This window comes from Phyllobates terribilis, unplaced genomic scaffold, assembly GCF_046119375.1.
Source record: "Phyllobates terribilis strain yellow unplaced genomic scaffold, ASM4611937v1 Scaffold_5__5_contigs__length_657084704, whole genome shotgun sequence".
NCBI lineage: Eukaryota > Metazoa > Chordata > Amphibia > Anura > Dendrobatidae > Phyllobates > Phyllobates terribilis.
The window spans coordinates 641266293-641396164 of record NW_027362765.1 but is presented as its reverse complement, the minus strand read 5'-3'; the positions used below and the strand labels follow the sequence as shown (position 1 = coordinate 641396164).

The 129872-nt window shown below is 47.5% G+C and overlaps 1 protein-coding gene across 1 annotated transcript; it reads left to right on the top strand.

Moving 5' to 3' along the window:
* The first annotated feature begins 29981 nt into the window (after positions 1-29981).
* Positions 29982-105482, top strand: LOC141273822 (uncharacterized). The gene is made up of 6 exons (XM_073686202.1): positions 29982-30365; positions 38183-38322; positions 44756-44848; positions 44940-45122; positions 93934-94036; positions 104229-105482. The coding sequence occupies exons 3-6, from the start codon at positions 44771-44773 to the stop codon at positions 105239-105241; spliced, it is 1377 nt and encodes a 458-aa protein (XP_073542303.1). The 5' UTR covers positions 29982-30365; positions 38183-38322; positions 44756-44770; the 3' UTR covers positions 105242-105482.
* Positions 105483-129872: the final 24390 nt, after the last annotated feature.

The following is a 129872-nucleotide window of genomic DNA, read 5'->3' as shown; positions in this document are numbered from 1 at the left end:
ATCTGGCGTAGCACCCCATCACTCTCCTTCTTGGTCTAATAGCCCTTACGCAGCCTGGAGGTGTGTTTGGGGTCATTGTCCTGTTGAAAAATAAATGATGGTCCAACTAAACGCAAACCGTATGGAATAGCATGCCGCTGCAAGATGCTGTGGTAGCCAGACTGGTTCAGTATGCCTTCAATTTTGAATAAATATCCAACAGGGTCACCAGCAAAATACCCCCACAACATCACACCTCCTCCTCCATGCTTCACGGTGGGAACCAGGCATGTAGAGTCCATCCGTTCACCTTTTCTGCGTCGCACAAAGACACGGTGGTTGGAACCAAAGATCTCAAATTTGGACTCATTAGACCAAAGCACAGATTTCCACTGGTCTAATGTCTATTCCTTGTGTTCTTTAGCCCAAACACGTCTCTTCTGCTTGTTGCCTGTCCTTAGCAGTGGTTTCCTAGCAGCTATTTTACCATGAAGGCCTGCTGCACAAAGTCTCCTCTTAATAGTTGTTGTAGAGATGTGTCTGCTGCTAGAACTCTGTGTGGCATTGACCTGGTCTCTTATCTGAGCTGCTGTTAACCTGCGATTTCTGAGGCAGGTGACTCGGATAAACTTATCCTCAGAAGCAGAGGTGACTCTTGGTCTTCCTTTCCTGGGGCGGTCCTCATGTGAGCCAGTTTCTTTGTAACGCTTGATGGTTTTTGCAACTGCGCTTGGGGACCCTTTCAAAGTTTTCCCAATTTTTCGGACTGACTGACCTTCATTTCTTAAAATAATGATGGCCCCTCGTTTTTCTTTACTTAGCTGCTTTTTTCTTGCCATAATACAAATTCTAACAGTCTATTCAGTAGGACTATCAGCTGTGTATCCACCTGACTTCTGCACAACACAACTGATGGTCCCAACCCCATTTATAAGGCAAGAAATCCCACTTATTAAACCTGACAGGGCACACCTGTGAAGTGAAAACCATTTCCAGTCACTACCTCTTGAAGCTCATCAAGAGAATGCCAAGAGTGTGCAAAGCAGTCATCAAAGCAAAAGGTGGCTACTTTGAAGAACCTAGAATATAAGATATATTTTCAGTTGTTTCACACTTTTTTGTTAAGTATATAATTCCACATGTGTTAATTCATAGTTTTGATGCCTTCAGTGTGAATGTACAATTTTCATAGTCATGAAAATACAGAAAAATCTTTAGATGAAAAGGTGTGTCCAAACTTTTGGTCTGTACTGTATATATACTCATGCTACCTTCCGCCTCCAATCCATGTACATATGCTGCCTTCTGCCCCACCAATCCATGTATATATGCTGCCTCGCCCCCAATCCATGTATATATGCTGCCATCCCTCCCTCAATCCATGTAGATATGCTGCCTTCTGCTCCCCCTCCAATCCATGTATATATGCTGCCTTCAGCCCCCCGCAATCCACGTATATATGCTGCCTTCCCTCCCTCAATCCATGTATATATGCTGCCTTCCCTCCCTCAATCCATGTCGATATGCCGCCTTCCGCCGCCCCCAATCCATGTAGATATGCTGCCTTCCGCCCCCCAATCCACCAATCTTATGTATATATTCTGCCTCCCCCCAATCCATGTAGATATGCTGCCTTCTGCCCCCCCAATCCATGTAGATATGCTGCCTCCCCCCCAATCCATGTATATATACTGCCCCCCCAAACCATGTATATATACTCATGCTACCTTCCGCCCCCCAATCCATGTACATATGCTGCCTTCTGCCCCCCCCAATCCACTAATCCAGGTATATATGCTGCCTCGACCCCAACCCATGTATACAACCCCTGGCAAAAATTATGGAATCACCGGGCTTGGAGGATGTTCCTTCAGTTGTTTAATGTTGTTGAAAAAAAGCAGATCACAGACATGGCATAAAACTAAAGTCATTTCAAATGGCAACTTTAGGGCTTTAAGAAACACTAAAAGAAATCAAGATTAAAAATGTGGTACTCAGTAAGGGTAATTTTTTCAGACCAAGCAGAGGGAAAAAATTATGGAATCACTCAATTATGAGGAAAAAATTATGGAATCACCCTGTAAATTTTCATTTCCAAAACTAACACCTGCATAAAATTAGATCTGCTCGTTAGTCTGCATCTAAAGAGGAGTGATCACACCTTGGAGAGCTGTTGCACCAAGTGGACTGACATGAATCATGGCTCCAACACGAGAGATGTCAATTGAAACAAAGGAGAGGATTATCAAACTCTTAAAAGAAGGTAAATCACTCAATGTTGCAAAAGATGTTGGTTGTACACAGTCAGCTGTGTCTAAAATCTGGACCAAATACAAACAACATGGGAAGGTTGTTAAAGGCAGACATACTGGTAGACCAAGGAAGACATCAAAGTGTCAAGACCGGAAACTTAAAGCAATATGTCTCCAAAACAGGAAATGCACAACAAAACAAATGAACGAATGGGAGGAAACTGGAGTCACTGTCTGTGACCGAACTGTAAGAAACCGCCTAAAGGAAATGGGATTTACATACAGAAAAGCTAAACATAAGCCATTATTAACACCTAAACAGAAAAAAACAAGGTTACAATGGGCTAAGGAAAAGCAATCGTGGACTGTGGATGACTGGATGAAAGTCATATTTAGTGATGAATCGCGAATCTGCATTGGGCAAGGTGATGATGCTGGAACTTTTGTTTGGTGCCGTTCCAATGAGATTTATAAAGATGACTCCATGAAGAGAACATGCAAATTTCCACAGTCATTGATGATATGGGGCTGCATGTCAGGTAAAGGCACTGGGGAGATGGCTGTCATTACATCTTCAATAAATGCCCAAGTTTACATTGATATTTTGGACGTGTTTCTTATCCCATCAATTGAAAGGATGTTTGGGGATGATGACATCATTTTTCAAGATGATAATGCATCCTGCCATTGAGCAAAAACTGTGAAAACATTCCTTGAAAGAAGACACATAAGGTTAATGTCATGGCCTGCAAATAGTCCAGATCTCAATCCAATTGAAAATCTTTGGTGGAAGTTGAAGAAAATGGTCCATGACAAGGCTTCATCCTGGAAAGCTGATCTGGCAACAGCAATCAGAGAAAGTTGGAGCCAGATGGATGAAGAGTACTGTTTGTCACTCATTAAGTCCATGCCTCAGAGACTGCAAGCTGTTATTCAAGCCAGAGGTGGTGAAACAAAATACTAGTGATGTATTGGAGTGTTCTTTTGTGTGTTTTTTTTTCATGATTCTATAATTTTTTCCTCAGAATTTAGGGATTCCATAATTTTTTCCCTCTGCTTGGTCTGAAAAAAATTACCCTTACTGAGTACCACATTTTTAATCTTGATTTCTTTTAGTGTTTCTGAAAGCCCTAAAGTTGCCATTTGAAATGACTTTAGTTTTGTGCCATGTCTATGATCTGCTTTTTTTCAACAACATTAAACAACTGAATGAACATCCTCCGAGCCCGGTGATTCCATAATTTTTGCCAGGGGTTGTATATGCTGCCTTCCCTCCCTCAATCCATGTAGATATGCTGCCTTCCGCCTCCCCCCCCCAATCCATGTATATATGCTGCCATCTCTCCCTCAATCCATGTAGATATGCTGCCTTCCGCCCCCCCCAATCCATGTTGATATGCTGCCTACGCCCCCAATCCATGTATATATGCTGCCTTCCGCTCCCCCCAATCCATGTAGATATGCTGCCTCCCCCCAATCCATGTATATATGCTGCCTTCCGCTCCCCCCAATCCATGTAGATATGCTGCCTTCCGCCCCCCAATCCATGTAGATATGCTGCCTCCCCCCAATCCATATATATATGCTGCCTTCCGCTCCCCCCAATCCATGTAGATATGCTGCCTTCCGCCCCCCAATCCATGTAGATATGCTGCCTCCCCCCAATCCATGTATATATACTGCCCCCCCAATCCATGTATATATACTCATGCTACCTTCCGCTCCCCAGTCCATGTACATATGCTGCCTCGCCCCCAATCCATGTAGATATGCTGCCCTCTGCCCCCCCCCCAATCCATGTATATATACTGTCTCCCCCCCACTCCAATCCATGTATATGGACGATGCAGGCTATGGTAGCACATTTAGATCACCCAGACTGCTCATTGTAGCACAAACAATATGTGGACTGATGTCCCGTTGAAAAAACGGTTCTGTGACACCTTCCAGACATGGTCGAACCATTGGTTCCACCACTAAAGCCTGTGTGTCTAATCATGCTCACATGGCCTGCAGACAATGGCATGCCACCAATAGCGGCAGATCACGTGGCCACCTTGGGGTCCATGAGTTGAGGTGGGCCTGACACAAACGCTGGGCAATGAGTATTTTTAAGCCGCACTTGCGCATTGTCCTTCGGCTCCCCGTGCGTGCGCAGTGAAGCTGTGTTTAGTTCACAGCTCCACTGCGCACGCGCGGGGAACAGAAGGGCAGTGCGCAAGCGTGGCTTAAAATACTGATTGTGCAAACGCGGATTATGGCGCACACACTGCTCAAGCGTGGCTCAGACTAAACAGTGCGCAAGTGCGGAATTGAATGCGAAAATTCTGGTGACGTCGCCGCAAACACGGGGACAGAATTTAAATTGAGTGGGCGGCCCATGAATGAATGCAGTGAAAAACACCCCTATGACTGAATGAGCAAGTAAAATATAACTATATAAAGTGGTATTCACATATAATTATAGTGCCGATTTTCATTAATAAAGCATGTAAGAGATGCACATTGCATCACTAATTATGATCTGGGGACAGTTTACTTGATACAAATGATGTGACAGGTTCTCTTTAAGTGTGACAAACATAAAAAAGAATAAGAAATCAGGAAGGGGGCAAACACTTTTTCACACCGCTGTATATAAATGCATATGTGTGTGTAATGTATATTTATGCACAAAGGTTCTTATCTCTATGGAAGATATATACAGCCATGGCCTCCTTACTGAAGGAAGGAGGATGTTGGCCAAAATCTCATGATACATGACCCCATCCATCCTCCCTTCAATACGATGCAGTCGTTCTGTTACCTTTGCATTAAAGCACCCCCAAAGTATGATTTTTACCCCATCATGCGCCACGGTTAGGGCAGTGTTCTTTGTGTTGTACTCATCCTTCTTCCTTCAGACACGGTGAGTGGAGTTGATTCCAAAAAGTTCTATTTTGGTCTCGTCTGACCACATGACCTTCTCCCATGCCTCCTCTGGATCATCCAGATCAGGGATGTCAAAGTCAAACACACAGGGCAAAATTAAAAAACTTGGACAAAGTCGTGGGCCAGTTAGTATAAAGTATAATGGGCTCTACACAGTCTTCCGTACAGTATAGTGGGCCCCACATAGTCCTCCTCATAGTATTATAGGTCCCACATAGTCCTCCTTATAATATTATGGACCCCCACATAGTCCTCCTTATAGTATTATGGACCCCACATTGCCTTCTATACAGTATAATGAACCCCACAAAGTCCTCCATACAGAATAATGGCCATACATAGGGGTCGTGGTTCTGCTGTCGCTGGCCAAATATAGTAATCCTGCGGTCCAGAGCTTGACATTTATGATCCAGATGGTCATTGGCGAACTTCAAACGGGCCTGGACATGTGGTGGCGTGAGCAGGGGGGCCTTGTGTGCCCTGCAGGATTTTAATCCATGACGGCATAGTGTGTTACTAACGGTAATGTTTGAGACTGTGGTCCCAGCTCTCCTCAGGTTATTGACCAGGTCCTCACGTGTAGTTCTGGGATGATTCCTGACCTTTCTCAGAATCATCCTTACCCCACGAGGCGAGATATTGCATAGAGCCCCAGACCAAGGAAGATTGACAGTCATCTTGTGTTTCTTCCATTTTCTAATAATTGTGCTTCTAATAATACTTATTTCATGCAATAAAATGCAATTTAATTCCGTCTCTCACAGTTGAAGTGTACCTACAATAAAAAGTACAGACCTCCCATTCTTTATTGGTGGAAAACTTGCAAAATCGGTAGTTTATCAAATACTTACGGTATTTTCCCCACTGTAAGTGAGTAGAATAAATCAATGAATTAAAAATTGGGTGTGTGGCTTATCACAGAGAGTGATATCACACTTGACTCTGAAAGTGATTTATTTACAGTCAGTTTAAATATGATGTTGCAATATGATGAGGCAAATGGGCTCACATGCCAATAGGCCGCATCCTACAGTATCTGTGTCCTCAGGATGCAGATACTCAGTGGCGGTAGGCAACGCAACTGCTATGGGGCCCGTGAGCCGGGAGGGGGGGCCCCATAGCAGTCCAGGGGCGGACATACCGCCGTTGGTGCAGCTGCGCCGGGGGGCCCCCCGGTGCAGCTTCTCTCTGCTCGCAGCGCGCAGGGAGCAATCCTTGCAGGTACGCTGCTGACAGGAGAGAATGGCAGCGGAGCTGCCGAGATCCGCCCTCTGCATCCTGCCCGCCGCTTCCTCCCTCACAAAGGCACGCGCTGTTTGATGACTAGTGTTGAGCATTCCGATACTGAAATATCAGGTATCGACCGATATTCGCTGTATCGAAGTTCCGATACTGAGTTCCGATACTTTTAGAATATCGAATACCGGAATCGGAAGTTCCCATAATGCAATGAGCCAGTTTCATTTTATTCAGCTAATGAGGATCCTAAGAAGTGTGGGCACATCCTGTTAGGCATGTTAACTAATGGCATGGCTGTGATTGGCTGCTGAAATGATGTCATGATGCACTATAAAAGCTGCCGTCGCCATTTTGGGTTCACTCTGCTGTGAATTCAATTAGGGATAGGACGCTGCTGTTCTGAGGGACAGTTTGAGCTAGCAATTTGCTTTATTGTGCTTTACCCAAGCTACTTTATAAACCGCTGTGTGAGAAGCTTTCTTTTGCCTTGCAGCGCTAGTGCACAGTTCTCTGCACTGTTCACGGCTGTCTGCGAGGTGTCTGTGTGTGAGTGCAGTTCATGCTGCAGTGTGTTCTGCAGCCACGTCCGGTTGTAGTCCGCTCAGCGTGCGTCACTGCCTCATACATTGTCCTTTTTTACATTAGGGCTGCTCATTTTTCCTGATTTCTCCTGTTAGTGTGGTTCCATCCGTATCCAGCTAGATTGCTTGCAAACAAACTATATAGGAGTATATAGAGGAGCCTTTCTGCAGCCTGGTGCCCTGCAGCCCCAGCCAGATTAGTATTAGCCTATTTTTTGTAGCCTCATCTATTGCATTGTAGGTTACCTTCCTGCATTGTAATAGCTACAAAAAGTTTGTGATACTATCGGTTTTACATCTTTGGGCACATCCAGTGTCTTTTTGTGAACAAAAAAAACGTAAATAAAGTTCACCAAACACTCCACTTTACAGTTGTGTAGGCCACATTAGCTCATATTAAAGTCTAGTCCACACTTTATAAAATTACTGTTTCTTATACCTGTTAGCAGCTGTTCAGGAATAAGCACACTAAGCCCTTAGTACTTTTCTGCCTATCTTTATCAGTCTACCAAGATGAAGAAGGCAGGGAGTAAGGCATGTGGTCGTGGGCGTGGAGTTTCTGCTGGGAGAGGACGTGGGGATTCTGTGCCTGCTGTGGGCACCAGTGACTCAGCATCCCCCAGTTTTACCAGGGAACAGTCCTTTATGCGCAGCTTTGTAGGAGCTCGCTGTACCCCACTGCTGCGGGAGGACCAAATTGAAGCCGTTGTCAGATTGATGGCAGCTAACGCATCGACGTCAATTAGTTCCAGATCCTCTCAGGTCCTGAGCACTGAAGAGCACCCATCTGTCTCTTCACCACCTGCCAAATTGCCCAGGCAGTCAGAGAGCCCTGGACAGGAGCCATCTCTACTTCTGTTCTCGGAATCTCTTGGCTTGGAAAGAGGGGGCCAGCCAAGCAGAATTCTAGAATTTGAAGAAGAGGTAGTATGCAGTGATGCGCAACCGCTTTGTCTCTCTGAATCTGAAGAGGCGGGTGGGCCAGTGCCTATGGTCAGCACACCTCAGTACGCATCTGATGATGAGACTCAGGTGCCACTTTCTGGTGCGTACTGTGCTCTCGAGACTACCCAGGAGAAGCAGTTGTTTGAAGAGGGTAGTGTAGATGATGAGGTCCTTGACCCATAATGGCGTGAGGTACAGGAAGGTGGTGGGAGCAGCTCTGAGGGAGAGATTCCCCGAACAGCCCAAAAAGGAGGGAGAGGGAGGGGGCAGACTTGGTTGCCTGTAGCCTCCACTTCGGCACCCATTAGGAGTATGCATCTTCCCAAACCCAAAACGGGCGCTCCCAAGACTTGCAGTGCCTTGTCCTTTTTTGACACAGTTGCAGATGACATTTGCTTTGTCAAATGCAAGCTGTGTAATCAGAAAGTGAAAAGAGGGAAAAGTGTCAGCAATCTCAATACCACAAATATGTGGAAACATGTGCGGACCAAGCACATGGAGTTACAAAGACACACTGAAGACCTAGGCCAACCTACAGCGCCACCTACCACCTCTTCAGCTCGTGTTGTAGCCTCTTCCTCCAGCTCACACACAGCTGTTTCGGCTTCCTCACAGGATCGCCATGGAAGAACCTCTGGCACTGTTGTACAGAGACACAGTGTCATTCCACCCACAGCACCACGTTCCCTGTCATCCTCACACTCCCAGGCCAGTCTACAGCCATCGTTAGCACAGGCATGGGAGAAAAGGTGCCCATACTCGGCAAACCACCCCCGAGCACAGGCTCTGAATGCTGGCATTGCAAAACTACTGTCCCTTGAAATGCTATCATTCAGGCAGGTGGAGACTGACACCTTCCGTAACTTGATGGCATTAGCAGTCCCACAATACAACGTGCCCAGCCGCTTTTATTTCAGCAGGCAACCCATCCCTGCCCTGCAACAGCATGTGGAGGGAAAAATTAAACATGCGCTACAAAACGCCGTCAGTAGCAAGGTCCACCTGACCACCAATGCGTGGACCAGTAAGCATGGACAGGGACGATACCTTTCCCTTACTGCCCATTGGGTAAATGTTGTGGAGCCGGGTACAGATCTTGAGAGTGGCACTGTACGTGTTCTGCCAACTCCAAGGATTGCAGGAATCCAGTCTGTACACATTGACTCCTCCTCATACTCCAGTTCCTCTGAATCAGCGCTGCAGGAGCAGTCACGGTCTACCTCCACATCGACCCGTGAACGGTTACCTGTTACGACCGATATGAGCACAGCCGTGGCCAAACGTCAACAGGCCGTATTGAAATTAATTTCTTTGGGGAATCGAAGCCACACAGCGCAGGAGCTCTGGAATGCCATCAAGCAGCAGAGCGACGTGTGGTTCGTGCCAGCGAATCTCCAGCCAGGCATGGTAGTGTGTGACAATGGCCGAAATCTGGTGGCAGCTCTGGGCCTAGGCAACCTCACTCACATCCCATGTCTGGCACATGTGCTCAACTTGGTCATGCAGAGTTTTTTGAGGGACTATCCGGATCTTGATGCACTGCTGCACAAGGTCCACATAGAGTGCGCTCACTTTCGGCGTTCCAGCATCGCAAGATCACGCATTACAGCTCTGCAGTGCCGATTACCCTTTCCGGAACATCGCATCATATGTGACCTACCCACCAGGTGGAATTCAACGTTAGATATGTTGGAGAGGTTTTGTGAGCAGCAGGCAGCAGTAATGGAGTACCAGCTGCAGCAGGCGCAAACGAGTCGCACTGCGTGCCGTTCACACTTCATCACCACTGAGTGGGCCTCTATGAAGGACATCTGCCACGTTTTGCGTGCCTTCGATTATTCCACACGGATGGTGAGTGCAGATGATGCACTAGTCAGCATGACTATCCCCCTTATCTGCCTGCTTGAAAAAACACTGCAAGCACTAAGGGAGGAGGTTTTGGAAGAGGTGAAGGATGAGGAGTTACAAATGCCATCTGCTTCTGTACAGTCTGCACAACATGGTTCCTCACAAAGGCCTAGGGAGGGGAAACTTTGTGAGTAGGATGAGGAGGAGTCAATGGAGGAGGAAGACATCTGTCCAGAGGAGGGAGGTACACAATGCTCTAGTAGTCAGTATCTAAAGCGAGGGTGGGGTGATGCAGAGCAGGCAGAGATCATGCCTCAAGCAGGGGACAGCGTTTCTTGGCCAGTTGGCTGTCTGAAGCACATGGTTGATTTCATGATGCAGTGCCTGAGAAACGACCGCCGCATCGCCCACATTCTCAACACGGCTGATTATTGGGTGTTCACCCTCCTAGATCCTCGCTACCGGGACAACTTACAAAGCCTCATAACACCATTGAACCGGGAGCGTAAAATGTGGGAGTACCAAGACACACTGGTGCATTCCATCATGTTCTCCATTCCACCCGAGAGCAGTGCTGCTAGTGCTTTACAAAGCAGCTCAGTGCGTCGAGTCAGTGGAAGAAGCTCTGCACAAAGAGGGAGCAGAAGCTGCGCCTCAGCACAAGGCAAGACCAGTATGGCCCAAATGTGGCAAAGTTTTGTGTCCCCGCCACAAATGTCTACACCATCACAGACGGCTCCAGTCAGCACGAGGCAACGTTTCCGTCAGATTGTGACAGACTACATGTCTTGCCCTCCCAGACGGCTCTTCTCCCTTCAAGTTTTGGGTCTCTAAGCTGGATACATGGTCAGAGCTTAGCCAGTATGCATCTGAGGTGCTGGCTTGCCCTGCTGCTAGTGTATTATCGGAACGCGTCTTTAGTGCCGCAGGTGGTGTACTAACAGACCGTCGCATCCGACTATCCTCCGATAACGTTGACTGGCTTACTTTTGACTATGTCCCCCTGGGTTCCAGTAACATCAGCTGGTTCCAGGCAGTGCCTTTGGCTTAGGTGCCTCCTTCTCGGTATCCGAGTTCCACCAACATCTGCTGGTCCTTGGTAGTGCTTTCTGGAACAGTGCTTAGTAACCAGGTTCCAGTACCATCAGCTGGTCCTCTGTAGTTCCATTGGCTCTTGTACCTTCTGCTACCCATCCGGGTTCCAGTACCGTCAGCTGGTTCTCGGCAGTTCCTCAGCCTTCTTGTACCTTTTGCTACATTTTCAAATTCAAGCTTTTTGAAATGGTTTTTGGTAATCACTCTGGATCTCCCTGACGATGACCCTGAAGACGACGACCCTGAAAACCACACCGAAGAAGACGACGACCCCAAAGACGAGGACCCTGAAGACGACGACCCTGAAGACCACCCCGAAGAAGACGAGGACCCCGAAGACGACGACCCTGAAGACCACCCCGAAGAAGACGAGGACCCCGAAGATGACGACCCTGAAGACCACCCTGAAGAAGACGAGGACCCCGAAGACGACGACCCTGAAGACCACCCCAAAGAAGACGAGGACCCCTAAGATGATGACCCTGAAGACAACGACCCTGAAGACCACCCCGAAGAAGACAAGGACCCCGAAGACGACGACCCTGAAGACCACCCTGAAGAAGACGACGACCCTGAAGACCACCCCGAAGACGACGACCCTGAAGACGACGACCCTGAAGACCACCCCGAAGAAGACGACGACCCCGAAGACGACGACCCTGAAGACCACCCCGAAGAAGACGAGGACCCCGAAGACGACGACCCTGAAGACCACCCCGAAGAAGACAACGACGCTGAAGACCACCCCAAAGAAGACCAAGAAGATGACCCTGAAGAAGATGACCAAGAGGACAAAGAACAAGAAGACAACCACCAAGATACAGAAGAACAAGAGACAGAAGACCAAGAAGCAGAAGAACAAGAAGCTGCAGAACAAAAAAGCAGAAGAACATTAAGCATAAGACTAAAAATCAGAGCAAAAGATATTATCTAAATTATAAGCAGAAGAAGACTAAGCAGTGTATGGGGGTGAGTCCGTTCCTCCTCGTGGTGCCCCTGGAAAATACCTGCTGCTGCAGGCCAAATCCTGTTGTAAATCTTTTGTGACAGGCAGAAGGAAGGTGTAATCTTCAAACTTTTATAGATAAGAACTACAGGAATGCCTGTCACAAATAAGAATATTATGAAGAAGAAGAATATGAAGAAGATGAAGAAGTAGAATATGAAGAAGAATAATAGTTGAATAAGAAGAATATGAAGAATGTAAAAAAAAAGAATAATAGGAAGAAGGTGAAGAAGAAGAAGATGAATAAGGTGAAGATGAAGTTTATGAAAAAGATGCTGCTGCTGAGGATGATGAAGGAGAAAGTGTGGGAGAAGTAAAAAAGAAGGTGAAGAGCATGGAAGTAGTGAAACATAAATATCTGACAAAATATAAAAAAGCTTAACATACTCAATATCTTTGTAACTCTGAACGTCTTAAAGAAAATATTAATTCCTGCTATTCCATTTGATTGGGCTAAACCTCTATGCCTTTAATGTCTCCTCCACCTCCCCCAATACATTCTACATTATTCTTAGTTGTTTTCCTTCATGTAGAATTAACCTACAAGGAAAGAAAGGGTTTATTTTCATTCTGATATTTGTGTCCCATTGACTTGCATTGGTTTCCGGTATCGGAATCGGCGATATCCGATATTTTTTGGGTATCTGTCCGATCCAATCCGATATTTCCCGATATCAGAAGGTATCGCTCAACACTATTGATGACGTCATCATGCAGCGCAGGACTGTGTGAAGGAGGAAGTTTCAGACAACAAGGATGCTTCGGCCTGCGCCGGAACGGTGCAAAGATGTAAGTTTTTATTTTTACTGAAACACTGCGGAGGGGAGATGGGGAGAGCAATGATGGGGATGGTGGGGCTGGGGAGAGCAATGATGGGGATGGTGGGGCTGGGGAGAGCAATTATGGGGCTGATGTTGCTGGGGAGAGCAATGATGGGGCTGGGGAGAGCTCTGATGGGGCTGGGGAGAGCAATGATGGGGCTGGGGAGAGCAATGATGGGGCTGATGTGGCTGGGGAAAGCAATGACAGGGGTGCTGGGACAGAGCAATGACGGGGGTGCTGGGACAAAGCAATGATGGTGGTGCTGGAACAGAGCAATGACGGGGGTGCGGGGACAGAGCAATGACGGGGGTGCGGGGACAGAGCAATGACGGGGGTGCGGGGACAGAGCAATGACCGGGGTGCTTGTATATTATCCGTGTGCACATAGCCTTACAGTTAATTGGGGAGAGTCACAGATACTGAATAATTTATATTATTGGCTTGTGGAGATAATAGTTAATGGGGGGCACAGTGCTGCTTATCATTTTATTTTGATTACTAAGTGGCTAATAGTATATTAATGGGGGAGTATATATCTGTATTCAGGGGCACAGTGTGGGGGAGACATGTATATATACAATAGTAGATGGTGGCCCGATTCTAACGCATCGGGCATTCTAGAATATGTATGCGGCCGACCGGGCGCGACTAATCAGCGAAGCAGTGTTTAAATGGGTTGTGCTCTACTTTAAATTAACCCCCCAATGTATCCCCCCGGGGCCCCTAATGAATTTTGGAGGACCGGGGAGCGAGGCCGCCGGTCGGGGAACTTCTGCTGCGAGCAGCCGGGAGATGACCGGCTAGCACAGGGTGAGCGTGTGAGCGGGTGAGAGTGTGAGCGTGTGAGGGTGAGCGTGGGAGCGCGTGAGAATGTGAGCGTGGGAGCGTGAGAATGTGAGCGTGAGAATGTGAGCGTCCGAGCGTGAGTGTCCGAGCGTGAGCGTCCGAGAGTGAGCGTCAGAGCGTGAGCATCAGAGCGTGAGCGTCAGAGCCTGAGCGTGAGCGTCTGAGCGTGAGCGTCAGAGCGTGAGCGTCTGAGCGTGAGCGTCAGAGCCTGAGCGTCCGAGAGTGAGCGTCCGAGAGTGAGCGTCCGAGCATGAGCGTCAGAGCGTGAGCGTCAGAGCGTGAGGGTGAGCGTCCGTGTCTGAGCGTAAGCATCAGAGCGTGAGCATCAGAGCGTGAGCGTCAGAACGTGAACGTCAGAGCGTGAGCGTCAGAGCGTGAGTGTCCGAGCGTGAGCGTCAGAGCCAGAGCGTGAGCGTCAGAGCCTGAGCGTCCGAGCGTGAGCGACAGAGTGTGAGCGTCAGTGTGAGCATCTGAACGTGAGCGTCCGAGCGTGAGCGTCAGAGCGTGAGCGTCAGAGCGTGAGCGTCCGAGCGTCAGCATCCGAGCGTGAGCATCAGAGCCTGAGTGTGAGCGTCAGAGCGTGAGCGTCAGAACGTGAGCGTCAGAACGTGAGCGTCAGAGCCTGAGCGTCCGAGAGTGAGCGTCCGAGAGTGAGCGTCCGCGTCTGAGCGTGAGCGTCAGAACGTGAGCGTCAGAGCGTGAGCGTCAGAACGTGAGCGTCAGAGCGTGAGCGTCAGAGCGTGAGTGTCAGAGCGTGAGAGTCAGAGCGTGAGCGTCAGAGCTTGAGCGTCAGAGCGTCTGAGCGTGAGCGTCCGAGCGTGAGCGTGAGAGCGTCAGAGCGTGAGCGTCAGAGCGTAAGAGCGTGAGCGTCAGAGCCTGAGCATGAGGGTCTGAGCGTGAGCATGAGCGTGAGCGTCAGAGCGTGAGAGTCAGAGCGTGAGCGTCTGAGCGTGAGCATCCGAGCGTGAGCGTGAGCATCTGAGCGTGAGCGTCAGAGCATGAGCATCAGAGCGCTAGCGCGTGAACTCATGAGAGCGTGAGCATGAGCGTGTGAGCGTCAGAGCGTGAGCGTCAGAGCATGTGAGCGTGAGCGTCAGAGCGTGAGAATCAGAGTGTGAGTGTTCGAGCGTCAGAGCGTGAGCGTCAGTGAGTGTGAGCGTCTGAGGGTGAGCGTGTGAGGGTGAGCCGCTAACGGCCGCCATCTTTTTCTGAAATCCCGTGTCGCTGATTGGTCAGGCCGCGGCCAATCAGTGACGTGGGATTTCCTGGACAGACAGACAGACAGACGGGATAAGACAATTATATATATTAGATATGTGACCTTGTTATTTTCTAGGCTGGAGATCATCGTGACAAGACGAGTCATGATTGGGAGATGTGGACATGAAGGTCTGACCAGATGGAGAAGAAACAGCAGAAACAGAGTCTGATCAGATGAGACGTCAGCGGTAAGTACCTGGATATAAATATTTTTCTTTATCAGCACTGTGTGACTTGGAGTGATAATGTTATGTGTAAAATCACTTAGGCTGCATTCTCACATTTGTGTGAAATGTCCGTGTGCTGTCAGATTTTTTTATCGGATGGTCCATGGACTTGTAGAGTTTTACAGATCCATTCACACATCTATGAAAATCACGGATCTGAGAATGAGATCTGTGAGGGTCAGAGAATGTCCTGTTCTGATCTGATTTTGTGGATCAGAATAGGACATGCTCACTGCGTCTGTAAAGGCGGGCAGCACACCGACACTGCACACTGATACAGGAATGTAGCCTTATTATGTATAGCACAGTCCCTTAGTATATAGTGTACTCACTTATTATGTATAGCGCCGTCCTTTAGTTATATAATTTATCTTTTATTATGTATAACACCCTCCCTTAATACCTACCATCCTCTCTAGCTCTAGGGCTCACAGTTTGGGGATCATACTGTGTTGGGGTCAGCATACTTTGCCCTGGGAGTTGAGGTGGGGTACAGTAGGGTCATTATACCGCACATGTGGAGGAATTCACCATGGGGGTATCATACTGTGTTTGGGGGACACTTTTGTTGGCATCACACTTTATGGGGCAATGAAAGAGGGACCTAGGACATCAACAGGAGGAAAATTACTATGTAAAGGCTGGAAAGTTGTGAGATCTGCTCTTCTGTGACCCCAACATATACAGTTAGGTCCATATATATTTGGACAGAGACAAATTTTTTCTAATTTTGGTTCTAGACATTACCACAATGAATTTTAAACAAAACAATTCAGATGCAGTTGAAGTTCAGACTTTCAGCTTTCATTTGAGGGTATCCACATTAAAATTGGATGAAGGGTTTAGGAGTGTCAGCTCCTTGATGTAATGCACACGCCCGGGCTGAGCGGCGTGTGCGTGTGATTCCACTGGACCGTGCCGGAGAGTGAATGCCTGGAGGGGCGTAACTAGGTATTCACCCGATCCGACCAGGGTCGCACGACGGCATACGACGCCAGTGCACCAAGGAGGAACCGAGCAGAGGGACCAGGTGCTACTCCAGGACAGACCCCGGACACGGCTGTTGACCCACACAGGGGAATACAGGAACAGACTGGTTAGGCTGGCACACAGACTGGTGGGAATAGGCAGGCACGACTGGTATGCAGGCAGGCGGGTATGCAGGCAGGGGGGTACAGGCAAGCACGGCTAGAGTGCAGACAGGAAGGCACTAGCAGGTAGAAACACAGGCGGGATAGGACCCAGTACACACTGGGACTCTGGAACAGAACCACAGATGTGGCGGACAAACACAGCAGAGTGAGGCCGCCCAGAGAGGTGAGCGAGAGCAGGGCAGGACGAGACCGCCCGGAGCGGTGAGCAAGAGCAGGGCAGGACGAGACCGCCCGGAGCGGTGAGCAAGAGCAGGGCAGGACGAGACCGCCCGGAGCGGTGAGCAAGAGCAGGGCAGGACGAGACCGCCCGGAGCGGTGAGCAAGAGCAGGGCAGGACGAGACCGCCTGGAGCGGTGAGCAAGAGCAGGGCAGGACGAGACCGCCTGGAGCGGTGAGCAAGAGCAGGGAAGGACGAGACCGCCTGGAGCGGTGAGCGAGACCGCCTGGAGCGGTGAGCAAGAGCAGAGCAGGACGAGACCGCCTGGAGCGGTGAGCAAGAGCAGAGCAGGACGAGACCGCCTGGAGCGGTGAGCAAGAGCAGAGCAGGACGAGACTGCCTGGAGCGGTGAGCAAGAGCAGAGCAGGACGAAAACCGCCTGGAGCGGTGAGCAAGAGCAGAGCAGGACGAGACCGCCTGGAGCGGTGAGCAAGAGCAGAGCAGGACGAGACCGCCTGGAGCGGTGAGCAAGAGCAGAGCAGGACGAGACCGCCTAGAGAGGTGAGCAAAGGGTCAGAGCTGAGCGAGACTGCCGGAGCAGTGAGCAAGGAGTCAGAGCAGGACGAGGCCGCCTGGAGCAGTGAGCAAGGAGTCAGAGCAAGACTGCCGGAGCAGTGAGCAAAAGGATAAGAGCGGAGCGAGACTGCCGGAGCAGTGAGCAAAAGGGTCAGAGCGGAGCAAGGCTGCCGGAGCAGTGAGAAAAAGGGTCAGAGCGGAGCAAGGCTGCCGGAGCAGTGAGCAAAAGGGTCAGAGCGGAGCAAGGCTGCCAGAGCAGTGAGCAAGGAGTCAGAGCAGGACGGACAGGGCTCTGTTCACACGGAACAGACAGGAAGGGAAAGGCAGAGCCAGACACCCACAGGGCACCCGCAGTGAAGCAGCGAGTGGCCCACAAACTCACAAACAGGAGTACAGAGACAACAAGCAGGAGTTAGGTACGAGTTCAGACTCTGCAGAAAAAGGAAAGGAACGGACATAGAGGCAAAACAGGTAAAGGATAGGAGAGAGTTCAGACTGGAACTGAGTGTACGGAAGAGACCGACACTGCAGCGGGATACAGGAGCGGGTCTGGGAATACGGCCCCCAGAGAGGCAGGACGAACAGGCAAGGAGCGTGTTCAGACAGGACAGACAAGATACAGGAGCGGGTCTAGGTAATCGGCCCCTAGAAGGCGGGAGGAACAGGCTAGGAGCGTGTTCAGACAGGACAGACAAGATACAGGAGCGGGTCTAGGTAATCGGCCCCTAGAAGGCGGGGGGAACAGGCTAGGAGCGTGTTCAGACAGGACAGACAAGATACAGGAGCGGGTCTAGGTAATCGGCCCCTAGAAGGCGGGAGGAACAGGCTAGGAGCGTGTTCAGACAGGCCTGGAAATACAGCCTCCAGGATAGGCAGACAAGAGAAACACAGAACGGGACCTGGCACCTTCAGAGTGCAAGCACACACTGAATGAAGCACAATGCTCAGGCAGGGATTGATTGGAGCAGCTGGGTTATACACCAGGTGACAGACAGCAATAGGCTGAGGACGCACAAGGGGTGTGACCCACAGCAGGTACAAAAAGCAGGAAGTGATCGGGCGCCGCCCTTAAGCAGCAGAAACAGACACAAACAGACAGCATGGAGGGAAGCCAGAGAGACATTCTGGACTGGAGATCAAGTGCGCGCTCTTGCACAGTGGGAGATGGACCACCATGCAAGGGCGCCGCCAGGTATGTTACAGTACCCCCCCCCCCCTTACGCCCCCTCTTCTTCAGGCCTGCCAGAATCTTCCGCAGGGAATTCGAGGGCCAATCCTTCACTTTAAGGAGATCACTCCCACTGTCCACAGGAAAAACTGGTCTCATCTGGTTAGCTAGGATGCTACCTCCTATCCAGCCATCCTCAGCAACAGACGAAACGGGTGGAGTACCAGGAACAGCACACAAGGAAGTCTCTCTCCACATATTTTCAGGTGGCACCCCAGAGGGTACAGGAGACAACTGTAAGTCCTCCACCGGGTTGGAGGGGAGCAGAGACTTGGGGGTAAACTCTGCTTCGAGGTACATCTTGTCAAGCTCACAGGAAGAATTAGACGGGTTATCAGGTACAGGATGAGGAAAAATCACTGTCTCTTTGTTATCTGGTGGTACCCCGGAGGATTCAGGAAACAACTGGAGGTCCTCCGCCGGGTCAGAAGAGTGCAGAGGCTCAGAGAAAACATCTGCTTCAGAGTACACTAGGTCGGACTCACTGGACGAAGCAGGCGAGGTATCGGGTACCGAGTATAGGAAAGTCTCTGTCCATTCACCACCAGGTGGCACCCCGAAGGGTTCTGGAGACAACTGGAGGTCCTCCGCCCGGTCGGAGGGGTGTAGAGACTCGGGAGTAACCTCTGCTTCGGAGTACACTAGGTTGGACTTACTGGACGAAGCGAGCGAGGTATCAGGTGCAGAGTATAGGAGAGTCTCTGTCCTTTCGCTACCAGGTAGCACCCCGAAGGGTTCTGGAGACAACTGGAGGTCCTCCGCCTGGTCAGAGGGGTGTAGAGACTCATGGGTAACCTCTGCTTCAGAGTACACTAGGTTGGACTCACTGGACGAAGCGAGCGAGGTATCAGGTACAGAGTATAGGAGAGTCTCTGTCCTTTCGCTACCAGGTAGCACCCCGAAGGGTTCCGGAGACAACTGGAGGTCCTCCGCCTGGTCGGAGGGGTGTAGAGACTCATGGGTAACCCCTGCTTCAGAGTACACTAGGTTGGACTCACTGGACGAAGCGAGCGAGGTATCAGGTACAGCGTATAGGAGAGTCTCTGTCCTTTCGCTACCAGGTAGCACCCCGAAGGGTTCTGGAGACAACTGGAGGTCCTCCGCCTGGTCGGAGGGGTGTAGAGACTCATGGGTAACCTCTGCTTCAGAGTACACTAGGTTGGACTCACTGGACGAAGCGAGCGAGGTATGAGGTACAGAGTATAGGAGAGTCTCTGTCCTTTCGCTACCAGGTAGCACCCCGAAGGGTTCTGGAGACAACTGGAGGTCCTCCGCCTGGTCGGAGGGGTGTAGAGACTCGGGGGTATCTACCACTTTGGGGTACCCATTGTCAGGCTCACAGGACGGAGCGGACAAAGTATCGAGTACCAGGTGTAGAGAAGTCTCTCTCCATTTGTCATCGAGTGGTATCCCGGAGGATTCAGGAGGCAACTGGGGGTCCTCCGCCAGGTAGTAGAGGTGCACAGACTCTGAGGTAATCACAGCTTCGGAGCATCCTTGGACATGCACACCGGTTAAAGTGGGTGAAGCATCTGATGCCGGGTGCAGGAAGTTCTCCTGTGTGGAGTCTGGATGGGCAGTAGTCTCTTCGGACAGGAGAACTGGTGCACTACCCACGCACATTACCCGTTGGGGCTTCTCCGGGATACAGGGAGATGAAGCTTCAGTAGGGACTTCAAGGTTGGGGTCAGGAGGTCTCAGGGAGGACAGACCCTGGCGTGACGGCTTGCCTCTACGTCTAGCACGTCTGGACTGCCTCTTGAGGTTGGGAGAAGTATTCCGGAGAGCGTAGTCACCCTGTGAGGATTCTGGGTGGGCAGTAGTCTCATTGGGCTGGAGGACTATTGCGCTACCCACACACATTACCCATCGGGGCTGCTCCGGGATATTGGGAAGTGAAGCTTCAGCAGGAGCCTCCGGGTTAGGATCATCGAAGACCATTAGAAAGGCCACCAGGAAGGCCATTATGTCCAGGACGATAGGATCCTGTGTTTCCCATAGGGGGTTGATCCATTCCAAGGCATCACCCGCTAGGTTAGACATAATGAATGCCACCTTAACCCGATCGGTGGGAAAACATAGAGGGTAGAACTTGAAGTGTAGCATGCATTGCTCCACAAATGCACGACTTTGTCTTGGATCCCCATAGTAACGTGGCGGATCCGCAGGAACGAGAGCAGATAGATCCATCTGGACGGGTGCGTAATTAGCCAGGAACTCAGCTAGAGAAAAAAAAATTGTATTTATTTATTTTTAATGCATGTATTCGCTGGAAAACGTCTCAGAGAGCGAAGGCCGTGGGGCTCAACGGGAACCATGGCCTGAGCATGCTGTAATGCACACGCCCGGGCTCAGCGGCGTGTGCGTGTGATTCCACTGGACCGTGCCGGAGAGTGAATGCCTGGAGGGGCGTAACTAGGTATTCACCCGATCCGACCAGGGTCGCACGACGGCATACGACGCCAGTGCACCAAGGAGGAACCGAGCAGAGGGACCAGGTGCTACTCCAGGACAGACCCCGGACACGGCTGTTGACCCACACAGGGGAATACAGGACCAGACTGGTTAGGCTGGCACACAGACTGGTGGGAATAGGCAGGCACGACTGGTATGCGGGCAGGCGGGTATGCAGGCAGGGGGGTACAGGCAAGCACGGCTAGAGTGCAGACAGGAAGGCACTAGCAGGTAGGAACACAGGCGGGATAGGACCCAGTACACACTGGGACTCTGGAACAGAACCACAGATGTGGCGGACAAACACAGCAGAGTGAGGCCGCCCAGAGAGGTGAGCGAGAGCAGGGCAGGAGGAGACCGCCCGGAGCGGTGAGTGAGAGCAGGGCAGGACGAGACCGCCCGGAGCGGTGAACAAGAGCAGGGCAGGACGAGACCGCCCGGAGCGGTGAGCAAGAGCAGGGCAGGACGAGACCGCCCGGAGCGGTGAGCAAGAGCAGGGCAGGACGAGACCGCCTGGAGCGGTGAGCAAGAGCAGGGCAGGACGAGACCGCCTGGAGCGGTGAGCAAGAGCAGGGCAGGACGAGACCGCCTGGAGCGGTGAGCGAGACCGCCTGGAGCGGTGAGCAAGAGCAGAGCAGGACGAGAATGCCTGGAGCGGTGAGCAAGAGCAGAGCAGGACGAGACCGCCTGGAGCGGTGAGCAAGAGCAGAGCAGGACGAGACCGCCTGGAGCGGTGAGCAAGAGCAGAGCAGGACGAGACCGCCTGGAGCGGTGAGCAAGAGCAGAGCAGGACGAGACCGCCTGGAGTGGTGAGCAAGAGCAGAGCAGGACGAGACCGCCTGGAGCGGTGAGCAAAGGGTCAGAGCTGAGCGAGACTGCTGGAGCAGTGAGCAAGGAGTCAGAGCAGGATGAGGCCGCCTGGAGCAGTGAGCAAGGAGTCAGAGCAAGACTGCCGGAGCAGTGAGCAAAAGGATAAGAGCGGAGCAAGACTGCCGGAGCAGTGAGCAAAAGGGTCAGAGCGGAGCAAGGCTGCCGGAGCAGTGAGCAAAAGGGTCAGAGCGGAGCAAGGCTGCCGGAGCAGTGAGCAAAAGGGTCAGAGCGGAGCAAGGCTGCCGGAGCAGTGAGCAAAAGGGTCAGAGCGGAGCAAGGCTGCCAGAGCAGTGAGCAAGGAGTCAGAGCAGGACGGACAGGGCTCTGTTCACACGGAACAGACAAGAAGGGAAAGACAGAGCCAGACACCCACAGGGCACCCGCAGTGAAGCAGCGAGTGGCCCACAAACTCACAAACGGGAGTACAGAGACAACAAGCAGGAGTTAGGTACGAGTTCAGACTCTGCAGAAAAAGGAAAGGAACGGACATAGAGGCAAAACAGGTAAAGGATAGGAGAGAGTTCAGACTGGAACTGAGTGTACGGAAGAGACCGACACTGCAGCGGAATACAGGAGCGGGTCTGGGAATACGGCCCCCAGAGAGGCGGGACGAACAGGCAAGGAGCGTGTTCAGACAGGACAGACAAGATACAGGAGCGGGTCTAGGTAATCGGCCCCTAGAAGGCGGGAGGAACAGGCTAGGAGCGTGTTCAGACAGGACAGACAAGATACAAGAGCGGGTCTAGGTAATCGGCCCCTAGAAGGCGGGGGGAACAGGCTAGGAGCGTGTTCAGACAGGACAAACAAGATACAGGAGCGGGTCTAGGTAATCGGCCCCTAGAAGGCAGGAGGAACAGGCTAGGAGCGTGTTCAGACAGGCCTGGAAATACAGCCTCCAGGATAGGCAGACAAGAGAAACACAGAACGGGACCTGGCATCTTCAGAGTGCAAGCACACACTGAATGAAGCACAATGCTCAGGCAGGGATTGATTGGAGCAGCTGGGTTATATACCAGGTGACAGACAGCAATAGGCTGAGGACGCACAAGGGGTGTGACCCACAGCAGGTACAAAAAGCAGGAAGTGATCGGGCGCCGCCCTTAAGCAGCAGAAACAGACACAAACAGACAGCATGGAGGGAAGCCAGAGAGACATTCTGGACTGGAGATCAAGTGCGCGCTCTTGCACAGTGGGAGATGGACCACCATGCAAGGGCGCCGCCAGGTATGTTACACTTAACATGTGCCACCCTGTTTTTAAAGGGACCAAAAGTAATTGGACAATTGACTCCAAGTCAGTCACCTGATCTCAACCCAATTGAGCATGCATTTCACTTGTTAAAGACTAAACTTCAGACAGAAAGGCCCACAAACAAACAGCAACTGAAAACCACCGCAGTGAAGGCCTGGCAGAGCATCAAAAAGGAGAAAACGCAGCATCTGGTGATGTCCATGAGTTCAAGACTTCAGGCAGTCATTGCCAACAAAGGGTTTTCAACCAAGTACTAGAAATGAACATTATATTTGCAATTATTTAATCTGTCCAATTACTTTTGGTCCCTTTAAAAACGGGGTGGCACATGTTAACGAGCTGAAACTCCTAAACCCTTCATCCAATTTTAATGTGGATACCCTCAAATGAAAGCTGAAAGTCTGAACCTCAACTGCATCTGAATTGTTTTGTTTAAAATTCATTGTGGTAATGTCTAGAACCAAAATTAGAAAAATGTTGTCTCTGTCCAAATATATATGGACCTAACTGTATTTACTTTTTTTTTTTGGGGGGAGGGGGGCCCAATTAGAACTTATGCTATGGGGCCCCATGATTCCTATGTACACCCCTGCAGATACTGTTAACAACTGTAGCTGTAGCGGAGCAGAAAGCCTTTGGCTCCTTTCTCCACTGCTTACTCAGGACGGCCACTGACGTATTCTGGCCTAAAAGTGGACTGTGACCTATTGGGGACACCTGGTCGCATGATGACATAACTTCAGTGTGCTGCCTATGCTGACCCAGAGTCTGCAGTGGCTGAACAAATCACGGCTCTGTATAAGACAGGGGTAAGGTGAGTATTACCGGTAGTTAATTTTTATTTTTTGCCAGTAAGGCTGAGTGCCCACTATGTCTTTTTCAAGCGTTTTTGCTGAGAATTTCCTAAATAAGTGCCCCATGGTCCCCAATGATAATCCTCATGTGCTGAGCACATGCTGCAGAAATTTCTGCTGCGGATTATCATTGCGGAAAAATATGCAGCATGTCCATTAATTTTGCGGACACGCAGCGTAATTGCCGCCATTGACTTGCATTGAAAAGCTTAATATCCGCATCACTACATGTGTACATGCGGATATTAAGCGATTCAATGTGCGGATGGTACCCAGGTCTGGGGGAAGAGGAGACTCTCATCCAGGCCTGGGTACCATAGATTACTAAAGATTGTACTTACCTTCCGATGGCCCCCGGTCTTTTCTCCCCTGCGTTCGGTCTCTTGCACTGCTCGCGATGGTCTAAAAGAACCTGCCATGACGTCATTTAGTCATGTGACAGGTCACGCGACCGCCGACGTCAGCGGTCGCGTGACCTGTCACATGACTAAATGTCGTCATGGCAGGTCCTTTCACACATGGCTGCTCTGTACATGTGAAGGGTATAGTGCACGGTGCACCCCCTGCTAGCTGCCCTGTACATGTGAAGGGTATAGTGCACAGTGCGCCCCCTGCTGGCTGCCCTGTAAATTTGAAACGTATAGTGCACAGTGCGCACCCTGCTGGCTGCACTATACATGTGAAGGGTATAGTGCACTGTGAACCCCCTTCTGGATTCTCTGTACATGTGAAGGGTATAGTAAACGGTGTGCCCCTCCTGGATGCCTTGTACAAGTGTAGGGTATAGTGCATGGTGCGCCCCCTGCTGGCTGCCCTGTACAGGTGAAGGGTATAGTGCATGGTGCGCCCCCTGCTGGTTGCCCTGTATATGTAAATGGTATAGTGCACGGTGCGCCCCCTGCTGGCTGACCTGTACATGTGAAGGGTATAGTGCATGGTGCGCCCCCTGCTGGCTGCCCTGTACATGTGAATGGTATAGTGGTTGTTGCGCCCCCTGCTAGCTGCCCTGTACATGTAAAGCGTATAGTGCACAGTGCGCCCCCTGCAGGCTACCCTTTACATGTGAAGGATGTAGTGGTTGGTGCGCCCCCTGCTGGCTGCCCTGTACATGTGAATGGTATAGTGGTTGTTGCGCCCCCTGCTAGCTGCCCTGTACATGTAAAGCGTATAGTGCACAGTGCGCCCCCTGCAGGCTGCCCTGTACATGTGAAGGTTATAGTGCACGGTGCGCCCCCTGCTGGCTGACCTGTACATTTGAAGCGTATAGTGCACAGTGCGCACCCTGCTGGCTGCCTTGTACATGTGAAGGGTATAGTGCACAGTGTGCCTCCTGCTGGCTGCTTTGTACATGTGAAGGGTATAGTGCACGGTGCGCCCCCTGCTGGCTGCCCTGTACATGTGAAGGGTATAGTGCACAGTGTGCCTCCTGCTGGCTGCCTTGTACATGTGAAGGGAATAGTGCACAGTGTGCCTCCTGCTGGCTGCCTTGTACATGTGAAGGGTATAGTGCACGGCGTGCCCCCTGCTGGCTGCTCTGTAATTGCGAAGGGTATAATATACAGTGCGCCCCCTGCTGGCTGCCCTGTACATGTGAAGGGTATAGTGCACGGTGCGCCCCCTGCAGGCTGCCCTGTACATGTGAAGGGTATAGTGCACGGTGCGCACCCTGCTGGCAGCACTATACATGTGAAGGGTATAGTGCACAGTGCGCACCCTGCTGGCAGCACTATACATGTGAAGGGTATAGTGCACAGTGTGCCCCCTGCTGGCTGCCTTGTACATGTGAAGGGTATAGTGCACAGTGTGCCCCCTGCTGGCTGCCTTGTCCATGTGAAGGGTATAGTGCACAGTGTGCCCCCTGCTGGCTGCCTTGTCCATGTGAAGGGTATAGTGCACAGTGTGCCTCCTGCTGGCTGCCCTGTACATGTGAAGGGTATAGTGCACATTGTGCCTCCTGCTGGCTGCCTTGTCCATGTGAAGGGTATAGTGCACAGTGCGCCCCCTGCTGGCTGCTCTGTACATGTGAAGGGTATAGTGCACGGTGCGCCCCCTGCTGGCTGCCTTGTACATGTGAAGGGAATAGTGCACAGTGTGCCTCCTGCTGGCTGCCTTGTACATGTGAAGGGTATAGTGCACGGCGTGCCCCCTGCTGGCTGCTCTGTTATTGCGAAGGGTATAATATACAGTGCGCCCCCTGCTGGCTGCCCTGTACATGTGAAGGGTATAGTGCACGGTGCGCCCCCTGCAGGCTTCCCTGTACATGTGAAGGGTATAGTGCACGGTGCGCCCACTGCTAGCTGCTCTGTACATGTGAAGGGTATAGTGCACAGTGCGCACCCTGCTGGCTGCACTATACATGTGAAGGGTATAGTGCACAGTGTGCCCCCTGCTGGCTGCCTTGTACATGTGAAGGGTATAGTGCACAGTGTGCCCCCTGCTGGCTGCCTTGTCCATGTGAAGGGTATAGTGCACAGTGTGCCTCCTGCTGGCTGCCCTGTACATGTGAAGGGTATAGTGCACAGTGTGCCCCCTGCTGGCTGCCTTGTACATGTGAAGGGTATAGTGCACGGTGCGCCCCCTGCTGGCTGCCCTGTACATGTGAAGGGTATAGTGCACAGTGCGCCTCCTGCTGGCTGCCCTGTACATGTGAAGGGTATAGTATACAGTGCGCCCCCTGCAGGCTGCCCTGTACATGTGAAGGGTTTAGTGCACGGAACTGCTGGCTGCCCTGTACATGTGAAGGGTATAGTGCACGGTGCGCCCCCTGCTGGCTGCCCCGTACATGTGAAGGGTATAGTGCACGGTGCGCCCCCTGCTGGCTGCCCTGTACATGTGAAGGGTATAGTGCACGGTGCGCCCCCTGCTGGCTGCCCTGTACATGTGAAGGGTATAGTGCACGGTGCGCCCCCTGCTGGCTGCACTGTACATGTGAAGGGTATAGTGCACGGTGCGCCCTGTGCTGGCTGCCCTGTACATGTGACGGGTATAGTGCACAGTGCACCCCCTGCTGGCTGCTCTGTACATGTGAAGGGTATAGTGCGCGGTGTACCCCCTGCTGGCTGCCCTGTACATGTGAAGGGTATAGTGCACGGTGCGCCCCCTGCTGGCTGCACTGTACATGTGAAGGGTATAGTGCACGGTGTGCCCCCTGCTGGCTGCCCTGTACATGTGAAGGGTATAGTGCACAGTGCACCCCCTGCTGGCTGCCCTGTACATGTGAAGGGTATAGTGCACAGTGCACCCCCTGCTGGCTGCTCCGTACATGTGAAGGGTATAGTGCACGGTGCGCCCCCTGCTGGCTGCTCTGTACATGTGAAGGGTATAGTGCACGGTGCGCCCCCTGCTGGCTGCCCTGTACATGTGAAGGGTATAGTGCACAGTGCGCCCCCTGCTGGCTGCTCTGTACATGTGAAGGGTAAAGTGCACAGTGCACCCCCTGCTGGCTGCCTTGTACATGTGAAGGGTATAGTGCACAGTGCACCCCCTGCTGGCTGCCTTGTTCATGTGAAGGGTATAGTGCACAGTGCGCCCCCTGCTGGCTGCCCTGTACATGTGAAGGGTATAGTGCACAGTGCGCCCCCTGCTGGCTGCTCTGTACATGTGAAGGGTATAGTGCACGGTGCGCCCCCTGCTGGCTGCCTTGTACATGTGAAGGGTATAGTGCACAGTGCACCCCCTGCTGGCTGCCTTGTACATGTGAAGGGTATAGTGCACAGTGCGCCCCCTGCTGGCTGCTCTGTACATGTGAAGGGTATAGTGCATGGTGCGCCCCCTGCTGGCTGCCTTGTACATGTGAAGGGTATAGTGCACAGTGCACCCCCTGCTGGCTGCCTTGTACATGTGAAGGGTATAGTGCACAGTGCACCCCCTGCTGGCTGCCTTGTACATGTGAAGGGTATAGTGCACGGTGTGCCCCCTGCTGGCTGCCCTGTACATGTGAAGGGTATAGTGCACGGTGCGCCCCCTGCTGGCTGCCTTGTACATGTGAAGGGTATAGTGCACAGTGCGCCCCCTGCTGGCTGCACTGTACATGTGAAGGGTATAGTGCACGGTGCACCCCCTGCTGGCTGCCCTGTACATATGAAGGGTATAGTGCACAGTGCGCCCCCTGCTGGCTGCACTGTACATGTGAAGGGTATAGTGCACGGTGCGCCCCCTGCTGGCTGCCCTGTACATGTGAAGGGTATAGTGCACGGTGCGCCCCCTGCTGGCTGCACTGTACATGTGAAGGGTATAGTGCACGGTGCGCCCCCTGCTGGCTGCACTGTACATGTGAAGTGTATAGTGCACGGTGCGCCCCCTGCTTGCTGCCCTGTACATGTGAAGGGTATAGTGCACAGTGCACCCCCTGCTGGCTGCCTTGTCCATGTGAAGGGTATAGTGCACGGTGTGCCCCCTGCTGGCTGCCCTGTACATGTGAAGGGTATAGTGCACAGTGCGCCCCCTGCTGGCTGCACTGTACATGTGAAGGGTATAGTGCACGGTGCGCCCCCTGCTGGCTGCACTGTACATGTGAAGGGTTTAGTGCACGGTGCGCCCACTGCTGGCTGCTCTGTACATGTGAAGGGTATAGTGCACAGTGCGCCCCCTGCTGGCTGCACTGTACATGTGAAGGGTATAGTGCACAGTGCACCCCCTGCTGGCTGCACTGTACATGTGAAGGGTATAGTGCACGGTGCGCCCACTGCTGGCTGCTCTGTACATGTGAAGGGTATAGTGCACAGTGCGCCTCCTGTTGGCTGCCTTGTACATGTGAAGGGTATAGTGCACAGTGCGCCCCCTGCTGGCTGCACTGTACATGTGAAGGGTATAGTGCACGGTGCACCCCCTGCTGGCTGCACTGTACATGTGAAGGGTATAGTGCACGGTGCGCCCACTGCTGGCTGCTCTGTACATGTGAAGGGTATAGTGCACAGTGTGCCTCCTGTTGGCTGCCTTGTCCATGTGAAGGGTATAGTGCACGGTGCGCCCCCTGCTGGCTGCCTTGTACATGTGAAGGGTTTAGTGCACGGTGCGCCCACTGCTGGCTGCCCTGTACATGTGAAGGGTATAGTGCACAGTGCACCCCCTGCTGGCTGCTCTGTACATGTGAAGGGTATAGTGCACGGTGCGCCCCCTGCTGGCTGCCCTGTACATGTGAAGGGTATAGTGCACGGTGCGCCCCCTGCTGGCTGCTCTGTACATGTGAAGGGTATAGTGCACAGTGCACCCCCTGCTGGCTGCTCTGTACATGTGAAGGGTATAGTGCACGGTGCGCCCACTGCTGGCTGCCCTGTACATGTGAAGGGTATAGTGCACGGTGCGCCCCCTGCTGGCTGCTCTGTACATGTGAAGGGTATAGTGCACGGTGCGCCCCCTGCTGGCTGCACTGTACATGTGAAGGGTTTAGTGCACGGTGCGCCCCCTGCTGGCTGCACTGTACATGTGAAGGGTATAATATACAGTGCGCCCCCTGCTGGCTGCACTGTACATGTGAAGGGTATAGTGCACGGTGCGCCCACTGCTGGCTGCCCTGTACATGTGAAGGGTATAGTGCACAGTGCACCCCCTGCTGGCTGCCTTGGACATGTGAAGGGTATAGTGCACGGTGCGCCCCCTGCTGGCTGCCTTGTCCATGTGAAGAGTATAGTGCACGGTGCGCCCACTGCTGGCTGCCCTGTACATGTGAAGGGTATAGTGCACGGTGCGCCCCCTGCTGGCTGCTCTGTACATGTGAAGGGTATAGTGCACAGTGTACCCCCTGCTGGCTGCTCTGTACATGTGAAGGGTATAGTGCACGGTGCGCCCACTGCTGGCTGCCCTGTACATGTGAAGGGTATAGTGCACGGTGCGCCCCCTGCTGGCTGCTCTGTACATGTGAAGGGTATAGTGCACGGTGCGCCCCCTGCTGGCTGCACTGTACATGTGAAGGGTATAATATACAGTGCGCCCCCTGCTGGCTGCACTGTACATGTGAAGGGTATAGTGCACGGTGCGCCCACTGCTGGCTGCCCTGTACATGTGAAGGGTATAGTGCACAGTGCACCCCCTGCTGGCTGCCTTGGACATGTGAAGGGTATAGTGCACGGTGCGCCCCCTGCTGGCTGCCTTGTCCATGTGAAGAGTATAGTGCACGGTGCACCCCCTGCTGGCTGCCCTGTACATGTGAAGGGTATAGTGCACAGTGTGCCTCCTGTTGGCTGCCTTGCACATGTGAAGGGTATAGTGCACGGTGCGCCCCCTGCTGGCTGCCTTGCACATGTGAAGGGTATAGTGCACGGTGCACCCCCTGCTGGCTGCCCTGTACATGTGAAGGGTATAGTGCACAGTGTGCCTCCTGTTGGCTGCCTTGCACATGTGAAGGGTATAGTGCACGGTGCGCCCCCTGCTGGCTGCCTTGTCCATGTGAAGGGTATAGTGCACAGTGCACCCCCTGCTGGCTGCTCTGTAATTGTGAAGTGCTGGGCGTACCCGGACAGGGGGCATTGTATGGGGAGCACGCATAGAGCTGGTCCTATAGATTTCTTATATTTGGCTATTTTAGCTGCATGTTCCCGAGTGGAAGGAGAAACAATCCCTTATACCAGGAATAGTCATCCATCCGCCATGTTGTGCCAGCTGCCATAGAGGGACACCCGTGCAAGGGGCTGCCGTCATCCCTCCTCATCCTGCGGCTGCGGCTATACCACCTGACCCAGGTGCTCTAGCGGACGGGCGCGGTTTCCAGCACTACTGTGATAGCGCAGGTCTTCCGGAAGATGGCGGAGACACACCGGGCTAGATCTAATCACCGAATGTGAGGCGGACAAAGGTACTGGCGGGTGGTGACAGCGTACACCGCATGGGTATAGGACGGGTCACTGCTGACAGGGGTGTGACCTGTGTAATAGTTATCGGGAGCCTGGTGTGTGATGTATGGAGACCTGTGTCATTGTGCTGCTGATTATCTGCCTGTGATGACTGGTGCCCGGTTTCATTAGGTGTGAAGGGGTCCACAATCTGTGTGGGATGACTGGCTCCTGGTGTCTGTGTGGGGTACCCAGTGTGATGGGGGATGACTATCTGTGGGAGGTGACTAGCGCCCTGTGTCATTGTGGGGAGAGTCGCAATCTGTGTGGGGGTGACTGGCATCCGGTGTCATTGGGGAGGGGGTCACAATCTTTGTGCGGTGACTGGCGCCCTGTTTCATTGGGTGTGTGTGGGGGGGGGGGTCCACAACTTGTGTGGGGTGACTGGCGCCCGGTGTCATTGGGGTGGTCGCAATCTGTGTGGGGTGACTGGCACCCGGTGTCATTGGGGTGGTTGCAATCTGTGTGGGGTGACTGGCACCCGGTATCATTGGGGTGGTTGCAATCTGTGTGGGGTGACTGGCGCCCGGTGTCATTTGGGGTGGTTGCAATCTGTGTGGGGTGACTAGCGCCCGGTGTCATTTGGGGTGGTCGCAACCTGTGTGGGGGTGACTGTCGCCCGGTGTCATTTGGGGTGGTCGCAATCTGTGTGGGGGTGACTGTCGCCCAGTGTCATTTGGGGTGGTCGCAATCTGTGTGGGGGTGACTGGCGCCCGGTGTCATTTGGGGTGGTCGCAATCTGTGTGGGGGTGACTGGCGCCCGGTGTCATTTGGGGTGGTCGCAATCTGTGTGGGATGACTGGCTCCTGGTGTCTGTGTGGGGTACCCAGTGTGATGGGGGATGACTATCTGTGGGAGGTGACTAGCGTCCTGTGTCATTGTGGGGAGAGTCTCAATCTATGTGGGGTGACTGGCGCCCGGTGTCATTGGGGTGGTCACAATCTGTGTGGGGTGACTGGCGCCCGGTGTCATTGAGGTGGTCACAATCTATGCGGGGTGACTGGCGCCCGGTGTCATTGGGGGGGTCACAATCTTTGTGCGGTGACTGGCGCCCTGTTTCATTGGGTGTGTGGGGGGGGGGTCCACAACCTGTGTGGGGTGACTGGCGCCCGGTGTCATTGGGGGGGTCTCAATCTGTGTGGGGTGACTGGCGCCCGGTGTCATTGGGGTGGTCACAATCTATGCAGGGTGACTGGCGCCCGGTGTCATTGGGGGGGTCACAATCTTTGTGCGGTGACTGGCGCCCTGTTTCATTGGGTGTGGGGGGGGGGGTCCACAACTTGTGTGGGGTGACTGGCGCCCGGTGTCATTGGGGGGGGTCACAATCTGTATGGGGGGGGGGTCACAGTCTGTGTGGGGTGACTGGCACCCGGTGTCATTGGGGTGGTCGCAATCTGTGTGGGGTGACTGGCACCCGGTGTCATTGGGGTGGTTGCAATCTGTGTGGGGTGACTGGCGCCCGGTGTCATTTGGGGTGGTCGCAATCTGTGTGGGGTGACTAGCGCCCGGTGTCATTTGGGGTGGTCGCAATCTGTGTGGGGTGACTGGCTCCTGGTGTCTGTGTGGGGTACCCAGTGTGATGGGGGATGACTATCTGTGGGAGGTGACTAGCGCCCTGTGTCATTGTGGGGAGAGTCGCAATCTGTCTGGGGTGACTGGCGCCCGGTGTCATTGGGGTGGTCACAATCTGTGTGGGGTGACTGGCGCCCGGTGTCATTGGGGTGGTCACAATCTATGCGGGGTGACTGGCGCCCGGTGTCATTGGGGGGGTCACAATCTTTGTGCGGTGACTGGCGCCCTGTTTCATTGGGTGTGGGGGGGGGGGTCCACAACCTGTGTGGGGTGACTGGCGCCCAGCGTCATGTGGGGTGACTGGCGCCCGGCGTCATTTGGGGTGGTCGCAATCTGTGTGGGGTGACTGGCGCCCGGCGTCAATTGGGGTGGTCGCAATCTGTGTGGGGTGACTGGCGCCCGGCGTCATTTGGGGTGGTCGCAATCTGTGTGGGGTGACTGGCGCCCGGCGTCATTTGGGGTGGTCGCAATCTGTGTGGGGTGACTGGCGCCCGGCGTCATTTGGGGTGGTCGCAATCTGTGTGGGGTGACTGGCGCCCGGCGTCATTGGGTGGGGGGGGTCGCAATCTGTGTGGGGTGGCTGGCGCCCGGCGTCATTGGGTGGGGGGGGGTCGCAATCTGTGTGGGGTGGCTGGCGCCCGGTGTCATTGGGTGGGGGGGGGTCGCAATCTGTGTGGGGTGGCTGGCGCCCAGTGTCATTGGGTGGGGGGGGTCGCAATCTGTGTGGGGTGGCTGGCGCCCAGCGTCATTGGGTGGGGGGGGTCGCAATCTGTGTGGGGTGGCTGGCGACCGGCGTCATTGGGTGGGGGGGGGTCGCAATCTGTGTGGGGTGGCTGGCGCCCGGCGTCATTGGGTGGGGGGGGGGTCGCAATCTGTGTGGGGTGGCTGGCGCCCGGCATCATTGGGTGGGGGGGGTCGCAATCTGTGTGGGGTGGCTGGCGCCCGGCGTCATTGGGTGGGGGGGGGGGTCGCAATCTGTGTGGGGTGGCTGGCGCCCGGCGTCATTGGGTGGGGGGGGTCGCAATCTGTGTGGGGTGGCTGGCGCCCGGCGTCATTGGGTGGGGGGGGGTCGCAATCTGTGTGGGGTGGCTGGCGCCCGGCGTCATTGGGTGGGGGGGGGGGTCGCAATCTGTGTGGGGTGGCTGGCGCCCGGCGTCATTGGGTGGGGGGGGGTCGCAATCTGTGTGGGGTGACTGGCGCCCGGCGTCATTGGGTGGGGGGGGTCGCAATCTGTGTGGGGTGACTGGCGCCCGGCGTCATTGGGTGGGGGGGTCGCAATCTGTGTGGGGTGCCTTGTGCCCAGTGTGATGGGGGGTGACTATCTGTGTTGGGTGACTGGCGCCAGGTGTTATTGTGGGGTGACTGGCGCTGGTTATCATTGAGGGGGTCACAATCTGTGTGGGGTGACTGGCGCCCGGCGTCATTGGGTGGGGGGGGTCGCAATCTGTGTGGGGTGTCTTGTGCCCAGTGTGATGGGGGGTGACGATCTGTGTTGGGTGACTGGCGCCAGGTGTTATTGTGGGGTGACTGGCGCTGGGTATCATTGAGGGGGTCACAATCTGTGTGGGGTGGCTAGCGCCCGGCGTCATTGGGTGGGGGGGTCGCAATCTGTGTGGGGTGGCTGGCGCCCGGCTTCATTGGGTGGGGGGGGTCGCAATCTGTGTGGGGTGGGGGGGGGAGTCGCAATCTGTGTGGGGTGGCTGGCGCCCGGCGTCATTGGGTGGGGGGGGTCGCAATCTGTGTGGGGTGGCTGGCGCCCGGCTTCATTGGGTGGGGGGGGGGGGGAGTCGCAATTTGTGTGGGGTGGCTGGCGCCCGGCGTCATTGGGTGGGGGGGGTCGCAATCTGTGTGGGGTGGCTGGCGCCCGGCATCATTGGGTGGGGCGGGTCGCAATCTGTGTGGGGTGGCTGGCGCCCGGCGTCATTGGGTGGGGGGGGGGGTCGCAATCTGTGTGGGGTGGTTGGCGCCCGGCTTCATTGGGTGGGGGGGGGTCGCAATATGTGTGGGGTGACTGGCGCCCAGTGTGATGGGGGGTGACGATCTGTGTTGGGTGACTGGCGCCAGGTGTTATTGTGGGGTGACTGGCGCTGGGTATCATTGAGGGGGTCACAATCTGTGTGGGGTGGCTGGCGCCCGGCGTCATTGGGTGGGGGGGGGTCGCAATCTGTGTGGGGTGGCTGGCGCCCGGCATCACAGGGTGGGGGGGGTCGCAATCTGTGTGGGGTGGCTGGCGCCCGGCGTCATTGGTGGGGGGGGGTCGCAATCTGTGTGGGGTGGCTGGCGCCCGGCGTCATTGGTGGGGGGGGGTCGCAATCTGTGTGGGGTGGCTGGCGCCCGGCGTCATTGGGTGGGGGGGGGGGTCGCAATCTGTGTGGGGTGCCTTGTGCCAGGTGTTTTTGTGGGGTGACTGGCGCTGGGTATCATTGAGGTGGTCACAATCTGTGTGGGGTGACTGGCGTCCGGCGTCATTGGGTGGGGGGGGTCGCAATATGTGTGTGGTGCCTTGTGCCTAGTGTGATGGGGGGGTGACAATCTGTGTTGGGTGACTGGCGCCAGCTGTTATTGTGGGGTGACTGGCGCTGGGTATCATTGAGGGGGTCACAATCTGTGTGGGGTGACTGTCACCCGGCATCATTGGGTGGGGGGGGTCGCAATCTGTGTGGGGTGACTGGCGCCCGGTGTCATTTGGGGTGGTCGCAATCTGTGTGGGGTGACTGGCGCCCGGTGTCATTTTGGGTGGTCGCAATCTGTGTGGGGTGACTGGCGCCCGGTGTCATTTTGGGTGGTCGCAATCTGTGTGGGGTGACTGGCGCCCGGTGTCATTTGGGGTGGTCGCAATCTGTGTGGGGTGACTGGCGCCCGGCGTCATTTGGGTGGGGGGGGGTCGCAATCTGTGTGGGGTGGCTGGCGCCCGGCGTCATTGGGTGGGGGGGGTCGCAATCTGTGTGGGGTGGCTGGCGCCCGGCGTCATTGGGTGGGGGGGGGTCGCAATCTGTGTGGGGTGGCTGGTGCCCGGCGTCATTGGGTGGGGGGGGTCGCAATCTGTGTGGGGGACTGGAGCCCGGCGTCATTGGGGGGGGGGGGTCGCAATCTGTGTGGGGTGCCTTGTGCCCAGTGTGATGGGGGGTGACGATCTGTGTTGGGTGACTGGCGCCAGGTGTTATTGTGGGGTGACTGGCGCTGGGTATCATTGAGGGGGTCACAATCTGTGTGGGGTGACTGTCACCCGGCATCATTGGGTGGGGGGGGTCGTAATCTGTGTGGGGTGACTGGCGCCCGGCGTCATTGGGTGGGGGGGTCGCAATATGCGTGGGGTGCCTTGTGCCCAGTGTGATGTTGGGTGACTGGCGCCAGGTGTTATTGTGGGGTGACTGGTGCTGGGTATCATTGAGGGGGTCACAATCTGTGTGGGGTGGCTGGCGCCCGGCGTCATTGGGTGGGGGGGGTCGCAATCTGTGTGGGGTGGCTGGCGCCCGGCGTCATTGGGTGGGGGGGGTCGCAATCTGTGTGGGGTGGCTGGCGCCCGGCGTCATTGGGTGGGGGGGGGGTCGCAATCTGTGTGGGGTGGCTGGCGCCCGGCGTCATTGGGTGGGGGGGGGGGTCGCAATCTGTGTGGGGTGGCTGGCGCCCGGCGTCATTGGGTGGGGGGGGGGTCGCAATCTGTGTGGGGTGGCTGGCGCCCGGCGTCATTGGGTGGGGGGGGTCGCAATCTGTGTGGGGTGGCTGGCGCCCGGCGTCATTGGGTGGGGGGGGGTCGCAGTCTGTGTGGGGTGGCTGGCGCCCGGCGTCATTGGGTGGGGGGGGTCGCAATCTGTGTGGGGTGGCTGGCGCCCGGCGTCATTGGGTGGGGGGGGTCGCAATCTGTGTGGGGTGGCTGGCGCCCGGCGTCATTGGGTGTGGGGGGGGGTCGCAATCTGTGTGCGGTGGCTGGCGCCCGGCGTCATTGGGTGGGGGGGGGGGTCGCAATCTGTGTGGGGTGGCTGGCGCCCGGCGTCATTGGGTGGGGGGGGGGTCGCAATCTGTGTGGGGTGGCTGGCGCCCGGCGTCATTGGGTGGGGGGGGGTCGCAATCTGTGTGGGGTGGCTGGCGCCCGGCGTCATTGGGTGGGGGGGGGGTCGCAATCTGTGTGGGGTGGCTGGCGCCCGGCGTCATTGGGTGGGGGGGGGTCGCAATCTGTGTGGGGTGGCTGGCGCCCGGCGTCATTGGGTGGGGGGGGGTCGCAATCTGTGTGGGGTGGCTGGCGCCCGGCGTCATTGGGTGGGGGGGGGTCGCAATCTGTGTGGGGTGGCTGGCGCCCGGCGTCATTGGGTGGGGGGGGTCGCAATCTGTGTGGGGTGGCTGGCGCCCGGCGTCATTGGGTGGGGGGGGTCGCAATCTGTGTGGGGTGGCTGGCGCCCGGCGTCATTGGGTGGGGGGGGTCGCAATCTGTGTGGGGTGGCTGGCGCCCGGCGTCATTGGGTGTGGGGGGGGGTCGCAATCTGTGTGGGGTGGCTGGCGCCCGGCGTCATTGGGTGGGGGGGGGGGTCGCAATCTGTGTGGGGTGGCTGGCGCCCGGCGTCATTTGGTGGGGGGGGGTCGCAATCTATGTGCGGTGGCTGGCGCCTGGCGCCCGGCGTCATTGGGTGGGGGGGGGGGTCGCAATCTGTGTGGGGTGCCTTGTGCCAGGTGTTTTTGTGGGGTGACTGGCGCTGGGTATCATTGAGGTGGTCACAATCTGTGTGGGGTGACTGGCGTCCGGCGTCATTGGGTGGGGGGGGTCGCAATATGTGTGTGGTGCCTTGTGCCTAGTGTGATGGGGGGGTGACAATCTGTGTTGGGTGACTGGCGCCAGCTGTTATTGTGGGGTGACTGGCGCTGGGTATCATTGAGGGGGTCACAATCTGTGTGGGGTGACTGTCACCCGGCATCATTGGGTGGGGGGGGTCGCAATCTGTGTGGGGTGACTGGCGCCCGGTGTCATTTGGGGTGGTCGCAATCTGTGTGGGGTGACTGGCGCCCGGTGTCATTTGGGGTGGTCGCAATCTGTGTGGGGTGACTGGCGCCCGGCGTCATTTGGGTGGGGGGGGGTCGCAATCTGTGTGGGGTGGCTGGCGCCCGGCGTCATTGGGTGGGGGGGGTCGCAATCTGTGTGGGGTGGCTGGCGCCCGGCGTCATTGGGTGGGGGGGGGGTCGCAATCTGTGTGGGGTGGCTGGCGCCCGGCGTCATTGGGTGGGGGGGGGTCGCAATCTGTGTGGGGGACTGGAGCCCGGCGTCATTGGGTGGGGGGGGGTCGCAATCTGTGTGGGGTGCCTTGTGCCCAGTGTGATGGGGGGTGACGATCTGTGTTGGGTGACTGGCGCCAGGTGTTATTGTGGGGTGACTGGCGCTGGGTATCATTGAGGGGGTCACAATCTGTGTGGGGTGACTGTCACCCGGCATCATTGGGTGGGGGGGGTCGTAATCTGTGTGGGGTGACTGGCGCCCGGCGTCATTGGGTGGGGGGGGTCGCAATATGCGTGGGGTGCCTTGTGCCCAGTGTGATGTTGGGTGACTGGCGCCAGGTGTTATTGTGGGGTGACTGGTGCTGGGTATCATTGAGGGGGTCACAATCTGTGTGGGGTGACTGTCACCTGGTGTCATTGGGGGGGGGGGTCACCATCTATGTGGGGTGACTGGTGCCCTGTATTATTGGGGGAGAGGGGTCACAATCCATGAGGGTTGACTGGCGCCCGGTGTCATTGGGGTGACTATCTGTGTGGGGTGACTTGCGCCTGGTTATACTATATGTAAAAATGGTTGGATATAATTTTTTTTAAAAAAATGGGCTTTATATAAGTCATTATATCTTCTTGTAGTATACTCATTTTTGTTTTTTGTCTTTTGTTTCATATATACAGATACCTTGAAAAAGGCCATTATAGGCCGAAACGTTGATTCTATGTATCTGCATTCATGGGTCGGTTGTTAATTATGAATAAAAATATAAAATTTTGCAAACCAAACATTATTGAGTGCCGGAGTTCTTATAGACTTTTTGTGATACCTTATTACTCCTGAGCACCGTATATAAAATAGTGAGCACCCAATCTGAAAACTTATCTGTGTGGGATGACTGGCGCCTGGTGTCATTGGGGTGACTTTTTGATTTAGGGGTGCTCTTACAATCGAGGTATGTTCTGATTATAGCAAAAGATCTGGAAAAAAACTGCTTTTTGCTTTGAATTTTAGGAAAATTAGAACATGATACAAATTCGCTCTGGAGGATAGCTAATAAGAGGGAGTAGTGGCTGGCTTGTCATCTGGAGGCCACCAACTGGAAGGCAGCACAACCCCCAATACACCTGTCCGAGGACCACCATATAAAGCAGGTATACATGCGCACATACAAGTATAGAGATAGTCCTGTAAACCTGTGCCTACATGTGTAGAGTCATGAGTATAAAAGCGTGCCTGTGTGTACATTATATATGCTAAATGCATTATCCCATCACAGCCTATGTCCTAATCAGCGGTGGTCCGACATCTGGCATCCCTATTGATCTGTTATGTGTGGCGGATGCTTTATGTAAAGGCATTGAATGAAGCTGCACGGCGCAGCTCTATTTCATGCGTAGTGGAGACAGCGGAGTGCTGCAGCCAAGACAGTAGGAACTGTTCGACACTATTGGGGAGCAGCTATTACACATCGAATAAAGCTATGCACTGAAGCCCTATTTAAAATGTTTATTTCCAGCAGCCGCCAGAGCAAATAGCGGCTGATCGATGAGTGTGCTGGATATAATGTTTTTATAGGTCACAGTCACAAGACAAAAGAACAATCTTTTGGCCTTTGTCTGGATGGTATACTTAAAGAGGTATTTCTATGTCCAAGATCCTATCCCAATATGTAGTAGGTGTAATAATAATTATATTAGCAAATAACGCCAATTAGAAATGTAGTATAGTTCTTCTGATTAGCTATGTCTCTTTCCTCATGTGCAGGCATTTCAGGACCTTAGGTATCCATGGCTATGACCACTAACAACTAGCTAACTAACTGTCACTATATCAGTGGTCGTAACCATGGATACCTAAGGTCCTGCAATGCCTGCACATGAGGAAATAGAGATAGCAAATCAGAAATCTGTCCTACATTTATAATTGGAGGTATTTGCTAATATTATTATTACACCTACTGCACATTGGGATAGGATATTGGAGATGGGAATACCCCTTTAAGCATAGTTTATTTAACTACATAGGAAAGCACAGCAGACTAAAGCAGGCAAGAAATCATATTATGTTTTTATGGGTTTTTTTTCCTTTGGGTCACTATTGGTGACAAATACCAGTGCATGACATCCATCACAGTCCCCTATATCTGATGGTAGGCTTGAACCTAATGTACACAGAGCCTAAGACATAGTTACCAATTCTCCCGGAATGTCAGGGAGACTCCTGAAAAAAGGGATCTCTTAAAAGAGTTGATAAATCTCCTGGACCCCATAGCCATGCTCTCTGAATGTTCTTTGCGCTTGACACCAAGTAGTTTGCCATCTTACTCTGCCCTGGAGACCAGAAACACATGGAGGGGGTTACAAAGGCTGCACAAATCCTAGAGTTTATGCTTTATAGCATTCAGTGCTTCCTCTGCTCTCTCAGAGCATTATTAGCAAGTAGGTGTACTATTATTATTATATAGAGTTTATCAGCTCCCAGTACCTTCAGCATTACTAGCGAGGACTTTCTGACTTGATTTTCTTACTTACGATCTGAATTAGGCCTCATTATTGGTGCGGTTTTGAATCTCCACTGAAAATCTGCAATAAATTTACTTTGCTGAACGTGAACCTTAAAGTAGTTGTCAAAGATTTCATACGAAAAGGGTCAGAAGTGCAGCGGCTACTATGCAGTCGACGGAGCTGCGCTGCTTTGCTCTGCAATTGATCACATCTGGTTGTTACTGGCACCGGGAACAGCTGATCAACAGGGGTGCTGAGTGTCACACTTTCACTTACCTGGTATTGATGACCTGCCCAATGAATATGCCATCAATATTAAAGTAAGAGACAACCCCTTTCGCAGTTATATCCCCCGCCAAGTCCCGTTCTTGGCTGCAGCGATGACATCCTGTCTACACAGTTGGCCTCTGCAGCCAATTACTGGCCTCAGCAGTGTGCAGGGATATAACTGGCTGGTATTTTCTTTTTTTTCCCAAAAATAGGGTATTGAAAATAGGGCTTCTACTGATTTGCTTTTCTTTTAAACAAATTTTCATAAATCTCCTGCATTGAATTTGCTAAAAATAAATCCAAAAAGGGGGCACTTTAACCCCCTAAATGCTGCTATCTAAATCGATCGCAGCATTTAGCAAGCAGGCAGGGAGAAAGCCCCCTCTGCCCTTGGATCGGCGCCCCTGCGACGTCATCATGGGGGGCCCGATCGTTGCTATGGTGACCAGATGCTGTCATGACGTCATCTGGGTCACCAGAGCTAACAAAGTTGCTAGATCATGCTCCGTGCATGATCTAGCAAGTTTGCCTGTCAGTGCAGCGCAGACAGTTTGTACAGAATAGGAATGCATTCCTATGCTATACAAGCAATCAGCCTGTAAAAAGTGAATGTTCCATAGTGGGACAAAGTTAAAAAGTAAAAAAAAAAAACAGAAAAAAAATGTTTTGTACAAATATTAATACAATAATAATAAAAAATAAATTGTACCCATAAATAAATATTTTTATGAAAAACATTAACAAAAAAAGTACACATTTGTTATCTCCACATCCGAAACAAACAGACCTATAAAACTGTCCCACTAGTTAACCCCCTTTAGTGAACACCGTAAAAAAAAAATTGTAAAACAAGGCAAAAAACTATGCTTTATCATCATACCACTGAACAAAAAGTCGACTAAAACGCGATCAAAAAGACTAATGTAAATTAAAATAGTACTGCTGAAAACGTCATCTTGTCCCTCAGAAAGCAAACCGCCATACAGCTTCATCAGCGGAAAAATAAAAAAAGTTATAGAATAAAGCGATGCAAAAATAATTAGATTTTCTGTAAAATAGTTTTTATTGCATAAAAGCGTCAAAACATAAAAAAACAATACGAATGTGGTATTGCTGTGATCGCACTGACCCAAAGAATAAAGCTGCCTTATCAATTTTGCCACACGCGGAACGGCATAAAAAAAAACAAAAAACACAATTCCTGAATTGCTGTTTTTTGTTCATTCTGTGTTCCAAAAATTGGAATAGAAAGCGATCAAAAAATGTAATTTACGCGGAAATGGTACTAATAAATACGTCAACTTGACCTGCAAAAAACAAGCTCTAACATGACTGTCGGCCGATATATTGAAAAATTATAGCTCTCAAAATATGGCGATGCAAAAACTAGTTTTTGCAAAATAAAAAGCTTCTAACTTTTAGTGTGACAGCTGACCAACATAAAAATCCAATATAAATCTGGTAATCGCACCGACCCGAAGAATAAAGTTGTTTAATAATTTATACCACACGCTGAATGGCGTAAAAAAATAAATAAAACCAATTCTTCACCTGCAGTTGATTTATTCAGTCAGCCTCCCAAAGATCGCAGTAAGGTTCAACGAACCTTAATCCTGCTCTCTACGCTGAGCGCTTATACCGGGGTTTCCGTGTAAATATCTGAAATGCGTGATTCAGACGGAACCCCCGGCAGAAGATTCCCTATAATGAGGCAGATGGAGGCACTGTAGATGCCATCTGGCCTATGATTTGGCGGTGTCTGTCTTTGTAGGCGTGCATAAAAGCGCCGTTGTCTACAGCTCTGTGCACCACGGAAAAAAAGGACACCGCTGAACAGAGACGGAGTCCTGAGTAACTCTGCTGCTTCATTATAGTGAATAGGTCCGTTGGGGGTTTCATCTGAATCATGTCACTCGGAGATTTAGATGGAAACCCCGATATAAGTGCTCAACGTAGAGCGCCGGATAAATGTGATCCAAAATGTTATGTAAAATGTTCCCAATAAAAGGTTCAACTCAATCAACAAAAAAAGGCCCCCACTGAGGTCCATCTGTTATCGGAAATATAGAGGGCTTCCACGTTACTGGTAGCACAAAGGCTCTGGAAAAGCAAAATGGCTCCCCGCTCCCCCAAAAGAAGTCCAGTGAATTATGCGCTACCAAATCCAAATGCCCCCGTCCCTTCTGAGCCCCAGTGTGCCTAAATCACATTTAGCTTCCACATGTGTGGCATTTCTGTAACGATGAGAGCACGCCTAATTAACGGGTGCATGTCTCCAGAAGCACGAGCTGGGCACAACGTACTGGTCCCTACAATGGCAGTTGTCAATTTTCACTTAGCAACATCCGCTGCGGCTTGTATCTGGAAAACACCCATGGAGTCAAAATTGCCACAATACCTGTAGATAAATTCCCAAAGGGGTATTATTTCCAAAGTGGGGTCACTTGAGGGGAGTAGTCTGCTCTTCTAGCACTCTGTATATGAAGTCCGCATACTATTCTAGAAAAATCTGCGCTGAAGCAGGCAAATGTCTCTCCTTCCCTCTCGAGTCTTGCTGTATGGCTAAGCAGTACTGTACAGCCACATGTGGGGTATTTCTACGTTCAGCAGAAATTGTGGAACAAATTTTGGTGCCTTTTTTTTTTACCCATTTCCCAGTGTGAAAATGTAACATTTGGGTCTAAAACAAAATTTTGGGTAAAAATTTAATTATTTATTATTTCTTCACTGCCCAATGGTATAAAATTCTATGACCCACCTGTGGCGTCAATATGATCACTGCACCCCTAGATGAATTCAATGAGAGGTGTAGTTTGTAAAATGGGGTCTCTTATGGGGGGTTCTGCTGTTCTGGCTCCTCAGGGGCTCTACTAATGTGACATGGCACCCTCAAACCTGTCCAGCAAAATCTGAACTCCAATATGGTGCTTCTTCCCTTTTGAGCTTTGCACTATGCCTCAAAAGTAGTTTTCCACCACATATGGGGTATTTGGTGTATTCAGGAGAAATTGTACAACAAATTTTGGGGTCCGTTTTCTCCTGCTATCCTCGTGAAAATGAAAAATGTGGAGCTAAAACAACATTTTTGTGGGAAAAATATATATTTTTCAGTTTCACAGATCAACGTTGTAAAATTCAGTAAAGCGCCTCTTGGTTCAAGGTGCTCACCATACCTCTCGATAAATTTGTTAAGGTGTCTAGTTTTCAATATGGGGTCACTTGTGTGGGTTTTCCACTGCTTAGGCACATCAGGGGCTCTCCAAACGTGAAATGAGACCGGCAGATCATTCCATCAGAGTCTGCGTTCCAAAACATAACTCCTTCCTTTCTCAGCTGTGCCGTGCGCCCAAACAGTAGTTTTCCCATGCATATGGGGTATCTGCATTCTTAGGAGAAATTACATAACACATGTTGGGTCTATTTTTCATGTTACCCTTGTGAAAATAAAAAAAAGTTGGGGCTAAAAGAACATTTTTGTGGGAAAAATGTGATTTTATTTATTTATTTTTTTATATTTTCATGGCTCTATATTAGCTGAGGGGTCTAGTTTTCAAAATGGAGTCACTTATGGGGGGTTTCCACTGTTTAGGCACATCATGGGCTCCCCAAACACGACATGGTGTCCGCTAATTATTCAAACAAATTTTACATTCAAAAAGTCAAATAGTGCTCCTTCCCTTCTGAGCCCTGCCGTGCACCCTAACAGTGTTTTTTCCCTACATATGGGGTATCGGCGTGGTCAGGAGAAATTGCACAACAAATTTTGCGGTCCATTTTCTCCTGTTACCCTTGTGAAGTTAAAAAAAAAAAATGGGTCTAAAGTAACATTTTTGTGAAAAAAAAGTTAAATGTTTATTTTTTCCTTCCACATTCCATTAATTCCTGTGAAGCACTTGAAGGGTTACTACACTTCTTGAATGTGGTTTTGAGCACCTTGAGGGGTGCAGTTTTTAGAAAGGTGTCAATTTTGGGTATTTTCTGTTATATAGCCCCCCCCCCCCCCCCAAAGTCACTTAAAATGTGATGCGGTCCCTGAAAAAAAATGTTTTTTTTTAAATTTTGTTGGAAAAATGAGAAATCGCTGGTCAACCTTTAACCCTTATAGCTTCCTTACATCAGCACAATTTTATTTGTTAAATAGACATGTGGGAAATGTTATTTATTGACTATTTTGTGTGACATAACTCTGACGAAACCAAACTATGTAGGATATTACAATCTGATCTTGATGACATTACGATATTACAGAACGATCTGGATAAGATGACTGAATGGGCAAACACTTAGCAGATGAAGTTTAATGTAGATAAATGTAGAGTAATGCACCTAGGACGGAGTATACCTATTGCTGCATATACATTAAATGGGAGTATACTCGGGACTACAGAACAGGAGAAGGACTTGGGTATTCTGGTTACAGGTAAGCTGAGCAGCAGCACAAATGTCAAGCAGCAGCCGCAAAACGTGCTGCTGCTTGACATTTGTACAACAAATTTGTTGTACAATTTCTCCTGAATACACCAAATACCCCATAACGTGCTATCCAAGCATGCTCGGGTGTTATCTGAGTACCTTTGGCGTGTTCTGCTAATATGTTTGACTCCCTGCGGCTGCATATTTTGCAGTGGTAGACAGCCATAACATATTCAGGGATTGCCTAACAAACAGGTATAAGACCGAGCATGTTCGGATAGCACGTTATCCGAGCACGTTCGCTCAACACTAGTGGTCAGTTTCAGTTTGTGTCTGAGCCCCATATGAAGGATGCTAAATGGTTCTTACATGATCTTTGTGTATTTGGATCCCACAGAAATTACCTTGCCTGATGGAGAAGGAAAAAATGTACATGACCAAGAAGATTTTAAATATCACCCTGGAAATCATCTATTTGCTGACTGGAGAGGTGAGAAATTCTTGGCTCTATCACTGAGACAGACGTAATGGAAATTTTATATTGTATCCATTTACATGTATCCTATATTTTCCATATTTAGGACTACTCAGTAGTGAAAAAGTCCAGTAAAGATGTGGAATCCACCAGTAGATGTCAATTGATGGGTGGGATGAGACGGACCCTGCGATGTACCACAGTTATTCCATGTCGCTCTCTAGTACATGACAATGAACAGAAGGTCCTGGAACTTGCCAACAAGATCATTCGGCTGCTGACTATAGAGGTAGGCACTACTTAGAATGCTGGCAGGGTCATGGAGGTATCGGTAGGATATTTTTTTTTTTAAATTGGCTCATTTAGATTTAGGGCTACTGATTGAAACATTTGAGCTCTCTTCGAAGTCTATGGTGGCTGAACTTTTTACCATATGTCGGGACCCTTGGGTTACATGTTGGGGACATGTTCCTGCAAACATTCATCTACTTGATGCAAGTAGTTTGTTTCAGGACAGAGTATTTGTGGGATATTTATTTAGGACCACCTCTAATGGTAAGTGAATTTATATCGGTAAGAAACAGAGAAGCTCGTTATCAAGCCTATTTTGTGCCAAAACGCTTAGATCCACGTAACTGGAGACTAGGAATAGATTTTCTATTACCTCATGTAATAGGAATCCTTAAACATTAAATTTCCGACAGCCACCTTCAAATGGAATGCACTCCAGTACTTGCATGCACCAGCTCCTGTCAGCCCCCTGTAGCACGATTGCGGAGGACCGAACCGTCTATCATAGCAGACAGTGGGGCTTTTTAGAAAGATAAATGCATATATATATATAAGTTTGGACGCACCTCATTTAAAGGTTTTTCTGTATTTTCATGACTATGAAAATTGTACATTCACACTGAAGGCATCAAAACTATGAATTACCACATGTGGAATTATATACTTAACAAAAAAGTGTGAAACAACTGAAAATGTCTCATATTCTAGGTTCTTCAAAGTAGCCTCCTTTTGCTTTGATGACTGCTTTGCACACTCTTGGCATTCTCTTGATGAGCTTCAAGAGGTAGTCACCGGAAATGGTTTTCACTTCACAGGTGTGCCCTGTCAGGTTTAATAAGTGGGATTTCTTGCCTTATAAATGGGGTTGGGACCATCAGTTGTGTTGTGCAGAAGTCTGGTGGATACACAGCTGATAGTCCTACTGAATAGACTGTTAGAATTTGTATTATGGCAAGAAAAAAGCAGCTAAGTAAAGAAAAACGAGTGGCCATCATTACTTTAACAAATGAAGGTCAGTCAGTGCGAAAAATTGGGCAAACTTTGAAAGTGTCCACAAGTGCAGTTGCAAAAACCATCAAGCGCTACAAAAAAACTGGATCACATGAGGACCGCCCCAGGAAAGGAAGACCAAGAGTCACCTCTGCTTCTGAGGATAAGTTTATCCGAGTCACCAGCCTCAGAAATCGCAGGTTAACAGCAGCTCAGATTAGAGACCAGGTCAATGCCACACAGAGTTATAGCAGCAGACACATCTCTTCAACAACTGTTAAGAGGAGACTTTGTGCAGCAGGCCTTCATGGTAAAATAGCTGCTAGGAAACCACTGCTAAGGACAGGCAACAAGCAGAAGAGACTTGTTTGGGCTAAAGAACACAAGGAATGGACATTAGACCAGTGGAAATCTGTACTTTGGTCTGAGGAGTCCAAGTTTGAGATCTTTGGTTCCAACCACCGTGTCATTGTGCGACGCAGAAAAGGTGAACGGATGGACTCTACATGCCTGGTTCCCACCGTGAAGCATGGAGGAGGAGGTGTGATGGTGTGGGGGTGCTTTGCTGGTGACACTGTTGGGGATTTATTCAAAATTGAAGGCATACTGAACCAGCATGGCTACCACAGCATCTTGCAGCGGCATGCTATTCCATCTGGTTTGCGTTTAGTTGGACCATCATTTATTTTTCAACAGGACAATGACCCAAAACACACCTCCAGGCTGTGTAAGGGCTATTTGACCAAGAAGGAGAGTGATGGGGTGCTACGCCAGATGACCTGGCCTCCACACTCACTACACCTCAACCCAATCGAGATGGTTTGGAGTGAGCTGGACCGCAGAGTGAAGGCAAAAGGGCCAACAAGTGCTAAGCATCTCTGGGAACTCCTTCAAGATTGTTGGAAGACCATTTCCGGTGACTACCTTATGAAGCTCATCAAGAGAATGCCAAGAGTGTGCAAAGCAGTCATCAAAGCAAAAGGTGGCTACTTTGAAGAACCTAGAATATAAGATATATTTTCAGTTGTTTCACACTTTTTTGTTAAGTATATAATTCCACATGTGTTAATTCATAGTTTTGATGCCTTCAGTGTGAATGTACAATTTTCATAGTCATGAAAATACAGAAAAATCTTTAAATGAGAAGGTGTGTCCAAACTTTTGGTCTGTACTGTATATATAACACCTCTTTTCTTCCATTAATAATAAAGAAAGGAAAAAAAACATATTTGGTATTGCCACATCCATAAGAGATCAATCTGTCAAAATATAAAATGAATTAACCCAATTGTTGAGGATCTAAATAAAAACACCAGAAATGAGGTTTTTTTGGTAACCTCACCTCTCTAAAAAAAAAAAAAAAAACAACGCAATGAACAGCGATCAAAACGTATCTACCCCATAGTGGTATCGTTAAAAAATGTTAACTCGCTATGTAAAAATACAAGCCTTCACGCATCTCCATCAAAGGGAAAAATAAAAATGTTATGGGTCTTGGAAAATGGCAACACACAGTCAAAACCATTTTTTCCCCAAAATTCTAAATTATTTCTCATCACTTGAATAGAAAAACAACCTATACAAACTTGGTATTGCTGTAATCTTATTGACCTGGAGAATAATAATAATAATCTTTATTTTTATATAGCGCTAACATATTCCGCAGTGCTTTACATCCATTATCGTTGCTGTCCCCATTGGGGCTCACAATCTATATTCCCTATCAGTATGTGTTTGGAGTGTGGGAGGAAAACCGAGGAAACCCACACAAACACAGGGAGAACATACAAACTCCTTGCAGATGATGTCCTTGGTGGGATGTGAACCCAGGACCCCAGTGCTGCAAGGCTACAGTGCTAACCACTGCGCCACCTTGCTGCCCCTATCATCATTTTCCCTCACAATTAATACAGTAAAAATAAAATCCAAAACACATTGGTGGAATTGCATATTTTTTTCACCATTTCATCTCACTTAGAATTTTTTCCCCATTTTTCCTTTAAATATCTATTTCAACTGAAGCTCTTGCACGAAGCGGAGACAAAAGGACAAAAATAAATAAATATTCTGTGCTCCTTTAAAGGGGCTGTCTGAAACCTAAAAAATTGAATAGTATCCTCTCTTTTTAATTAAAAAAAAATAGCACTTTTCTAATGTACTTCAATTAAAAATTCCCTACCATTCCCTCACTATTGTAACTTCCTGTGTTTTTTTTTTTTTACATCAGATAATGTATCATTTGAGTATCCCAGTATGCACATGGGATTCTCAAACAAGACGTCATCAGGGGGCTGGCGCTGCTGCCATCTGAGGCCATCTTTTCAGGGGCTGGGAGATTCTTTGCTATACTGAGAGTGGTTGGCAGCAGCAGTAATCATAAATAAAATGGGGATAAAAACTAACTTTTATTGATATTGTTTAAAATGGAAAAATTGCCTAGCAAACACATGTATAATAGAGTGAGAAGACACATCAAGCAATATGAGAAAAGTGCCCAACATCAATGGTGCAAGTATAAAATTGGTCGGGTCTCACCTATATGGTCAAAGAAGAGCTGTCCGAGGATTCAGGATAAGGAGATAATATGAATACGGGTACGAATGATGGGGGGCTGTGCACGACGGGAGGAGGATGATGGGGGGGCCGTGCTCGCCGGGAGGAGGATGATGGGGGGGCCATGCTCGCCGGGAGGAGAATGATGGGGGGGCCGTGATCGCCGGGAGGAGGATGATGGGGGGGCCGTGCTCGCTGGGAGGAGGATGATGGGGGGGCCGTGCTCGCCGGGAGGAGAATGATGGGGGGGCCGTGATCGCCGGGAGGAGGATGATGGAGGGGCCGTGCTCGCTGGGAGGAGGATGGTGGGGGGCCATGCACGCCGGGAGGAGGATGATGGGGCCACATTCTAGTATGGTGCACTATATGGGGCCATTATACTGTGGGGCACCATATGGGGCCATTATACAGAGGGCTCGGCGACTTTGATGAGCAGTGTAGTTACTGAGGTGACTGCTCATCACAGCCGCCGGGTCTCGGGGAGCGCAGCAGGACCCGGAGTGGCTGCTGCTACGGCCTGTGGAGCTTCGTTCTCTGAACAAGGCTCCATAGCCTTTGGACGTCAGATATGAGAATCGTCGGAATAGAGATCAGATGATCGCAGCTTCAAGTAAGAAATACAGTATAAAGAAAAAAGATATCTAATCCCAGCCTGTGCGATACTCCCCAGACATATGTATCTAATCCCATCATCATGCTCATGGGCTGATATTTTTAGGCTGGGAAGGGCCCAATAACCAAGGACCTTTGCAACCTGATATCACCCCGCAGCTGTCTGCTTTACCTTGCTTGGCTACGAAAAATTGGGGGGGGACCCCACATCTGTTTTTTTCATTTATTAGGGTAAACACCCTTTAGTGCTACATAAAAGGCACTAAAGGATGCAAGTTTATTGTATGTATTATTGTGAAATTCTATACCTACTGGACGTTTATTCTATTACACCCCTACTCCCTTAGTGGACAGAGCAAGGTTACACATTTCTAAGGGAGCAGTGGTGTAATCTGTGACCCCACTCGGTCCATGTCTATGGGAGTAGTAATATGGTGGACAGAGCGTGGGTCACACATTACACCACTGCTCCCTTAGAAGTGGACGGACTGGTGTCGCCTGAAGTGTAGCTAGGGTTTTGGTTTGGGATGATGAAACTTCTAAATGGGTCCCTAACCACATAACCCTGATTACAACTATGGTGGTGCACCCTAATAGTACATATAGGAGAACCTCAGCAGATAACCGCAATGTTACTAAAAATATAAAATACCCCATACAGTAGAATGCACTCCCCATCGGCCTCCATACAGTAGAATGTACTGCCCTTCGAGAGTATCCGCGTATCTAACCCCAGTTTATGATACAGCTAGCAGCACCATCTAACAGAATCTGTGATTCCGTCCGTCTTCTGTGACACTGTACTTGTCAGTATCACTGGCAATCGCCAACAAAATGGCTATACACTGATCCTAAACTTCATCCTCTCTTATCCTGTTACATGAGCAGATCCAGCCCACATTTACTGCAGTCGTAATGTGAGCTAGTTGTACACTAGGTTTTCATGGCAAATTTCAGCTACTGCTCCCCCCCCTAGTGTTTAAAAGTGGAAATACCAAATCTTTTTTCATACTTACTTCATTAAACACAAATGATACTCTTTATAAAAATTAAAACATTAATACTTTAACCCCTTCGCGACCTTGGGATTTACAGTTTTTGCATTTTTGTTTTTTGCTCCCCTGGTTCTCAGAGCCATAGCATTTTTTTTTTTTTTGGCCAATATGGCCATGTGAGGGCTTATTTTTTGCGGGACTAGTTGTAATTTTAAACGCCATTACTAGTTTTACCATATCGTGTACTGGAAAATGGGAAAAAAATTCCACTAGGTGGCGCTCATAGTAATCTTTACATGACAACCACTGGAGTCTGCTGCAGACCCAGGGTTGTCATGCCCACCCATCGTTGACCCGCGATCATGTGATGGGGTCACTGATGGGCGGGGCTAACGCCGCGCTTCCTGCACGGCGATGTTAAATGCCGTTGTCAGAGATTGACAGCGGCATTTAGCATGTTAACAGTCGCGGGTGGATCGCGATTCCACCCGCGGCTGTTGCAGGCACATGTCAGCTATAATAATCATCTGACATGTGCTCGGTTCAGTGCGGGCTCAACGCCGGAGCCCTCACTGAACCGGGGGTAATGGCCTGGGGCGTACTAATACGCCCCAGGCCAGTAAGGGGTTCATTTTTTCAATTGTTGAAATTTTTTTTATGGCACCTTCTCTTTAAACTACTCGAGTGTTGCTTTAGCAGTATGCTTTGGGTCATTGTCTTGTTGGAAGGTAAACCTCCGTCCCAGTCGCAAATCACTGACAGACTGAAACAGGTTTTGCTCAAGAATATCCCTGAATTTTGTACCATCCATCTTCCCTTTGACTTGGACCATTTTTGATGTCCCTGCTGCTGATAAACATCCCCATAGCATGATGCTGCCACCACCATATTTCCCTGTGGGGATATTGTTCTTGGGGTGATGAGCTGTGTTGGTTTGCCCCAGACTCAGCGTTTACCTTGGTGGCCAAAAAGTTCAATTTTGGTCTCATCTGACCAGGGCCGGCTCCAGGTTTTTCTGGGCCCTGGGCGAAAGTCTCAGTGGGCCCCTTTAACACATACCACGATTCATGATGCACAGATACCGCAGAGAAATATATATATATATTACAATGCCAAAGATTTCACTTCTTACATTACATGACCAATATCTATTGTACATTCCACAATAGCTCAGAAACCGGCAAATCGCTCCACATAGTATACTGACCCTCATAAAATGCTCCATACGGAATACTGGCCCCCATATAATGCTCCATACAGAATACTGGCCCCCATAAAATGCTTCATACGGAACACTGGCCCCCATATAACGCTCCATATAGAATACTGGCCCCCATATAACGCTCCATACAGAATAATGGCCCCCATAAAACACTCCATACAGGATACTGGTCCCCATATAATGCCCTATGCAGGCTGTTCCCCCCCACATAATGCCCTATGCAGGCTGTCCCCCCCCCCCCCCCATATAATGCCCCATGCAGGATATCCCTTTCTCCCCCATGTAATGCCCCATGTAGAATGTCCCTTTCCCCCACCATATAATGCCCCATGCAGGAAATCACCCCCCTCTCTTTATAATGCCCCTTGCAGGATGTTACCCCTTCTCTTTATAATGCCCCATGCAGGATGTCACCCCCCTGAGACGTCACAGGGAGCGTACAGCAGGAAGACAGTGGATCTGTGGAGGCACGGGGTGAGGTAAGTATCCGGCTGCCGGGGCCCTGAGCAAGCGGGGGGGGAAGGACGGGCGCTGGCACCACTCTCCTCCGCCCATAGCCTGGCAGGGTGGCCGACCACGAGAGGGCCCCCCGCCTGCTCAGGTCCCCGGGTGCTGATGCCGGCCCTGCATCTGACCATAGCACCTTTCTCCATACATTTAGGGAGTGTCCCACATGTCATTTGGCAAACTCAAAACAAGGCTTACAATTTTTTTTTTTGTGTAAGTGAAGACTTTTTTTCTAATCCCCTCCACGACAGCACCAACAGGAGGTTGCCTCCCCATCCTAATTGGGGACAGGAAACACAAAAGGTTTAAATAGCCCCCCACCCCCACCCTCAGTGTTTTTCCTGTCCTTAAGCGTCTAAGAGGTTTCCTTCTGGAGGGCTGTGGCTGGCAAGCAACTTCTCCAATTTTTCTTCTCCATTTTTTTGTACCATAAGCTGGGCCGCCTTGGATCGATCGCCTGTGCCTTCCTTCCCTGCACTGCTCCTGCTCTGGACCGCACTATCCTCCTGCGCCTTTAAAATGCTGGATGGTGAGGGAGGCCTCGGGGCCTCCTGTAGCCTCCCAGCCAGTTTACGTTTTCTTCTCCGGGCACCGCACATGCCGCTCTCCTCCGGAGCTTCTCTGGCGGTGTGGAGCGTGCATGGGACGTGACATTCGCCGGCGATTCAGTGAAGCACGACGTCACTTCCTTTTGCGTTCCACGGTGGAACGCAACGCCATTTTACTGGGATATTTGAACTGCGCTAAGCGCCAAAATGACAGGACCTGACGTCAGGAGAGGGGAGATCTCATCGTATGAGGAATGCACTGGATCTCGGTTTCCTGGATAAAAAGGCCCTGATTGAAGACACCATAAGGTAGGACTGGGGTTCTAATGATGGATGTGTCTTCTGTTAAAGCTGCATCTGCAGAGCCCAGTGCAATCCCTGACCCAGTGAGTATATCCTGTAAGGGTAGGTCCCCCTGGAGCAGGATCCGTACTTATGTCTTCCTTTTTTTTTTTTTTTTTTAGGGTGACAAGGATCCTGCACCAAAGTCAAAAGAAAAGTCGCAAGTGTGTCATGTGCAAAAAAAAAACCTCCCATCTGCCCACAAAAAGGCTCTGTCAGCGAAAATCATCCGAGAGGAACAACTCTCTTTAATGAATGAAGTCAGAGGAATGGTGCGACAGGAGATCCAGTCGTCCTTAGCCACCTTCTCACAATCCTATTCTGGAGGTCCCCCAGTGTCAAAAAAGAGGAAATACGCCCTAGAAAATAGCTTAGACTCGGAGGCAGAAAATTCAGCTCCGAAGGAATGGTTGGAGGAGTGCGAAATTTCTCCAATTTACAACACCAAGCAAGAAGATAAAAAATTCTTATTTTCCTCTGATGACAAGGAGGAACTCTTGCTCGCTGTCTGAAACGCAATGGGAGTAGAAGAAGAGAAAACGTCATGCACTTTCCAAGATGAGCTGCTCTGGGCGATAAGACCAAGAAGGAAAATGGTGTTCCCCATCCATGACAATGTTCAGAACTTAATTCTGGATGCATGGGAGTTTCCCATCCCATCCCGCTTCCCCTTGGATGAGGACGTCTCCAAATGCTGGACAAAAATTCCTAAAGTTGACATTCAGGTAGCCAGAGTAGCAAAAAAAGGCTAACATAGCTTTTGAGGACTCCACCTAGCTTAAAGATCCTCTTGACCGTAAGATGGATAGTCTGCTGAAGAAGTCCTGGGAGACTTCGGTGGCCGCCCTAAGAACAAATGTCGCATCCACCTTGTTCCGTTGGTTACATCAGTTGGAGGATCATATCAAGGGAGGTACCCTTAGAGAAGATCAGCTGGATTCCTAAGGGACGCCTCCACAGAGTCTGTCTGGATAGCAGCTTCGGTTCTCTCTAACTCCGCAAGAAGAGCGCTATGGTTAAAGATGTGGAGACATCCTATCCAAATTATGCTCCATACCCTTCAGTGGGGGAACGTGTTCGGTCCAGCATTGGACGATTTACTGGAAAAGGTAACCGATAAAAATTAAGTTTCTCCCTGAGCTGAAAACCCTCAAAAGAAGGCCCTTTCATCCCAGGGGGTCTTCGAAAGGATCTGGCCTAAGAAAATGGGTGACCAATATTCAAATTTCAGAGAATTAAGAGAGATAGAGGAACCCTAAGGGCAGCAGGTTCTATACTCTAGGGAACTCGCGTCAGAATTTACTTAGACAACATAACGACGGTGGCCCATCTACATCATCTGGGCAGTACAAAGTTCAGGAGCCTATGAGAAGTCTCGGCAAGAATTTTTCTTAGGGCAAAACATCATCTCTCTCTATCGGCCAATCATCTAAAAGGCGAAAATATTCAGGTGGACTTCCTGAGCAGGACTGATCTAAATCCGGGGGAATTGCGGCCCAGTTCAAAGAATCGTTGAGAAGCAAGAAGATTCAGCGAGAACCAGGCCCTGTCCATTAGGGAGCCTTATTCGAAAATCCTTGACGACAGAATAGTCCTCTGCCTAGACTCTTCTTTCCTTCCAAAAGTATCATCTCCTTTTCATATGTCGCAAGAGATAATTCTTCCATCCTTTTGTCAAAATCCAAAGTACAAAAAGGAATCCGAGTTCCATTCTTTAAATGTTGTAAGAAACATCCTCTACTATCTAAAACAGATGGAACTTTGGAGGAAAGATCAAAACCTTTTTGTCCAATACTGGGGACAAAATAAAGGGAAGAAAGCCTCCAAGAGCTCTCTAGCAAGCTGAGTTAAAAAAGCAATCACGGAATCTTAGAAGAATCAAGACTTGTCTCCTCCTGAGTCACTAAAAGCTCATTCCACCAGAGCCATGTCTGTCTCTTGGGCTGAAAGGGCCGGAGCTGCTACCTGGTCCTCTGTTCATACCAAGCATTACAGATTTGATTTCTGTAAAGGATTTAGCCTTCGGCTGGAAAGTCCTCCAGGCTATAGTTCCTCCCTAAGATTATTCTTTGCTATTTCTCCTGTTGGTGCTGTCGTGGAGGGGATTAGAGAAAATAGAATTACACTTACCTGTAATTCGGTTTCTAAAACCCTCTATGTCAGCACGGGTAATCCCCCCCCCCTTGAAACTTTATGTTCATTTAAATTCCTTGGTGCTAATAAATAATTCAATCATTCATACTGTGTTGTCCTTGGAAAAACACCGAGGGAGGGGGAGGGCTATTTGAACCTCTTGTGTTCCCTGTTGTAATTACCGGTAAGTGTAATTCTATTTTCTGCCCTCTCTTCCATAAAGAACACCTTTAGTGTGTGGCTTATTGTTATCATATGGACAGATGCTCCAGTCTCTGCTTGGGAACTCTGTAGCTCCTTCAAGGTTACCTTTGGTTTATGAGCTGCCTCCTTGATTAATGCCCTCCTTGCCAGGGCTGAGAGTTTTGGTGGGAGGCCCTCTCTTGGCAGGTTTGTTGTAATACCATGTTCTTTCCATTTGATGATAATAGATTTGATGATGATCAGGGATCTTTTTTATAACACAACTTTGCTCCTGACTTGTTTGGAGATCTTGGTCTGAATGGTGTTGTTTGGTTAGTGGTGCCTATTGCTTAACGGTGTTGCAGCCTCTGTGGCCTTTCAGGAAAGGTGTGTGTATATTCTGACAGACCATGTGCACTTAGATTGTACACAGGATGACTTCCTTTCACGAAGCATGTGACTTATGAAAGTAATTAATTGCTTGCACCAGAAATTTTCATAACAAAAGGGGTGAATACATATGCACATGCCAATTTTTATTTACTGTATCCCATAAATTTAATTTGTCTATTTTTCTCACTTCACAAACTTAGACTATTTAGTGCTGATGCATCATAGAATCATAGAATATTAGAGTTGGAAGGGACCTCCAGGGTCATCGTGTCAAACCCCCTGCTCAATGCAGAATTCACTAAACCATCTCAAGAAGATGTTTGTCTAGCCTCTGTTTGAAGACTTCCATTGAAGGAAAACTCACCACCTCTCGCCACAGCCTGTTCCACTCATTGATCACCCTCACTGTCAAAAAGTTTTTTCTAATATCTTCTTCCATTCAGTTTCATTCCATTGCTTCTAGTCTTTGTGCAAATGAGAATAAAGCTCATCCCTCTGCAGTGTGACATCCCTTCAGATATTTGTAGACCGCTATTAAGTCTCCTCTTAGCCTTCTTTTTTGCAAGCTAAACATTCCCAGATCCTTTAACTGTTCCTTGTAGGACATAGTTTGCAGTCCAATCACCATTTTGGTAGCTCTTCTCTGAACTTTCTCCAGTTTTTCGATGTCTTTTTTTTTTTTTTTTTTTTTTTTTAAATAACTGGTGCACACACACATCAAATTGCAAATTATTTAAACACAGATTGTAATGTAGCAAAATAGGTAATAAACTAAGGGTGTGAATACTTTCGCAAGCCACTGTAACACTAGGAGGAACAAGTACCTGATCTGTTTAGTGTCCACTTTTCTTAATATAACATAGCAAACACTTTTATATAAATGGAAAACCCCCTTTAAGCGACAATGGATAGTGGACTTCACCAAAATCTAATCACCTTCTACCATCTACTTAAAAAAAATTAAAATAAGTGCAAGATTGCAGCTGTTCATTACTATCCAAAGAGATTAGGAGGTCCAAAAATTCAACCGTATAAGAGGTGAAATGGTGTGTGAAATTTAGACCTAAATCAGTGATATTTATGTCCTTAAAGGGGGTTTTCTCACAAACAAAAGTCCATTTTTTCCATTATTTGTGAGCTGGACGTCTGCAAGACGTCTGCCAGCGTAGCGTAGAAGTGTAGCATAAATATGTATTGCAGAAGTTCCTGTCTGTTTTCACTCTCTTCTATAATCCTTCACTTTCTATTGACCCCTCTAATCCCTACACCTAGTAAGGAACTGGTCATCTCTTCCTCCATCCTCCCCATCCACCTCACCTCTTCCTCTGAACTATTCCTCAACATACCGTCCTGCATCTCTAAGCACAGACAGCCACCTCATGCCCTCTCCTGCTCCCACCTGCTAACACTTTCTCCTCTTCTCACTACTGGTGATATCTCTCCAAATCCCGCCCCCCCACCACATCCCCACAGTCACTTCTAGCTTTCATCCTAGATCTAGCACACATTTACGCAACCTCTTTAATCTTATACCCATCCACCCAGCCCCTGCTTCCCCAGTACCACTAACAGAAGCTCTATGGAACGCTCGCTCCGTCTGCAACCAACTTTCCTACATCCATGAGCTTGTCATCACTAACAAACTTTCTTTCCTCGCCATCACCGAAACTTTGCTCACCCCCTCTACAGCTGCACTTTAGTACGGCGGACTCCACCTTTCCCACACCCCCGGCTGCAAACATGGTGGAGGAGTTGGCTTTTTCCTGTCAGACAACTGCTCCTTCCCACATATCCCACTGCCACCCTCCATTACTCTTCCCTCTTTTGAAGTGCACTGCTTGCGCATTTGCTCCCCCTCCAACTGGCTGTCATTCACCGTCCCCCAGGGCAAGCCACCACCTTCTTAGACCACCTCACCACCTGGCTACTTCACTTCCTTTCCGCTGACCTCCTCACTATCATCAAGGGCGATTTCAACTTCCCCATTGACACTTCCCACTCATCTGTTTCCAAGCTTCTATCCCTCACTTCCTCCTTTGGCCTTACTCACTGGTCTTCTGCAGCCACTCACAAAGATAGACACACACTGGACCTCATCTTCACCCGCCTTTGTTCCCTATCCAACCTCACTAACTCTCCTCTCCCTCTTTCTGACCACAACTTACATTCTCTTCCCTCTCCTCTCCAGGTCCACAATCCCCCATCCAGAAACTTGCACACCCTCGCAGATATATCAATCACCTCAACCTACACTCACTCTCTGAATCCCTCCTCCCTTTTACAGACATAAATTCCCTACACGATGCAGGTGCTGCTGTCAACTTATATAACACCACAACAGCTGCAGCTCTTGAATCGGTCCCCCCCCCCTCATACATACCAAAGCTCGCACAATCAACAGGCAACCCTGGCACACCAGGCTGACTAAAGAGCTGAGACGGGCTTCCAGGGTTGCTGAGCTGAGATGAAAAAGGTCCCACTCCAACAAGCACTTCATCGCATTCAAACAAGCCCTCACTACTTTCAGGTTCACACTCACTGCAGCAAAACAAACATACTTCTCATCTCTCATATCTTCCTCGTCTCACAACCCTAAACAGCTATTCAGTACTTTCAATTCTCTCCTCTGTCCCCCAGCACCTCCTTCCTCTCCACTCATCTCAGCTGAAGACTTTGCCTCAGCTGAAGACTTTGCCTCAGCTGAAGACTTTGCCTCAGCTGAAGACTTTGCCTCAGCTGAAGATTGACACCATCAGACAAAGCTTTTGCCATAAGTCCCCACAGTCCCTCCTCAAATCTACTCAACTCTCCTCCAAAACCAGCTTCTTCGCCATCACGGAAGATCAACTTTCCTAATTACTCTCCAAGTCACACCTCACCACCCCTGAACTTGACCCAATCCCATCCCACCTTATCCCAAACCTTACCGCAGTCTTCATCCCAACCCTAACCCGCCTCGTCAACCTGTCACTAACAACTGGTGTCTTCTCCTCATGCTTCAAACATGCCTCGATCACACCCATCCTCCAAAAGTCATCCCTTGACCCATCCTCTGTCTAGCTATCGCCCCATATCACTTCGCCTCTATGCCTCAAAACTACTGGAACAACACGTCCATCTTGAGCTGTCCTCCCACCTCTCCTCCTGCTCCCTCTTTTACCGCCTCCAATCTGGCTTCCGACCGCACCATTCTACTGAAACTGCCCTGACTGTCACCAACGACCTACTGACCGCCAAATCCAAGTGACACTACTCTGTCCTTCTCCTTCTGGACCTGTCATCTGCTTTTGACACAGTAGAACATTCCGTCTTACTATAGACTCTCTCAGCATCATAGACTTGCCCCTGTCTTGGATCTCCTCAAACCTAACAGACAGGACATTGTGTCTCCGACTCACACACCACGCCTTCATCTCGCCCCAAGGCTCAGTACTAGGACCCCTACTCTTCTCCATCTACACCTTCGGCCTGGGACAGCTCATAGTCTCACGGCTTTCAGTATCACCTCTATTCTGATGACATACAGATCTACCTCTCTGGACCTGATATCACCTCCTTACTAACCAGAATCCCACACTGACTGTCCGCTATATCATCTTTCTTCTCTGCTAGGTTCCTAAAACTTAATATGGATAAAACTGAATTCATCATCTTTCCACCATCTCGCTCAACCCCCCCATGTGACCTATCCATCAAAGTCAATGGCTGTCCACTCTCCCCAGTGCCGCAAGCTCGCTGCATCGGGGTAACCCTGGTCTCTGATCTCTCCTTCAAACCTCATATCCAAGCCCTTTCCTCTTCCTTCTTACTCCAGCTCAAAAATATTTCCCGCATCCGCACATTCCTCAACCACGAATCTGCAAAAACACTAGTACATGCCCTCATCATCTCTCGCTTTGACTGCTGCAACCTCCTGCTCTGTGGCCTCCCTTCTACCACTCTCGCACCTCTCCAATCTATCCTAAACTCTGCTGCCCGACTAATCCTCCTGTCCCCCCGCTATTCCCCGACCTCCCCTCTGTCAATCCCTTCACTGGCTCCCCATTGCCCAGAGACTCCAGTTCAAAACCCTAAGCATGGCATATAATGCCATCCACAACCTCTCTCCTCCATACATCTGTGACCTAGTCTCCCGATACATACCTGCACGCAACCTCCGATCCTCACAAGATCTCCTTCTCTACTCCCCTCTTATCTCCTCTTCCCACAATCACATACAAGATTTCTCCCGTGCATCCCCCCCTACTCTGGAACTCTCTACCCCAACATATCAGGCTCTCGCCTACCGTGGAAACCTTCAAAAGGAACCTGAAGATCTACCTCTTCTGACAAGCCTACAAGCTGCAGTAACCCTCGCCCCACCATGCCACTGTACGACCAGCTCTTCCCTCACATACTGTATCCTCACCCATCCCTTGTAGATTGTGAGCGCTCACGGGCAGGGTCCTCGCTCCTCCTGTACCAGTCGCTGACTCGTTTTTGTTCAAATTATTGTACTTGTTGTTTGGTATGTATGCCCCTTTTAAACATGTAAAGCGCCATGGAATTAATGGCGCTATAATAATTTTAAAAATTGGCTGTGTCTGACCGTGTACGGAACATACTACAGCTCCTGGGCAGCGGAGGAAGACAATACAGACATTACAGCAGGGGATCGCATAGGATTCATTTTGTGAGGTAAAATATTGTTTAAAAACAGGCAGTGAAATGTTTTACCTCACAAAATGAATCCTCTGCGATCCCCTGCTGTAATATCTATATTGTCTTTTGCTTTTTCCCCCGCTCAGGAGCTGTGTATGATCACACCGTGTTCCGTACACAGTGAGACTCGGCCAATTTTTAAAATGAACATTTGTTTGTGGGAAAACTACTAGGCTGAGTTCACATGATGCGGCTTCAATGCATTTCCGCAGCGTTTTTTCCGCCGCGGAAACGCATTAAAGCCGCTTGGTAATAGGTCTGCCATGTAGAGCAATGATAATCCCCATGTGCTGTGCACATGATGCAGAAATTTGACAGCGGACAGGTGAGGAATATTGTTTTTTTTACGTTTTTTTCAGGAGATCGAGCGCTTTGCGGAGATGTGTAATCTTTTATTGAAAAAGCGGTGACCATTTAACCACTTGGTTAGTAATGGGGGCATCTTATAGACGCCCTCCATTACTCACCTGGGCTTCACGTCAGCCACCAATACAAGGCCGTGAACCCCAACATCTTATGGATGCGCCATTTCTGGCACTGTTGAGGGGTGATATTATTAGCCGTGGAGGGGGCTAGTATCCATGGCCCCTTCCCTGGCTATTAATATCAGCCTGCAGCTGTCTAGTTTAGCCTTTGCTGGCTAGATTTTATAGGGGGACCCTATGTCAATGTTTTTCTGGGGTCCCCCTGTAATCTAGCCAGTAAAGGCTAAGCAAACAGCTGTGGGCTGATATTAATAGCCATGGATAATTGTTGGCTAATGGCCCCTTCCACGGTTACTATTATCAGGCCTCAGTGGTCGGCTTTCTCTGCTGGTTATCAAAATGACGCGGGAGCCCACACGATTTTTTTAAAAAAAAATTTAGGCTCTGTGCCCATAATTTAGATGTAACACCGCTTTGGACGCAATTTTTTTTTTAGTCTAAAACGTTACATTCTATTGAACGCAGGTCAATCCACATGTGTTCGCTGAACCGTGCGTATTTACCGCATTCGGTACTTTCTAGTGGTTAAATTTCTGTTGTGGAGACTAACGACTCCGCAAGAGAAATTGACATACTGTGGTACTTAAAGACATGCTGCATGTTAGTGTCCACGGGTGATTCGCAGCGTCTGATGCACGCATAGCGGACATGGGACTTCTAGAGATCCCATCCACTATGCTGTAACATCTGGACGCTTTGGGTTTGACGCTATATATACACGCAGCATCAAACCTGCAGCGTCTCCTGAACGTGGCCACGTACCCAAACTCACCCATGCATCATATCAATTTCTGTAGCGGACACACAAGTCTCCGCTGCAGATTTTGACCGATTGTAGTGTCATTATATGCTGTTTATTCACATGTACCGATAACAAAAGTGCGGTATTAGAACAGTGTTTTGGACGCAACATAAATACATTGTGTCCAAAGCGCTGCTGAGTGCTGATCGGAGGGACTTGATGGCTAACGAACCAGCTGTGAGATGTTATGTTATGACCAGGGAAATGTTTGCCTAGTGGCACCTTCCCAGGCTAAAAAAAACTCACAGCAGTGGCATAAATTACATGAATAGAAATGCTAATGAAGATTGGGGGAATGGGACTAGCTGACACCCATTTCTTTTGTTTGGTTATGTCAAGGTGTAAATCAGACCTTTTCATGACCAAACAAAGTAGAGAAATACACAGACAGTGTAAACACTTTATTTGAAATACAACAGACCCATTCTTTAATCATTTAAATGAGCCAATATACTCACCCCAGTTCTTATGGTAATCCAAGGGCTTAAGTAATGTCACACCAACTTTATTTAGCTCCAAAAATCAATCATTGATGCTCAAAAACGCATGTAAAAACGCGTCAAAAACTCATGTAAATCCGCATGTGTTTTTTTCTGCCACGGAGAGGCAAAAACGCTAAGGAAATTTCTGCTTCAATTCCTGAACGTGTGCACATATCCTAATACACTGTTGGGATTGAGAATCACTGCCCTTCTGTAAGACCAGATCATCTATATTCGATAATAAAACAAAATGTTGCGAAGGAAAGAGTTATTATAGATATGTAATTCTTCATAGTGCCCCGTGTAAAGCCTGACCTATGAGGCGGTAATCTGGCCCCCATCGCACAGCCCTTGGACTTTGTAAAGCTTAGAGATGAATTCAAAAATGTTATTGTTAAATGGGTTGGCTAGTCTACTCTATGTGACTACACAGTGCGCATTGTGAGGATTCGCCAGCGCCAGGAGGGGGTGCTCATGTGACCGCAAGTATGCAATTTGCACACTTCAGACCACAATCTGACTAGAGGCCGTCCCCATCTAGTCAGAATGTGGCCAGGAGTATGTAGATCGCAAAATTGTGGTCACATGACTGCCCACCCCTGGCACCGGAGAATACTCACAATGCCCAGTACACGTGCTGTGAGGATTCACAAGTCTGCACTCACATGAAGACAATGAAAACAGGGATGGAAAGAGGGGGAGAGTCAGCCCACCGGTATGCAGTCCGCAAATCCTCTATCCAGAGATCCTCGCAGGGAGCCGCCACGATGAGAAAAAAAGGGGAAATCTCCAGTGTAGGATATTGTTAAAACATAGTCATTTATTAAATCCAAGATTAAAAAAATGTAGTTTATCCAAGAAATACAAGCAGCATCACATATATCGTCTCCAGTGGGGAATTACATCAGTCAAATCAACTCTTTTCAACTCAGACGAGTCTGATTCATGATCCGTAGTCAAATAGACAACTCACATATATAGTGTTACTAAGCTACCATAGAGGAGCAGGTGCAAGGTGTAAGAGAAATGACCAGCTGTCTAAATGGGAGGAAAGGGTTAAAATCAGCCGCACAGCTGAAAACGTAATTAATATGAACTCTATAAGAACAGAAGACTGATCAAACCAATACCAAAAACCGAAATCATGAAATAACTAACATCAATTGTACTGTAGAATTAAATCCGGTCGAGTGTTTAAGCCATAAGGGATACGGGTTTGTAACTTAAAAATCCAGAAACTCTCTCTATTCAGAATTTTTCTCCTGAGATCAGCACCTCTAATGGGTTTAAAGACTGTTTCTATACCCATGTATTTTATATGATGTTTAGCGGCGAAATGCTTTGAAACCGCTGAGATATTAGACAAAATATGTCTGCGAATGCGTTTAAGAGGACCTGTAGTACATCCTACATATTGGATTTTACATATCACATTCTATTAAATAAACCACAGAGGTCGCATTGCAGTTTATGAAACTCTTGATAATAGAATATTCACGTCCACTGGTTGAAGATACGAAGGTTGGGGAAACATTTGTATAACTGCAGGATTTACAAATATTATGACCACATGTGAAAAAGCCTTTTGTAGATAACCATGTGCCTGTATTGCTGGCAGGCAATGATTTATCCATATAATAGCTGGGTGAGAGAATGTTACCCAAAGTACAGGCTTTTTTAGCTACAAATCTTCTGTTAGTATTCTGCAAAATTTGTGCCAGCTTACTATCACGGTTCAGCATAGGAAGGAATCTTTTAATAATCATAATTATTTTATGGAATTCAGTGCTATATTTCGCCGCTAAACCACATATAAAATACATGGGTATAGAAACAGTCTTTAAACCCATTAGAGGTGCTGATCTCGGGAGAAAAATTCTGAATAGAGAGAGTTTCTGGATTTTTAAGTTACAAACCCGTATCCCTTATGGCTTAAACACTCGACCGGATTTAATTCTACAGTACAATTGATGTTAGTTATTTCATGATTTCGGTTTTTGGTATTGGTTTGATCAGTCTTCTGTTCTTATAGAGTTCATATTAATTACGTTTTCAGCTGTGCGGCTGATTTTAACCCTTTCCTCCCATTTAGACAGCTGGTCATTTCTCTTACTAATGATTGCACCTGCTCCTCTATGGTAGCTTAGTAACACTATATATGTGAGTTGTCTCTATTTGACTACGGATCATGAATCAGACTCATCTGAGCTGAAACGCGTCGATTTGACTGATGTAATTCCCCACTGGAGACGATATATGTGATGTTGCTTGTATTTCTCAAACTCAATTTTTTTCACTCTTGGATTTAATAAATGACTATGTTTTAACTTTATCCTACGCTGGAGATTTCCCCTTTTTTTTTTCTCACATAAAGACAATAGCTTAATACCAGACAACCCCTTTAAGGACATTGTCTTCGGACTAGGTGAAGAATCAGTGACCTGTCATTTAAGCCACAATGATGAATATCAGAACAGAGGACCAATAAAAAACCCTGCCCACAGGCCGCTGCGGAGCATGAGAATATCATTATCTCCAAACTGCAATCAAAGATTACACAACAACTACAAGACTGAATTAATTAACCCAGGTACCATTTTAATCAGCGTAACGGCGCCAACCTGACACTGCACGTAGTTTACTTAACACAATCCTGCTGACAGGTTCGCTTTAATATTAAAAAATATATAAGTTCAAATCATCCCCCTTTTTGCCCAAATAAAAATAATTTAAAAAAAAATACACAGATGTGGTATTGCGTTTAGATCAAAAGTCTGATTAAAATATAAAATGAATTAACCCAATGTGTAAACTGTGTAAAGAATAATAAAAAAAAAATTCTAACGCCGCAACACTGCAATAATGTTCAAAACATTGTACCTACCCCAAAATGGCTATACATGTTTGGTATCTCAATAATCGTACTGACTTGGAGAATCGTATTAGCAGGTCATTTTCACCATATAGTGAACATGGTAAATTAAAAAAACAAACTCAAAAACAATTGTGATTTTTTTCCTGCTTTCCAGTACATCACATTATAAAGTGAAAGGTGTCATTCAAAAGTACAACTCGTGACTCACAAATCAAGACCTCTTATGGCTATTTTGACAGAAAACAAGTTGTGGCACTTGGAAGGAGAGGGAAAAAATTAAAAGGCATAATACCCATGTCAGGGACGGGTTAAAGTGGTTGTCGGGTGAAAACACATTATCGCCTATCTATGGGATAGATGATAATTTTCTGATAAGTGGAGGTCCTACTGCCGGGACTGCCATTGATTGGCAGAAAGGATAATTTTTATCTTTGTCGGGGCAAATTTTTCCCTGTTGGAATGGAGCAGACGTGCATATGACTGGTCATTCTCTATGGGGCTGCTGGAAAAGCCCTATAGGAAATGAATGGAGCTGCAGAGCATATGACTTCTCATTCTCTATGGGGCTGCTGGAAAGCCCTATAGGAAATGAATGGAGCAGACGTGCATATGACTGGTCATTCTCTATGGGGCTGCTGGAAAAGCCCTATAGGAAATGAATGGAGCTGCAGAGCATATGACTTCTCATTCTCTATGGGGCTGCTGGAAAGCCCTATAAGAAATGAATGGAGCAGCAGAGCATATGACTTGTCATTCTCTATGGGGCTGCTGGAAAGCCCTATAGGAAATGAATGGAGCAGCAGAGCATATGACTTCTCATTCTCTATGGGGCTGCTGGAAAGCCCTATAGGAAATGAATGGAGCAGACGTGCATATGACTTGTCATTCTCTATGGGGCTGCTGGAAAGCCCTATAGGAAATGAATGGAGCAGACGTGCATATGATTGGTCATTCTCTATGGGGCTGCTGGAAAGCCCTATAGGAAATGAATGGAGCAGACGTGCATATGACTTGTCATTCTCTATGGGGCTGCTGGAAAGCCCTAAAGGAAATGAATGGAGCAGCAGAGCATATGACTTGTCATTCTCTATGGGGCTGCTGGAAAGCCCTATAGGAAATGAATGGAGCAGACGTGCATATGACTTGTCATTCTCTATGGGGCTGCTGGAAAGCCCTATAGGAAATGAATGGAGCAGCAGAGCATATGACTTGTCATTCTCTATGGGGCTGCTGGAAAGCCCTATAGGAAATGAATGGAGCAGACGTGCATATGACTGGTCATTCTCTATGGGGCTGCTGGAAAGCCCTATAGGAAATGAATGGAGCAGCAGAGCATATGACTTGTCATTCTCTATGGGGCTGCTGGAAAGCCCTATAGGAAATGAATGGAGCAGCAGAGCATATGACTTGTCATTCTCTATGGAGCTGCTGGAAAGCCCTATAGGAAATGAATGGAGCAGCAGAGCATATGACTGGTCATTCTCTATGGGGCTGCTGGAAAGCCCTATAGGAAATGAATGGAGCAGCAGAGCATATGACTTGTCATTCTCTATGGGGCTGCTGGAAAGCCCTATAGGAAATGAATGGAGCAGACGTGCATATGACTGGTCATTCTCTATGGGGCTGCTGGAAAGCCCTATAGGAAATGAATGGAGCAGCAGAGCATATGACTTGTCATTCTCTATGGGGCTGCTGGAAAGCCCTATAGGAAATGAATGGAGCAGACGTGCATATGACTTGTCATTCTCTATGGGGCTGCTGGAAAGCCCTATAGGAAATTAATGGAGCAGCAGAGCATATGACTTGTCATTCTCTATGGGGCTGCTGGAAAGCCCTATAGGAAATGAATGGAGCAGACGTGCATATGACTTGTCATTCTCTATGGGGCTGCTGGAAAGCCCTATAAGAAATGAATGGAGCAGACGTGCATATGACTTGTCATTCTCTATGGGGCTGCTGGAAAGCCCTATAGGAAATGAATGGAGCAGACGTGCATATGATTGGTCATTCTCTATGGGGCTGCTGGAAAGCCCTATAGGAAATGAATGGAGCAGACGTGCATATGACTTGTCATTCTCTATGGGGCTGCTGGAAAGCCCTATAGGAAATGAATGGAGCAGCAGAGCATATGACTTGTCATTCTCTATGGGGCTGCTGGAAAGCCCTATAGGAAATGAATGGAGCAGCAGAGCATATGACTTGTCATTCTCTATGGGGCTGCTGGAAAGCCCTATAGGAAATGAATGGAGCAGACGTGCATATGACTTGTCATTCTCTATGGGGCTGCTGGAAAGCCCTATAGGAAATGAATGGAGCAGCAGAGCATATGACTTGTCATTCTCTATGGGGCTGCTGGAAAGCCCTATAGGAAATGAATGGAGCAGCAGAGCATATGACTGGTCATTCTCTATGGGGCTGCTGGAAAGCCCTATAGGAAATGAATGGAGCAGACGTGCATATGACTTGTCATTCTCTATGGGGCTGCTGGAAAGCCCTATAGGAAATGAATGGAGCAGCAGAGCATATGACTTGTCATTCTCTATGGGGCTGCTGGAAAGCCCTATAGGAAATGAATGGAGCAGACGTGCATATGACTGGTCATTCTTTATGGGGCTGCTGGAAAGCCCTATAGGAAATGAATGGAGCAGCAGAGCATATGACTTGTCATTCTCTATGGGGCTGCTGGAAAGCCCTATAGGAAATGAATGGAGCAGCAGAGCATATGACTTGTCATTCTCTATGGGGCTGCTGGAAAGCCCTATAGGAAATGAATGGAGCAGACGTGCATATGACTGGTCATTCTCTATGGGGCTGCTGGAAAGCCCTATAGGAAATGAATGGAGCAGACGTGCATATGACTGGTCATTCTCTATGGGGCTGCTGGAAAGCCCTATAGGAAATGAATGGAGCAGACGTGCATATGACTGGTCATTCTCTATGGGGCTGCTGGAAAGCCCTATAGGAAATGAATGGAGCAGACGTGCATATGACTTGTCATTCTCTATGGGGCTGCTGGAAAGCCCTATAGGAAATGAATGGAGCAGCAGAGCATATGACTGGTCATTCTCTATGGAGCTGCTGGAAAGCCTTATAGGAAATGAATGGAGCAGACGTGCATATGACTGGTCATTCTCTATGGGGCTGCTGGAAAGCCCTATAGGAAATGAATGGAGCAGCAGAGCATATGACTTGTCATTCTCTATGGAGCTGCTGGAAAGCCCTATAGGAAATGAATGGAGCAGCAGAGCATATGACTTGTCATTCTCTATGGGGCTGCTGGAAAGCCCTATAGGAAATGAATGGAGCAGCAGAGCATATGATTGGTCATTCTCTATGGGGCTGCTGGAAAACCCTATAGGAAATGAATGGAGCAGCAGTGCATATGACTGGTCATTCTCTATGGGGCTGCTGGAAAGCCCTATAGGAAATGAATGGAGCAGACGTGCATATGACTGGTCATTCTCTATGGGGCTGCTGGAAAGCCCTATAGGAAATGAATGGAGCAGCAGAGCATATGATTGGTCATTCTCTATGGGGCTGCTGGAAAGCCCTATAGGAAATGAATGGAGCAGACGTGCATATGACTGGTCATTCTCTATGGGGCTGCTGGAAAGCCCTATAGGAAATGAATGGAGCAGACGTGCATATGACTGGTCATTCTCTATGGGGCTGCTGGAAAGCCCTATAGGAAATGAATGGAGCAGACGTGCATATGACTGGTCATTCTCTATGGGGCTGCTGGAAAGCCCTATAGGAAATGAATGGAGCAGACGTGCATATGACTTGTCATTCTCTATGGGGCTGCTGGAAAGCCCTATAGGAAATGAATGGAGCAGCAGAGCATATGACTGGTCATTCTCTATGGAGCTGCTGGAAAGCCTTATAGGAAATGAATGGAGCAGACGTGCATATGACTGGTCATTCTCTATGGGGCTGCTGGAAAGCCCTATAGGAAATGAATGGAGCAGCAGAGCATATGACTTGTCATTCTCTATGGGGCTGCTGGAAAGCCTTATAGGAAATGAATGGAGCAGCAGAGCATATGACTTGTCATTCTCTATGGAGCTGCTGGAAAGCCCTATAGGAAATGAATGGAGCAGCAGAGCATATGACTTGTCATTCTCTATGGGGCTGCTGGAAAGCCCTATAGGAAATGAATGGAGCAGCAGAGCATATGATTGGTCATTCTCTATGGGGCTGCTGGAAAACCCTATAGGAAATGAATGGAGCAGCAGTGCATATGACTGGTCATTCTCTATGGGGCTGCTGGAAAGCCCTATAGGAAATGAATGGAGCAGACGTGCATATGACTGGTCATTCTCTATGGGGCTGCTGGAAAGCCCTATAGGAAATGAATGGAGTAGCAGAGCATATGATTGGTCATTCTCTATGGGGCTGCTGGAAAGCCCTATAGGAAATGAATGGAGCAGACGTGCATATGACTTGTCATTCTCTATGGGGCTGCTGGAAAGCCCTATAGGAAATGAATGGAGCAGACGTGCATATGACTGGTAATTCTCTATGGGGCTGCTGGAAAGCCCTATAGGAAATGAATGGAGCAGCAGAGCATATGACTGGTCATTCTCTATGGGGCTGCTGGAAAGCCCTATAGGAAATGAATGGAGCAGCAGAGCATATGACTGGTCATTCTCTATGGGGCTGCTGGAAAGCCTTATAGGAAATGAATGGAGCAGCAGAGCATATGACTTGTCATTCTCTATGGAGCTGCTGGAAAGCCTTATAGGAAATGAATGGAGCAGCAGAGCATATGACTGGTCATTCTCTATGGAGCTGCTGGAAAGCCTTATAGGAAATGAATGGAGCTGCAGAGCATATGACTTGTCATTCTCTATGGGGCTGCTGGAAAGCCCTATAGGAAATGAATGGAGCAGATGTGCATATGACTGGTCATTCTCTATGGAGCTGCTGGAAAGCCTTATAGGAAATGAATGGAGCAGCAGAGCATATGACTTGTCATTCTCTATGGGGCTGCTGGAAAGCCCTATAGGAAATGAATGGAGCAGACGTGCATATGACTGGTCATTCTCTGTGGGGCTGCTGGAAAGCCCTATAGGAAATGAATGGAGCAGCAGAGCATATGACTTGTCATTCTCTATGGGGCTGCTGGAAAGCCTTATAGGAAATGAATGGAGCAGCAGAGCATATGACTTGTCATTCTCTATGGAGCTGCTGGAAAGCCCTATAGGAAATGAATGGAGCAGCAGAGCATATGACTTGTCATTCTCTATGGGGCTGCTGGAAAGCCCTATAGGAAATGAATGAAGCAGCAGAGCATATGATTGGTCATTCTCTATGGGGCTGCTGGAAAACCCTATAGGAAATGAATGGAGCAGCAGTGCATATGACTTGTCATTCTCTATGGGGCTGCTGGAAAGCCCTATAGGAAATGAATGGAGCAGACGTGCATATGACTGGTCATTCTCTATGGGGCTGCTGGAAAGCCCTATAGGAAATGAATGGAGCAGCAGAGCATATGACTTGTCATTCTCTATGGGGCTGCTGGAAAGCCCTATAGGAAATGAATGGAGCAGCAGAGCATATGATTGGTCATTCTCTATGGGGCTGCTGGAAAGCCCTATAGGAAATGAATGGAGCAGACGTGCATATGACTTGTCATTCTCTATGGGGCTGCTGGAAAGCCCTATAGGAAATGAATGGAGCAGACGTGCATATGACTGGTCATTCTCTATGGGGCTGCTGGAAAGCCCTATAGGAAATGAATGGAGCAGACGTGCATATGACTGGTCATTCTCTATGGGGCTGCTGGAAAGCCCTATAGGAAATGAATGGAGCAGACGTGCATATGACTGGTCATTCTCTTTGGGGCTGCTGGAAAGCCTTATAGGAAATGAATGGAGCAGCAGAGTATATGACTTGTCATTCTCTATGGAGCTGCTGGAAAGCCTTATAGGAAATGAATGGAGCAGCAGAGCATATGATTGGTCATTCTCTATGGGGCTGCTGGAAAGCCCTCTAAGAAATGAATGGAGCAGACGTGCATATGACTGGTCATTCTCTATGGGGCTGCTGGAAAGCCCTATAGGAAATGAATGGAGCAGACGTGCATATGACTGGTCAATCTCTATGGGGCTGCTGGAAAGCCCTATAGGAAATGAATGGAGCAGACGTGCATATGACTGGTCATTCTCTATGGGGCTGCTGGAAAGCCCTATAGGAAATGAATGGAGCAGACGTGCATATGACTGGTCATTCTCTTTGGGGCTGCTGGAAAGCCTTATAGGAAATGAATGGAGCAGCAGAGTATATGACTTGTCATTCTCTATGGAGCTGCTGGAAAGCCTTATAGGAAATGAATGGAGCAGCAGAGCATATGATTGGTCATTCTCTATGGGGCTGCTGGAAAGCCCTCTAGGAAATGAATGGAGCAGACGTGCATATGACTGGTCATTCTCTATGGGGCTGCTGGAAAGCCCTATAGGAAATGAATGGAGCAGACGTGCATATGACTGGTCAATCTCTATGGGGCTGCTGGAAAGCCCTATAGGAAATGAATGGAGCAGCAGAGCATATGACTAGTCATTCTCTATGGGGCTGCTGGAAAGCCCTATAGGAAATGAATGGAGCAGCAGGGCATATGATTGGTCATTCTCTATGGGGCTGCTGGAAAGCCCTATAGGAAATGAATGGAGCAGACGTGCATATGACTTGTCATTCTCTATGGGGCTGCTGGAAAGCCCTATAGGAAATGAATGGAGCAGACGTGCATATGACTGGTCATTCTCTATGGGGCTGCTGGAAAGCCCTATAGGAAATGAATGGAGCAGACGTGCATATGACTGGTCATTCTCTATGGGGCTGCTGGAAAGCCCTATAGGAAATGAATGGAGCAGACGTGCATATGACTTGTCATTCTCTATGGGGCTGCTGGAAAGCCCTATAGGAAATGAATGGAGCAGACGTGCATATGACTGGTAATTCTCTATGGGGCTGCTGGAAAGCCCTATAGGAAATGAATGGAGCAGCAGAGCATATGACTGGTCATTCTCTATGGGGCTGCTGGAAAGCCCTATAGGAAATGAATGGAGCAGCAGAGCATATGACTGGTCATTCTCTATGGGGCTGCTGGAAAGTCTTATAGGAAATGAATGGAGCAGCAGAGCATATGACTTGTCATTCTCTATGGAGCTGCTGGAAAGCCTTATAGGAAATGAATGGAGCAGCAGAGCATATGACTGGTCATTCTCTATGGAGCTGCTGGAAAGCCTTATAGGAAATAAATGGAGCAGCAGAGCATACGACTTGTCATTCTCTATGGGGCTGCTGGAAAGCCCTATAGGAAATGAATGGAGCAGCAGAGCATATGATTGGTCATTCTCTATGGGGCTGCTGGAAAGCCCTATAGGAAATGAATGGAGCAGACGTGCATATGACTTGTCATTCTCTATGGGGCTGCTGGAAAGCCTTATAGGAAATTAATGGAGCAGACGTGCATATGACTGGTCATTCTCTATGGGGCTGCTGGAAAGCCCTATAAGAAATGAATGGAGCAGACGTGCATATGACTGGTCATTCTCTATGGGGCTGCTGGAAAGCCCTATAGGAAATGAATGGAGCAGCAGAGCATATGACTTCTCATTCTCTATGGGGCTGCTGGAAAGCCCTATAGGAAATGAATGGAGCAGACGTGCATATGACTTGTCATTCTCTATGGGGCTGCTGGAAAGCCCTATAGGAAATGAATGGAGCAGCAGAGCATATGACTTGTCATTCTCTATGGGGCTGCTGGAAAGCCCTATAGGAAATGAATGGAGCAGACGTGCATATGACTTGTCATTCTCTATGGGGCTGCTGGAAAGCCCTATAGGAAATGAATGGAGCAGACGTGCATATGATTGGTCATTCTCTATGGGGCTGCTGGAAAGCCCTATAGGAAATGAATGGAGCAGACGTGCATATGACTTGTCATTCTCTATGGGGCTGCTGGAAAGCCCTAAAGGAAATGAATGGAGCAGCAGAGCATATGACTTGTCATTCTCTATGGGGCTGCTGGAAAGCCCTATAGGAAATGAATGGAGCAGACGTGCATATGACTTGTCATTCTCTATGGGGCTGCTGGAAAGCCCTATAGGAAATGAATGGAGCAGCAGAGCATATGACTTGTCATTCTCTATGGGGCTGCTGGAAAGCCCTATAGGAAATGAATGGAGCAGACGTGCATATGACTTGTCATTCTCTATGGGGCTGCTGGAAAGCCCTAAAGGAAATGAATGGAGCAGCAGAGCATATGACTTGTCATTCTCTATGGGGCTGCTGGAAAGCCCTATAGGAAATGAATGGAGCAGCAGAGCATATGACTTGTCATTCTCTATGGAGCTGCAGGAAAGCCCTATAGGAAATGAATGGAGCAGCAGAGCATATGACTGGTCATTCTCTATGGGGCTGCTGGAAAGCCCTATAGGAAATGAATGGAGCAGACGTGCATATGACTTGTCATTCTCTATGGGGCTGCTGGAAAGCCCTATAGGAAATGAATGGAGCAGCAGAGCATATGACTTGTCATTCTCTATGGGGCTGCTGGAAAGCCCTATAGGAAATGAATGGAGCAGACGTGCATATGACTGGTCATTCTCTATGGGGCTGCTGGAAAGCCCTATAGGAAATGAATGGAGCAGCAGAGCATATGACTTGTCATTCTCTATGGGGCTGCTGGAAAGCCCTATAGGAAATGAATGGAGCAGACGTGCATATGACTTGTCATTCTCTATGGGGCTGCTGGAAAGCCCTATAGAAAATTAATGGAGCAGCAGAGCATATGACTTGTCATTCTCTATGGGGCTGCTGGAAAGCCCTATAGGAAATGAATGGAGCAGACGTGCATATGACTTGTCATTCTCTATGGGGCTGCTGGAAAGCCCTATAAGAAATGAATGGAGCAGACGTGCATATGACTTGTCATTCTCTATGGGGCTGCTGGAAAGCCCTATAGGAAATGAATGGAGCAGACGTGCATATGATTGGTCATTCTCTATGGGGCTGCTGGAAAGCCCTATAGGAAATGAATGGAGCAGACGTGCATATGACTTGTCATTCTCTATGGGGCTGCTGGAAAGCCCTATAGGAAATGAATGGAGCAGCAGAGCATATGACTTGTCATTCTCTATGGGGCTGCTGGAAAGCCCTATAGGAAATGAATGGAGCAGCAGAGCATATGACTTGTCATTCTCTATGGGGCTGCTGGAAAGCCCTATAGGAAATGAATGGAGCAGACGTGCATATGACTTGTCATTCTCTATGGGGCTGCTGGAAAGCCCTATAGGAAATGAATGGAGCAGCAGAGCATATGACTTGTCATTCTCTATGGGGCTGCTGGAAAGCCCTATAGGAAATGAATGGAGCAGCAGAGCATATGACTGGTCATTCTCTATGGGGCTGCTGGAAAGCCCTATAGGAAATGAATGGAGCAGACGTGCATATGACTTGTCATTCTCTATGGGGCTGCTGGAAAGCCCTATAGGAAATGAATGGAGCAGCAGAGCATATGACTTGTCATTCTCTATGGGGCTGCTGGAAAGCCCTATAGGAAATGAATGGAGCAGACGTGCATATGACTGGTCATTCTTTATGGGGCTGCTGGAAAGCCCTATAGGAAATGAATGGAGCAGCAGAGCATATGACTTGTCATTCTCTATGGGGCTGCTGGAAAGCCCTATAGGAAATGAATGGAGCAGCAGAGCATATGACTTGTCATTCTCTATGGGGCTGCTGGAAAGCCCTATAGGAAATGAATGGAGCAGACGTGCATATGACTGGTCATTCTCTATGGGGCTGCTGGAAAGCCCTATAGGAAATGAATGGAGCAGACGTGCATATGACTGGTCATTCTCTATGGGGCTGCTGGAAAGCCCTATAGGAAATGAATGGAGCAGACGTGCATATGACTGGTCATTCTCTATGGGGCTGCTGGAAAGCCCTATAGGAAATGAATGGAGCAGACGTGCATATGACTTGTCATTCTCTATGGGGCTGCTGGAAAGCCCTATAGGAAATGAATGGAGCAGCAGAGCATATGACTGGTCATTCTCTATGGAGCTGCTGGAAAGCCTTATAGGAAATGAATGGAGCAGACGTGCATATGACTGGTCATTCTCTATGGGGCTGCTGGAAAGCCCTATAGGAAATGAATGGAGCAGCAGAGCATATGACTTGTCATTCTCTATGGAGCTGCTGGAAAGCCCTATAGGAAATGAATGGAGCAGCAGAGCATATGACTTGTCATTCTCTATGGGGCTGCTGGAAAGCCCTATAGGAAATGAATGGAGCAGCAGAGCATATGATTGGTCATTCTCTATGGGGCTGCTGGAAAACCCTATAGGAAATGAATGGAGCAGCAGTGCATATGACTGGTCATTCTCTATGGGGCTGCTGGAAAGCCCTATAGGAAATGAATGGAGCAGACGTGCATATGACTGGTCATTCTCTATGGGGCTGCTGGAAAGCCCTATAGGAAATGAATGGAGCAGCAGAGCATATGATTGGTCATTCTCTATGGGGCTGCTGGAAAGCCCTATAGGAAATGAATGGAGCAGACGTGCATATGACTTGTCATTCTCTATAGGGCTGCTGGAAAGCCCTATAGGAAATGAATGGAGCAGACGTGCATATGACTGGTCATTCTCTATGGGGCTGCTGGAAAGCCCTATAGGAAATGAATGGAGCAGACGTGCATATGACTGGTCATTCTCTATGGGGCTGCTGGAAAGCCCTATAGGAAATGAATGGAGCAGACGTGCATATGACTGGTCATTCTCTATGGGGCTGCTGGAAAGCCCTATAGGAAATGAATGGAGCAGACGTGCATATGACTTGTCATTCTCTATGGGGCTGCTGGAAAGCCCTATAGGAAATGAATGGAGCAGCAGAGCATATGACTGGTCATTCTCTATGGAGCTGCTGGAAAGCCTTATAGGAAATGAATGGAGCAGACGTGCATATGACTGGTCATTCTCTATGGGGCTGCTGGAAAGCCCTATAGGAAATGAATGGAGCAGCAGAGCATATGACTTGTCATTCTCTATGGGGCTGCTGGAAAGCCTTATAGGAAATGAATGGAGCAGCAGAGCATATGACTTGTCATTCTCTATGGAGCTGCTGGAAAGCCCTATAGGAAATGAATGGAGCAGCAGAGCATATGACTTGTCATTCTCTATGGGGCTGCTGGAAAGCCCTATAGGAAATGAATGGAGCAGCAGAGCATATGATTGGTCATTCTCTATGGGGCTGCTGGAAAACCCTATAGGAAATGAATGGAGCAGCAGTGCATATGACTGGTCATTCTCTATGGGGCTGCTGGAAAGCCCTATAGGAAATGAATGGAGCAGACGTGCATATGACTGGTCATTCTCTATGGGGCTGCTGGAAAGCCCTATAGGAAATGAATGGAGCAGCAGAGCATATGATTGGTCATTCTCTATGGGGCTGCTGGAAAGCCCTATAGGAAATGAATGGAGCAGACGTGCATATGACTTGTCATTCTCTATGGGGCTGCTGGAAAGCCCTATAGGAAATGAATGGAGCAGACGTGCATATGACTGGTAATTCTCTATGGGGCTGCTGGAAAGCCCTATAGGAAATGAATGGAGCAGCAGAGCATATGACTGGTCATTCTCTATGGGGCTGCTGGAAAGCCCTATAGGAAATGAATGGAGCAGCAGAGCATATGACTGGTCATTCTCTATGGGGCTGCTGGAAAGCCTTATAGGAAATGAATGGAGCAGCAGAGCATATGACTTGTCATTCTCTATGGAGCTGCTGGAAAGCCTTATAGGAAATGAATGGAGCAGCAGAGCATATGACTGGTCATTCTCTATGGAGCTGCTGGAAAGCCTTATAGGAAATGAATGGAGCTGCAGAGCATATGACTTGTCATTCTCTATGGGGCTGCTGGAAAGCCCTATAGGAAATGAATGGAGCAGATGTGCATATGACTGGTCATTCTCTATGGAGCTGCTGGAAAGCCTTATAGGAAATGAATGGAGCAGCAGAGCATATGACTTGTCATTCTCTATGGGGCTGCTGGAAAGCCCTATAGGAAATGAATGGAGCAGACGTGCATATGACTGGTCATTCTCTGTGGGGCTGCTGGAAAGCCCTATAGGAAATGAATGGAGCAGCAGAGCATATGACTTGTCATTCTCTATGGGGCTGCTGGAAAGCCTTATAGGAAATGAATGGAGCAGCAGAGCATATGACTTGTCATTCTCTATGGAGCTGCTGGAAAGCCCTATAGGAAATGAATGGAGCAGCAGAGCATATGACTTGTCATTCTCTATGGGGCTGCTGGAAAGCCCTATAGGAAATGAATGAAGCAGCAGAGCATATGATTGGTCATTCTCTATGGGGCTGCTGGAAAACCCTATAGGAAATGAATGGAGCAGCAGTGCATATGACTTGTCATTCTCTATGGGGCTGCTGGAAAGCCCTATAGGAAATGAATGGAGCAGACGTGCATATGACTGGTCATTCTCTATGGGGCTGCTGGAAAGCCCTATAGGAAATGAATGGAGCAGCAGAGCATATGACTTGTCATTCTCTATGGGGCTGCTGGAAAGCCCTATAGGAAATGAATGGAGCAGCAGAGCATATGATTGGTCATTCTCTATGGGGCTGCTGGAAAGCCCTATAGGAAATGAATGGAGCAGACGTGCATATGACTTGTCATTCTCTATGGGGCTGCTGGAAAGCCCTATAGGAAATGAATGGAGCAGACGTGCATATGACTGGTCATTCTCTATGGGGCTGCTGGAAAGCCCTATAGGAAATGAATGGAGCAGACGTGCATATGACTGGTCATTCTCTATGGGGCTGCTGGAAAGCCCTATAGGAAATGAATGGAGCAGACGTGCATATGACTGGTCATTCTCTTTGGGGCTGCTGGAAAGCCTTATAGGAAATGAATGGAGCAGCAGAGTATATGACTTGTCATTCTCTATGGAGCTGCTGGAAAGCCTTATAGGAAATGAATGGAGCAGCAGAGCATATGATTGGTCATTCTCTATGGGGCTGCTGGAAAGCCCTCTAGGAAATGAATGGAGCAGACGTGCATATGACTGGTCATTCTCTATGGGGCTGCTGGAAAGCCCTATAGGAAATGAATGGAGCAGACGTGCATATGACTGGTCAATCTCTATGGGGCTGCTGGAAAGCCCTATAGGAAATGAATGGAGCAGACGTGCATATGACTGGTCATTCTCTATGGGGCTGCTGGAAAGCCCTATAGGAAATGAATGGAGCAGACGTGCATATGACTGGTCATTCTCTTTGGGGCTGCTGGAAAGCCTTATAGGAAATGAATGGAGCAGCAGAGTATATGACTTGTCATTCTCTATGGAGCTGCTGGAAAGCCTTATAGGAAATGAATGGAGCAGCAGAGCATATGATTGGTCATTCTCTATGGGGCTGCTGGAAAGCCCTCTAGGAAATGAATGGAGCAGACGTGCATATGACTGGTCATTCTCTATGGGGCTGCTGGAAAGCCCTATAGGAAATGAATGGAGCAGACGTGCATATGACTGGTCAATCTCTATGGGGCTGCTGGAAAGCCCTATAGGAAATGAATGGAGCAGCAGAGCATATGACTAGTCATTCTCTATGGGGCTGCTGGAAAGCCCTATAGGAAATGAATGGAGCAGCAGGGCATATGATTGGTCATTCTCTATGGGGCTGCTGGAAAGCCCTATAGGAAATGAATGGAGCAGACGTGCATATGACTTGTCATTCTCTATGGGGCTGCTGGAAAGCCCTATAGGAAATGAATGGAGCAGACGTGCATATGACTGGTCATTCTCTATGGGGCTGCTGGAAAGCCCTATAGGAAATGAATGGAGCAGACGTGCATATGACTGGTCATTCTCTATGGGGCTGCTGGAAAGCCCTATAGGAAATGAATGGAGCAGACGTGCATATGACTGGTCATTCTCTATGGGGCTGCTGGAAAGCCCTATAGGAAATGAATTGAGCAGCAGAGCATATGACTTGTCATTCTCTATGGGGCTGCTGGAAAGCCCTATAGGAAATGAATGGAGCAGCAGAGCATATGATTGGTCATTCTCTATGGGGCTGCTGGAAAGCCCTATAGGAAATGAATGGAGCAGACGTGCATATGACTTGTCATTCTCTATGGGGCTGCTGGAAAGCCCTATAGGAAATGAATGGAGCAGACGTGCATATGACTGGTAATTCTCTATGGGGCTGCTGGAAAGCCCTATAGGAAATGAATGGAGCAGCAGAGCATATGACTGGTCATTCTCTATGGGGCTGCTGGAAAGCCCTATAGGAAATGAATGGAGCAGCAGAGCATATGACTGGTCATTCTCTATGGGGCTGCTGGAAAGTCTTATAGGAAATGAATGGAGCAGCAGAGCATATGACTTGTCATTCTCTATGGAGCTGCTGGAAAGCCCTATAGGAAATGAATGGAGCAGCAGAGCATATGACTGGTCATTCTCTATGGAGCTGCTGGAAAGCCTTATAGGAAATAAATGGAGCAGCAGAGCATACGACTTGTCATTCTCTATGGGGCTGCTGGAAAGCCCTATAGGAAATGAATGGAGCAGCAGAGCATATGATTGGTCATTCTCTATGGGGCTGCTGGAAAGCCCTATAGGAAATTAATGGAGCAGACGTGCATATGACTGGTCATTCTCTATGGGGCTGCTGGAAAGCCCTATAAGAAATGAATGGAGCAGACGTGCATATGACTGGTCATTCTCTATGGGGCTGGTGGAAAGCCCTATAGGAAATGAATGGAGCAGCAGAGCATATGACTTGTCATTCTCTATGGGGCTGCTGGAAAGCCCTATAGGAAATGAATGGAGCAGCAGAGCATATGATTGGTCATTCTCTATGGGGCTGCTGGAAAGCCCTATAGGAAATGAATGGAGCAGACGTGCATATGACTTGTCATTCTCTATGGGGCTGCTGGAAAGCCCTATAGGAAATGAATGGAGCAGACGTGCATATGACTGGTCATTCTCTATGGGGCTGCTGGAAAGCCCTATAGGAAATGAATGGAGCAGCAGAGCATATGACTTGTCATTCTCTATGGGGCTGCTGAAAAGCCCTATAGGAAATGAATGGAGCAGCAGAGCATATGATTGGTCATTCTCTATGGGGCTGCTGGAAAGCCCTATAGGAAATGAATGGAGCAGACGTGCATATGACTTGTCATTCTCTATGGGGCTGCTGGAAAGCCCTATAGGAAATGAATGGATCAGACGTGCGTATGACTTGTCATTCTCTATGGGGCTGCTAGAAAGCCCTATAGGAAATGAATGGAGCAGCAGAGCATATGATTGGTCATTCTCTATGGGGCTGCTGGAAAGCCCTATAGGAAATGAATGGAGCAGACGTGCATATGACTGGTCATTCTCTATGGGGCTGCTGGAAAGCCCTATAGGAAATGAATGGAGCAGCAGAGCATATGACTTGTCATTCTCAATGGGGCTGCTGGAAAGCCCTATAGGAAATGAATGGAGCAGCAGAGCATATGACTTGTCATTCTCTATGAGGCTGCTGGAAAGCCCTATAGGAAATGAATGGAGCAGCAGAGCATATGACTTGTCATTCTCTATGGGGCTGCTGGAAAGCCCTATAGGAAATGAATGGAGCAGACGTGCATATGACTGGTCATTCTCTATGGGGCTGCTGGAAAGCCCTATAGGAAATGAATGGAGCAGCAGAGCATATGACTTGTCATTCTCTATGGCAGGGTTCCCCAACTCCAGTCCTCAGGGCCCACCAACAGGTCATGTTTTCAGGATTTCCTTAGTATTGCACAGGTGATGGAATTATTGTCTGTGCAGGTGATGCAATTATCACCTGTGTAATACTAAGGAAATCCTGAAAACATGACCTGTTGGTGGGCCTTGAGGACTGGAGTTGGGGAACCCTGCTCTATGGGGCTGCTGGAAAGCCCTATAGGAAATGAATGGAGCAGACGTGCATATGACTTGTCATTCTCTATGGGGCTGCTGGAAAGCCCTATAGGAAATGAATGGAGCAGACGTGCATATGACTGGTCATTCTCTATGGGGCTGCTGGAAAGCCCTATAGGAAATGAATGGAGCAGACGTGCATATGACTGGTCATTCTCTATGGGGCTGCTGGAAAGCCCTATAGGAAATGAATGGAGCAGACGTGCATATGACTGGTCATTCTCTATGGGGCTGCTGGAAAGCCCTATAGGAAATGAATGGAGCATCAGAGCATATGACTTGTCATTCTCTATGGGGCTGCTGGAAAGCCCTATAGGAAATGAATGGAGCAGACGTGCATATGACTTGTCATTCTCTATGGGGCTGCTGGAAAGCCCTATAGGAAATGAGTGGAGCAGCAGAGCATATGACTTGTCATTCTCTATGGGGCTGCTGGAAAGCCCTATAGGAAATGAATGGAGCAGCAGAGCATATGACTTGTCATTCTCTATGGGGCTGCTGGAAAGCCCTATAGGAAATGAATGGAGCAGCAGAGCATATGACTTGTCATTCTCTATGGGGCTGCTGGAAAGCCCTATAGGAAATGAATGGAGCAGACGTGCATATGACTGGTCATTCTCTATGGGGCTGCTGGAAAGCCCTATAGGAAATGAATGGAGCAGCAGAGCATATGACTTGTCATTCTCTATGGGGCTGCTGGAAAGCCCTATAGGAAATGAATGGAGCAGCAGAGCATATGATTGGTCATTCTCTATGGGGCTGCTGGAAAGCCCTATAGGAAATGAATGGAGCAGACGTGCATATGACTGGTCATTCTCTATGGGGCTGCTGGAAAGCCCTATAGGAAATGAATGGAGCAGACGTGCATATGACTTGTCATTCTCTATGGGGCTGCTAGAAAGCCCTATAGGAAATGAATGGAGCAGCAGAGCATATGATTGGTCATTCTCTATGGGGCTGCTGGAAAGCCCTATAGGAAATGAATGGAGCAGACGTGCATATGACTGGTCATTCTCTATGGGGCTGCTGGAAAGCCCTATAGGAAATGAATGGAGCAGACGTGCATATGACTGGTCATTCTCTATGGGGCTGCTGGAAAGCCCTATAGGAAATGAATGGAGCAGCAGAGCATATGACTTGTCATTCTCTATGGGGCTGCTGGAAAGCCCTATAGGAAATGAATGGAGCAGACGTGCATATGACTGGTCATTCTCTATGGGGCTGCTGGAAAGCCCTATAGGAAATGAATGGAGCAGACGTGCATATGACTTGTCATTCTCTATGGGGCTGCTGGAAAGCCCTATAGGAAAAGAATGGAGCAGACGTGCATATGACTGGTCATTCTCTATGGGGCTGCTGGAAAGCCCTATAGGAAATGAATGGAGCAGACGTGCATATGACTTGTCATTCTCTATGGGGCTGCTGGAAAGCCCTAGAGGAAATGAATGGAGCAGCAGAGCATATGACTTGTCATTCTCTATGGGGCTACTGGAAAGCCCTATAGGAAATGAATGGAGCAGACGTGCATATGACTTGTCATTCTCTATGGGGCTGCTGGAAAGCCCTATAGGAAATGAATGGAGCAGACGTGCATATGACTGGTCATTCTCTATGGGGCTGCTGGAAAGCCCTATAGGAAATGAATGGAGCAGCAGAGCAATATGACTTGTCATTCTCTATGGGGCTGCTGGAAAGCCCTATAGGAAATGAATGGAGCAGCAAAGCATATGACTTGTCATTCTCTATGGGGCTGCTGGAAAGCCCTATAGGAAATGAATGGAGCAGCAGAGCATATGACTTGTCATTCTCTATGGAGCTGCTGGAAAGCCTTATAGGAAATGAATGGAGCAGCAGAGCATATGACTGGTCATTCTCTATGGAGCTGCTGGAAAGCCTTATAGGAAATGAATGGAGCAGACGTGCATATGACTGGTCATTCCCTATGGGGCTGCTGGAAAGCCCTATAGGAAATGAATGGAGCAGCAGAGCATATGACTTGTCATTCTCTATGGGGCTGCTGGAAAGCCTTATAGGAAATGAATGGAGCAGCAGAGCATATGACTTGTCATTCTCTATGGGGCTACTGGAAAGCCCTATAGGAAATGAATGGAGCAGACGTGCATATGACTTGTCATTCTCTATGGGGCTGCTGGAAAGCCCTATAGAAAATGAATGGAGCAGACGTGCATATGACTGGTCATTCTCTATGGCGCTGCTGGAAAGCCCTATAGGAAATGAATGGAGCAGACGTGCATATGACTGGTCATTCTCTATGGGGCTGCTGGAAAGCCCTATAGGAAATGAATCGAGCAGCAGAGCATATGACTTGTCATTCTCTATGGGGCTGCTGGAAAGCCCTATAGGAAATGAATGGAGCAGCAGAGCATATGACTTGTCATTCTCTATGGGGCTGCTGGAAAGCCCTATAGGAAATGAATGGAGCAGCAGAGCATATGACTGGTCATTCTCTATGGGGCTGCTGGAAAGCCCTTTAGGAAATGAATGGAGCAGCAGAGCATATGACTGGTCATTCTCTATGGGGCTGCTGGAAAGCCCTATAGGAAATGAATGGAGCAGCAGAGCATATGACTTGTCATTCTCTATGGAGCTGCTGTAAAGCCTTATAGGAAATGAATGGAGCAGCAGAGCATATGACTGGTCATTCTCTATGGAGCTGCTGGAAAGCCTTATAGGAAATGAATGGAGCAGCAGAGCATATGACTGGTCATTCTCTATGGAGCTGCTGGAAAGCCTTATAGGAAATGAATGGAGCAGCAGAGCATATGACTTGTCATTCTCTATGGGGCTGCTGGAAAGCCCTATAGGAAATGAATGGATATATAGTCAAAGTTTCTCAGCAGGTGCATATTAACTAATAATTAAAGCTCCATGGCTAGCACCTAATGACATTTACTGTATGCAAATCGCTAATCATAAATATACAGCGAAGGAAAAGATGCGATCAAAGCTACACAGCAGGTAATTAATCATAAAATATAGCCTTTATTAAATATATAATTAAAAAAGGAATACACCACATAATATGGCAGAAACAGTGCACAACATACATATCAAAAACATCTTAAAATACCATCATGCTCAATGGACACAGAGGTCCACATGTAGGGCACCCACCAGGACTATAATATAGACACTAATGCCCCTGATCAACAGATCTCTAATATATGTATCCAAATAGTGTATCATTAGTGGTCAGCTCATACTGCCTAACTGTATAGCGACATAACCATGTAAGTGACCATATAATGTAGTAGTAGAATCTACCTGGACAGAGGGCTAGCAGCGAGGATGCTCACATGTGGACCACGCGTCCACCCCGACGCGCGTTTCGGCGTTACCTTCTTCAGGGGGCGTGGTTGCAAACCGGGGGTGTGTCCTTATAAACCTATCGCTAGCCAATAGGAAGGTGTGATTGGACATCTAATGATGCGTCCAGCGTCTCCGCTGCCTCGGCAACCCGCGATGCCGGCGTCATGCGAGGGACCTCCCAACAGTCACGCGGGCCCACGTGACCCGCAGGTCCTAGCATAGAGACGCCGGGTAGCGCGAGCCGCCCTCAGCAACCGAGAACGCCAGCACGTGCCTGTCCAAGTGCCGCACATATAGAGTTAGAATTAAGTAAGGTATTATTTGACCCAACTAGAGGTCCTTTTTAAGGCTGCCCTCAACTACCTCGGGGATTGCAAATAAGGATGTATGTGGTAAGATGTCCAACACAAGTTTATAACTAACCACATATATCCAATGGTGTAATACAAGAATTTCCCATAGAAAAAGAATGCAAATATGCACAACAATATATATCAATATAGGGACAATTTCACGCATACCACGGACCTCACCATATGTGTCAAATTATACCTGACATTAACACATCATTACTGCACAAAATACTTATCAAATATACATGATCATAATAATCATAATAACATTATATAATAATACAAGGCATATGATCACAGTAATGCTGTGTAAATAAATTACAATGACACTGTTGTCCAATAGGCAGGACCAATAACCACATATATGGAAGACCAAACCACATACATCGCAACATACAATCACCTAAAAGATGGAAATGATAAAAAATACAATACTTCATTTAAACAAAGTTCACAATATAAGCAAAGAGATTTATAGGCTTTGGCGATTGCTGTGCGGCAATATCACGAATCCTTCTTCTCCTCCACAAACGCTCATCCATAATGGAACGGATATAGTACGGACACAACCCTCCAGAGAGAAAGTTCACAGACCAAAAATGATGGATAAGACTGTAAATAATATATAATAAAATAAAATAAATAAAAACTTAAAAATACAGATGATATGTACAAGGTAGAGTGGATATCAAAGAAACGGAGCGAAACTGAGACTCTCATTCAGTCCATGCGGGTGTACAGTGCCCAATTTCCAAATCCATCTGGATTCTAACTGAGCTAGACGTTGGCTAAATTTACCTCCACGAATACCAATCCTCAAGGCGTCAATCCCCCTCACCCTCAGTAGTGAACTGTCACAATTATGGCAGAGTTTGAAATGTTGTGGTATCGTCCTGAGTGTGGAGGGATCCATACAGTCGGCTGCCGCCAAAATCCCCAACACATGCTCCCTAACTCTCACTTTAAGTTGCCGTGTGGTTAAACCAACATAGATTAATCCACATGGACATGTGGCGTAATAGATAATGAACCGTGAGGTACATGTAATACGTCTTCTAATGACATAAGTCACTGTACCCGCAGCATTAGAAAAGGTATTAGTACATTCTATATTCGGACAGGCGACACAACGGCCGCATGGAAAACTTCCACACTCAGGACTAGAAGCACCAAAGATTGTAGCAGTCCCAGACTGAAACTGATAGTGGCTATGTACCAGACAGTCACGAAGATTTTTAGAGCGGCGCACAGCAATAGATGGGCGATCTGGGAGAATTTTAGACAAAACAGGATCGACCAGAAGAATGGGCCAAGCTTTAGCCAAACATTCCCTCATCCGACCAAATTGACCATGGTAGTCAGTTATAAATCTTGGTTTATCTTCTGCTTTTGGAATCTTTTTCTTATAGAGCAAATCATGTCTATTGGAATATTTGGCACGATGGTATGCCCTTTTTACCATGCGTTTGCTGTAACCCCTCTCATAAAATCTCTTTTTCAAATCTTCGGACTGTCTGGCAAAATCCATATCGTCCGAGCAGAGTCTACGTAAGCGCAGAAACTGTCCGATGGGAACAGACTGAATCACCCAAGGAGGGTGAGAGGATGACGCATGAAGCAACATATTCGTGGAGGTATTTTTACGGTAGATATTTGTTTTTATAAAATTATCCTGATCTCTAGTAAGAGCCACGTCCAGGAAATTCACCGCATCCCTGTCCCATGTATAGGTAATGCGAATATTCCTGTCATTATCATTAAGGGACTGCATGAATATCTTCAGGCCTTCAGTGGAGCCCTGCCAGATCAGCAGAATATCATCTATGTAGCGCGTCCAAAAGGGGACGTGGTCCATAGATGTCCGTTGATCCGGCAGGGAGAGGTCCCTCTCCCACAGCCCCAGGAACAGAACCTGTAGTTTCTACATTCTATCTATTACCTAAAGTGCACAAAGATCTGTCTATACCACCTGGGCGTCCTATTATTTCCGGGACTGGGAACTTCCTAGAGAATGTCAATCGGTGGATTGACAGTAAGCTTCAACCCCTGGTAGAATGTCTCCCATCATTCCTCCTGGATACAGGTGAGCTTCTCAAGAGAGTTGATGGGCTATATTCGGAGTCAGATATGATGCTGGTGACAGGCGATGTAGAATCACTGTACACCAGCATCAAACATTCTGATGGCTTGAGAGCCTGTGCCTTTTTCTTGGAGACATCTAATTTACAAAATGCTATGATTCAATTGGTGATGGATTTGCTGGAATTTTCTTTAACTCATAATTTTTTTACATTTAAGGGGTCCTTCTACCTGCAGCTCCAGGGTACAGCAATGGGTGCGGCTTTTGCGCCGGCCTATGCTAATCTGTTCCTGGGGCTGTGGGAGAGGGACCTCTCCCTGCCGGATCAACGGACATCTATGGACCACGTCTCCTTTTGGACGCGCTACATAGATGATATTCTGCTGATCTGGCAGGGCTCCACTGAAGGCCTGAAGATATTCATGCAGTCCCTTAATGATAATGACAGGAATATTCGCATTACCTATACATGGGACAGGGATGCGGTGAATTTCCTGGACGTGGCTCTTACTAGAGATCAGGATAATTTTATAAAAACAAATATCTACCATAAAAATACCTCCACGAATATGTTGCTTCATGCGTCATCCTCTCACCCTCCTTGGGTGATTCAGTCTGTTCCCATCGGACAGTTTCTGCGCTTACGTAGACTCTGCTCGGACGATATGGATTTTGCCAGACAGTCCGAAGATTTGAAAAAGAGATTTTATGAGAGGGGTTACAGCAAACGCATGGTAAAAAGGGCATACCATCGTGCCAAATATTCCAATAGACATGATTTGCTCTATAAGAAAAAGATTCCAAAAGCAGAAGATAAACCAAGATTTATAACTGACTACCATGGTCAATTTGGTCGGATGAGGGAATGTTTGGCTAAAGCTTGGCCCATTCTTCTGGTCGATCCTGTTTTGTCTAAAATTCTCCCAGATCGCCCATCTATTGCTGTGCGCCGCTCTAAAAATCTTCGTGACTGTCTGGTACATAGCCACTATCAGTTTCAGTCTGGGACTGCTACAATCTTTGGTGCTTCTAGTCCTGAGTGTGGAAGTTTTCCATGCGGCCGTTGTGTCGCCTGTCCGAATATAGAATGTACTAATACCTTTTCTAATGCTGCGGGTACAGTGACTTATGTCATTAGAAGTCGTATTACATGTACCTCACGGTTCATTATCTATTACGCCACATGTCCATGTGGATTAATCTATGTTGGTTTAACCACACGGCAACTTAAAGTGAGAGTTAGGGAGCATGTGTTGGGGATTTTGGCGGCAGCCGACTGTATGGATCCCTCCACACTCAGGACGATACCACGACATTTCAAACTCTGCCATAATTGTGACAGTTCACTACTGAGGGTGAGGGGGATTGACGCCTTGAGGATTGGTATTCGTGGAGGTAAATTTAGCCAACGTCTAGCTCAGTTAGAATCCAGATGGATTTGGAAATTGGGCACTGTACACCCGCATGGACTGAATGAGAGTCTCAGTTTCGCTCCGTTTCTTTGATATCCACTCTACCTTGTACATATCATCTGTATTTTTAAGTTTTTATTTATTTTATTTTATTATATATTATTTACAGTCTTATCCATCATTTTTGGTCTGTGAACTTTCTCTCTGGAGGGTTGTGTCCGTACTATATCCGTTCCATTATGGATGAGTGTTTGTGGAGGAGAAGAAGGATTCGTGATATTGCCGCACAGCAATCGCCAAAGCCTATAAATCTCTTTGCTTATATTGTGAACTTTGTTTAAATGAAGTATTGTATTTTTTATCATTTCCATCTTTTAGGTGATTGTATGTTGCGATGTATGTGGTTTGGTCTTCCATATATGTGGTTATTGGTCCTGCCTATTGGACAACAGTGTCATTGTAATTTATTTACACAGCATTACTGTGATCATATGCCTTGTATTATTATATAATGTTATTATGATTATTATGATCATGTATATTTGATAAGTATTTTGTGCAGTAATGATGTGTTAATGTCAGGTATAATTTGACACATATGGTGAGGTCCGTGGTATGCGTGAAATTGTCCCTATATTGATATATATTGTTGTGCATATTTGCATTCTTTTTCTATGGGAGATTCTTGTATTACACCATTGGATATATGTGGTTAGTTATAAACTTGTGTTGGACATCTTACCACATACATCCTTATTTGCAATCCCCGAGGTAGTTGAGGGCAGCCTTAAAAAGGACCTCTAGTTGGGTCAAATAATACCTTACTTAATTCTAACTCTATATGTGCGGCACTTGGACAGGCACGTGCTGGCGTTCTCGGTTGCTGAGGGCGGCTCGCGCTACCCGGCGTCTCTATGCTAGGACCTGCGGGTCACGTGGGCCCGCGTGACTGTTGGGAGGTCCCTCGCATGACGCCGGCATCGCGGGTTGCCGAGGCAGCGGAGACGCTGGACGCGTCATTAGATGTCCGCCCACACCTTCCTATTGGCTAGCGATAGGTTTATAAGGACACACCCCCGGTTTGCAACCACGCCCCCTGAAGAAGGTAACGCCGAAACGCGCGTCGGGGTGGACGCGTGGTCCACATGTGAGCATCCTCGCTGCTAGCCCTCTGTCCAGGTAGATTCTACTACTACATTATATGGTCACTTACATGGTTATGTCGCTATACAGTTAGGCAGTATGAGCTGACCACTAATGATACACTATTTGGATACATATATTAGAGATCTGTTGATCAGGGGCATTAGTGTCTATATTATAGTCCTGGTGGGTGCCCTACATGTGGACCTCTGTGTCCATTGAGCATGATGGTATTTTAAGATGTTTTTGATATGTATGTTGTGCACTGTTTCTGCCATATTATGTGGTGTATTCCTTTTTTAATTATATATTTAATAAAGGCTATATTTTATGATTAATTACCTGCTGTGTAGCTTTGATCGCATCTTTTCCTTCGCTGTATAGGAAATGAATGGAGCAGACGTGCATATGACTTGTCATTTTCTATGGGGCTGCTGGAAAGCCCTATAGGAAATGAATGGAGCAGCAGAGCATATGACTTGTCATTCTCTATGGGGCTGCTGGAAAGCCCTATAGGAAATGAATGGAGCAGCAGAGCATATGACTTGTCATTCTCTATGGGGCTGCTGGAAAGCCCTATAGGAAATGAATGGAGCAGACGTGCATATGACTGGTCATTCTCTATGGGGCTGCTGGAAAGCCCTATAGGAAATGAATGGAGCAGCAGAGCATATGACTTGTCATTCTCTATGGGGCTGCTGGAAAGCCCTATAGGAAATGAATGGAGCAGACGTGCATATGACTTGTCATTCTCTATGGGGCTGCTGGAAAGCCCTATAGGAAATGAATGGAGCAGCAGAGCATATGACTTGTCATTCTCTATGGGGCTGCTGGAAAGCCCTATAGGAAATGAATGGAGCAGACGTGCATATGACTGGTCATTCTCTATGGGGCTGCTGGAAAGCCCTATAGGAAATGAATGGAGCAGCAGAGCATATGACTTGTCATTCTCTATGGGGCTGCTGGAAAGCCCTATAGGAAATGAATGGAGCAGCAGAGCATATGACTTGTCATTCTCTATGGGACTGCTGGAAAGCCCTATAGGAAATGAATGGAGCAGACGTGCATATGACTTGTCATTCTCTATGGGGCTGCTGGAAAGCCCTATAGGAAATGAATGGAGCAGCAGAGCATATGACTTGTCATTCTCTATGGGGCTGCTGGAAAGCCCTATAGGAAATGAATGGAGCAGACGTGCATATGACTGGTCATTCTCTATGGGGCTGCTGGAAAGCCCTATAGGAAATGAATGGAGCAGCAGAGCATATGACTTGTCATTCTCTATGGGGCTGCTGGAAAGCCCTATAGGAAATGAATGGAGCAGCAGAGCATATGACTTGTCATTCTCTATGGGACTGCTGGAAAGCCCTATAGGAAATGAATGGAGCAGACGTGCATATGACTTGTCATTCTCTATGGGGCTGCTGGAAAGCCCTATAGGAAATGAATGGAGCAGCAGAGCATATGACTTGTCATTCTCTATGGGGCTGCTGGAAAGCCCTATAGGAAATGAATGGAGCAGCAGAGCATATGACTGGTCATTCTCTATGGGGCTGCTGGAAAGCCCTATAGGAAATGAATGGAGCAGACGTGCATATGACTTGTCATTCTCTATGGGGCTGCTGGAAAGCCCTATAGGAAATGAATGGAGCAGCAGAGCATATGACTTGTCATTCTCTATGGGGCTGCTGGAAAGCCCTATAGGAAATGAATGGAGCAGACGTGCATATGACTGGTCATTCTCTATGGGGCTGCTGGAAAGCCCTATAGGAAATGAATGGAGCAGCAGAGCATATGACTGGTCATTCTCTGTGGGGCTGCTGGAAAGCCCTATAGGAAATGAATAGAGCAGCAGAGCATATGACTTGTCATTCTCTATGGGGCTGCTGGAAAGCCCTATAGGAAATGAATGGAGCAGACGTGCATATGACTGGTCATACTCTATGGGGCTGCTGGAAAGCCCTATAGGAAATGAATGGAGCAGCAGAGCATATGACTTGTCATTCTTTATGGGGCTGCTGGAAAGCCCTATAGGAAATGAATGGAGCAGACGTGCATATGACTTGTCATTCTCTATGGGGCTGCTGGAAAGCCCTATAGGAAATAAATGGAGCAGCAGAGCATATGACTTGTCATTCTCTATGGGGCTGCTGGAAAGCCCTATAGGAAATGAATGGAGCAGACGTGCATATGACTTGTCATTCTCTATGGGGCTGCTGGAAAGCCCTATAGGAAATGAATGGAGCAGACGTGCATATGACTTGTCATTCTCTATGGGGCTGCTGGAAAGCCCTATAGGAAATGAATGGAGCAGACGTGCATATGACTGGTAATTCTCTATGGGGCTGCTGGAAAGCCCTATAGGAAATGAATGGAGCAGACGTGCATATGACTTGTCATTCTCTATGGGGCTGCTGGAAAGCCCTATAGGAAATGAATGGAGCAGCAGAGCATATGACTTGTCATTCTCTATGGGACTGCTGGAAAGCCCTATAGGAAATGAATGGAGCAGCAGAGCATATGACTTGTCATTCTCTATGGGACTGCTGGAAAGCCCTATAGGAAATGAATGGAGCAGACGTGCATATGACTTGTCATTCTCTATGGGGCTGCTGGAAAGCCCTATAGGAAATGAATGGAGCAGACGTGCATATGACTGGTCATTCTCTATGGGGCTGCTGGAAAGCCCTATAGGAAATGAATGGAGCAGCAGAGCATATGACTTGTCATTCTCTATGGGGCTGCTGGAAAGCCCTATAGGAAATGAATGGAGCAGCAGAGCATATGACTTGTCATTCTCTATGGGACTGCTGGAAAGCCCTATAGGAAATGAATGGAGCAGACGTGCATATGACTTGTCATTCTCTATGGGGCTGCTGGAAAGCCCTATAGGAAATGAATGGAGCAGCAGAGCATATGACTTGTCATTCTCTATGGGGCTGCTGGAAAGCCCTATAGGAAATGAATGGAGCAGCAGAGCATATGACTGGTCATTCTCTATGGGGCTGCTGGAAAGCCCTATAGGAAATGAATGGAGCAGACGTGCATATGACTTGTCATTCTCTATGGGGCTGCTGGAAAGCCCTATAGGAAATGAATGGAGCAGCAGAGCATATGACTTGTCATTCTCTATGGGGCTGCTGGAAAGCCCTATAGGAAATGAATGGAGCAGACGTGCATATGACTGGTCATTCTCTATGGGGCTGCTGGAAAGCCCTATAGGAAATGAATGGAGCAGCAGAGCATATGACTGGTCATTCTCTGTGGGGCTGCTGGAAAGCCCTATAGGAAATGAATAGAGCAGCAGAGCATATGACTTGTCATTCTCTATGGGGCTGCTGGAAAGCCCTATAGGAAATGAATGGAGCAGACGTGCATATGACTGGTCATACTCTATGGGGCTGCTGGAAAGCCCTATAGGAAATGAATGGAGCAGCAGAGCATATGACTTGTCATTCTCTATGGGGCTGCTGGAAAGCCCTATAGGAAATGAATGGAGCAGACGTGCATATGACTTGTCATTCTCTATGGGGCTGCTGGAAAGCCCTATAGGAAATAAATGGAGCAGCAGAGCATATGACTTGTCATTCTCTATGGGGCTGCTGGAAAGCCCTATAGGAAATGAATGGAGCAGACGTGCATATGACTGGTCATTCTCTATGGGGCTGCTGGAAAGCCCTATAGGAAATGAATGGAGCAGACGTGCATATGACTTGTCATTCTCTATGGGGCTGCTGGAAAGCCCTATAGGAAATGAATGGAGCAGACGTGCATATGACTGGTAATTCTCTATGGGGCTGCTGGAAAGCCCTATAGGAAATGAATGGAGCAGACGTGCATATGACTTGTCATTCTCTATGGGGCTGCTGGAAAGCCCTATAGGAAATGAATGGAGCAGCAGAGCATATGACTTGTCATTCTCTATGGGACTGCTGGAAAGCCCTATAGGAAATGAATGGAGCAGCAGAGCATATGACTCTTCATTCTCTATGGGGCTGCTGGAAAGCCCTATAGGAAATGAATGGAGCAGCAGAGCATATGACTTGTCATTCTCTATGGGGCTGCTGGAAAGCCCTATAGAAAATGAATGGAGCAGCAGAGCATATGACTTGTCATTCTCTATGGGGCTGCTGGAAAGCCCTATAGGAAATGAATGGAGCAGCAGAGCATATGATTGGTCATTCTCTATGGGGCTGCTGGAAAGCCCTATAGGAAATGAATGGAGCAGACGTGCATATGACTGGTCATTCTCTATGGGGCTGCTGGAAAGCCCTATAGGAAATGAATGGAGCAGCATTCAAGTTGGCTCCATTCTAACAGGTATAAAGATGCCCTGTACTGCTGATCGGTGTGGATCCCTGCAGTCGGACCCTCCATCGATCAAGAAGTTATTGTCATCGGACAACACCTTTTAAGAATTCTATACCTGAGATAATAGGGCACTGAGGGAAGCACAGGAGCGGTGAGTGCTAAATAAACCAGGCGCACTCTGGTGTGTTCGTTGATTGCTCCTTTCTACCAAATAACACCGCACAATGTTTTTGTGTAGTTTAGCTATCAGGAGAGGAGACCTGTCCACACACTATTCTACCTTTCACAGAGCTGCATAGTCTGATGGCAGATCCGCTTCGGTCAGCTACATTTGAGCAATTTTGCTCCACTGTCCAATGATCTTTCATTTCTGTTCTGTTCAGGATCAAAGCTTAGGAGAGGAGAACACTGACAGTGAAGAAGAGACATATGTGAGGGTTGAACTGCAGTGCAAAGAGGAGGAAATCCCTAAAGACGTTGCTGCAGGTTGGTTGATATGTGAATGACTCATGTTAAGAAGCACTCTTGAATTTTTTTGCCTATATAGTGCAGAATAGGTTCTAGTGTAGAGGTCCTTGTGCATGCCTTGTTGTATATGTTTGTTTTAGTTGATGTTCAATATTGAGGATGTCCTGAAATCGGGATCTCTGCCCCTACATTATGCTGCTTTCAGATTAGATGGCAAAAACCTGGTGACAGATTCCCTTTAAACATTTAAAAGGGGTTGTCTTGTCTAGAATGACCAGTCCGCTGTCACTCTGTGTGACTGCAGACTTGTGAATCCTCCCAGCGCACGCACTGTATGCGATATAGGCATGCTTCCGGCCAGAACCCAACTAGTACGGTACGGCTTGTATTGAGCAAGGCCACGCCCACTATTTGGGTTCTGCCACCCGGAATATGCATATCGCATACTTGACCTCCATTCCCAGCACAGACAACAGCAAATCCTTGCAGTGCACAGTGCATGAGCTGGGAGGACTCACCAGTCAGCAGTCACAGAGAGTGACTGCAGACCTGTCATCCTAGACCGGACAACCCCTTTAAAGACTTGCCCTTTAGAACAAAGCATTTTTTTATTTACTTTTTTTTTCATTGTCTCAATGTAGCTGTATGATCATTTTGTTTTTTTGCAGGACATGTTGTATTTGTCTGACGCCATTTTGGGGTACATACTGTAACTTATTAGATTAATTCTTTTATAGGGTGATATAGAAAAAAAACTCAACTAGTCTGTTTTTATGTGTTATATTTTACACTATCCATATGCTGAACAAGTTAAATGTTAACTTTTGTTCTGTGAGTCAGCACGGTTATTGCAATCCCAAATTTGTCATTTTATGACTTTTGTACAATAAATACACTGCTTAATAAAAACGATTTTTTTGGGGGGGTCGCCATATTCTGAGAACCATCTTTTACGTTGTTCCTTTTATTTTTTGCTTGACTTGATGTAGCATTTATTGCTTCTATTTTCTAAATTTTTTTTTTATTACACTTTTTGGGAGGTGGAATGTACAAAAGAAGCCGCAATTCTGGATTGCCCATTGGCAACTCCATGATTCTGCTGCAGGGGTGCAGATGGGCTGACAGCACTCTCTCTGCCAAACTCCTTATGTGCCACTGTCCCTATATACAGCGGCATGTGTGGAGGCTAGTACCAGTGAGAACACTGATCCCAGCAGTTACAGCAGGAGCCTGGCTGTGTATATCAGTCAGGCTCCTGAAGCTGATCGCACCAGCATGGATGCTTGAGCATCACGTACAGTAGGTACGGAAAGTATTCAGACCCCTATAAATTTTTCACTCTTTGTTTCATTGCAGCCATTTGGTAAATTCTAAAAAGTTCATTTTTTTCTCATTTAAGTGCACTCTGCACTCCATCTTGACTGAGAAAAACAGAAATGTAGAATTTTTTGCAAATTTATTAAATAAGAAAAACTGAAATCTCACATGGTCATAAGTATTCAGACCCTTTGCGCAGACTCATATTTAAGTCACATGCTGTCCATTTCCTTGTGATCCTCCTTGAGATGGTTCTACTCCTTCATTGGAGTCCAGCTATGTTTAATTAAACTGATAGAACTTGATTTGGAAAGGCACACACCTGTCTATATAAGACCTCACAGCTCACAGTGCATGTCAGACCAAATGAGAATCATGAGCTCAAAGGAACTGCCCAAGGAGCTCAGAGACAGAATTGTGGCAAAGCACAGATCTGGCCAAGGTTACAAAAGAATTTCTGCATTACTCAAGGTTCCTTAAAGCACAGTGGCCTCCTTAATCCTTAAATAGAAGAAGTTTGGGATCACAAGAAGTCTTCCTAGACCTGGCTGTCCAGCCAAACTGAGCAATCATGGGAGAAGAGCCTTGGTGAGAGAGGTAAAGAAGAACCCCAAGATCCCTGTGGCTGAGCTCCAGAGATGCAGTAGGGAGATGGGAGAAAGTTCCACAAAGTCAACTATTACTGCAGCCCTCCACCAGTCGGGGCTTTATAGCAGAGTGGCCCGACGGAAGCCTCTCCTCATTGCAAGGCATATGAAAGGCCGCATAGAGTTTGCTCAAAAACACGTGAAGGACTCCCAGACTATGAGAAATAAGATTCTCTGGTCTGATGAGACGAAGATAGAACTTTTTGATGATAATTCTAAGCGGTATGTATGGAGAAAACCAGGCACTGCTCATCACCTGCCCAATACAATCCCAACAGTGAAACATGGTGGTGCCAGCATCATGCTATGGGTTGTTTTTCAGCTGCAGGGACAGGACGACTGGTTGCAATTGAAGGAAACATGAATGCGGCCAAGTACAGAGATATCCTGGATGAAAACCTCTTCCAGAGTGCTCTGGACCTCAGACTTGGACAAAGGTTCACCTTCCAACAAGACAATGACCCTAAGCACACAGCTAAAATAACAAAGGAGTGGCTTCAGAACAACTCTGTGACCATTCTTGACTGGCCCAGCCAGAGCCCTGACCTAAACCCAATTGAGCATCTCTGGAGAGACCTGAAAATGGCTGTCCACCAACGTTCACCATCCAACCTGACAGAACTGGAGAGGATCTGCAAGGAAGAATGGCCGAGGACCCCCAAATCCAGGTGTGAAAAACTTGTTGCATCCTTCCCAAGAAGACTCATGGTTGTACTAGATCAAAAGGGGGCTTCTACTCAATACTGAGCGAAGGGTCTGAATACTTATGACCATGTGATATTTCAGTTTTTCTTTTTTAACAAATTTGCAAAAATGTCTACATTTCTGGGGTTTTTTTTCAGTCAAGATGGGGTGCAGAGTGGACTTTAAAGAGAAAAAAAAATGAACTTTTTAGAATTTACCAAATGGCTGCAATGAAACAGAGTGAAAAGTTTAAAGGGGTCTGAATACTTTTCGTATCCACTGTATATATGTGTCATGGGGCACAAAGTGATGTGCTCATGATGATATAATATACATATATATACAGGTGCTTCTCACAAAATTAGAATATCATCAAAAAGTTACTTTATTTCAGTTCTTCAATACAAAAATACAAAAAGTGAAACTCATATATTATATAGTCATTACAAACAGTGATCTATTTCAAGTGTTTATTTCTGTTAATGTTGATGATTATGGCTTACAGCCAATGAAAACACAAAGTCTCAGTAAATTAGAATAATTAAAATGCACCTGCAAAGGCTTCCTAAGCATTTAAAAAGGTCCCTTAGTCTGGTTCAGTAGGCTCCACAATCATGGAGAAGACTGGTGACTTGACTGATGACTTGACAGATGTCCAGAAGGCAGTCATTGACACACTCTACAAGTAGGGTAAGCCACAAAAGGTCATTGCTAAAGAATCTGGCTGTTCACAAGCATATTAATGGAAAGTTGAGTGGAAGGAAAAAGTGTGGTAGAAAAAGGTGCACAAGCAACCGGGATAACCTCAGCCTTGAAAGGATTGTTAAGAAAAGGCCATTCAAGAAATTTGAGGGAGATTCACAAGGAGTGGACTGCTGCTGGAGTCATTGCTTCAAGAGCCACCACACACAGACTTATCCAGAACATGGGCTATAAGTGTTGCATTTCTTGTGTCAAGCCACTCCTGACCAATAGACAAAGCCAGAAGCGTCTTATCTGGGCCAAAGAGAAAAAGACCTGGACTGTTGCTCAGTGGTCCAAGGTGGTGTTTTCAGATAAAAGTAAATTTTGCATTTCATTTGGAAATCAAGGTCCCAGAGTCTGGAGGAAAAGTGGAGAGGCCACAATCCAAGCTGCTTGAGGTCTAGTGTGAAGTTTCCACAATCAGCGATGGTTTGGGGAGCCATGTCATCTGCTGGTGTAGGTCCACTGTGTTTTATCAAGACCAAAGTCAGTGCAGTCGTCTACGGCTATGTGCCCACAATGCAGAAATGCTCAGGATTTTTTCCTGAGCATTTCTGCATCTCCCTGGCAGAAAAAAACGCATGCGGATTGTACATGCGGATTGTTCATGCGTTTTTCCTGCCAGGAACATGCGGATGTGAAGCGTCCTTCACTGGCATTTCCGCATGCGGGTGTCAAGCGCTTTCCAAGTGATTTTAGCATCACTTGGAAAGTGCTTGACAACTAGGTCACACTATATAAATCCATGCAACCGGCATGGATTTATATAGTGTGACCCGAGAGAATGGTTAAAAATAAAAAAAATAAACCTATACTTACCTTCCGATGGCCCCCGAGTCTTGCTGCGCTCCTGTGCTGGCTGCCGGCAGCTCGCGGTACGCTGTACTGAAAGACCTGCCGTCACATGACTGTGACGTCAGCGCAGGTCCTTCAGTCCTGCGCGATCTGTCGGCAAGCACAGGGAAGGAGTCCAGGGGCCGTCGGAAGGTGAATATAATCTTTATCTTTTATTTTATTTCTTTTTTTTTACAGCTTTTAATGGTACCTGGGTGTGGAGGAGAGTCTCCTGTCCTCTAGACCTGGGTACCATCCGCACATTAGAACGCGCCAATTACGCAAGTACAGATGCAGTCTTGCGGAATTGGCGCGTTCTAATGCAAGTCAATGGCGGCGAAAACGCAGCACTTCCGCAAAATTAATGGACATGCTGCGGATTTTTGAGCGCAGCATAAACACTGCGGAAAAATCCACAGCATGGGCAATGAAAGTGCGGAATTGCATTGGAGACCATGGGGGAAGGTTTACCAAGCGTTTCCCAAGCGTATACGCAGTGGAAATTCCGCAGCGTAAACGCTTGAAAAACGCATCGTGGGCACACAGCCTAATAGGAAATTTTAGAGCACTTCATGCTTCCCTCTGCCGACAACCTTTTTGCAGATGGAAATTTCATTCTCCAGCAGGACTTGGCACCTGTCCGCACTGCCAAAAGTACCAATACCTGGTTTACACACAACAGTGTCACTGTGCTTGATTGGCCAGCAAACTCGCCCGACCTTAACCCCATAGAGAATCTATGGGGTATTGTCAAGAGGAAGATGAGACACCAGACCCAACAATGCAAACGAGCTGAAGGCTGCTATCATAGCAACCTGGGCTTCCATAATACCTCAGCAGTGCCACAGGCTGATCACCTCCATGCCACGCTGCTGCATTGATGCAAAAGGAGCCTCGACCAAGTATTGAGTGCATTTACTGAACATACATTTCAGTAGGCCAATATTTCACATTTTAAAATAATTTTTAAAGCTGGTGTTATAAAGTATTCTATTTTACTGAGATAATGACTTTTTGTGTTTTCATTGGCTGTAATCCATAATCATCAACATTAACAGAAATAAATACTTGAAATAGATCACTTTGTTTGGGCCATTTATATGGATACACCTAAATTAAATGGGAATGGTTGGTGATATCAACTTCCTGTTTGTGGTACATTAGTATATGGGAGGGGGAAAACTTTTCCAGATAGGTGGTGAACATGGCGGCCATTTTGGATCCAGCTTTATTTTTTTGAATGAGAAGAGGGTCATGTGACACATCAGACTTATTGAGAATTTCAATAAATAGGAGAATAAAGAGTTTTAAGGCATTAAAAAAGTTTTTCATTTATTATATCAAGCTAAAAAACATACACAGTTTACAAATATTTAGAACAAAGTGACTTTGTGAGGGTAGCATAAGGCCTGAATAACAGATTGACATATCCAACTTGGTAAGGACATAAATATATTGAATTATAATAAATATCAATAATATGGATAGTTCAGAGTATACACAGTGAGTATAGAGTAAACATATTAGTAAGCATTTTATAAATTATTGAAATCACGGTGTAGATTCAAAGAGCTATCAAATTGACATCCCTGCCCTTCAATAGTGCCATATACAAAAAAGTAAAAGGGAGGGAATAGGGAGTCAATAGCTTACCAAATAAAGGGCCAAAGACCAGAGCCTAATAGAGCACAGTAACAGACCCCAGACCCCGACGCGCGTTTCGCAGCCACCAGGGGCTGCTTCCTCAAGGGGAGTGATATAAAGAGTGAGGACGGAAGTATATATATACTTTTTTAATGCCTTAAAACTCTTTATTCTCCTATTTATTAATGTTTTCTATGAGTTGGCACGGTTTGGCGATCTGGGATAATACTTTTACCCAGATGCGCAAACGTAATCTTAATAGGGTCAAATTAATAGTGTTATTGAGAATTTCATAAGAAAAACAATGGTGTGCTTGGTTTTAACGTAACTTTATTCTTTCATGAGTGTTTTACAAGTTTATGACCATTTATAAAATGTGTTCAAAGTGCTGTCCATTGTTTTGGATTGTCAATGCAACCCTCTTCTCCCACTCTTGACACACTGATAGCAACACCGCAGAAGAAATGCTAGCGCAGGCTTCCAGTATCCGTTGTTGCTGCACATCTCGTATCTTCACAGCATAGTCAGTTGCCTTCAGATGACCCCAAAGATAAAAGTCTAACGGGGTCAGATCGGGAGACCTTGGTGGCCATTCAACTGGTCCACGACGACCAATCCACTTTACAGGAAATTTTTCATGTAGGAATGCACGGACCTGACACCCATAATGTGGTGGTGACCATCTTGTTGGAAAAACTCAGGGAACGTGCCATCTTCAGTGCATAAAGAGGGCAACACATCATCACATAGCAATTTCAGATATCCAGTGGCATTGAGGTTTCCATTGATGAAGAATGGTCCCACTATCTTTGTATCCCATATAGCACACCATACCATCAAGATACGAGATGTGCAGCATCTGAAACAACGGATCCTGGAAGCCTGTGCTAGCATTTCTTCTGCGGTGTTGCTATCAGTGTGTCCAGAGTGGGAGAAGAGGGTTGCATTGACAATCCAACACAATGGGCAGCACTTTGAACACATTTTATAAATGGTCATAAACTTGTAAAACACTCATGAAAGAATAAAGTTACGTTAAAACCAAGCACACCATTGTTTTTCTTATGAAATTCTCAATAAGTTTGATGTGTCACATGACCCTCTTCCCATTGAAAAAAATAAAGTTGGATCCAAAATGGCCGACTTCAAAATGGCCGCCATGGTCACCACCCATCTGGAAAAGTTTTCCCCGTCCCATATACTAATGTGCCACAAACAGGAAGTTGATATCACCAAGTATTCCCATTTAACTTAGGTGTATCCATATAAATTGCCCACCCTGTATAATATGTAGTAAGCACCTGTACACACCTATTTCTTGTTTTGGAAGTGCCGGTCAGGTTTTTTCTGTTTCTGTGTATAAGCTTTGACTGAGCACTCCGCCTCTAGGCCACATGCGGTTTTAATTGCAGCAGGATCTTGCATTCCCATACACAAGGAGACTTTTGTCTCTTAGAGAGGAGTTCACACAGGCAGGCCTTATCGTGGCTACCAGGTACACATGAATTGGCCAATTTATGTGCTAAGATTTCTCATTTATTTCTATTTTCTAGACCAGTAATGGTATTCACATTTCATATATTTCATGTTCGCATACTTAGTGTTGCAGTGTGCTGCTCTGTTAGTTATCTATATAATGAGTTTCACTTCTTGTATTGAAGAACTGAAATAAATTAACTTTTTGATAATATTTTAATTTTGTGAGAAGCAGCTGTATATATATTAGTGCTATCAGCAGTACAATGGGGCAGCCGCTAAAAGGGTTTTCCTTTTATAACCTTTTATTAATTCTTCATTGCTGTGTCACAAATAATAAACACTGACATTTTCTGCCCTCACGTCCAGTGCTGATCTGGAGATTGTGTACAAGCCGCAGTGGTGATCTCTCTTCTATAGCGCTGCACACAATTGCAGAGCTCAGTAACTTATGCTGTCCACATCAAGATTGTATCTGGACAGGAACCCTGCCAATTGCTTCTTACTTAACAGCAATTTACGGCTCCTCTTTTGATTGTTGGCTGAAGCAACATATGTGTGACATGCTGCCATGATGACGTAGTGACAGCCGGCTAATAAACAGAGGATACTGTTAGGTAGGAGGTGATTTGCAGGGCTCCTGTCATGCTAGGTAAGGGAAGAACCAAGTGTACGATGATGGGAAAACGGGAGAACCCCAACAACTAGGGAAAGGGAGAGTGGAGACCCCTAGACAGATCTTGCCACACCACAATCGGATTATGTTTCACCAACCAGGGTAGACCCAGTACATTCGGAGTGGGAAGGCCCTCCAGGACATAACAAGGAATTACCTCATAATGAAAAGACCCCACCCTCAGTCTTATATTATGTACAATCTGAGTCAGAGATCTCTGTACAAGTGGCGCTGAATCAATGGCACAAATGGGGATGGGCTTAATTAACGTACAGCAAGTAAGCCCATGAGTTTTCACAAACCCAGCATCCACCACGCAGACTTCAGCTCCACTGTCCACAAACACAGAAATGTTCTCAGTCCTTCTGTCTAGCACCACCTCTGCTGTCAGGACAAACAGAGAACTGCATGTTGAAGACAAACACACCCCCTGATTATCCAACTTCACACTACTAAGGGTTAAACGAGTTTCTTTTTGCTTAGGAATCGAGGGACAAGCCCCAATAAAAAGTCCCTTTTTCCCTCAAAAAAACATGCCATTTTTCTTGCGGATCTCAGGGGAAACATATGAAGCAGAAGCATCACGTAACTGCATGGGTTCCTCCAACTCCACAAGTATAGGTTCTCCCCCAGAATGCTCCCCCCCCCTGCAAAGGGGCGTTGCCCAGAAAAGAGGGCTCAGGAGAAGGTGGCCTCACCCACCTATCCCGAAGGGGTCTATCCTCACATATCACCAATGACATGGCATCCTCCAAGGACCCCCGAGTTTCGTATACTGCCAAGTCATCCTTCAGGCTTTCTGTAAGGCCCTGACAAAATTGGCTTCTAAGAGCCGGGTCATTCCATTTGGTATCAGTTGCCCATCTACGGAATTCGAAACTATAAGTCTCAACTGACTGATTCCCCTGCTGAAGGCGAAGCAGCCTGGATTCAGCCAAGGAGATTCGGTTAGGATCATCATAGATGAGGGCCACAGCCCTGAAAAACCCTTATACTGACTGGAGTCAAACAGAACTCTGGCAAAGAGAGAGCCCAGGATTGAGAATCTCCTTGCAACAGTGAAATCACAATCCCCACTCGCTGCTCCTCATCTCAAGAGGAGTAAGGTCGAAGTTTAAAATACAACTTACAAGCTTCTTTAAATACAAAAAAATTGTCTCTACCTCCAAAAAACCTGTCCGGGATGGCAATTTTGGGTTCAAGCTGGACCGGCCTACCCGCAGAGTCCCCAACATTAGGAGTCTGAAGCTGCTGCCGTTGCTGCTGAACCTCAGATCGAAGGTCAGTCACCTCCAGTGACAACCTCTGAAGCTGCTCTGCCAGCACCGAACCGGGATCCATGAACCTGGGGAAAAAACAAAAACGCACCCCCAAAAAAAGATTATTTTTAAAATGGCTGGTGATAATGTCATGCTCGGTAAGAGTAGAACCAAGTGTACGACGATGGTTAAAGGGGGGGAAGCCCAGCAACTAGGGAAAGGCAGATCTTACCGCAAGAAAGAGGTTCAGCACCTATCGCCGAGCAGGATACCTAATCCTTGCCTAACCCTAGAGCTAGGCCTTAGGTAGGGAGGGGAAGGGGTAAGCACTAGTCAGCCCCACTGCAACTAAAGACAAACAAGGCGAACAGAAAAGGGTATAAATTTAGCTTTGAGAAAACACCAGAGAGATCACGACAAATATCCACCAAGGAACTCCAAGAAGAAACTAGCCGACTGCTAGAACTCCAGGCCTGAACAGAGGAAAATAGTTATGTCACCGACGACTCTCTGGAGACACTAAGGGTTTTTAAATATCAAGCAAGGGTGTGTCAATTAGCAGCAGAAGGTGGAGATCACTGCTGGGTCCTAGCGAGAGAAGGATACCACTACACTACAGAGATGAAAGGATCAAGAAGGTGTCTCAAAGCCAAGCGCAGCGATCTTCTACAGCTAGATCCAGAACGACTATCTGTCAAACCTGATACATCCGTGACAGCACCCATCCAGTGATCACAGAATACTCACCTGGCTGCTGGTCTGGGGTCCTTCAAATCGATTCTCTAGTTACATGAAAATAAAAAAAATAACACCTCCAAAATAAGTGTATGATAAAGCCATTATTTTATAAATTTTCTAGCATTACTTTTAAAGACATCCAATTGGTTATGGTTGTAAAAGTTTCATAGTTTTCATATTTTTTCTCCTAGGAGAACACAATCAATGGACCCTATCAGAAAGACATTTTAATTTATGTTCTGATGATGATTTGGAAGATAATGATGATGCACAAGAATCTGCTGAAGACCATCCTATTATAGAAACCCTTGATAATAGTAGAGAAAATTTACTAGATGACTCTATTATTGTCCACAGCAGACCTCACATAGATGACCTTTTTCAGTGTCTTCCTCAGAACTCAAAGTTGGCATCTCAGCAGAATCTTAGTGTAGCCGAGAAGCAGTTTCCATGTTACACATGTGGGAAAACCTTCGGCCAAAAAGCCACACTCATCAGACACGAGCGAATCCACACGGGGGAGAAACCATTTGCATGTTACGAGTGTGGAAAGTGCTTTTCACAAAAATCTGATTTAATTGTCCATCAGAGGATTCACACCAACGAGAAGCCATATCCCTGCCTGGAATGTGGTAAATGTTTTACCCAGAAATCCACATTGGTTGCTCACGAGAAATTTCACACCAGAGAAAAACCTTTTCCTTGCCCAGACTGTGGGAAATGCTTCACTCGGAAGTCTGATATGAGTAAACACCAGAGAATCCACACTGGAGAGAAACCTTTTACATGCTCTGACTGTGGAAAATGCTTTATACGGAAACCAGATCTGGTGAAGCATCAGAGAATACACACAGGCGAGAAGCCGTTCATCTGCTCAGAGTGTGGCTCGTGTTTTACGCATAAACCAAACCTCGTCGCTCATCAGAGGATTCATAAGGGTGAAAAACCATTTTCATGTTCTGACTGTGGAAAATGCTTTACCCAGAAGGCCAGCCTTCTTGACCACAAGAGAATACACACAGGGGAGAAGCCATTCTCATGTGCAGAGTGTGGGAAGAGTTTTACCCAGCGGTCCATCCTTTTCAAACATCTGACTATCCACACAGGCGAAAAACCTTTCACATGTTGTTACTGCGGGAAATGCTTCAAGCTTAAGTCTGACATTGTGCGTCATCAGAAAATCCACTCACAACTGCACCAATAAGAAGCTCCATGGCCCCTTCTAGAACTTATATTGGGGAAGTCATAACCAAGAGGCTACAAACCTCTGTTAATTGCCTGAGGTCTGATGGGTTCATTTCAATTAGTCCAGCTGTTTTTATTTTATATTTATTGTTAGTAATACTATTGTGGACTTGTTAACTGTAACTTAAAATACTCGTATACTTTTTTATTTGTTATCTTCTAGGTGTTAAATATTTGAATAAATAATACTGCAATGGAAATTCTGTTCTTGGTGACGTCAGTGAGGGTAGAAGCTAGGAAAGAGTTTTTCTTTGTGATATTTTGTTGCTGAGCAGGTTTGTCTGTTGTCTGTGGCATTGACGGACACAAACCAAAAAGGGCCCCTGTGCAACAATAGTATATGGGCCCTTTGCAATCTAATAACTTATCATAATTCACAATTCCATCTGCTTTGGAGGGGGAAATGGGCCCCCTTACCTTTTGGGGCCTTTGTGCGGCTGCACCAATATGTCCACCCTTATTCTGTGGAACTGTGTCAGAAAGCTAATGAGATTCAGTCCCTATTTTCTGCTGAGTTAGTGTTATCTCAATATGAATGATACATTATCTGAGCATTAAATATCAGCCTAATATATATGATACTATATCTGCCTTTGATGTGTGATGTTGAGCTGAGCCAATGATGCACACAGTAATACCATTACTACACAGACAGAAATAGAGCCTTCATCCTCTCCTGCTGAACTAGTGTACCTAACCTTGTGTGATAATTACTGCAGGGCTAAATGGAGCAATCTAAACATACAACCAAAATATATCTTGGTGTATCTGAAGCTATCATGTATAACATTCTGTTTTTGAGCCTGTTTTTGAGGCTGTTTAGATGATGAAAGTATATGTATATACAGTACAGACCAAAAGTTTGGACACACCTCATTTAAAGATTTTTCTATATTTTCATGGCTATGAAAATTGTACATTCACACTGAAAGCATCAAAACTATGAATTAACACATGAGGAATTATATACTTAACAAAAAAGTGTGAAACAACTGAAAATATGTCTTCTATTCTAGGCTCTTCAAAGTAGCCACCTTTTGCTTTGATGACTGCTTTGTACACTCTTGGCATTCTCTTGATGAGCTTCAAGAGGTAGTCACCGGAAATGGTCTTCCAACAATCTTGAAGGAGTTCCCAGAGATGCTTAGCACTTGTTGGCCCTTTTGCCTTCACTCTGTGATCCAGCTCGCCCCAAACCATCTCGATTGGGTTCAGGTCTGGTGACTGTGGAGGCCAGGTCATCTGGCGTAGCACCCCATCACTCTCCCTCTTGGTCAAATAGCCCTTACAGAGCCTGGAGGTGTGTTTTGGGTCATTGTCCTGTTGAAAAATAAATGATGGTCCAACTAAACGCAAACCGGATGGAATAGCATGCCGCTGCAAGATGCTGTGGTAGCCATGCTGGTTCAGTATGCCTTCAATTTTGAATAAATCCCCAACAGTGTCACCAGCAAAGCACCCCCACACCATCACACCTCCTCCCCCATGCTTCACGGTGGGAACCAGGCATGTAGAGTTCATCCGTTCACCTTTTCTGTGTCGCACAAAGACACGGTGGTTGGAACCAAAGATCTCAAATTTGGACTCCTCAGACCAAAGCACAGATTTCCACTGGTCTAATGTCCATTCCTTGTGTTCTTTAGCCCAAACAAGCCTTTTCTCTTTGTTGCCTGTCCTTAGCTGTGGTTTCCTAGCAGCTATTTTACCATGAAAGCCTGCTGCACAAAGTCTCCTCTTAACAGTTGTTGTAGAGATGTGTCTGCTGCTAGAACTCTGTGTGGCATTGACCTGGTCTCTAATCTGAGCTGCTGTTAACCTGCGATTTCTGAGGCTGGTGACTCGGATAAACTTATCCTCAGAAGCAGAGGTGACTCTTGGTCTTCCTTTCCTGAGGCGGTCCTCATGTGAGCCAGTTTCTTTGTAGCGCTTGATGGTTTTTGTAACTGCACTTGGCGACACTTTCAAAGTTTTCCCAATTTTTCGCACTGACTGACCTTTATTTCTTAATGTAATGATGGCCACTCGTTTTTCTTTACTTAGCTGCTTTTTTCTTGCCATAATACAAATTCTAACAGTCTATTCAGTAGGACTATCAGCTGTGTATCCACCAGACTTCTGCACAACACAACTGATGGTCCCAACCCCATTTGTAAGGCAAGAAATCCCACTTATTAAACCTGACAGGGCACACCTGTGAAGTGAAAACCATTTCCGGTGACTACCTCTTGAAGCTCATCAAGAGAATGCCAAGAGTGTGCAAAGCAGTCATCAAAGCAAAAGGTGGCTACTTTGAAGAACCTAGAATAGAAGACATATTTTCAGTTGTTTCACACTTTTTTGTTAAGTATATAATTCCACATGTGTTAATTCATAGTTTTGATGCCTTCAGTGTGAATGTACAATTTTCATAGTCATGAAAATACAGAAAAATCTTTAAATGAGGTGTGTCCAAACTTTTGGTCTGTACTGTATATATATGCAAAAGGAGTCATCAGTTGGGCTGGGCAGGCAATAGAACTGGAGTGACAGAGGCTTCAGATCTACAATCTCAAGCCTCATTTACATATAAACTCAAACTCTGATTTCTTAGTAACGGAGAAACGGACTGGCCATGTAGAGATATTACCGGCTCTTTCAAAGGCAGTCTTTAAAGACCATGAACAGGGGCACAGCAATAACTGAGGTGAGTTATTTAACCACTCTTGGGTGCAGCCTTGTTAATTCATTTTATATAGCTTTCATCATATCTACATTCAGTGAAGAAAAAACAGAATTTTTGGTTACCGTAAAATCTGTTTCTCGGAGCCTTCATTGGGGGACACAGGAAACCATGGGTGTATGCTGCTGCCACTAGGAGGCTGACACTATGCACAAAAAAAGTTAGCACCTCCCCAGCAGTGTACACCCCACTGACTGGCAACAAGTCAACCAGTTAGTGTACAAGCAGTAGGAAAAGCAACATTTAAAAGATAAATACACAAAATCAAACTGCAACCTTATAACAGTCAAGCTGTAAAACATGGGAGGGTGCTGTTTCCCCCAATGAAGGCTCCAAGAAACAGATTTTACGGTGAGTAACCAAAAATCATGTTTTCTCTATCGCGGCGGGAAAAAGCATTAAAAAAAAAAAATAAAAATCAGGGCGGAGAGCTAACCACTGCCACCTGCAAGATTTTCCTACCTAGGCTGGCAACTGCCGTAATGTAGGTATCTACCCTGTAAAGTTTGGCGAACGTGTGAACGCAAGACCAGGTTGCCGCTTTGCAAAGCTGTAGGGCGGATGCCCTACGACGAACAGTCCAGGAGACGCCCACCGCTCTGGTAGCATGGGCCTTAAACCCAGGTGAAGGCGTTCTGTTCCTTATCCGGAACACCTCCCAGATTTCCATCCGGATCCAGCGAGCGATCATAGTCTTGGAAGCCTTCTCCGTGCCACCTCAGGAACAACAAACAGTGAGCCCGTCTACCCGAAGGGGGCAGTCGTGGCCAGGTAAACTCGAATTGTCCTGACAGCTCCAACCTGTTCAGGGAGCATTCCAGAGGGTGAGCCGGAGGGAGGACAATGTCCTTATTGATATGAAAGGTGGAATCCACCTAGGGAAGGAAAGAAGGTACCGGTCGCAAAAACCACCCTGTCCTGGTGGAGAACAAGGAAAAGGAGAGCGACAAGACAGCCGCCAGCTCCGAAACGCGCCTGATGGAAGTGATGGACACTAGGAAAAACCACCTTCCAAAAAACAGAGACTTCTGGTAGTGGTTCAAAGGGAGAACTCCTGAGGGCCTCCAGAACGAGGTGGGGTTCCCAGGGAACAATTTGGTGTTTGATAAGGAAGAACTCCGTGAGCCACACCTTGAAGAAAAAATTCTGACCTGAGAGGTTAAATTCTACTGGGATAGAATAGATAGTGTATTAACACGGCCCTTTAGGGAGTTTAGGGCAAGGATAGTCAAATCAAAATAGCAAAGATGATGGATTTTGAACAACAGATATAGAAGTTTCCAAGAGGAGACTGCCGGAAGGTAGACTACCTCCATGCTAGAAGAAGGCAGGAGGAAATGGAAGGAGTGTAGGCGAATGCGAAAGTGTTGGAGACCAACCAATGAGTCGCTGAATCTGAGAATGGACTAGAGAACCTTGCAGAGCACCCTGGGTTTCTTCGGGACGATGTAGGGTATGCTCAGTCATAAACCACTATGGACTAGGACCATCTGATGAAACCAAACAGAGAACCGTCTGAAGAGACAATCCTCCTTCTGTCGAAGGTCCGTCACAGATCAGTAAGTCGGTGAAATGAAGTTTACTGAGGACGACTCCGCAGACCTCTGATCACTCAATGATCTGATGCCTCCGCTGAGGTTGGCCAGGATAGTGATACACCCTGAAAGGAAGGAGAGTCCTGGGTTCCGCCATGGGAGGGAAGGAAGGAATACCTACCACTTGGGTTCCAGATGAATGGGGAGAGGGAGGTTAAGTAGCCTACGGACGATCTTGAGCTGTGTGATACTGGACCAAAGTTCCTAGCTGAGAAGACAGGAGACGCCAGTTATCACAAACCTTCTTCGGTATGAAGGATCTGTTGCGAGGAATGAGGAGGCTCGAGTCAGTGATTAAGTTCCGAGAAAGAGAATAAAGAACACTTCTGGAAAGGAAGACTTCACATGTGGGTTGAGACAGCGTGTTCCGAAGACTAAAGATTGGAATCAGGGCGATCTTGACCTGATAAAGGCCGAGCCCGAGCAAAAGTGTGCTCCAAGAAAACTGTGAGGCATCTCGCAGCCTGTAGAGAAAGAGGAGACCTGGAGCCACTGTGATAACCCTGTAAGGACACTGGGTAAGGGCTAAGCCAATAGTAACTCCTCGGGCTGGCAGAGATTCGAGGAGTCTCTGTAGTCCAGTAGAGATGTACTAGAGCAAATTCCAGTGCACTGGGAGGTGGAAGATCATAGATTTTATGGAAAAAAAAAAAAAAAAACGTCTTGACATTGGAAGGGGCATCAGTCCATACGCCAGAGATCCAGATGGAAAAATGGTACTGTCTTACACTGAATCGGGAGATATAAAGTGGGAAGGCCCTGAATGGCTGGAGTAAGCCATGGAAGACATGGGAAGGAGACCAAACCAAAGCCTGAGGAGTTGGTTATGGAGAGGTCATAACCTTGAACCCAAGTAAAGCTCAAGTGCTGAAGGAGAAATGTACAAAACCGAGAACCGGAAATGGCCTGATTTTAAAATAAGCAACGCCTGGATACGAACTCAAGATCTCCCTTAATACCCGAGAGGCGTATTAACCCAGAAAGTCCCAGGAACTGGGTTCCGCCAAGAAGATCAGTCTATCTAAGGACAAGCGGTCCGGCATATGGAAAAAATAACAAGGACTAGGCCCCTGGGAATTCTTGGGTAACCCATGTCCGCTTCGGCAAACAAGGTGAAGGGTCCTCGTATGTGGAACCACTTAACCTGGTATGAGTCGCAACACAGCTGATGATTACGGTGAGGCTAGGGAAACAATGACCAATTTGTTCAGTGAGGATCAACCATTCAAGAGAGGGGGGACCCCAGAAAACGCCTGGTGTAGGCCACTGAAGGGGGCGGAGGCCAGTTCACTGACACAACCGGAAGGGGATGAGTGCTGACCCTGTGCACTTTCGGGTCAGACTTAGGGATTCCGCAAGATGGAATGGGCTGTCCGAGCAAGACCATACAGGACCTGGGAATCAAAATGTAATAACCATGAGAGGAGATTAAATATAAAGGATACACTTCTTGCCAGAGGGAGAGTCATCTGATGTGAATCTTGAAAAAGGAGGAAACCTGTTCACGTGATGGACGAATCCTGGAGCTGGAAAGGTTCTTGTACTCATGACTTTATCCGATCTCTGTAAGGAAGGAGAAGTACTGACAAACATGCAAGTAACACAGATGGTAAGAATGCTCAAGGACTCTAGGATCACACTGTGACCGGTCATGATACACATGGTAGATGTAGATTCAGACTACCTAAAAAAAAGGGACAGAACCCATAAAAAAAATGTTGCTGCTATGTGTATGTACAGTACAGACCAAAAGTTTGGACACACCTTCTCATTTAAAGATTTTTCTGTATTTTCATGACTATGAAAATTGTACATTCACACTGAAGGCATCAAAACTATGAATTAACACATGTGGAATTATATACTTAACAAAAAAGTGTGAAACAACTGAAAATATGTCTTATATTCTAGGTTATGCAAAGTAGCCACCTATTGCTTTGCACACTCTTGATGAGCTTCAAGAGGTAGTCACCGGAAATGGTTTTCACTTCACAGGTGTGCCCTGTCAGGTTTAATAAGTGGGATTTCTTTCCTTATAAATGGGGTTGGGACCATCAGTTGTGTTGTGCAGAAGTCTGGTGGATACACAGCTGATAGTCATACTGAATAGACTGTTAGAATTTGTATTATGGCAAGAAAAAAGCAGCTAAATAAAGAAAAACGAGTGGCCAGTCAGTGCGAAAAACTGGGAAAACTTTGAAAGTGTCCCCAAGTGCAGTTGCAAAAACCATCAAGCGCTACAAAGAAACTGGCTCACATGAGGACCGCCTCAGGAAAGGAAGACCAAGAGTCACCTCTGCTTCTGAGGATAAGTTTATCCGAGTCACCAGCCTCAGAAATCGCAGGTTAACAGCAGCTCAGATTAGAGACCAGGTCAATGCCATACAGAATTCTAGCAGCAGACACATCTCTTCAACAACTGTTAAGAGGAGACTTTGTGCAGCAGGCCTTCATGGTAAAATAGCTGCTAGGAAACCACTGCTAAGGACAAGCAACAAGCAGAGGAAACTTGTTTGGGCTGAAGAACACAAGGAATGGACATTAGACCAGTGGAAATCTGTGCTTTTGTCTGATTAGTCCAAATTTGATATCTTTGGTTCCAACCACCGTGTCGCAGAAAAGGTGAATGGATGGACTCTACATGCCTGGTTCCCATCGTGAAGCAAGGAGGAAGAGGTGTGATGGTGTGGGGGAGCTTTGCTTGTGACACTGTTGGGGATTTATTCAAAATTGAAGGCATACTGAACCAGCATGGCTACCACAGCATCTTGCAGCAGCATGCTATTCCATCCGGTTTGCGTTTAGTTGGACTATCATTTATTTTTCAACACTACAATGACCCCAAACACACCTCCAGGCTGTGTAAGGGCTCTTTGACCAAGAGGGAGAGTGATGGGGTGCTACGCCAGATGACCTTGCCTCCACAGTCACCAGACCTGAACCCAATCGAGATGGTTTGGGGTGAGCTGGACCGCAGAGGGAAGGCAAAAGGGCCAACAAGTGCTAAGCATCTCTGGGAACTCCTTCAAGATTGTTGGAAGACCATTTCCCGTGACTACCTCTTGAAGCTCATCAAGAGAATGCCAAGAGTGTGCAAAGCAGTCATCAAAGCAAAAGGTGGCTACTTTGAAGAACCTAGAATATAAGACATATTTTCAGTAGTTTCACACTTTTTTGTTAAGTATATAATTCCACATGTGTTAATTCATAGTTTTGATGCCTTCAGTGTGAATGTACAATTTTCATAGTCATGAAAATACAGAAAAATCTTTAAATGAGGTGTGTCCAAACTTTTGGTCTGTACTATGTGTATGTGTATGTATATATATATATGTATGTATGTGTGTGTGTGTGTGTATATGTATGTATATATATATATATATATATATATATATAATAAAAATATATATATAATATATATATATATTACCGTTCAAAAGTTTGGGGTCATTTAGAAATGTCATTATTTTTGAAAGAAAAGCACTTTTTTTTTTCAATGAAGCTAACATTAAATGAATCAGAAATACACTCTATACATTGTTAATGTGGTAAATGAGTTTTCTACCTGCAAACGTCATGATTTTATTGCAATATCTACATAGGTGTATAGAGGCCCATTTCCAACAACCACCACTCCAGTGTTTTAATGGTACATTGTGTTTGCTAATTGTGTAAGAAGGCTAATGACGTTTAGAAAACCCTTACACAAGTATGTTTGCCCAGTTGAAAACGGTTTGGCTGATTTGAGAAGCTATAAAATTGACTTTCCTTCAAGCTAGTTGAGAATCTGGAGCATTACATTTGTTTGTTGTATGAAACTCTCAAAATGGCCAGAAAAAGAGAACTTTCATGTGAAACTCGACAGTCTATTCTTGTTCTTAGAAATGAAGGCTATTCCGTGCGAGAAGTTGAAACTGAAGATTTCCTACAACGGTGTGTACTACTCCCTTCAGAGGAGAGCACAAACAGGCTCTAACCAGAGTAGAAAGAGAAGTGGGAGGCCCCGCTGCACAACTGAGCAACAAGACAAGTACATTAGAGTCTCTAGCTTGAGAAATCGACGCCTCACAGCTCCTCAACTGGCAGCTCCATTCAATAGTACACGCAAAACGCCAGTGTCAACATCTACAGTGAAGAGGCGACTCCGGGATGCAGGCCTTCAGGGCAAAGTGGCAAAGAAAGCCATATCTGAGACTGGCTAATAAAAGGAAAAGCTATGAGCAAAAGAACACAGACATTGGACAGAGGAAGATTGTAAAAAAGTTTTATGGACAGACGAATCAAAGTTTGAGGTATTTGGATCACAAAGAAGAACATTTGTGGGATGCAGAATAACTGAAAAGATGCTGGAGGAGTGCCTGACGCCATCTGTCAAGCATGGTGGAGGTAATGTGATGGTCTGGGGTTGCTTTGGTGCTGGTAAAGTGGGAGATTTGTACAAGGTAAATGGGATTTTGAATAAGAAATGCTATCACTCCATTTTGCAACGCCATGTCATACCCTGTGGACAGCGCTTGATTGGAGCCAATTTCATCCTACAACAGGACAATGACCCAAAGCACACCTCCAAATTATGCATGTACTATTTAGGGAAGACACAGGCAGCTGGTATTCTATTTGTAATGGAGTGGCCAGTGCAGTCACCAGATCTCAACCCCATTGAGCTGTTGGGAGCAGCTTGACCGTATGGTACGCAAAAAGTGCCCATTAAGCCAATCCAACTTGTGGGAGGGGCTTCATGAAGCATTGGGGGGAAATGTCTCAAGATTACCTCAGCAAATTAACAGGTAGAATGCCAAAGGTCTGCAATGCTGTAGGTGCTGCAAAGGGAGGATTGTTTGACGAAAGAAAAGTTTGAAGGAGAAAATTATTCTTTCCAATAAAAATCATTATTTCTAACCTTGTTAATGTCTGGACTATATTTTCTATTCATTTTGCAACTCATTTGATGAATAAAAGTATGAGTTGTCATGGAAAACACAAAATTGTCTGGGTGACCCCAAACTTTTTTGAACGGTTGTGTGTGTGTGTGTGTGTGTATGTATGTATGTATGTATATATACGTGTGTGTATGTATATATACATACATAAAGTACAGACCAAAAGTTTGGACACACCTTCTCATTTAAAGATTTTTCTGTATTTTCATCAAAACTCTGAATTAACACATGTGGAATTATATACTTAACAAAAAAGTGTGAAACAACTGAAAATATGTCTTCTATTCTAGGTTCTTCAAAGTAGCCACCTTTTGCTTTGACGACTGCTTTGCACACTCTTGGCATTCTCTTGATGAGCTTCAAGAGGTAGTCACGGGAAATGGTCTTCCAACAATCTTGAAGGAGTTCCCAGAGATGCTTAGCACTTGTTGGCACTTTTGCCTTCACTCTGCGGTCCAGCTCACCCCAAACCATCACGATTGGGTTCAGGTCTGGTGACTGTGGAGGCCAGGTCATCTGGCGTAGCACCCCATCACTCTCCTTCTTGGTCAAATAGTCCTTACACAGCCTGGAGGTGTGTTTGGGGTCATTGTCCTGTTGAAAAATAAATGATGGTCCAACTAAACGCAAACCAGATGGAATAGCATGCCGCTGCAAGATGCTGTGGTAGCCATGCTGGTTCAGTATGCCTTCAATTTTGTATAAATCCCCAACAGTGTCACCAGCAAAGCACCCCCACACCATCACACCTCCTCCCCCATGCTTCACGGTGGGAACAAGGCATGTATAGTCAATCCGTTAACCTTTTCTGCATCGCACAAAGACACGGTGGTTGGAACCAAAGATCTCAAATTTGGACTCCTCAGACCAAAGCACAGATTTCCACTGGTCTAATGTCCATTCCTTGTGTTCTTTAGCCAAAACAAGTCTCTTCTGCTTGTTGCCTGTCCTTAGCAGTGGTTTCCTAGCAGCTATTTTACCATGAAGGCATGCTGCGCAATGTCTCCTCTTAACCGTTGTTGTAGAGATGTGTCTGCTGCTAGAACTCTGTATGGCATTGACCTGGTCTCTAATCTGAGCTGCTGTTATCCTGCGATTTCTGAGGCTGGTGACTCGGATAAACTTATCCTCAGAAGCAGAGGTGACTCTCTCTTGGTCTTCCTTTCCTGGGGCGGTCCTCATGTGAGCTAGTTTCTTTGTAGCGCTTGATGATTTTTGCAACTGCACTTGGGGACACTTGCAAAGTTTGCCCAATTTTTCAGACTGACTGACCTTCATTTCTAAAAGATGGCCACTCTTTTTTCTTTACTTGGCTGCTTTTTTCTTGCCATAATACAAATTCTAACAGTTTATTCAGTAGGACTATCAGCTGTGTATCCACCTGACTTCTGCAAAACACAACTGATGGTCCCAACCCCATTTATAAGGCAAGAAATCCCACTTATTAAACCTGACAGGGCACACCTGTGAAGTGAAAACCATTTCCGGTGACTACCTCTTGAAGCTCATCAAGAGAATGCCAAGAGTGTGCAAAGCAGTCAACAAAGCAAAGGGTGGCTACTTTGAAGAACCTAGAATATAAGATATATTTTCAGTTGTTTCACACTTTTTTGTTAAGTATATAATTCCACATGTGTTAATTCATAGTTTTGATGCCTTCAGTGTGAATGTACAATTTTCATAGTCATGAAAATACAGAAAAATATTTAACCCCTTCCCGACCCGTGTCACAGCGTCTGTGACATGGAAATCGGTGCGTTCCCAACCCATATCACAGCGTCTGTGACATGGAGGGATCGCGCCCCTGCAGCGCGTGTGAGCGGGGTCACTCAGGTGTCACAGTTGCTGATGCAACTAGACAACCTGAAGCTGACCCCAGGGGGGTGGATTAACCCCCCCGTGCCTAGGACCCCTCCGATTCGCAGTTTCACTTTCACTTTTAGTGAAACTGCCAATCGGAATGAATGAAATATTTCACCAATGAAAATTGGTGAAATATTTCAATCTGGGCATGGCCTGATGCTTATAGCATCAGCCATTGGCTGGGGGGGGGGGGGGGAGTGTCACCTCTGTTCCCCCCCAGATCTGATTGGGGCTAGTGTCCATGTGACGCTAGTCCTCCAATCAGATGTGGAGAAGGAAGTTTAACATGGCTAACCAAATTCCTCAGCTTTTATCCTGTCCGTGGATGCTGAAGAGTTTGGTTACCCGCCGCCGACGTCGACCCCAGACCCGCCAGTGAAACGCCAGTGACCCGCCAGCGATCCACTGCTGCCTGCGATCCGCCGCCGCTCCACATTGCTGCCGCCAGTAATTTTCTCCCCTTGTCTCACTCCAGCCCCCACTTAGCCCCCGACCCCCCCCTCCACCCCCTACCACCCCCCCTCCACCCCAGTCCAATGTCCTACCGCTCCCTCTCCCACATCTTCATCCATCGGCTGCTGCTCTCCTTCTGACAGCCGGTGTACGGTGATCACAGGCAGCAGCAGGCTCACTGTGAATCCCCTGCGCCTGTGATCAGTGATCACCCCCCTGTCCCCAGTAATCACCTCCCCAGTCCCCAGTAATCACCCCCCCAGTCCCCAGTAATCACCCCCCCAGTCCCCAGTAATCACCCCCCCAGTCCCCAGTAATCACCCCCCCAATCCCAAGTAATCACAGTCCCCAGTAATCACACCCCCCCTGTCCCCAGTAATCACACCCCCCCCCAGTCCCCAGTGATCACCCCCCCAACCCAGTGATCAACCCCCTCTGCTGCTGCCAGCCTCCTACCCCCTTGCTGCTGTCGGCTCTTGCCCCCCTTTCTGCCCCAGTGATCACCCCCCCCCCCCCCTGCTGCTGCTACTGCCGGCTTCCTGCCCCCTGTTTCTGTCCCCTCCTACGCCTCAGCGCGCCCCCTCCTGCGTCCCGTGTGCCTGAGTGCGTCCCGTGTGCCTGAGTGCGCCCCCTACGCCTGACAGTCCCCTACACCTGATTTTTGAAGTTTACACCAAGCACTCGCACACGCACACGTACACTCACACTAATAATAAAGTTTTGATTTTTTTTTTTTTTTGCACACAGCACACAAAATGTCCCGTCCGTCCCGCTCAACCCAGTCTAGGGCATACACAGCTGAGGAGGCATATTCTATTATTGCCTCCGAAGCTGATAGTGAGGGAGAGGACCCCACGTTCCTCTTTTCCTCCCATTCTTCCTCCTCCAGTGACACCGAGCCGGCACCAAGACAACGTCAGAGGTCAAGACATCGTCCGGAGACCGTGGAAGAAGACCCACAGCCATCTGTGAGTACCCTCCACCTTTTGCTAGTTACGCCCAACCTAGCACCAGGGCCCCAGTGTGGACCCCCGTCCATGAAGATTACGCCCCACGGATTCCTGAATTCCTTCCTCAATCAGGAATACAGTTTGAGACAGCAAACCTCAGGGAAATAGACTTTTTCAAAGTCTATTTCTCTGAGGCCATTGTCAGTCTCATCGTGGAGCAGACCAATATCTACGCCCAACCATTTTTGGCTGCAAACCCAAATTCAATGTTTTCTACTTGGAGTCCCGTTGACTCCGTAGAAATTTTGAAATATTGGGGACTGGTACTTCACATGGGGATTGTGAAGAAACCAGAAATCCGCCAATACTGGAGTACTGATATTTTATATCAAACTCCAGTGTTCGGAATGGTGATGACCCGCAAAAGATTTGAGGTCATTCACAAATTTTTACATTTCAGGGATAACGCGGATAGCCTTCCCCGCGATGACCCGAATTTTGACAGACTGTTCAAAATTCGTTCGGTCATCGAACACTTCAGCAACAATTTTGCTGAAGTGTACGTTCCCCAAAGGGAAATTTCTGTGGATGAATCCCTCATCCACTTCAAAGGGCGGCTTCAATTCCGACAATACCTGCCCAGTAAGAGGGCGAGGTACGGAATAAAACTCTACAAGCTGTGCGAGAGTGCCTCAGGGTACACTCACAGCTTTAGAGTGTACGAAGGAAAGGATTCGAGTATCCAGCCCCCAGAATGTCCACCTGCTCTGAAGGTGAGTGGGAAAATAGTGTGGGATTTGATCCGCCCACTGCTTGATAAAGGTTATCATCTATACGTTGATAACTTTTACACAAGCGCCCCACTATTTCAGTCCCTCTCTGCCAGAGCTACCGCCGCTTGTGGTACTGTGTGCAGAACCCAGAGGGGTCTCCCTTTGACGCTAATTGAGCTGCCTCTCCCAAAGGGGGATAGCCAAGCCCAATGTAGCGGCAACATGGTTGTGGTGAAGTTCAAAGACAAAGGGGACGTATTTTTCTTGACCACAATCCATGGTCCCGGCACCACGGCCACCACCGTTAGAGGTACCCCAGCACCGGTCCACAAACCGGACTGTGCCCTGGGGTACAACAAGCACATGGGGGGAGTTGATCTTTCTGATCAAGTCCTCCAGCCCTACAGTGCGATGCGGAAGGCGAAAGTCTGGTATAAAAAACTGACCGTGCACATCGTTCAAATGGCACTGTATAACGCATACGTGCTATCACGATGTGCAGGCCAGACCACCAACACCTTCCTCAACTTCCAGGAGGCGGTGATAAAGGCCCTGATTTTTAGAGGTGAAGAAGAAGCGGGCCCCAGCACCCCTGGAACTCGAGTCTCTCGTGTGGTACCAGGGCAACATTTTCCCGGTGAGGTCACAATTAGAAAATGGTGCCGGGTCTGCCATAAAAGGGGGATAAGAAAGGTCACCCGTTTCCAATGTGAAACGTGTCCTGACAAACCGGGACTGCGTTTGAATGAATGCTTCAAAATTCATCACATGTCCCCGGATTAAACACATCCTGACCTTCCCTACAGAACTCAACCACACTAGCATGACATACACAACATCACACACACACAACAACCTCACGTACACTACAACACACACACCAACCTATGTCAGGTTGGTGTGTGTGTTGTAGCGTATGTGAGGTTGTTTGTGTGTGTGTGGTGTATACACTACACTATACCGCACCGCACACCAACCTGACATACACTACACAATTAGTTAACCACCTGGGGGTGCTCACTATACATCTAGATCAGTTCCCTGGGGGTCTAGTTTCCAAAATGGGGTCACTTGTGGGGGAGCTCCAATGTTTAGTCACACAGGGGCTGTCCAAACGCGACATGGTTCCAATTTGTTAACGGACACCATGTCGTGTTTGGAGAGCCCCTGTGTGACTAAACATTGGAGCTCCCCCACAAGTGACCCAATTTTGGAAACTAGACCCCCCAGGAAACTTATCTAGATTGGTGGTGAGCATTTTGAACCCCCAGGTGCATCACAAATTAATCCGTAAAAATGAAAAAAAAAAAAATTCAACAAAAAATTTATTTTTTCATTTTACGGATTAATTTGTGAAGCACCTGGGAGTTCAAAATGCTCACCACCCATCTAGATAAGTTCCCTGGGGGGGTCTAGTTTCCAAAATGGGGTCACTTGTGGGGGAGCTCCAATATTTAGTCACACAGGGGCTGTCCAAACGCGACATGGTTCCAATTTGTTAGCGGACACCATGTCATGTTTGGAGAGCCTCTGTGTGACTAAACATTGGAGCTCCCCCACAAGTAACCCCATTTTCAAAACTAGACCCCCCAAGGCACCTATCTAGATGCATAGTCAGCACTTGGAACCCCCAGGTGCTTCACAAATTGATTCGTAAAAATGAAAAAGTGGAAAAAAAACACTTTTTTATTTTTATGGATAATTTGTGAAGCACCTGGGGGTTACAAATGCTCACAATGCATCTAGATAGGTGCCTTGGGGGGTCTAGTTTCCAAAATGGGGTCATTTGTGGGGGAACTCCAATGTTTAGTCACACAGGGGCTCTCCAAACGCGACATGGTTCCAATTTGTTAGTGGACACCATGTCGTGTTTGGAGAGCCCCTGTGTGACTAAACATTGGAGCTCCCCCACAAGTGACCCCATTTTGGAAACTAGACCCCCCAGGGAACTTATCTAGATTGGTGGTGAGCATTTTTAACCCCCAGATGCTTCACAAATTAACCCCCCCCCCCTCTCCCCCCAAAATTAAAGTGGAAAAATACACTACAGGCTAATTCAACTTTGATGTAATGTCCTTAAAACAAGTCAAAATGAGGCTAGGTATTGTGTGTGGCCTTCACGTGCCTGTATGACCTCCCTACAACGCCTGGGCATGCTCCTGATGAGGTTGCGGATGGTCTCCTGTGGGATCACCTCCCAGACCTGGACTTAAGCATCCGCCAACTCCTGGACAGTCTGTGGTGCAGCATGACGTTGGTGGAAGGAGCGAGACCTGATGTCCCAGATGTGATCAATCGGATTCAGATCTGGGGAACAGGCGGGCCAGTCCATAGCTTCAATGCCTTCATCTTGCAGGAACTGCTGACACACTCCAGCCACATGAGGTCTGGCATGATCCTGCATTAGGAGGAACCCAGGGCCAACCGCACCAGCATATGATCTTACAAGGGGTCTGAAGATCTCATCTCGGTACCTAATGGCAGTCAGGCTACCTCTGGCAAGCACATGGAGGGCTGTGTAGCCCTCCAAAGAAATACCACCCCACACCATTACTGACCCACTGCCAAACCGGTCATGCTGAAGGATGTTGCCGGCAGCAGATCGCTCTCCACGGCGTCTCCAGACTCTGTCACGTCTGTCACATGTGCTCAGTGTGAACCTGCTTTCATCTGTGAAGAGCACAGGGCGCTAGTGGCGACTTTGCCAATCCTGGTGTTCTGTGGCAAATGCCAAGTGTCCTGCACGGTGTTGGGCTGTGAGCACATCCCCCATCTGTGGACGTCGAGCAGTCATAGGTGCACATTTGTGGCCTGCTGGAGGTCATTTTGCAGGGCTCTGGCAGTGCTTCTCCTGTTCCTCCTTGCACAAAGGCAGAGGTAGCGGTCCTGCTCCTGGATTGTTGCCATCCTGCGGCCCCCTCCACGTCTCCTGGTGTACTGGCCTTAAAAAAATAAAGGGAACACTTAAACAGAATATAATAATAATAATAGTGCTATATAAAAATAAAGATTAACATATTCCGCAGCGCTTTATATACATTATCGTTGCTGTCCCCATCGGGGCTCACAATCTAGATTCCCTATCAGTATGTCTTTGGATATAACTCCAATTAGATCAAACTTCTGTGAAATCAAACTGTCCACTTAGGAAGCAACACTGATGGACAATCAATTTCACATGCTGTTGTGCAAATGGAATAGACAATAGATTGAAATTATTGGCAAATATCAAGAAACCCTAAATTAAGGAGTGGTTTTGCAGGTGGGGCCCACAGACCACATCTCAGTACCAATGTTTTGTGGCTGATGTTTGGTCACTTTAGAATGTTGGTTGTGCTTTCACACTCGTGGTAGCATGAGACGGACTCTAAAACCCACAGAAGTTGCTCAGGTAGTGCAGCTCATCCAGGATGGCACATCAATGCGAGCTGTGGCAAGAAGGTTTGCTGTGTCTGTCAGCGTAGTGTCCAGAGGCTGGAGGCACTACCAGGAGACAGGCCAGTACCCCAGGAGATGTGGAGGGGGCCATAGGAGGAAAACAACCCAGCAGCAGGACCGCTACCTCCGCCTTTGTGCAAGGAGGAGCACTGCCAGAGCCCTGCAAAATGACCTCCAGCAGGCCTCAAATGTGCATGTGTCTGCACAAACAGTTAGAACCCGACTCCATGAGGGTGGTATGAGGGCCCGACGTCTACAGATGGGGGTTGTGCTCACAGCCCAACACCATGCAGGACACTTGACGTTTGCCAGAGAACACCAGGATTGGCAAAGTCGTCACTGGCGCCCTGTGCTCTTCACAGATGAAAGCAGGTTCACACTAAGCACACGTGACAGGCGTGACAGAGTCTGGAGATGCCGTGGAGAGCGATCTGCTGCCTGCAACATCCTTCAGCATGACCAGTTTTGCAGTGGGTCAGTAATGGTGTGGGGTGGCAGTTATATGGAGAGCCGCACTGCCCTCCATGTGCTCACCAGAGGTAGCCTGACTGCCATTAGGTACCGAGATGAGATCCTCAGACCCCTTGTGAGACCATATGCTCCTGCGGTTAGCTCTGGGTTCCTCCTAATGCAGGACAATGCCAGACCTCATGTGGTTGGAGTGTGTCAGCAGTTCCTGCAAGATGAAGGCATTGAAGCTATGGACTGGCCCTCCCTTTCCCCAGACCTGAATCCGATTGAGCACATCTGGGACATCATGTCTCGCTCCATCCGCCAATGTCACGTTGCACCACAGACTGTCCAGGAGTTGGCGGATGCTTTAGTCCAGGTCTGGGAGGAGATCCCACAGGAGACCATCCGCAACCTCATCAGGAGCATTCCCAGACATTGTAGGGAGGTCCTACAGGCACGTGGAGGCCACACACAATACTGAGCCTCATTTTGACTTGTTTTAAGGACATTACATCAAAGTTGGATCAGCCTGTAGTGTGTTTTCCACTTTAATTTTGGGGGTGACGCCAAATCCAGGCCTCCATTGGTTAATAAATTTGATTTCCATTGATGATTTTTGTGTGATTTTGTTGTCAGCACATTCAACTTTGTACAGAACAAAGTATTCAATGAGAATATTTCATTCATTCAGATCTAGGATGTGTTATTTGAGTGTTACCTTTATTTTTTTGAGCAGTGTACATGGTAAATGGTGCTTCTGACTCACCGGGTAGTGGACAGAACATAAGAGTTGCTGCAATTGACCACGAAATATGTGGCATATGGAGCGTCATATTCACTGGACAATGGTCAGAAAAAAAGATGCGGTTCAAACAACCATGAGGTATGAGAAAGATGTACATATTCAATACCTTTTCTTTAATTTATTTTCATTTATTTATTTACTTTTTATACACCGGATTGCTGGGGGCCGGTACAAACAACTGCTGTAGCAGCTGTACCTCTTCTCATGTTCTGAAAAAAGCCGGCAACTGGGGAAGATGGCACTGAGGAGGAAGCTGTAATTGAAAGGGCACTCAGATTTCCCGCACGTCAGAAGAGCGCGCTGACTACCCGCGCGTCTGCGGAGAAAGATGCGCTGTGGTTGGCTGGGAACAGTGGGCGGGGAGCGAGGGAGAGCCAGCGTGACTGGTTGGCTTTCGGGGGGTGTCCCGCCCGCACTAGTAGGCCCAGAATGGAGCCAGAGACTTGATTTTAAAACCCGGCCGCAGGGGGGAAGCAGGGCAGCATGGGGCCGCGGTTTAGAACGCCGCAGCGTGAAAAACTAAAGGAACACTACTCAAAAACGCTGCCCAACACCTCAAAACTAAGGGTCCGCTCTGCAGTAAGGAGACGGAAATCTAATAAAAGAAACAAAGCATCCTCTAGCCGCTATGTATATATCTATTTTACAGGGAATTCGCCCCATATACACCCGGGACCTATGGAGAGAAATACCTATCCTGAAGACCCCGGCATCCATCTTCGCAGCACAATGGTGAAGACGGTCAACAGGTGTCCTGAGGCTGGCAGGCGGCTGGAAGGTACCGATTCCATCTTACTGTCCTGCACGTCTGGCTCTGGGGGGCGTGCTTGGCAGGGAGATGTGTGGCCCTTGAGGACATCCTGACGCCGTCAGGCTCTGGTAGGCGAGTGGGCAGGGATGGGGGGCATGACTGATCCTCGGGTCATTTAAACTCTCTAAATGTGTAAGGGGTTAGGGGCCTACCCGATAGACATGATAGATATGAGGATACGGGGTGGCAGTACACGCCATACTCCTAGTCTCTACGTTGGAGTACAGTGTGACCGTCACAAACTGTATCCCTCCAGAGGTTGAAGAGAAGAACTGTCTGAAAAAGGTGAAAACATTACTGGAAAACAACAAAAACTGAGGTGGATCTGGGTCTAGTGAAAGACCCGTTTCCACCTCCCACTGACACTAAGCTAAACTGATTGTCTTGTTGCCAGTGTGTGGGGTGTACACTGCTGGGGAGGAGCTAACTTTTTTTGTTCATAGTGGCAGCCTCCTAGTGGCAGCAGCATACACCCTGGCTTCCTGTGTCCCCCAATGAAGCGATAGAGGAATAATGACTCCAGCGCTTAAAAGTTAAAAACCATGATTTGGTCTCAGTTGTCTTTATTACTGCAAACATGTTTTGGACTGTCCAAAGTACTGGTTCATAACTTGACTTACAAACATATAACGACTATTAGAAAGTACAAGAAACCAGTTTGTCTGGTACATACAAATCGAGAATGGATTTTTTGTATGATTTTTAAGAAATTAGCTGTTAACTCCCCCTTCCCTTTAAAATAAGTTCTGGAAGCAGATTCTCATGCACATCAATGTTCGGCCCATAGATCTTACCAGCTCATTTACATATAAGAAAAACATGGCTTTCTCCGGAATAAAACCTCAGATCGCAAATAACAAGATATCATTTTATTCATCTTCCTATGACCTACATGCCCATATAGATGTCTTAGGAGGGTTGATCCTACTGACAGATTTCCTTTAAGGCTGTGTGCCCAGTATGTGTTTTTTAAGCGTTTCCGCAGCGGCAATTCCGCTGCAGAAACGCTTAAAAAATCGCTTGGTAGAAGGCCTGCCATGTTCCCCAATGATAATCCGCTGTGCTGTGCAGATGCTGCGTAAATTTCCGCTGCGGATTATCATTGCGGAAAAATCCGCAGCACTACCAATTATTTTGCGTAAACGCGGCGTTTTCGCCACCATTGACTTGCATTGGAACGCATGTAATCCGCATCACTGCATCTGTACATGCGGAATCCATGCATTTCAATGTGCGGATGGTACCCGGGTTTGGAGAAGAGGAGACTCTCCTCCGGACCCGGGTAGCATAGTACCTGTAAAAAAAAAAAAGAATAAAATAAAAAATAAATATTATACTTACCTTCTGATGGCCCCCGGTGCCGGCAGCTCGCGGTAGACTAAAGGACCTGCGGTGACGTCATTTGGTCATGTGACGGGTCACGCGACCGCTGACGTCGGCAGGTCCTTTAATCTACCGCGAGCTGCCGGCAAGCCGAGACAAGGACACCAGGGGCCATCAGAAGGTAAGTATAATATTTTTTTTTTACCATTCTTTCGGTCACACTATATAAATCCATGCCTTTTGCATGGATATATATAGTGTGACCAAGTTGTCAAGCACTTTCCAAGTGATGCTAAAATCGCTTGGAAAGCGCTTGACAACCCGCATGCGAAAATGCATGTGTAGAACGTTTCACTTCCGCTTGTCCCTGGCAGGAAAAACGCATGTACAATTCGCATGCGTTTTTTCTGCCAGGGAGATGCAGAAACGCTTAGGAAAAATCCGGAGCATTTCTGCATTGTGTGCACATAGCCTAAGAGAGACAAAATGAAGCAGTCTAGCTGCATATGTATGATACTAAATATACCTGCTTCATGTAAAAATGGTTGTGCCACTATGAATATATGAAAAAAAATATATATAATTACAGTGGGGAAAATCTGTATTTGATACACTGCCGATTTTGCATGTTTTCTGCTTACAAAGAATGGAGAGGTCTGTAATTTTTATCATACGTACACTTCAACTGTGAAAGACAGAATCTACAAATAAAAAACAGTCGCATTGTATGATTTCTAAATAATTAAATTGCATTTTATTGCATGAAATAAGTATTTTTCTCTAATGGGCACGTTTATTCCTATTATAACCCCTGGCAATAATTATGGAATCACCGGGCTCGGAGGATGTTCATTCAGTTGTTTAATGTTGTTGAAAAAAAACAGATCACAGACATGGCATAAAACTAAAGTCATTTCAAATGGCAACTTTAGGGCTTTAAGAAACACTAAAAGAAATCAAGATTAAAAATGTGGTACTCAGTAAGGGTAATTTTTTTTCAGACCAAGCAGAGGGAAAAAATTATGGAATCACTCAATTCTGAGGAAAAAATTGTGGAGTCACCCTGTAAATTTTCATTTCCAAAACTAACACCTGCATCAAATTAGATCTTCTCATTAGTCTGCATCTAAAAAGGAGTGATCACACCTTGGAGAGCTGTTGCACCAAGTGGACTGACATGAATCATGGCTCCAACACAAGAGGTGTCAATTGCTACAAAGAAGAGGATTATCAAACTCTTAAAAGAAGGTAAATCATCACGCAATGTTGCAAAAGATGTTTGTTGTACACAGTCAGCTGTATCTAAAATCTGAACCAAATACAAACAACATGGGAAGGTTGTTAAAGGTAAATATACTGGTAGACCAAGGAAGACATCAAAGTGTCAAGACCGGAAACTTAAAGCAATATGTCTCCAAAACAGGAAATGCACAACAAAACAAATGAAGAACGAATGGGAGTGGAGTCAATGTCTGTGACCGAACTGTAAGAAACCGCCTAAAGGAAATGGGATTTACATACAGAAAAGCTAAACATAAGCCATCATTAACACCTAAACAGAAAAAAACAAGGTTACAATGGGCTAAGGAAAAGCAATCGTGGACTGTGGATGACTGGATGAAAGTCATATTCAGTGATGTATCGCGAATCTGCATTGGGCAAGGTGATGATGCTGGAACTTTTGTTTGGCGTCGTTCCAATGAGATTTATAAAGATGACTGCATGAAGAGAACATGCAAATTTCCACAGTCATTGATGATATGGGGGTGCATGTCAGGTAAAGGCACTGGGAAGATGGCTGTCATTACATCTTCAATAAATGCCCAAGTTTACATTGATATTTTGGACAGTTTTCTTATCCCATCAATTGAAAGGATGTTTGGGGATGATGACATAATTTTTCAAGATGATAATGCATCCTGCCATAGAGCAAAAACTGTGAAAACATTCCTTGAAAGAAGACACATAAGGTCAATGTCATGGACTGCAAATAGTCCGGATCTCAATACAATTAAAAATCTTTGGTGGAAGTTGAAGAAAATGGTCCATGACAAGGCTCCAACCTGCAAAGCTGATCTGGCAACAGCAGTCAGAGAAAGTTGGAGCCAGATTGATGAAGAGTACTGTTTGTCACTCATTAAGTCCATGCCTCAGAGACTGCAAGCTGTTATTAAAGCCAGAGGTGGTGCAACAAAATACTAGTGATGTATTGGAGTGTTCTTTTGTGTATTTGTTTTTCATGATTCCATAATTTTTTCCTCAGAATTGAACGATTCCATAATTTTTTCCCTCTGCTTGGTCTGAAAAAAATTACCCTTACTGAGTACAACATTTTTTATCTTGATTTCTTTTACTGTTTCTTAAAGCCATAAAGTTGCCATTTGAAAGGACTTTAGTTTTGTGCCATGTCTGTGATCTGCTTTTTTTCAACAACATTAAACAACTGAATGAACATCCTACAAGCCCGGTGATTCCATAATTTTTGCCAGGGGATGTACTTTCACAAATTGGACAGAACATACTTGTGTTTCTCTGTAATATGTTTGCTATCTCCTGAGGCATTAATTCCCTTTTTTGTTTCATAGCAATGTATTTAACTATTCTAATATCTGCATTTAGCCATACTAAAATCTCTAGCTTTGATCAGCAACCCCCCCACATTTGGTATATTCAAAGGTAAAGTACTTATTTAGTAATTCTTCCTTTTCTTGATCATCCATTACCAATTCTCCATTATTTAGATCCACCTGAGCAGTTATTGTCCAGTTTCGCCAATATACATCAATATAAAACTTTACGGTATGTTCACACTAACAATACTTTTTAATACTGTTCTAAAGAAGTTATCCACTACTAGGACAAACCCTTCTCATATTCCACGGTTGGCCCTGCTAAAATATATAAAAGCTTATACTCTCCTTCCGTGCTGGCGCCGTTCCATCTGTGTCTGCACTCTCTTTCCCGGGGCTCTCGTGCGGTTATGACATGTGAGCCTGGCGCTCAATCAGGGCTGGTGTCACTGTCTCTGCCTTCGTACGAATTGAACATGAAGAGGAAGTCAGAGATCAGCAGGAGCCTTGATTTCCTCTTCATGTTCAATTTGTTCAAAGGTGGGCCAGTGACACCAGCGCTAATTGGGTGCCAGGCTCACGAGTCATAACAACCGCACAAGAACCCCAGGAACACCGCTGGAACGGTGCCGGCACGGGAGGTGAGTATAGTATTTTTTATTTTATTGGCACCAAACATTTAGATCAAGAAGGGGTTGTCCTAGTAGTGTACAACCCCTTTAAGTTTAATCAATCATTATTAAACACCAGAATGCATTTGGCCATAGATGTCCGGTCCCAGACACAATATAGTACTGTACAAAAGTTTTAGGCAGGAGTGGAAAAATGTAAGAATAATTAAAAAAATAGAAGTGTTAATTGTTTATTTTTATTAATTAATAGTGTTGAGCGAACATGCTCGACACTGCTCGGTACTCGCCCGAGCATCACGCTACTCGGGATGTTCGGCGAGCACCGAGCATTTCCGGGTTACTCGGGCGGGAGCTCGGGTCTCCGCCCTGCATGTTTGGCGCTCTTTACAGAGCCAATGAACATGCAGGGATTGCCAGCCAGTCACTGTAATGCCGCAGCCATGTTGTTTGTGGGCATTACAGTGATTGGCTGGCCGCACAGCGTCACCTCGAGTATTTAAAACCAGGCGCCGCCATCTTGGACACAGTCGCTCCGGATCAGACAGTGTAGGGACAGCGCTGCTGATTTAGGGAGAGATATATCCTGCAAAATAGTTAGTGTAGGGTCTGTAAAGGCTGCCAGATCAAACAAACAGTCCTTCTCAGGACTAATATCCATCCCAGGTATATCAGGCAGGCAGGCTGTATAGGAGACGCAGTGGTTATACCAGCAAACGCTGCATTACAGTCCTGTGTGCTGCTCCTGTAGCTGAAATTGCTGGACTTAGCTCCAGGTCCCGGGGGCCAGGAAAAATCCTTTTTTTTTATCTAAATCCTCTTTTTTTTTTCCTCCTTCACAATGTACAAATACCCATCTTATTAACCTTTTGGTGCCCCCCCCCCCCCCAAAAAAAAAAAAGTGTGCCTCTGATTTTTCAGACACAAATATATCTGTTGAAAATAGTCTGGTGTAGGCCAGAGAAATAGAAGTGTGGTTTTGCAGTTCTATGGGTCATTTGTATCTAAAAAAAACAGTTTGAGTGTGTCGCTCACTGTTCAGCCGCAAATATATATATATTTTAAAAAGCCTGGTATACACCAGTAAATTATTACTGTGGTTTTGCTGTTCCACGGTAAAAAATCTCTATTATTCAGGTTTTGGTAGTTTTTTCCGTAAAGAAAAACAGTAGTGTCTCCTGACTGTTGTGACACAAAAATATATCTGTTGAAAATAGTCTTGTGTAGGCCCGACATCCCAGTGTGGTTTCGCAGTTCCACGGGTCAAA

What these genes read in the sequence shown, in the direction of transcription:
- LOC141273822 (XM_073686202.1), top strand. Translation starts at nt 44,771, where the DNA reads ATGGAGAAGGAAAAAATGTACATGACCAAGAAGATTTTAAATATCACC. An exon ending in TCTATTTGCTGACTGGAGAG is followed by an intron (nt 44,849 to 44,939) that starts GTGAGAAATTCT and finishes TTCCATATTTAG; the next exon opens with GACTACTCAGTAGTGAAAAA. An exon ending in CCCTAAAGACGTTGCTGCAG is followed by an intron (nt 94,037 to 104,228) that starts GTTGGTTGATAT and finishes TTTTTCTCCTAG; the next exon opens with GAGAACACAATCAATGGACC.